Here is a 136,181-nt window from a genome sequence, read left to right as displayed (position 1 = left end):
GCCTGAGACCTAGAGAGGATGTGCTCCAACTGAGAGAGATCAGAAGTGTTATTAGCCTGGTAGCTGACACGGTTTCTGTGAAGGTTTTGTCCTAATAGGTGTAACAGTAGAATGAGTAGAAGTACACTGTTAAAGGGTTTACTGGAGTGTTGAGTGGTTTCTTCATGGTATAGAGGCCCACACGGATTGCTTGGAGTGCTTGTCTAATTCTGAACAACCCTATATCTCTTATGAGCCCAGGTATGTATAACCTAGGATGTATTTGATTTCCATGTCTCCAGCATTAGTTTAGTCTGGTGATTTTTGTCTTTTCTTTCAAAGACTGAGACTTTTGTTTGCTGGAGGGGAAAAAAAATCAATGAGCATTTAATTGTCTAGTGCAAATCCCAGGTTTGGGGCTGGTTCCAATATGGCAGGTTAACCACTGTTGACTGTGTTGAAAAAAGTTAGTTGGCTTTCCTTTCTTGATTTAACCCCTCTATTTTCATTTTTATTTCTATCCTACGTTTGATAGATTAGCATATGGATTTCATGTCCTGTTTTTCCACCAATTCTATTTTCTAATCATTGTAAGACTTAATTTTAGGTGCCAGACTGAGTTAAATGATTCTTTAGGGTACGTGCGGGAGGGGGACTACAAAGCAGACAAATGCTACCTTGTTCGGTTTCTTCTGAGTATCTGTAGGATAAAGATGTGGTTTGCATCTTTAAGAGGAATCCAGCCTGACGTTAAGGGACTATATTGTTGGTCAAGCCATGTATTTTAATAGATATTACAAAAGAATTTGCAGTTACTGTAGTTAACATAGATGTCTATTAGCGTGGGTTGAGGGCACCCGTTTTTCAGTGTGACTACCTCGCAAAGTGTCTGAGTGGATTTTAAAATAGGCCTTCCTAAAGCAGTCTTTGCTCTTTCAGCTTTTTGTTTGATATAATATCTGGGCCACATGATTTCTTGACTTTGAGGAAAGTGGTGGCCTCATGTGGGGAAAACGTGCAATACATAGAAATAGAAAAACTGCAGCCAGCATATGCAGACGTTTTCCTAACAAGCTCAGGGTCATGAATAGCTCAAATAAAAGGGACTCTAATGCCCAACAAAGGGGAAGGGAACTTATGGAAATGGCTTTCAGTTGTCCAGTTCAATGAATAAAATACACTGTCCTCAAATCTTTCATGATTTCAAAAATCCAGGCATATAAACTTGAACTTCTCCTTGTGACCTGTTAAACACTTAACCTTACCTCCGGCCTTACTCATTGCTGTGCATCACTGAGCACTAAACAATTAACAGTGAAGTGAAACATACATTATTTCACTGCTAGTGGCAACAGAACCATTTTAATAGCTTCTCTAAAGAAATTGGCACATAACTCATATGATCATCTTGCATTAATTAGACTTAGTTTAACTATTTAAGCCCTAATGTGGCACTAGTTAAGAACTGAACATGACCAGTCATTACCAATGATTCACTGTTTTTATATAACAGCATTTTATTATTAGTGTCATGTACATTCAATGCAAGATTGAGAATTTTCTAAGTACTCTAATGCATCTTCTTCCAATGTTACTTTTTATATAGATTTTGTAAAAGGTGAAACTTTAGAAGTGAGAGAGCATGAGTTGTATTGCACTCTTCCAGTTTTAGTAGTGACCTTTATACCTTTCATCTATACGTGAAGGACTTCACAGGATTCTTCTGTTCATGGACATGATCTGACTATGCTAGTCCCTTAATAGTGAATCTTTGAGCTGTCTTAAACTTCTATAAAATCAAAACAAAGGTACATACTGATCCAGTTCTGTTAGGTGCTGAACTTCCTCAACTTGGAAACAGGAAAAAAGAGGTTGTTCAGTGCCTCACAACACTGGATTCTATGAGCTAAATTTTGATCTCTTAAATCAGGATTAACTCCACTAAAGTTAAGGGCAGATGTAAAAATGGCTTCAGAAGAATCAAGTCCAGTGTAGGTAAACTGATGTCTCCTTGCTAAAACGATCAGCGAGGTGAAACTGGGAGATGTTGAGATTCTGGAGTTAGACTGAGCCTTGAAAGTGAGGTACCAAAACACATCCTGTCTACTTCAGCCACCAAATTGTGTTTCTCAGGATACATGATCTCATGTCTACAGTTGATGATGGACCTCCCAGAAAAATTACTGCTCATGTGCAGAAATGTATTTAATACTTAGCCTAATAAAAAAGGCCCTTGCTGGTCCCTGGAAGTAGTTGCAGAAGCTAGTATAATAAGCTGAAAAGACTGAGGGATACAGGACACGAGTCACCTATTGAGTAGGCTGTGTCAATTTCTCCTGCCAAGGAGAATCTAGAAAAGGCCCCCAGTCCTCCCTAAGGAGACCTCCCTTGTGCAGCGAGATCATCTTGAAGGACATGGACAGGGAAAAAAGGAAGGTAAAAATTCCATTACCATAATATAATTGTAAATACAATAGACTTAATGGATAGACAAAGGCTTATTTAGAGCACAATCTATTTGAGGGCAAAGACTGACACTTTTTGTACAGTGCCTGCTACAATGAGACAAGAACTTTTGGACAACACTGTAAAACCAAGTCTAAAAAGGCAAATTAAAAGTAGGCAGAAGCTAAAATACAGTAATAGGTGAGAAAATAAAACAAAGAATAATACAACAAATCGAATTAAAGTAAGCAGACTATTTAAGAACAACTTTCAAGTTGTGCATTAGCTAGTCTAGCCAACCAAGTGATCTTATTACTGTTATCAGTGGAACCCTTATTTTCTCCCAGTGCATGTTTAAACCCAACTGATCCATCTAATTTCAAATTAAATTGTAAACTTTTATGGACAGGGAATATATATCGCTATATGTCTGCACTGCATGTAGCACAATGCAGCTCTAATCCTGGTGAAGACCTCAGGTGGTTGTTGTAATATAAACAAATTAGATGAGTATTTTGCTTTTATTGAATTTTATTAAATATTTGTAACTAAACACGCTCCTGGGCACTGCACATGTTTTTTTTTTTTTTTTTTTTAAATCCCAATCTTGGTTCAATGGCCTAGCCACAGACATCCAACCCTTATCTTCTCCATGCATGTACAAGAAATTACTGATGTGGATTGGGTTAAATCTTGTTATGGGTCAGGTGTAAATGCTGTCCTTCATTTAAGATAGCTGTGAGAGATGGTTAAGCAGCCCCTCATCTGAACAATGGCATATGGGAGTCTGCCCAGGGATTTGAACTATGTGGATGGAGAGTTTTGGTTGGACATGGTTTGGGCAAGGGAGGGTGTGAGGGGAAGCAGACAAAGTCAATCAGACAGTAACAGAAATGCTGATGATGTGGTCCTGACAGAAAGCTTTTTGGGTACAGAGTGCTGGATAGAAAGACTTTTAACAGTGAGCAAAGAAACTGTCTCTTCCTGATTGATTCCTATTGTGTTCAGGGAAAGGGGACTTCATGTATAATCTTCTAAATAACAATGGATTTTTTTTAAATGGCTCTAGAATGAATTTCTCATCCAAACTGGAACAACCAACACCCTGAATTTAGCTGACCACTTGGGTCCAAGGGGTAGCAGTATGATGGAAACAAGGGGGAGTTAAACAGTTGTTTGGGACAGTAGAATTAATTAGGACATGTTATGGAAACAGCACCAAAAATTCTACTGGAAATTGACAGGATTCAGAAGATTCCTGTAAATGAGGCCCAGCCTAAGAAAATGCCCTCTCCCTGACCCCATCTACATGGAAAATTTGGTAGTCTGACCAAGCTGTTTGCTGCTAACTAGCAGGACACAGTACAAAAGATAGATTGTGCTTCTGTCCAAACACTGTCACACAGTTCTCTCAAATTCCAATTTAGAGTTTTCTCCCTAGAATTATGATATTGTCCCTATAATAGGCCAGAGCCCACCTGAGCAGAGCTCTAGTAAATATTTTCAAACCCACAGGAGCCCTGGTGTTTCCCACAGGGCTTCAGCCCTGCTGGGGCGTGGTGCCAGGCCTCAGGGCTTCAGCCCTGCAAGGGATATTTGCCTCTCTCCATCCCCCCATGGGGCTAAAGTACAGATCCCCAAATTTGGGAGGGGGGGCATTCCAGGATATAATTTGAGAATTTAAGTTCTGATAGCAGACATATGTAGATTGGCACTATGTTGTGCCATCCTACTTGTTTCCTACTCAATTGTCATGGTGCTCCCCACTTCCATATCATCTCCTTAAGAGAGATTTTTGCTCTCCCTCCTTATTATCATATTAAACACTGTTTCCTCAAGTGATATTGCTCTGTTTCTAACATTCACAGCTTAATTTACTTGACAGTTTCAATACCCGGTATTGTATTTAAATAGCTCCTATCAGAAATGAATACTAGTACAACTGTATTAATTAGAAATACAAGTAGCCTATTGTCTTGATGAATCAGCTGCCCTGATTAAAGGCCATTACAAGAAGTCTGAACATTCTGACAAAGTACTATACTGAGTAAAAATAATACTCTTTGCTCTTAATTTTCATTTGATCCTTCTTCCTGGGAGCTGCTGAACCACTTCAGTAACTGGAAGATGCTCACCACCTTGCAGGACTGGGATTGTTGTGAGAGTGGTGGAATTTATTGGGATTATGTCCATTAGGAAATTAGATCCTATTAGAACATGACCTGGGAGAGAAGGGGGTGTCATATGACATGCGTAATGTTGAACAAGCCTTGAGGTTAGTGTTCTGTGAATCTATTTATCCTATCAGTTGGCTGCAGTTAACTCTGTGGTTCCAGGAGGGTTTACCCAGGATGAGCTAACAATGTTAAATGTATACTGACTACAATGTTTGTTTTACCTCATATTAATCAACACAGCTTTGGCTGTGTTTTAACACTGCCTACTTCTCTAGAGAAGACAAGTAAGAAGAGGTTTGGGACTAAGGACTGGACTTGTAAACTTCATCTATTAACATCTGCCAGTTAACTACTTGGTAATGGCTCGTTGGCTGCTCCTGTTAAATGAAGTTTAGCAAATGGTTTCCTTATTAGATATTAGTAACTACTATTCATTATCACTAGGATAACTAGGTTCCATGGGAGATGTTCCAAATAAGCAAACATCCCAGTTAGTTCCTGCTCCTGCAAGGTGCTTAGTGTCTCCTTTACTATAGTAAAGGGAGGTGTAAGTGTTCAGCATCTTGGAGGATGCTCTCTGCCTTTTTCAGAATAATCCCTACATGCATCCCATTTAGCTGAAGCACGCTGGGATGTACCACTGGCTTCCTCAATATCCATGTATGCTTTGTTTCCTGATCTTGGTGTGAAATAGAAAAAGTTAATGTAAAATCAAATATTCATTTAAATTTGAGCTGTGCATTGTCTTTAGTTAGTTGCCTTTTAACTGGGTAGGGGAATGATATATTCAATTAGTCATAAACCACCAAGAGACATTCTCAAATGTATTGAATTATCCTCCATCCTATTATTCTCCACCCCATCCCGATTTTTCACATTTGCTGTCTGGTCACCTCAGTGTTAGCAGGGGGCCATTGAGAGCACAGGAGAAAAATGCTCCCTGCTCTCAGGTCTAGTGCCCAGCCCCACCTTGTCCCAGCCAGAGCAACTATGACAGGGAAAGTCCAATATCGACCTTGTAGCCTGGGGTTGGAGGAAGTGTGTTCAAATCCTCTGTGGGGATAGTGCATCTGCAATACTCTTACATGTGAGGCATAAGTGCGCTCAGTGTGCACACAATCTTTGGACACTTGAGCTGCCAAAATCTCTCTACTGAGCATGTACAGACTGTAATTTTTAAAGCTTTATGTGGCAAAATTTGGTTACATTGACACAGGAACAGCAGAAGTCATATCCCTGACACAACGGCCACCTCCTGCTTAATATAAAATACCTGCTCTGAAGGATGGAGGCACTAGAGTAAAGGTATCTAGAATTTCACATAGCAAAATTCATTTTTCCTAGCCTTGTTCTTGGAAATGGCTGAAGTTTTGGCTGAATTTTTTTTTTAAAGCAGACTGTGGCAAAGATATAAACAACTGAAAGCAGGGTTTATAATGGGAAGTGTAAGGCAACCCTAATAGGTGGCAATACCAGCCCTGCCTATAATGAGAAGCCATGTCTTCACTTTCACAAGATACAATAGAAAGTGTAAAAACAGGCAAACTCTGATTGAAATATCTGAAATAAGCTTTTACAATACAACTGCTCCTTAATTTACTGTACAGCACTAGAGGGCAGCTCTCTAAAGTAGCTTCAGCTTTTGATACTGAATTGTTTGAAAGAGAACCAATGATCTTGTGCCGGAAAACCTAGATGATCTGGGTTTATTTATAATTCAAATGACCCACTGTACACTCAATACAGGAGGAAGTTGGCAAATGCTATATAGCAAGTAAGGGGCTAAGGGCCAAACTGCCCATTGCCTTGCACTTCTTCCAGAAGAGAATGATAGTGTTAGATTCACTCTGCTCAGATGTAAATGAATTCATAAGGCGCAAGGCAGTGGAGAATAAGGTCCAAACTCCACCCCGGTTTACACCTTGTGCAGGCCTAATTAAATTAATGGCATTCCATGGCTAAATTAGGGCTGTCTTTGCCTATATATTTTAAAACTAAATCACTGAAGTTCTTGAGGGCTGGGGAGTATACCAGCTCCTGGAAGATGAATTATTGTTTATCTGGCTATTCTATTACTTGTATTTTACCATAACTTACTAGAGTGGATTTTCACCCACCCACCTCCCATTAGTAAATGCTGTATAATGCTTTACATCTGCAAACATCAACCCATGCATCTTGACTCTCCTGTGACATACCCTCACTCAGTACATGGGGAGAATGACTTGGTAGCTTTGTAAGTACATAAGAATGGCCATATTGGATAAAACCAATGGTCCACCTAGCTCAGTATACTGCCTTTGAACAGGGGTCAGTGCCAGAGCCCTCAGAGGGAAAGAAGAGAACAGGGCAACTATTGAGTGATCCATCCCCTGTTGTTCAGTCCAGAATCTGCCAGTCAGAAGTATAGGGACACCCAGAGCATGGGGTTGCATCCTGGACCACCTTGGCTAATGGTCTCCATGAGCTTATTTTATTCATTTTTTTTAACCCATTTATACTTCTGACCTTCTTTAGTAAAGAATAAAATTGTCAGACACATAGAAGAACATAAATTGTTGGGCAAAAGTCAACATGGTTTCTGTAAAGGGAAATAGTGTCTTACTAATCTATTAGAGTTCTTTGAAGGGGTCAACAAACGTGGACAAGGGGGATCCAGTGGACATAGTGTACTTAGATTTCCATAAAGCCTTTGACAAGGTACCTCACCAAACAAAGGCTCTTACATAAATTAAATTGTCATGGAATAAGAGGGAAGGTCCTTTCATGGACTGAGAACTGGTTAAAAGACAGGGAACAAAGGGTAGGAATAAATGGTAAATTCTCAGAATGGAGAAGGGTAACTAGTGGTGTTCCCCAAGGGTCAGTCCTAGGACCAATCCTATTCAACTTATTTATAAATGATCTAGAGAAAGGGGTAAAAAGTGAGGTGGCAAAGTTTGCAGATGATACTAAACTGCTCAAGATAGTTAAGACCAAAGCAGACTGTGAAGAACTTCAAAAAGATCTCACAAAACTAAGTGATTGGGCAACAAAATGGCAAATGAAATTTAATGTGGATAAATGTAAAGTAATGCACATTGGAAAAAATAACCCCAACTATACATACAATATGATGGGGGCTAATTTAGGTACAACGAATCAGGAAAAAGATCTTGGAGTCACCATGGATAGTTCTCTGAAGACATCCGTGCAGTGGTGGTCAAAAAAGCAAACAGGATGTTAGGAATCATTAAAAGACGGAGAGTATCTTATTGCCCTTGTATAAATCGATGGTACGCCCACGTGTTGAATACTGCATATAGATGTGGTTTCCTCATCTCAAAAAAGATATAGTGGCATTAGAAAAGGTTCAGAGAAGGGCAACTAAAATGATTAGGGGTTTGGAATGGGTCCCGTATGAAGAGAGATTAAAAAGGCTAGGACTCTTCAGCTTGGAAAAGAGGAGACTAAGGGTGATATGATAGAGGTATATAAAATCATGAGTGATGTGGAGAAAGTAAATAAGGAAAAGTTATTTACTTGTTCCCATAATACAAGAACTAGGGGCCACCAAATGAAATTAATGGGTAGTAGGTTTAAAACAAATAAAAGGAAGTTCTTCTTCATACAGTGCACAGTCAACTTGTGGAACTCCTTGCCTGAGGAAGTTGTGAAGGCTAGGACTATAACAGTGTTTAAAAGAGACCTAGATAAATTCATGGAGGTTAAGTCCATTAATGGCTATTAGCCAGGATGGGTAAGGAATGGTGTCCCTAGCCTCTGTTTGTCAGAGGATGGAGATGAATGGCAGGAAAGAGATCACTTGATCATTACCTGTTAGGTTCACTCCCTCTGGGACACCTGGCATTGGCCACTGTTGGCAGACAGGATACTGGGCTAGATGGACCTTTGGTCTGACCCAGTATGGCCGTTATTTTGTTTTTATGTTTTAACACCCCCTGGCAACAAGTTAAAAAGACTGATGGTGCATTGTGTGAAGAAGTACTACTTTAGATTTATTTTGAACCTGCTGCATATTAATTTAATTGGGTGAGCCCTGGTTCTTGTTATGTGAAGGGATATATAACACTTCCTTATTCACTTTTTCCACACCATTCATCATTTTGCAGACCTCTATTTTATCCCCACCGGCGTGTTCATCTCTTTTCTAAGATGAACAGTCCCAGTCTTTTTAATCTCTTATCAAATAAAAGATGTTCCATACCCTAATCATTTTTGTTGCCCTTCTCAGTAACTTTTCCAATTCTAATATCTTATTTTGAGATTAAGTGATATGAACTGCACATAGTATTCAAGGTGTGGGCATATGCTTGTATGCTTTCCTCTGAAATTCCCACTGACATAGGGTGACCAGACAGCAAATGTGAAAAATCGGGACGGGGGTAGGGGGTAATAGGAGCCTATATAAGAAAAAGATCAAAAAATCGGGACTGTCCTTATAAAATCGGGACATCTGGTCACTCTACACTGACAGCACTGGTTCAGCTCCACTAGAGGTAGCAATGATTGGAGCACTAGTGCAGATAAGGCTCCAGGAGTCCTCCAGAATTCTAATGACCTTTAGTCCCTTATGCCACTCAGGTCTAGAAGCAGCAAAGAATCCTGTGGCACCTTATAGACTAACAGACGTTTTGCAGCATGAGCTTTCGTGGGTGAATACCCACTTCTTCGGATGCAAGCAGGTCTAGAGGTCATTTTGATAAAAAATGTCAATGCCCTGTCTATGCTAGCTCTCCTGCCAGTGGAGCTGCACAGATGAGCTCAACAGGGAAGATGCCCCAAAAAGGCTAATCAGAAGTAGCAGTGAGGGATGATTTAAAAAAAAATTGGAGATATACCTATCTCCTAGAACTGGAAGGGACCTTGAAAGGTCATTGAGTCCAGCTCCCTGCCTACACTAGCAGGACCAAGTATTGATTTTTGCCCCAGATCCCTAAGTAGTCTCTGCAAGGATTGAACTCACAACCCTGGGTTTAGCAGGCCAATGCTCAAACCACTGAGCTATCCCTCTCCTTCTCTAATACAGATAGTAACAACCAAATGTTAAGTAGCTTTCTTGAAGCCATTACTCTAGGCAGAGGAGCAACTAACTCTGATGAAACTAATAAATGAAACTGCTTACTTTCTATTCATTACAGGCTGTACAGCGCAAAAACATCTAATAGTTAGAAGAAAGGACTGGGAATCACAAATTGAGTTAAACTCTCTCCAGTCTACCAACAAATTGCTGTGACTAGGGCAAATTGCTTAACTGTGCCTCGCTTTCCCCTTCTATAAAGTGGAGTAACATTCTTCCTGAGGGTGCTGAGGATTAGATGTTTGATATCCCCAGCTGAAAGATGCTATACCTGTGCAGAGCACTGTTAGAAATGCTGTATTCAGGGCCGGCTCTAGACCCCAGCGCGCCAAGCGCACGCTTGGGGCGGCATTTTGCCAGGAGGGCGGCAGGCGGCTCCAGTGGACCTCCCGCAGGCATGCCTGCGGAGGGTCCGCTGGTCCCGCGGCTCGGGTGGACCTCCCGCAGGCATGCCTGCAGATGCTCCACTGGAGCCGCGGGACCAGCGGACCCTCTGCAGGCACGTCTGCAGGAGGTCCACCGGAGCCGCGGGACCGGTGACCGCCAGAGCGCCCCCCGTGGCGTGCCGCCCTGCTTGGGGCAGCGAAATTCCTAGAGTGACCCCTGGCTGTATTACTGTTAAAGTACTCCAGAATATTTGTCTAGAGCTCTGGTGTGGATGAAAGCTTACAGATAGTAAGATACTGCCTGAGGGGCTTATAATCAAGAAGACTACAAAAATATTCCATGGAGTGGGGAGTAGATCTGTGGTAGGGATATTCTGAGTGTAATTTTCTGGGGTAGAGAGGACAGTTCATGCATATTTGAAAAAACTTCACATTAGAAGGATGTCCTAAGGACAGTTTAAGAAAAAGGCCTGAACTGGCCTTATCTGTTTTCAGCTGCCCATTTTTTTTTCTTTCCCTCTGTACATCCATTTGAAGATCAATTACACTTGCTGGAATCCTGCATCACTGCAGAGACAGGTTTTAATTATTCAGTTGCACTCCTTATGAGACAAGTGGCACAGCTCCTGTTTCACTGTTAAGTTCAGAGAGTAGCTTGACTGAACGTTCGCTATACTCTATTCCTGTCTCCAAGAAGAGCTCTCAGTGATAACCGGGAAATTCTGCAGAAATACTGAATGACGAATAAGGGCCACTAGTGCCTAATCTTGCAAAGAACTGAGTACCCTCAGCCCTGCTGGTGTCAGTAGGAGTCGGCTATTGAGGCCCAAATCAGGTCCATAATCCACTCCCTGAGGATAGTAGTGGAGCAGATATTTAATCTGAAACCCAAGAGTGATAATTACTTTGAGATCTGCTGGGTTTCATGAATGCCATAAGTGTCAGTACTGATTTTTGTATGGTTCCCTCTTGCTCCCAACTGTATTTAGCAATGCTCTATGGTAACAAGGATGGCCAACAAAATTTCATGTTCTCTAGTACACCAGACTTTTGGCATAGACAAAGCCTGAATCACTTTTAATCCTCTACCATGCCTGTAATGTTGTCCTCAATGGTGCTTTGGCCACCACTGTGATTCATTGTACATGCTCTGAGACTAACCATGTTTGTCCACTGCTATATCCATATGTTCCAGTGGACTAACAGTGTAGATAGGAAGAACTAGTATAGCAGCTACATTGGTTCAACTCGTCCTCCCAGTGGAATCCCACAAAACTCTTGGCCACCCTTCATGCACTCATTTCACTGGGGATTGCTGTAGCGATCTAGGCCCACTGCCCCAGCAGTGTCTCACTTCTGAAATCTGAAAGTAAACAGAACAGCATTGTCATCAAACATGGCATAAAGTCACTTAAATTTACCCTGCCTCCCCACTTTCCTCCTGAGAAGCAGTACATCCCCTGCTGCTCTATTGCATTATGTGGTGAAGGAGACGGCGACACTCCATAGTTGATGGAGGTATGTGGAGCGATATCACCTGGAATCAGACCATTTTAGTCTATTTCCTAAAGAGAAACACTGAAGAATGAAACCACTGGTATAGCAACAAAATAAAACACAACCTTCTCCACAAATAAAATAAAACCCAATTATTTTAGGGGGAAGAAATGAATTAAATCAAGCACTACACTTCAAAAACCAAGACCAAAAGCTGTCAGTGCTTACAATGATCTACAGTGGACCTCATGGCCCACAGGTAATCTAGCATGTGGACCAGAGGGAGCTGATGAGTTGTTTTTCTATGGCATCTACTCTGCTGCATGCTTGTGCTTGCATAGTGGCTGACCCTGATGACACACATGTACTTTTTTTTCTTCCTTCAGGAAAACTGACACATTCAATGTAACAAACAATGGTGAAGAAGTCTAAATAGATAGTGGATATAATGTACTTGTTCAGAGGAGCTGTTCTTGGCTAAGACACAACAACCTATACACCTAACAGTGCTTCTATATGTGGATGTGGTGCACTGTGCATCTGAAACAAAATGGTTAGTGTGGATGCTCTGCATAACTGCTGTTTGCAGTGGTTCAGTTAGGGTATATCTACACTACAGGATTATTCCGATTTTACATAAACCGTTTTTTAAAAAACAGATTGTATAAAGTCGAGTGCATGCGGCCACACTAAGCACATTAATTTGGCGGTGTGCGTCCATGTACCAAGGCTAGCGTTGATTTCCGGAGCGTTGCACTGTGGGTAGCTATCCCACAGCTATCCCATAGTTCCCGCAGTCCCCCCCACCCATTGGAATGCTGGGTTGAGATCCCAGTGCCTGATGGGGCAAAAACAGTGTCGCGGGTGCTTCTGGATACAGCCTCACCCCTCCCTCCGTGAAAGCAGCAGCAGCCAACCGTTTCATGCCTTTTTTCCTGGGTGAACTGTGCAGATGCCATAGCACAGCAAGCATGGACCCTGCTCAGCTCAAGACAGCAATCATGGACGTTTTAAAAACCTGGCGCATTCTCGTGCACTCAATGCTGAACCGGGACCTGCAAAGCCAGGCGAGGAGGCGGCAGCTACGGCAGCGCGGTGACGAGAGTGATGAGAACATGGACACAGAATACTCTCAAACTGCAGGCCCCTGCGCTTTGGAGATCCTGCTGGTAATGGGGCAGGTTCTAGCCATTGAACGCCGATTTTGGGCCCGGGAAACAAGCACAGACTGGTGGGACCGCATAGTTTTGTAGGTCTGGGACGATTCGCAGTGGCTGCAAAACTTTCGCATGTGTAAGGGCACTTTCATGGAACTTTGTGACTTGCTTTCCCCTGCCCTGAAGCGCCAGAATACAAAGATGAGAGCAGCCCTCACAGTTGAGAAGCGAGTGGCAATAGCCCTCTGGAAGCTTGCAATGCCAGACAGCTACCGGTCAGTCGGGAATCAATTTGGAGTGGGCAAATCTACTGTGGGGGCTGCTGTGATGCAAGTAGTCAAAGCAATCACTAAGCTGCTGCTACGAAAGGTAGTGACTCTGGGAAATGTGCAGGTCATAGTGGATGGCTTTGCTGCAATGGGATTCCCTAACTGTGGTGGGGCGATAGATGGAACCCATATCCCTATCTTGGCACCAGAGCACCAGGGCACCCACTACATAAACCGCAAGGGGTACTTTTCAATGGTGCTGCAAGCACTGGTGGATCACAAGGGACGTTTCCCCAACATCCACGTGGGATGGCCAGGAAGGGTTCATGACGCTCGCGTCTTCAGGAACGCTACTCTGTTTAAATGGCTGCAGCAAGGGAATTACTTCCCAGACCAGAAAATAACAGTTGGGGATGTTGAAATGCCTATCGTTATCCTGGGAGACCCAGCCTACCCCTTGATGCCATGGCTCATGAAGCCATACACAGGCAGCCTAGACAGTAGTCAGGAGCTCTTCAACTACAGGCTGAGCAAGTGCAGAATGGTGGTAGAATGTGCATTTGGCCGTTTAAAGGCACGCTGGTGCACATTACTGACTGGCTCAGACCTCAGCCAAACCAATGTCCCCATTGTTGTTGCTGCTTGCTATGTGCTCCACAATCTCTGTGAGAGTAAGGGTGAGACCTTTATGGTGGGGTCAGAGGCTGAGGCAAATCACCTGGCTGCTGATTACGCACAGCCAGACACCAGGGTGATTAGAAGAGCACACGAGGAAGCGGTGCGCATTAGAGAAGCTTTGAAAACCAGTTTCATCACTGGCCAGGGTACAGTCTGACTGTTGTGTTTCTTTCTCCTTGATGAAACCCTCCCATCCTTGATTGACTCATTCACTGTAAGCCACCCACCCCCCCTTCAATCACAGCTTGCTTTCTAAGGAAATAAAGTCACTCTCGTTTAAAAATCATGTATTCTTTATTACTTAATTATAAAAAGAGGGAGAGAACTGACAAGGTAGCCTGGGTGGGGTTTCGGAGGAGAATAGTAGGGAAGTAAAAGGCTACTATAAAAATTTCATAATTTCATAATAATGAGAGCCTTTTGGTTGGGCTGTCCACTGGGGTGGAGTGGGTGGGTGCACGGAGCCTACCCCCACGAGTTCTTACTCGTCTGGCGGGTGAGGAAGCTAAGGAACATGGTGAGGCAGGAGGGTGGTTATACAGGGGCTGCAGCGGCACTCTGTCATCCTGCTGCCGTTCCTGAAGCTCCACCATACGCCGGAGCATGTCAGTTTGATCACGCAGCAGCACCAGAGTTGCATCCCGCCACCGCTGATCTTTCTGCCGCCACCTCTCATCTCGAGCATCTCTCCTCTCATCTCGAGTGTCCCTCCTATCCTCATGTTGGTCCCTCCTATCCTCACGGTCACTGGCATCTTTCCTGTACTTTGCTACCACGTCCTTCCACTCATTCAGATGCGCTCTTTCATTGCGGGTCACTTCCATGATTTCCGAAAACATTTCTTCTCGCGTCTTTTTTTTTTCTGCCGCCTTATCTGAGATAGCCTTCAGGACGGAGTAGGGAGGCTTGAAAAATTTGCAGCTGCATGAGGGAGGGGAAAAAAGGGAGAGAAGTATTTAAAAAGATACATTTTAGAGAACAATGGTCATACTCTTTCACGGTGAACAACACTATTCACCTTACATAGCACATGTCTTTTCACTACAAGGTCGCATTTTGCATCTTAATATTGAGTGCCTGCGGCTTTGGTGTTACAGATCACAGATGCAGGTCCGGGCATCAGAATTCTGCTTGCATGCGGCCATGGTAAGCCATTGTCTTTTGTCTTCTGCAGCCTTCATCTATCCAGCGCCCTCCTTTCCCAAATAGCAAGCAAAGCCCATTGAGTGCTGCTTCTTTCCTGTTAACGTGCAGCAGCAGCAGAAACCACCCCGTGGCTGGTATCATCGAAGATCACTGCTAAACACCCCCCTTTCCACACACACACCCCGCAACCGCGTGGCTGGTAGCAGGAAAGATCCCTGCTAGCCAAAAGCGGAAAAGCTCAGTGCCAATCGCGCCCCCCCCCCCCTTCCCCCTGTTTGGCTACCTGCAGGGAAGGATTTCTTTTAAGCCACAGGCAAACAGCCCAGCAGGAATGGCCATCTCTGTCCCCTTAATTAAATTCCTGAATTTCAACCAGGTTACCATGAACGATATCACTCTCCTGAGTATAACCCATCGAGATAAAGAACGGATGTTGCTTCAGTGCCAGCAATCACTGGGACAATACGCAGCTAGGCTTTGTCATGCAATGATACCAGATTACTTGCTACATGCATGGCGTGGTCAAGTGTCCTACTATGGAGGATGGAATAAAGCAGCGCTGCCCAGAAACCTTCTGCAAAGGCTTTTGGAGTACCTCCAGGAGGGCTTCATGGAGATGTCCCTGGAGGATTTCCGCTCCATCCCCAGACATTTTAACAGACTTTTCCAGTAACTGTACTGGCCGCGAATGCATCCCAAGTCCTCAGGCCAAATTAATCATTAAAAAATGCTTGCTTTTAAACCATGTCTTATATTTACAAGGTACTCTCACCAGAGGACCCTTCCATTGCTTCATTGTCTGGGATAGTCGCTTGGCAGGGCTGGGAGGGTAATTCCGTCAGGGTGAGAAAAAGCTCCTGGCTGTTGGGAGAACGGAGTGCTGTGTGCTCTCTACAAGCTTGTCCTCCTCATCTTCCCCGTCCGCAGAATCCTCAGCCATGGCTGCGATTACCACCCCCTCGGAATCCACAGACAGGGGTGAGGTAGTGGTGGCGGACCCCCCTAGAATTGCATGCAGCTCAGCGTAGAAGCGGCATGTTTTCGGCTCTGCCCTGGACTTTCCGTTTGCTTCTTTGGTTTTCTGGTAGGCTTGTCTGAGCTCCTTAACTTTCACATGGCACTGTACTGAGTCCCTGGTGTGGCCTCTCTGCATCATGGCCTTGGAAATTTTTTCAAATATTTTTTCATTTCATCTTTTGGAACGGAGTTCTGTTAGCACGGAATCCTCTCCCCATACAGTGATCAGATCCAGTACCTCCCGTGCAGTCCATGCTGGAGCTCTTTTTTCAGTTCTCAGGAGACTGCATTGTTACCTGTGCTGATGAGCTCTGCGTGGTCACCTGTGCTGATGAGCTCTCCACGCTGGCCAAACAGGAAATGAAATTCAAAAGTTCGTGGGGCTTTTCTTGTCTACCTGGCCAGTGCATCTGAGTTCAGATTGGTGTCCAGAGCAGTCACGATGGTGCACTGTGGGATAGCTCCCGGAGGCCAATACTGTCGATTTGCGGCCACACTAACCCTAATACGACATGGCAATACCGATTTGAGCGCTACTCCCCTTGTTGGGGAGGAGTACAGATATCGGTATTAAGAGCCCTTTATATCGATATAAAGGGCTTCGTTGTGTGGATGGGTGCAGCATAAAATCGGTTTAACGCTGCTAAATTAGGTATAAACGCGTAGTGTAGACCAGGCGATGCCTGTTCCAGATACTCTTTAGTGTTACCTTTCTGATTGACATGCATAATGATGATGTTGAAGAGTTTGCCCATGTTGTAGTAGTTTAGATTTTGCCCCCCCCCCTTTTTTTTTTCTTGACTTGTGTAACTTTTTGCTTAGTGTCTGTCACGGAGTGTAGGGAGATCAGGTCCTGCACCCCCGGGTTCCCTGCCGATTCACCAGGACTCTCAGCCAGCCAGTAAAGCAGAAGGTTTATTTAGACGACAGGAACACAGTCCAACACAGGTTTTGCAGGCACAGATAACAGGATCCCCCCGGTTAGGTCCATTTTGGGGGCCTTGCAGCCCCCCTCGGGGATCAGAGCCCTTTCTCCCTGCTCCCCTGTTTCCCCAGCCCACAACAGTCTGCCCAACCCCCTCCTGGCCCCTCCTCTCTCCTCCGCTTCCTTCCCGGGCCAGGAGGTCACCTGACCCCTTTGTCTCCCACACCTTGAGATGCACCTTTGCAGGGAGGGGTCCGGCCATCAGTTGCTAGGAGACAGAGTGTCAGGCATTTGTGCTGCTGGAACTTAGTTTCTGTACCCAGCCCCCAGTAAGACCAGTCCCACTTCGTCACAGTGTCACTTGGCAAAAAACTTCTGGAGGGCTAGAACAGGTGGATCCTAGGTGTTATGACTCAGACTCCTGGCTTCCTTGAACAGTATTATGCTTTTATCTCAACAAAATGTGTTTTATCCTTGGTTTAGTGGCTGGGTTGTAGTAAGTTCACACAGTTATCTTGATACTATGAATTATTTTAATTAGAATACTTCCTTTTAACACAATTTTATGCATGGGAGGTGCACTTACTTGTCCTGAGATGTAAATACGTTTTACATACTACCTGGTGGAAGAAAAAATAATCATGCTGACTTGCAGTAAATGAGCTTGTTACCCTAACTACTGCTGGCAAGTATCAATTCCACTTCCTGACCCAGTGGGGATGTGCTCCTAAAGGAAGATTGAGTATTTTTGCCATCACACCCTTAAGGATAGTGCTAGGGCGAACAGTCCTGAAGTGTGGTTGGAACATTGCAGATAGAGGCTGCCTAGGCCGTTACCCAAGCTAAGGTTGTTAAAAGCCCACTGTTGGATGGGTGGGTTGCAGGTGCCATGCATTGTTAATACACCCCCCTTTCAGGAGGACATTCTACCACAAAGGGCCCTGGATCATGTTGGCAGAAACTGGTGAAAACTAAAGCTGAATCTAGCCCATTACATAAAATTTTGTCCCTTGTACTGCCACCCTGCCAAAGTACTTTTGCCCCAGTTCCAAAATCCTATAGACATGCTTTTGTGTATAGGCACCATTATTTTAGCATCTTTTAAAGGAAAACTGTTAGAAAATGTAGGTACAATACTGCAATGCTTGCAAGCTAAAGAATAACTTCACCTTTTGCTGCTTCTTCTATTCCCTTCCCCTATTCTATGCAGAATCTACTGGAAACATGAAACTACTTAAATGCTATGCCAACCAAATCACTACTGCCATAGTTGGTGTTCCTCACCCTTGGGAGGGCCTAGGAATTCAACCACAGGTTCAAATGTGTGGGTGCAGTTTCATGGAAGGGCTGGATTCCACTCCACATTAACTTTTCATTTATGGGCTTGGAAATTGGTTTACACTGATTCATTCTCTGCTTATTTTATTTCAGTCGACTTCAACTCATTATTGTTTAATATTATATCTAATTTTCTTTGAGTTAACCACACTGACACAGGTGTGGCTCGTTCACCTGCACATTTACCAATGTCATATATGCCATCATGTGCCAGCAATGCCCCTCTGCCATGTACATTGGCCGAACTGGACAGCCTCTACACAAAAGAATAAATGGACACAATTCAGACATTAAGAATTATAACATTCAAAAACTAGTGAGAACACTTCAACCTCGCTGGTCACTCTTACTGATCTCAAAGTCACAATACTCCAACAAAAAAACTCCAAAAACAGACTCCAATGAGAAACTGCAGAATTGGAATTAATTTGCACACTAGACACCATTAAATTAGGCTTGAATAAAGACTGGGAGTGGATGGGTCATTACACAAAGTAAAATTGTTTTCCCATGCTAATTCTTCCCCCCTCTGCTACTCATACCTTCTTGTCAATGGTTGGAAATGGGCCATCCTGATTATCACTACAAAAGTTTTTTTTCATCTGCTGGTGATAGCTCACCTTAATTACTTTTGTTACAGTTGGTATGACAACATCCATTTTTTCATGTTCTCTGTGCATATATATATTTTCCTACCGTATCTTCCACTGCATGCATCCGATGAAGTAGGTTTTAGCCCACGAAAGCTTATGCTCAAATAAATGTTAGTCTCTAAGGTGCGACAAGTACTCCTCATTCTTTTTGCTGATCTAGACTAACAGGGCTACCACCTGAAATATGTAAATTCTGTTATTTTGATTCAGCTAATCATGGTAATACAGTGTTTTTAAAAATACACTTAGGCCCTTTTCCTCTATCACTTCACTTAATGATGCCACATTGGTATTGTGCTTTCTAACCATAAAATTAATCAGGATATTATATTTTATTGTAGTTTGATTATTATGGTTCCACATCCAACACGTCACTGCTTTATGTGTACAGCATCCAAAAATCCCCATTTTAAAAAGAACTTGTAAATCCGAGGGCTTTTCCCTGTTTTTATGTAGCAATGTAAACTACAATATCCTGAGTAAAGGAAGTGTGTATTTTAAGTAACTCCATTTTCTTCTCTGCTTCACTAGGGCAGGGTATAAATAGAGCAATAGCTGACATTACATCAGTGTTGACTTCGGCACAGATGGCTAGGGACCTGAGAGTTCAAGAAAAGGGCAGCAGGAATTGAAACCTCCCAAACCACAAAACTACAGTAAGGTTCAGACAGGGAATAAAGATCTTTCTTTTTAGAACACAACTACAAAAAGAAAAAAAGCATTTAACGCTGCTGACACACTTTTCTCTCCTAGAGACAAGGGTTAAAAAAAAAGAAGGGAAACAGGCTGGGCTGGGGGAAGGGAAGAGCCCTCTCTGCCCACTTCATCTACAACGTTTGCAACAACTGTAACTCTTCAAAAATCTCTCTTGAAATGGCATTGCCTTACACTAAAGTCACTGCAACCTGGTAAATGGTATACATGTATCTTTGTAGAAACAAAGCAATTAATACCCATTCAGTATTATGGAAGCTATTTACTTAAATGAATCTACAAAAAAGCATTCATTTGATAAAATCAATATATATTTGCAAAATACTAAAATAAGCAAATCATTGCATGAACATCTTTGCAGCTGTAAAGAACACCAATAGAACTGTTGGACCCACCTGCCATATAGTGCAGATACCCATAGCACATGGGTTCCCAAACTTGGTTCGTGGCTTGTTCAGGATAAGCCCCTGGCAGGCCACGAGATGCTTTGTTTAGCTGAGCGTCCACAGGTATGGCTGCTCGCAGCTCCCAGTGGCCATGGTTTGCCTTTCCCAGCCAATGGGAGCTGCGGGAATTTCTTTTTTGGTGGTTCAGGTTCTGTAGTTTCTGCATCAGTGTTGCTCTTTTAAGATTTCTGAAAGATTTCATGAAAGCATGCTCCACACCTCGTTCCTCTCAGATGTTGGAAGGCACTTCAGATTCTTAAACCTTGGGTCGAGTGCTGTAGCTATCTTTAGAAATCTCACATTGGTACCTTCTTTGCGTTTTGTCAAATCTACAGTGAAAGTATTCTTAAAACAAACAACATGCTGGGTCATCATCCGAGATTGCTATAACATGAAATACATGGCAGAATGTGGGTAAAAGAGAGCAGGAGATGTACAGTTCTTCCCCAAGGAGTTCAGTCATAAATTTAATTAACACATTATTTTTATAACAAGTGTCATCAGCATGGAAGCATGTCCTCCAGAATAGTGGCCAAAGCATGAAGGGGCATACAAATGTTTAGCATATCTGGAGTGTAAATACTTTGCAATGACAGTTACAAAAGTGCCATGTGAGTGCCTGGTCTCACTTTCTGGTGACATTGTAAATAAGAAGTGGGCAGCATTATCTCCTGCACACATAAACTTGTTTGTCTTTAGTGATTGGGTAAACAAGAAGTAGGGCTGCGTGGACTTGTAGGCTCCAAAGTTTTACATTGTTTTGGTTTTGAGTGCAGTTACATAACCAAAAAAATCTACAGTTGTAAATTGCACTTTCACAACAGATTACACTACAGTAACTGTTTGCAGTAAATTGAAAAATACTTTGTTTTTACCATGCAAATATCTATAATATAAATAACGTGAGCACTGTACATGTTGTATTCTGTGTTGTAATTGAAATCAATATATTTGAAAATGTAGAAAAACATCCACAATATTTAATAAATTTCAATTGGTATTTTATTTAACAGTGTGATTAAAACCAATTAATCAGGATTATTTTTTTTAGTTAATTGCATGAGATAACTGCAATTAATTGACAGCCCTAATAACTAATTAGGGCTAATTAAAATGCATTTTAATCTTATTTTAAGTCTGTTTTGTGGTGGTTGGTTTGTTTTGTTTATTGAGGCTCCACTGATCTTTGGATGCCGACGATTGGCAATATTGGAAATGTGATAAGATTCTATTTATCACAGATATATTCAAGCTAAATCTTTTCCAAACCACAAGTTAGGGGTGTGCTATTTACACAGCTATGTAAATCTCTTCATACAGTGTTACTTGCTAATAAACGTTTGTTGGATTTATATTAATATTTGCCCTAACAAATAAGAGTAAATGGACAGAAGGTATCTTGAAACCTTAGTGATTACCATGGTAATCACTAAATTTATACTAGTATTTGATAGCTTCTGTAAGTCACTAATTTACATACACAATGTAAACCTGACCATTTTTATACAGTGTTTGGGGTCCAAGAAATATGTTCTCCTCCCTCCATTGCTTTCTTGTGAACAGTAACTTTCTACACAATCCAGAAGACTGCAGGGGTGGGTGACAGTTAACTAATCTTGTTTGGTCAAGCTGAAGGAGTGAGTAACTCTAGTTAACACATTACCTTTGAAATGACAGCTTAGATGAAATATTACTTTTCAACATGAAACGTTTGCATGGATTTAAATGAATAAACTAAAGATTATGTGTATGTAAGCTCGCTCTCTTTCTTAACACAAGGCAGAAAGCCCAGAACTGCTTTATTAAAACACTGGTTCTGACAATGACTCCACCTACGGTCTTGGCCCACTCACTTAAGTTTTCTACCTCAGTTTCCCCATCAAAATAATTCATAATTATCAACATAATGCAGAAGCTGTGAGGCTTAGTTCATGTTTAGAGTGTTTATAGTGGTCAGCTTTTTCTGCATTTCTTTCAGTAGACAAGGAAGTTCTATTGTTTCTCATTACTTCTAGTCATTTTCATAGGCGTGTCTCATGTACAAGCTGCACAACTGCCATTAGTGGTTTACACTGCAGGAGCAAGTTAAACTTAAAAATCCCCTCGAAACAAATCACACAGACTTCCACTGAGCTATTGGATCAAATTGTGTTTTGAATGATCTAAATTCTTAAATAGCCCTCCCTATAATGTGTGAGAATCTTACAAGCCTCAATGCGTCATTTTAAAGAGCTTCTGCCGTAGTAAAGTACTCCTCATTTTGCAGAGGCTGAGCTCGGCTAAAGCTATTAAATTGTCACGTAATCAATTATGCCAGAAGTCTAAGGGTGATTTTCAAACCCAACCTAGTCTCGTTATAAACAATCCTGCTTATTTCCACAAGGGGGCAAAGTCTTTGTTTTCCAAGGGTAGGTCTGTTTTTGGCAAAGCTTTGCTTCACCCGTATTCAAGCTAGCAGTACCGGCTATCTGAACTTAGTCTGCAAATATTATTTGAAGGCTTGACTCATGTTTACTTGATTCCTATGCTAAACTCCCCATGATAAATAATAAAACCACCCTAGGACTGATAGTTATTGCGGTACCAGAGGTAACTAAAAAAAAAAAAGCGTCCACACTGGACCCCTGCAGCTTAAGCCCTTTGAACTCTGGGGCTGGGAAGAGCTAGCTCTTTCTGGGGTCCCTACTATCATGGGAAGGTAGCCCCTTGGCGGAGGGAAGTATTACGATTCCCGCTCTCCTCGTTTTAAACACTGCCAATGTGCACCCTCCAGCTCAAAAGGGCACTGACCAAAGGGGCCAGGTCTATACTTTGCCTCAATCCGCAGCTAAAGTTGCGGCCTGGATCTCCCGGCTTCCTCGAGGGGAAGGCTCGCCTTGGCGAAGGTCCCAAGGCACGGAGGGATCCGTGGCAGACGGGGAAATGAACCCAGGCATCCCGGTGCCCACTTCAGGTCCGCTCCCCGCCCCCCTCTCAGGTCAAGTAGGTCGGGGCAGGGCTTCTGGTGCCGCCCGCGGCGCCTCAGGCTACAGGCGCGTGGGCCGCCGTCACAAGGGGAGGAGAAGGGGCGCTGGTTACTCCTCCCCTCAGCCAGGCAGGGGGAGTCTCTGGCGGACCGAGGCTGGGGCTCTTGGGCGGGCTCCCGACCCCAGGGGGCGCTCCGCCCGCCTCGCTTGGAAAACAGTCACCCACCGACCCGCCACCGAGCTGCGGCTGCCGTCTGCTCCCCGGACGGACGATCCATGGTTCCCGCCGGCGGTTGTAGCCGCTTGGCCCTCAGCGTCCTGCTCCTGCTGGCCAGCGGTGAGTGCCGAGCGGGGCTGGGCAGAGCCCGCACACCACAGCTTGGCGTGGCCCTGTGGGGGCTGCTCCTGGTGAACCGGGGCGCGGAGCTGCTGCTTCCCGAGGCGCTTGGCAGGGGCCGAGCGTGGGTGCCTGTCGATAGCCTCCAGGACAGACACCGCGGAGGGTGGGGTGGGGGAGAAGGAGACCAAGAGCCCCCCTCAAATGGGGCATTGTCGTCTCCCCCCTCAGGCACCTTGTTGGGAATCCCCCCCCCCCCCTTTCAAACGCCACCATCCCAGCGAGGGAGCCCTGCCTGGCGCCTGGCTGGGGCTGGGCGCGGGGGAGCTAATTTCAGTGCGGGCGGGGGCTTGGTTTCGTTCTCTTCAAACGTCTCGTCAGGGATCACTCTTCAGTCTCCCATAAATGAAGCAGCAAAGAATCCTGTGGCACCTTATAGACTAACAGACGTTTTGCAGCATGAGCTTTCGTGGGTGAATACCCACTTCTTCGGATGCATAAATGTAGGCGAGGCAGTGAAGGCAAGGCTCCAGCTACTGGCACCGCCGTGGAGAGGAATCCGGGGAGGCGAGGTGGGGGGAGATAGTAAATACTCAGTATTTACTCAGCAGGAGGGACTAAATAAACTTTGTCTAGATACTGGGAAACACTTTCTCGACAGCGAGATCTATTAGATCATGGAATAGACTCTGTAGGAGAGAGCAATGAATACCCTAATAGCTGAATCATTTAAAACTAGATGAATCTTTGTTTCCAGTGATACTCTCCAATCTTGCCTTGGCCGACAGGCTGAGAAGGGATGACTAGATGACTTACCAGGAATAGTAATGAACATATATGTTCCTGTTTCATGGGGGAGCCCTGTTAGTCTGTATCCACAAAAACAACAAGGAAGGACCCTGGCACCTTAAAGACTAACAGATTTATTTTTGTATGTGTTCCTGATTGATTACTTAACAATATTGACTATTACATGTTTTCATTCTGAATATTCATGTTGTGACATGTTTGGTCTCAAACATTTAGGCACTAACATTAGATATGATTCCACCCCTCCCCCTAAACAGCTACTAATGTAAAAACCCTCTCCTGTGCATCCAGTCCATTTTCTTGTCTGTCAGAATACATAGGAAGCTCAAATAGACCAGAAGCATATTGGCAAGTGGCCCCGTGGCTCTTCAAAAAATATACTAGCTGCTGTTGAGCAGGAGTACCTGCTCAAGATGGCTTGAGGCCCCTTTACCACAAGAATTAGAAAAACAAACAAAAATGTTCAGAACATCAAACAACTCTCTTTTTCAAAACTAAAAAGCAGCTGTCAGGTAGAAGGCCATGATTTCCCAAGAGAATGTTTTGGTAACATCATTGATCGGGGGGGGGGAGTGGGGCAGGGTAATAGTTTTCACATGATAAACCAAGATGCGTGTTACCTTGTGCTACCTTATTACAGTGTGTTTTGGATTTGGGTTTTATTTATTTATTTTTACAATGGTGGCATCTTCTGAACTACTGAGCTAAAAAAGTCACAAGGCTGTTAATGTCATACCATGATCATATTAATTTGGATGAACTTCACAGTCACAAATAACACCGGTGACTAACGCTGCTCTGGACTTTCTTGTTAAATCACTAGTCATGTTTGAAAATCTTATGGGGCCTCATTTTTGTTTTATTTATTATTTTTGTTAGTACCTAGAAATCTTTAAAGGGACCCTTTTTCTTTAAAGAAGGGAGTGCTCAGCAATTATGGAAATTGAGGATTTTCAGGGTAATGAAGATTGGGCATCCAAAAAAGTCAACACATAAATGTCAAGGTTTACAAAATTGGTTTTAAATTTTTCATACAGCTCTAATAACCTGTTTCATGCAAAGAAAACTTTTGATCTAAGACATCAGGCATAAATGGAAAATATTTACAGGAAAGGAGCTTAATTAGGAAGACTAGCTGGCTTGGAGCTCCGGAAAAAGTCAAAGTTAAAGGAGCCTCAGCTGTTCATTTACATCAAGGTCGTCACTCTCCGTGCAAGTTAGTTCAGTTCATTTGAGGGGGGGGGAGAGAGAGAGAGAGAGGAATATTCACAGATATGTTTTGAAGTTTATTAATCAAGTTAGCTGTGACTTATGTCCATACTGATTTACTGACAGTATAATAAAACGTCTGTTGGGGTGGTCCTGGAGGAGTTATGGTAACAATTATGAATACTATGCTGACATGAATCTGTTCTTGAACAGTAGCAACTGGTGATGGGACAATTCCCTGATAAGGAGTTTATCCAATCAAGTAACTCAACTAAATTAGCTGATTGTTAGGTAAGAACATTTGGGGATAGTTGATACAATTCAAAAAAGGAAAACTACCAATAAGCTTCCTAGCAAATATGCCAAACCCATGAAAAAAACACAGAAATTGGGCTTGTTTTTGGCTTGTGAGTTGTATGTTGGCTATTTTTTTGGCTTGTAGCTTGTTGCTTCTTTGGTGTGTAGCTTGTTGCTTCTTTTTCTTGATAGGCTCCCGGAAGCGGGAGCAAGGGGTGGGAGAGAGTCAGAGGTGCACAGCGGGCCCACCACAGTCCCAAACTGCACACTGGGGGGATCTAGTCACATAGAGAGTTGGTGTTCTTAGGAATTGGCTTGTTGTGGCCTTGTTTTGAAATGGGATTATCTTGATTTTTGGCTTATTGTGAAAGTTGTGGTGCTTATTTACCATGTGAAAGTTGGCAACTGTGCTTCCTAGCTGTTACGTTGACTACTTTATTACATCCCTTCTCTTCCCTCCCACCCTCACCTGATTTTAAGCTTTTCAGAGCAGGAACTGTCTTATACTTTAAAGAACACCTTGCACAATCTAGATTGTGGGCATTAGTGTGGTCTAAATAATTAGTAATGAAGTTGAGGACATTATCATTGACAGCTTAGTTTATCTAAACTCATTTGTCAATTAAATTAATAGGGCCTTGGGGATAACAGGGAGTTGAAAATAAATGAGGTTCATGTGTAGTTTATTATACCTTGCAGTAAAATTAAACAATAAATTTACATTTGTTATAGTAGTCCGTCTTGCAAATATGTTTCTTGTCTATTTTAATTTAGTATAGATTAGAATGTGCCTCTTCTGCCTTTATTTTAATACCCTACAATTTGTTTGCCTCTATGCTCAGGCCTGTGGTAAGCCTGGATAAACGCTTTTGTTTTTGTCTTTGCGCAACACAGAAGTAATATATGTGTAAGCATTGTAATTGCTTTGCACTTCCTTATTTTAGATAGAGGAAGGAGAACAGTTTATGATTTTGCTTCCTACACAAACATATTTCTTTATTTCATAAGAAAACTGTTACACCAGAAGGGAGATCATATGGGTACAATTTGCAGAAGCACTGTAGAAGGCATTAATAAACAAGAATTTCCTGTTACTTTTTGAATATATTTGAGTCTTCATATCTGGGTGGTGTTTTTATTTTTTGTGTTGGTACAGTGAACATAGTTATTTTTCAGAATTAGAGATGGATAAAATTATTCAGATGAAGATTAGTATTGGAGAACCATGCAATGAGGGAAACAGAGAGAGGAGAGATTATTTAAACTACAGCAGAATCAGTTTAAAATACAACAGAAATAACTTCTTAATCTCTTAATAAAATATGTTAACTGAATATTTTAATGTACAATAACTCAACATCCATATTCAGAAGGTACAGACTGTCAGAGAAACAATAACACTTGAAATAATTTGAGATCCTCAGTTAAAAAGGTGCTTTAAGGGCAAAGTTTTCTACCATCATTGGTTAATTCACAATATGATATTACCTTTGGTTTGCAGATGGTAAACTGAGGCACATAATTTGTGATGTGCACATGGTTAAACAGTGAGTAAACACAAGTGTCAAGCATGGAATAGAAACAAGGAAATATTGTTCTCAGTTCCGTGTTGCAACAATGAGTCTGGTTACTCTCTTCCCATAGGTAAGGTAATCTCTAAATGCCAAATCCAATCCAAAGGAGACAAACCTAAAACCATAAAAGTCCAATAAGGGGTTAGTCCCTACCATCTCATTTATTGCCATATTAAATTGAATGAAATGAGATAGCCACAGTTTCAATCTTTCAGTGATATTGTTCTCATAGGTTTTTTGTTTTTAACTACATTTATTTTAAATAACAGATCCTGACGTGGTTATAGAGGATGCTTTAAAATATGGCTAATGAAAGTGTCAAAACCTTATAGACTAACAGAAATAAATCTTGAAACAACAAAAATAGTTCAGTAACAAGGAGTTCTCTCCTCTGCCCACAAAATGTGCATCCCTGGTCTTCACACTAATACTTAACTCTAAAGTATGCTGTGGAACCTGATAAATTGTAAAGCTTCTTGAAATCCTCAGATGCAAGGAGTGAAGTATTATCAGCCTCCAGAATTTGATGCACCAAAATATTAAAGATGACCTTAAAATGGGAAGGATGAACTGAACCGCCTTTTATGTATAAAAATGCATGCAACTTTTTTTTTTCTAACAGTAGGTATGCAGGTCTCTTCTATCTAACTGTGAAATTGACTTCACAAGAGACCAGACTTAAAATCCCTTGCCTTCTCAAATACTTGACTTTAAGTTGGATCATATAAATTGCCTACCTAGCTCCAATGCTAAAAATTGGAGAGAAATGATGACTTGGTTAAAGTTGAATCACCCCAAACCTTCAGTTAAGCTATGAAAGCTCACAGCACACCTCTGAGACCCCCTAGCCAAAAGAGAGACCAGATGATGTTTTTATCCCATTTCTAAAGTTAACGTGCAGGAAAAAACATAAAATAAACCTTTCCTTCTTTATACATGATAGGGAGAAAAAGGAACAACATCAAACAAAACATAACATAAAATTCTTGCAGATCACCTTGAAAACTGGGGAGACCAAACACTGGATTCATTGAAGTCAATGAAAGATCTTTGTCATTGAATTCTATAGGATTGGGATTTGCCCCACAGTTCTTTAAAAGATACAGATCCATGTGGGCATCTGCATCTTTAGTACGTACATGTTATTCTGATGCATCAAATCAAATACCTGGAAAAATGTTATTACAAGTTTTTCTTTTAACACTGATTTTAGCACTCTTGCAGCATTTTTAGAAGAGCCCTGATTGGCTGATAAATTTGGTACTATGATCCTTGAAAGTCACTGCTGTATTTGCTAGCAGCCATTGTGATGAAAATTACACCACAAGGAATGTCTATAACTTTATTTTCAAGCAGTTTTCTCCTTTATGTGCCTGGGAGAAAGGTTAGCTCTCTCCAAACAATCTTGGTTGGAGACAGCATATTATAAATGGAAAGACTGAAGGCTAAGAACTCACCTTAGCTCTGATGGAAATCATTAATTTAGAAGACGCAACTGAAATATTATTTATTACATTCTGATACGATGTTTTTGATGATGCTTTGCTGGGAGGGGGAGAGGTAGATACGCTGGTTAGCGTTGGGGTCCAGAGTGATGTAGACAAATTGGAGGCTTAGGTCAAAAGAAATCTGATGAGGTTCAACAAGGACAAGTGCAGAGTCCTGCATTTAGGACGGAAAAATCCCACGCACGGCTACAAGCTGGGGACTGACTGGCTAAGCAGCACTTCTGCAGGAAATGACCTGGGGATTATAGTGGACAAGAAGCTGGATATGAGTCAGCAGTGTGCCCTTGTTGCCAGTAAGGCTACCGGCTGCATTAGTAGGAGCCTTGCCAGCAGATCGAGGGAAGTGATTATTCTCCTCTATTCGGAGCTCATCTGGAGTACTGCGTCCAGTTTTGCCCCCCCCCCCCCACTACAGAAAGGATGTGGACAAATTGGAGGGAGTCCAGCGGAGGGCAACGAAAATGATCAGGGGGCTGGGGCACATGACTTACGAGGGGAGGCTGAGGAAACTGGGCTTGTTTAGTCTAGAGAAGAGAGAGGGGGGATTTGATAGCAGCCTTCAACTACCTGAAGAGGGGTTCCAAAGAGGATGGAGCTCGGCTGTTCTCGTGGTGGCAGATGACAGAACAAGGAGCAATGGTCTCAAGTTGCAGTGGGGGAGGTCTAGGTTGGATATTAGGAAACACTATTTCACTAGGAGAGTGGTGAAGCACTGGAATGGGTTACCTAGGGAGGTGGTGGCATCTCCATCCTTAGAGGTTTTTAAGGCCCACCTTGACAAAGCCCTGGCTGGGATGATTTAGTTGGTGTTGGTCCTGCTTTGAGCAAGGGTTTGGACTAGATGACCTCCTGAGGTCTCTTCCAACCCTAATCTTCTATGATTCTATGATATGACACTAGATGAGATGACAGTTAATGTAGATACATCTAACCGTGTTTGATTTTTGAATGTCTGACTGTTGGTTATTTCCTTATTTTCAGCTTCAGGTGAATCTTGTAGGGCATACACAGATTCTGATGGACGCACGTATTCTGAAAAATCCTGCCCACAGTTCTGCTGTGGAAACTGTATCAGCCGATATTGCTGCTTGGATAGGTCATATAAATTTGGAGAAGATGAACAATTTATGTGTAATGTGCTGGACGACAGGTATGTGACAAACTCCAATGTGTGAGCTACTACAACATTTTTTTTCAGCATACCAAAAGATGATCGATAAGATATGGTTTTGTGGTTAGAACAGAGAATTTGAACTAGGTCCCAGAGCTGTAACTAAGCATTTTAGCACCCAGGGCAAGCAACACGTTTGCACCCCCTACTGTTTTTCCACCCCATTTTTCCACCCTTGCAGCTTTGTGCCCTGGGCAGCTGCCCCACTCGCCCCATACTGGTTACGGCCATGGTAGGTCCTTCAGGTTTTATTCATAGCCATATCACTGAATCATGGACTTCCGTAAGCCTTATTTCCTTAACAGCATTTGGTAGATGGGTAAACTGAGACATAAACTCTTGCCTACCTGACAGGATTTTAGAATTTGTTGAATGTTTATTTGCAAGACTTATTGAGATCCTCAGATGAAAGCAGTGGAGAATTAGTCTTTTTGCAGTATAAACTAGTTGCATAACACTTCACAAACATGGAGAAACTGGATGCTTAAATTTAAATTGTAACCTAGTGTATAATGTTTGTTGTAATGATAGCATAAAACAAAAAAAGAAAAATAAGCCATCACTTTGCAAAGATCATTTTTAGGGCTTTCCAGCGATTAAAAAAAAAAAATTTTAATTGCACGATTAATCATGCGATTAATCGTGCTGTTAAACAATAATAGAATACCATTTATATAAATATTTTTGGATGTTTTCCACATTTTTAAATTTATTTATTTCAATTACAACACAGAATACAAAGTGTACAGTGCTATCTTTATATTTATTTTTATTATAAACATTTGCACTGTAAAAATAAAATAGTATTTTTCAATTCACCTAATACAAGTACGGTAGTGCAATCTCTTTATCATGAAAGTTGAACTTACAAATGTAGAATTATGTACAAAAAATAACTGCATTCAAAAACAAAACAATGTAAAACTTTAGAACCTACAAGTCCACTCAGTCCTACTTCTTGTTCAGCCAATCACTCGGACAAACAAGTTTGTTTACATTTGCAGGAGATAATGCCCGCTTCTTGTTTACAATGTCACCTGGAAGTGAGAACAAGTGTTGCAAGATATTTGTGCCAGATGTGCTAAAGATTCATATGTCTTTTCATGCTTCGACCACCATTCCAGAGGACGTGTCCATGCTGTTGATGGGTTCTGCTCCATAACTATCCAAAGCAGTGCAGACCAAGGCATGTTTATTTTCATCATCTGAGTCAGATGTCACCAGCAGAAGGTTGATTTTATTTTTTGGGGATTCAGGTTCTGTAATTTCCACATGGGAATGTTACTCTTTTAAAACTTCTGAAAGCATGCGCCACGCACTTCAGAGTCTTCAATCTTGGGTCGAGTGCTGTAGCTATCTTTTTAGAAATCTCACATTGGTACCTTCTTTGTGTTTTGTCAAATCTGCTGTGAAAGTGTTCTTAAAATGAACATGTGCTGGGTCATCATCTGAGACTGCTATACCATGAAATTTATGACAGAATGTGGGTAAAACAGAGAGCAGAAGACATACAATTCTCAGTCACAAATTTAATTAACACTTTTTTTTAATGATCGTCATCAGCATGGAAGCATGTCCTTTGGAATGGTACCTGAAGCATGAAGGGGCAGACGAATGTTTAGCATATCTGGTGTGTAAATACCTTGCAATGCTGGCTACAAAAGTGCCATGCAAATGTCTGTTCTCACTTTCAGGTGACATAAAGAAGAAGTGGGCAGCATTATCTTGCATAAATGCAAACAAATTTGTTTGTCTTAGCGAGTGGCTGAACAAGAAGTAGGACTGAATGGACTTGTAGGCTCTAAATTTTTACGTTGTTTTGTTTTTGAGTGCAGTTATGTAACAAAAGAAAATCTACATTTGTCAGTTGCGCTTTCACGATTAAGAGATTGTACTATGATACTTGTATAAAGTGAATTAAAAATACTATTTATTTTGTAATTTTTATAGTGCAAATATTTGTAATAAAAATAATGCAAAGTGAGCACTGTACACTTTGTATTCTATGTTGTAATTGAAATCAATATATTTGAAAATGTAGAAAAACATCCAAAATATTTAATAAATTTCAATTGGTATTCTGTTGTTTAACAGTGCAATTAAAACTGAGATTAATCACGATTAATTTTTGAGTTAATCGTGTGAGGTAACTGCGATTAATTGACCGCCCTAATCATTTTGTTACTCTGTGCCAGTGTTTACTGCACGTGGGAGACTGCAAAAGATTAAGAATTAAAATAAGTAGACTTTTAATGTTGTGGCAAGGATGAAGATGAGTGCTATTGGTTTCATTTCCCTGATTGAGCTTTCAAAATTTTGGGGAACAACTGCTTGGGACTATCCAGATTAATATGCACATCACTGTGGCTTTTCACCAAGAAAAGGATGATGCCTTTGAGAACAAGAATGCAATACTTTGTATCTGTCTGGCATTACATTAAAGTAACGTCTATCTCTGTTAACCAAGCCAGATCAAACTGAACTTGAAAACGAGAATGGCAGTTGTTAACTGGATTTCATCTGTCTTTATATTCTCTTGAGCTGTAGTACTCATGGGAGTAGGCATATAGTTTTTTCATGTCTACTAGGAATTCCAGAGATAATACACTGACTTCTGAAAAGTGGAAACAAGTCCAGTTTTGGTTGGATTGGCCTTTCCCCTGTCAACAAAATGTCATTGAGAAGGCATGGAATACTTGGTAAAAAGAACTTAAATTCCACTTTTGAGACATGTATTTGTCTTATTACAGGACATATCAACCCATCAAGGAAGAAACGTTGAAGTTGCGTTCAAACTTCGATGATGACTGGGAACCTAGACCCAGGTAAATAATTTAAGGCTTAAACCTGTTTTTATCAAAGATACACCTCTACCCTGATATAACGCCACCCGATATAACACAAATTTGGATACAGTGTGGTAAAGCAGTGCTCTGGGGGAGGCGGCTCAAAGCAAGTTCGATATAATGCGGTTTCACCTTGTCAAAGTTAGACTCAGGACTCACAGTTTGTCAGACCACTCTGTTTTTATTAGCACAGCGCTCTGCTAATGACACCCAGATAATGTGAGCACCATGCAAGACACAAACTATCTTATTTATACAGATAAAAGGGTGAGAACTTAACAAGATAACAAAGGAAGCAGAATCAGATAAGTTTGCCTGAGCTAGGCATGCATATCTTATTTCCTTACTAACTATTACCCATCTTTTGTTAACGTTTCGCCATTAGCACCATTGTTTATGCCTAATGTTTCTTTTCCTGGCACCTGTATTTCAACATTTCTTATTTCTGCTTAAAGGTACATACAACATTTCTTTAATCCATTCTTATTTTTACAATATATTTCATTCTACTTTCACAACCTATAACACGGTAAGATTTTTTTGGCTCCCGAGGACAGTGTTATATCGGGATAGAGGTGTACTTTATTAATGTGGTGTATACAACACATGCAAAATTAAAATACTGACAAACCACACCACAACATTCCCAAGATTACTGTATATTTTAGTTTATATGAAGAAGTAGGAACTTGGAGATAAAAATTGTGTAATGTTAGTTTAGGCCATAATCTCAACAGTGTGTAATTTTCCATCTTGTTTAGTGAATGGGAGTTTTTCTAAACCATTGTTATTCTTGTACTATATTTCTTTAAACACTGGCAGACTTTTTTTAGCATATAGTGGCTAAATTTCAAACACTTCTTTTGTTTTAAGAGTCTATTTATTTTTGACATTCTCTGTGTATAGAATAGAGAACACTGATAAAACTGGTAATACTTCTCAAACTGGTAAAAGCTTTAAGTACACCTGCCTTAATAAATAGTAGTTTTTTTGCTTTAGGTTTATTTATTACAGTTCCTATAAGAATGTTAGGTATTGTGTGGTACAAATAAAAGACTACGTTCTTGCACTGAAGCAATTAAAACTTAATTTTGGATGTGATGACTAAAGGAGATAGAAGAACAAAGGTTACACTAATTTAGTGATGAGGACTGTGATGTCTGCCTTATACAACTATATCATGTGGTTTTCTACTTTAAGTATGTGCACACCTTCATGGCTCCACTAAGTTTATCTAATATTACTTAAAATTACTCTGCATATGAGCATCATGAAAGAAGAAGGGATTTGAATGAGTTAAGGTCAGTGATGAGATTAGCAAGAAACTAGAAAGACCAGAACTGGGAGGGCATTCCATGTACACCTCTACCCCAGCATAATGCTGTCCTTGGGAGCCAAAAAATCTTACCGCATTATATCGAACTTGCTTTGATCCACCAGAGCGCGCAACCCCGCCCCACCAGAGCGCTGCTTTACCGCTTTATATCCGAATTCGTGTTATATCGGGTCACGTTATATCGGGGTAGAGGTGTATATGGAAGTGTGAAAAATAGCACAGAAATAATTCTGGGAAGAGCAGGCAAATGTACAAGAAAACTGACATAGGTTGTGGGAGGGGACAACCATAATAAGAAACAGCTGGATATGTAGGCAGGGTGGAGTTAAGTCGTCTTGAAGATGAGGATGATTACATTTGATGTGGTAGTGAAAGGCAAGCTAAAAAGGTGATGACATGGTGTGATGGTTTAGGGTATCTGTCTGTATTTAACTTACAAATTCTGTTTGATATTGGGGACTCAGTTTCAGTGTCGGGCTGAAAATTCCATTCAGAATGTGGGGCTAGTTGTGGTCCCTGTCTTTTTAGCTCTCTGTTGGATTGCAAGTACCAGAGGTGGAAACACAAGGAAGGACAGTCTACAAGTCTGTCTTTGAAAGGGTCAACCTTGGCCCAGACAGAGCAATGGGATAGCTGAAGTCTAGGGGGAAACCAATTGTCTCCAGCTTCTCAGTTTGGGCTGGGGTTTAAAATTTAAATTTAAAATTAATGGAGATATCCTATCTCCTAGAACTGGAAGGGACCTTGAAAGGTCATTGAGTCCAGCCCCCTGCCTTCACTAGCAGAACCAAGTATTCATTTTGCCCCAGATCCCTAAGTGGCCCCCTCAAGGATTGAATTTACAACCCTGGGTTTAGCAGGCCAATGCTCAAACCACTGAGCTATCCCTCCCACTCATTTGGTGAATGGAAAATCCCCAGCCACAGAACAAAGTAACTAGGTGTTGGCAGTAGAACTTACAAACTTATTGAGCAGAGGGGAGAAAGAAAGGGGCATGCTTTTGTAGCAGTGGGGGTCCTGTTTAACCAGCTCTTCTATACTAAATAGCTCTGCTGCCCTATTGTACTAGTTTTCCTCTGTTGCACCAAGTACTCCGTGCTCCTTAAAAACCCACTCATGTGACTATAAGACTGCTGTAGAGTTGTGGAGTATATTTTGAGTGATACAATAAGTATACACAAATAATTGATAGCTCTATTAGTATTGAAAAATAACTTGTTAAAGTTTTTTTTAAAAGTCAAAGTTGCTAAATGGCAATTAATTTTACCCCTCGTAGTTTATAGAACTTAAGCTCTCTATAAAAAGCCTCCCAGAATTAAACTTAGAGCACTAAATCTTCCATTACTGATGTTGTTAATATAAACATTTATGTTTTCAAGGTACAAATAAATTCTTAATTCATCCCATGGTTTCTTAAATTCTGACCCATGGGCTTTTTGGAAAGGGAAGTGGAGATAGAGAAAGAGAGCCATGTTTTGTTCATATATCTTATTACCTTGATTTTGCTATCAATATTTTCTTAAAGGATACTGTTTAGTGGGGAATAAAGTTAATATATTAACTTTACAAAATATAGTGAAGTATTTATAATTCTAATGTCTTCAGAACAACTTCCTACCTGAACATTATTAGGAAAAAATATATAACACTGATTTTAAAATATGGCTTTATGATGGAAGTTGGGTGCCATCTTACCTCCAGAGAGGCCCTTGCATCTCCATAATGATGCTTTGTTTTATTTGATGTCTGAACACTTTGGAAAACATATATCTTTTAAGGGTTCCAGCTCTACTGTATATATTTTTTTCTGTCATTATGTGCTATGATTCATAAAGCTAGTTAGTTACTCTGTGCAAGCGTCCTATTTTCAGCAAAAGAAAGTAAATAACTTGGAGGAAGTGTGCACAAAGCAGGAGCTAAAGCATTGTGGTTTGTTCTGAGCAGCTGCAGTATTGAAAAAGCAACAATAAACTGAGCAGCAAGATTAATGGCCAAATGAGATGGCATATCCATAATTTCAGGGAAGCACTTTATGTTTCTTACAGCTAAGGAGTGAACAGGGCTTTTGCTTCAAAAGATATAAAATGGAAGATGTTAACAGGCTATTCAAGGGTTATTTTTTTTCTTCTGTTTGTGATTTGTGTTGGGGATAAGACTGAGTGATACTCATCCTGTGGCTTTGAGTGCGCTGTATCTAACGAGAAGGTGTGCTATATAGACTTCTGTTCTATTTGATTTTGTGTCTTATATTCACAGTTCAGCTTTACAGTTTGTTTTCTAAGTTTGACCCATGAGCTAACTGAAATGAAGAAATTAGCGAGGGCTGATAACATTTTATATCAGGGTTTGGCAACCTTTGGCACACGGCTCACCAGGGTAAGCATCCTGGCGGGCCGGGCTGGTTTGTTTACCTGCCGCGTCCGCAGGTTCAGCTGATCGCAGCTTCCACCGCTCAATGGGGGCGACGGGAAGCGGTGGAAGCTTCCCTCAGCCCACGCCACTTCCCGCAGCCCCCATTGGCCTGGGACAGCAAACTGCGGCCAGTGGGAGTCGCAATCGGCCGAACCCATGGACGCGGCAGGTAAACAAACCAGCCCGGCCCGCCAGGGTGCTTACCCTGGCGGGCTGTGTGCCAAAGGTTGCTGATCCCTGTTTTATATACATAACTCTGAGCAGTACTTGCACAAAGTGGGTGTGTTGTGGTGATGGTGGAGGGAATGAAAATGCCAAATGCCATACTCCAACATCTACACCCACCCGATTGTCTAGTACAGCTAGCAACTTTCAGAATATCCTTAAATGAAAGCAGGAGGAAGTGTGCAGTGCACAGGGCCGGCTCTAGGCACCAGTGTTCCAAGCATGTGCTTGGGGCGGCACTCCGGCTGTTTGTTTGTTTGTTTTGGCAGTGGCACTCTGCCCCCCCCCTTTTAATTTATTTTTTATTTTATTTTTTTATTTTTTTGCTTGGGGTGGCAAAAAACCTGGAGCCGGCCCTGGCAGTGCACGAGCAGTATGAATGCTGTTAATCTGTGTTTAAAGAAACAACAAAAAGTTCACAAGAAACACTGCAAAGTTCAGTGGGGAAAGGAAGGCCAGGGACTTTGCACATTTGTTTTCTCTCCATGGAAGCTTTAAGGGTAAGATCTCTCTCCCATTAAAACAAATGGCAACACCCCCACTGGCTCAAAGTTCAGCATTGTGCCTTTCCTCACCTCAGTTACTCCAAGATGCTAGGTGAAGGGATGAACCCTGGTTGTTTGCAATTCCATCTGGGTTTCTGTGAGCTTGATTTGTGGCTGGCTTGGATTGCCTCCTAGTCTACATTACAAGTTAAACCTTTTACATGTCAGTGAGAGTTGGTTAAAGGTATTGGAATGGATTCCAAAGTTTGAAAATTGGAAAAAACAACTTTTTGCCTAATAAAATTCTCTCTGTGGATTTAATTTACACGATTCCTCTATAAATTAGGAGAGATCTGAACTATTCATTTTGGATGTAACTTTTGGCAATTGCTAAGTCACATATGGCTATCAGGTCAGAATTTGGATGAACAAATATTTAAGGAAATTTCTTAAAGCAAATGGAATCTAATTTTAATCTTATGTCCACCAATCAGTCACAGAAATGGACATGTTCTCTACTAGTGAAACAAATGTCAGTTACAAGGCTGATTTGTTAAATGGCCACCCCCTCACAAGCTCTTCCTGAAATTTCTTAGATGGCAATACAAAAATATATTAGAAAAAACAGATGCTGAACTTCAAATACTTAATACTAATAACCTGTAAGAGCGTATTAGCTCTCGTAAGAATTTTTCTTTAAGTCCAGATTGGTGGACATGTAATTCAGAGAAAAATACGTTATTTGGCAAGATTAATCCTTTTCTTTTAGGATCCGCCAATATGTGTCGTAAAAGAAGTGCCCTACTAGATAGTTTATAAGTAAACACAGATGGCTTTTTTTTTTTTTTGCCCCGACATCTGTTGGTATAAGGTACAGCACGCAGAGCACTTCGCCAGTAAATTTGTCTCGAATTGTCTGCAAATCTCAAAGTTGTGTATTTTTGACAACATAGCTGTATAACAGTATCTGTGATTGAATATGGCAAGGGTACTAGTACTGCAGAAACCATGTGGGAGGGAAGTTCAGTGTTCACCAGAGCCTCTAGCATGAAAATGCAAAATCTTGTGCTTTCCCCATGTTTCACTGTAGCAAAACTCAACAGGATAGATAGTTTATTAAGATTAAAGGAAAAAGTAAACTGTACATGCTCAAGACATTTTTAACTTATTATTTCATATCAACCGTTTTTTTCAAGCATGACAGACATTAGTTTTCATTTAGGACTATATACATGCTAAGACAAAGCAACTCTGTATATCTAGGGATTTGAGCAAAAAAAAATAATAAAAAATCGAATTTGTTAAATAAAAATTACTCTTTACTAACTCAGTTTTTGATAAGTGGAGAAAAAATTCAGTCCTGAAGGTAACTTAGAATAAGTGTTCAGAATGTGTGTCTTATGTCATCGTTAGCTATAAATGTCACTACTGTAATGGCATAAGGAAAAAATGATTCATGTTCTAGTGCTATTACACAGATTACTCCAGTTCACCATTTTGTGTAATCATCTCCTCCTCTCTTTCCTCAAAATTCTACTAGGTAAATTCTAAAAATTGAAGCATGTTTTCTGAAGATTTCCAGTTCCTTCTGCAGAACAGAATCTTAAACTTTTGGGATTCCTGAATCCATTACCCCAAATACCAAAGCTAAATGCCTGTACCAGTAATCTCTCTATTCACAATTATTGTTCTACTTTGGTATAAATTGCGGGTGACATGTTTTCTATTACAACTTCAGTTCTTAAAGGATAATATCTCCATGACTGTCATTCTTGGGTCTCAAGCCTCCAGTATAAAATTGGCAAAAACTCCCAGAGCTGAAGAGTTTTGGAGGATGATACCTTTCACACCCATACATGACTATGTGGAACACTCTGATCCTGCTGTGTGAAAGGTGTATCCCAACAGTGCCCTTACTTGACTGTGGAACTGACAACAGAAGTGGTGATGCACACAATGTTTCTGGCTATGTATACCCCAAATTAAAAAACATAGTAAGAGAAGCAAAAAAGAGCCACAATGGCTAAACAACAAAGTAAAAGAAGCAGTGAGAGGCAAAAAGGCATCCTTTAAACAGTAGAAGTTAAATCCGAGTGAAGAAAATAGAAAGGCGCATAAATACTGGCAAATGAAGTGTAAAAATACAATTAGGAAGGCCAAAAAAGAATTTGAGGAACAGTTAGCCAAAGACTCAGAGTAATAACAAATTTTTTTAAGTACATCAGAAGCAGGAAGCCTGCTAAACAACCAGTGGGGCCACTGGATGATTGAGGTGCTAAAGGAGCACTCAAGGACTATAAAGCCATTGCGGAGAAACTAAATGAACTCTTTGCATCAGTCTTCACAGCTGAGAATGTGAGGGAGATTCCCAAACCTGAGCCATTCTTTTTAAGTGACAGATGTGAAGAACTGTCCCACATTGAGGTATCATTAGAAGTGGTTTTGGAACAAATTGATAAATTAAACAGCAGTAAGTCACCAGGAGCAGATGGTATTCATCCAAGAGTTCTGAAGGAACTCAAATGTGAAATTGCAGAACTACTAACTGTAGTCTGTAACCCATCATTTAAATCAGCTTCTGTACCAGATGACTGAAGGATGGCTAATGTGACGCCAATTTTTAAAAAGGGCTCCAGAGGTGATCCCGGCAATTACAGGCCTATAAGCCTGACTTCAGTATCGGGCAAACTGGTTAAAACTATGATAAAGAACAATATTGTCAGAAATATAGATGAACATAATTTGTTGAGGAAGAATCAACATGGTTTTAGTAAAGAGAAATCATGCCTCACCAATCTACTAGAATTCTTTGAGGGGGTCAACAAGCATGTGGACCAAGGGGATCCAGTGGATATAGAGTACTTAGATTTTCAGAAAGCCTTTAACAAGGTCCCTCAACAAAGGCTCTTATGCAAAGTAAGCTGCCATGGGATAAGAGGGAAGGTGGCTCTCATGGATTGGCAACTGGTTAAAAGATAGGAAACAAAGGGTATAAATGGTCAATTTTCAGAATGGAGAGAGGTAAATAGTGGTGTCCCCCCAGGGGTCTGTTCTGGGACTAGTCCTATTCAACATATTCATAATTGATCTGGAAAAAGTGGTAAACAGTGCAGTGGCAAATTTGCAGATGATACAAGATTACTAAAGATAGTTAAGACCCAGGCAGACTGTGAAGAGCTACAAAAGGATCTCTCAAAATTGGGTGATTGGGCAACAAAATGGCAGATGAAATTTCATGTTGATAAATGCAAAGTAATGCACAATGGAAAGCATAATCCCAACCCTATGTATAAAATGATGGGGTCTAAATTAGCTGTTACCATTCAAGAGAAAGATCTTGAAGTCATTGTGGTTAGTTCTCTGAAAACATCCACTTAAGGTGCAGCGGCAGTCAAAAAAGCAAACAGACTGCTGGGAATAATTAAGAAAGGGATAGATAATAGGACTGAAAATAATAGGACCGAAAATATCATGTTGCCTCTATATAAATCCATGGTATGCCCACATCTTGAATACTGTGTGCAGATGTGGTTGCCCCATCTCAAAAAAGATATATTGGAATTGGAAAAGGTTCAGAAAAGGGCAACAAAAATGATTAAGGGTATGGAATGGCTTCCGTATGAGAAGAGATTAATAAGACTGGGACTTTTGAGCTTAGAAAAGAGACAGCTAAGGGGAGATATGATTTGAGGTCTATAAAATCATGACTGGTGTAGAGAAACTAGATAAGGAAGTGTTGTTTACTACTTCTCATAACACAAGAACTAGGGGTCACCAAATGAAATTAATAGGCAGCAGGTTTAAAACAAATAAAAGGAAATATTTCTTCACACAACGCACAGTCAGCCTGTGGAACTCCTTGCCAGAGGATGTTTTGAAGGCCAAGACCATAACAGAGTTCAAAAAAGAACTAGATACATTCATGGAGGATAGGTCCATCAATGGCTATTAGCCAAGATGGGCTGGAATGGTGTCCCTAGCCTCTTTTTGCCAGGAGCTGGGGATGAGCGACGGGATGGATCACTTAATGATTACCTGGTCTGTTCATTCCCTCTGGGGCGCCTGGCACTGGCCACTGTCGGAAGACAGGATACTGGGCTAGATGGACCTTTGGTCTGACCCAGTAGGGCTGTTCTTATGCTTTCAGTTAGACCAGGTTCAGCTGTACCTATTTCTGATACTCTTTGGTGGAAACTGATGGCTTTTGTGCACAGAGCTCATGTTCACAGAAGCCAGCTCCTCTCTGAGACTCCATACAAACAAGAGTGTCCTTGAGCCTCACAGTACTATTAACCCCTGTCCAGGTATGGTTACTGTAGGCAGCCTTGATGGTGCTAATTGAGCAGTAAGTACTTCTCTCAAGCCCTTTCCATGGTGAGTTGCATGCAGAGTACCTAATTTTTAACATGAATTACTTTTACACTTTACCTTTTGGTATGCTTTAAATGTTTTGCTTTTTGACATCAGATGCTGTTAAATATGAATGAATGTCTGAATTTGCAATTGTTTTAATATCATCCATACTACATGGGTTAACAGACTGAGATATAATTATTGGAAAACAGTGGACAAACTGGAAGAGTCAGTTTGTTGTCTTCAATGTGTGTTCATAAACAGAGTTACCCCTGAACTAAGAGAGAGGCACTGTGCCTTTAAGAAGGCTTTTCTAAGCATTGAGCAAGGTGTGTCTTTCTGCTGATGTCACTGAACAAAATGCAGTTCAGTTTCATTTCTCAGTGAGAGGGGAGACAGCCTGAAGACTTGCAAAGGAAGAATTTCAGGGAAAGACTTTGGATCGGAAGCTCTTAATTTAAATTAAAATGGGGTAAGCTTGAATCTTCCTGTGAGCCAACATGATATGAAATGAGCCCTGTGAATTTGCTGTATAACAACTGAGAAAGCAGTCAAACAGAGTAGTGTCATAGTAGCTAACCCATTATTTCAAAATTTCCAGCTGAAATTGATTTAACAAAAACAAAGCAAGATCTGTGTATACATATCAAACTTAACTTATTTCTTAACTTTTAAAATGGAAATATTTTTGAAGTGAGTTACTTAAGGATTCTTGAACAATGACATGGGGATTTTAACCCCTGCATAATGTTTAGATTTAATGTAGATGGAGATAAGATTTCTTAAACAGTAACTTGTTTCCTGTCTAGAGTAAAGAGCACAAGTGCTCACCAGTATGACACACATGGGAGATTTATTTTCCTGTACTATCCATATATATTTGGAATCTCTAAATAGCTTAAATTGAAAAATGCAGAGTATGAAATTCTAATCTATATGTACAATAGCGATGATAATTCATGTATTGAGCTCATAGAAATGAAGCTTGTGTTGTCTCATTAGTAAAGGTGTATATGGGTCAGGATTAAACTGTTCTGAATTTGGAGATTCAAATAATTACCTATTCTTGCCAATAATTACATTTACTGTGGGATATAATGTTTGAGTAGCCCCACTGAAATAAGAAATGCTCAAAGGTTGAAGTCAATGGGACAGGCAGTAAGTGTTACAACTCGCAGTAAATATTTGCAGGATTGGTCTATAATTTGAATTTGTTGCCAAGAAAATTGTCCCAAATTATTTTCATATGGCAGATCTTGTACGTCAAACAGATTTTTTAGTTCTATTTTTACTCCCCATATACAACAGACAGAAATATTGTCTAAATATTTTAAGTCATGACATACCATACAGGGGATAACCATAACCTTTGGAAAAAAGTAAATGCTTTGTTAAATGTTGTTTACTATTAGCTCTTCTGTTTTTCATTGCTTTGAGCCTGATTTTGCAGAGCAAATTAGGGCCACACCCATTAGTATAAGTCAGCTGTTCCCAAACTGGGGTTTGCAAAATATTACAGGGGGGTTCGGGGGGGGGAGGGATTCCCTAATGGTGGACAGAGCTGTCCCTAGGGACCCTGGGCAGTATGGGGCCAGCAGCCCGAAGCCCCTGGACTTCCAAGAGCTAAACCGATCAAAGCAAGCATATCAATCACACTGAGGAGATTTAAACTTCAAGACTCCTTATAAGAAATGGAAAGGGAGGTGAATATTTTTTGCTGTTTTTGAAATTAAATAGGCAGCTAGTATTTTTTAAGTTATTATGAAGAACACGTTTAAGCTTTGTTGCAAGGTGCGTTGTTTGCCTGGACTGCTCAAGACCTGAATGCTTGTGTAGGAGGAAATCTTTGAGTTGGCTTCTTACATACCTTCATGCTGTTTCACATCTGATACTCCTTGATGAAACATAGGAGCCTCTCTTATAACAGGCTTATTCAAAGTGATACAAGCTACCGAAGTGAGATCTTCGAAGAGTGTTGCTGTTTTCATAATGTAATAAAAATACTGTAATGATAAACAATATAATATGTAATAAGCATGTCATAAAAACAAATTTTATATTTCCAAGATCACTGCTTTTATCACTTATACTCAGGTAAAGGAGAAAATCCCTGGAAATATTCATTTTTAGGAGGAGGTTTGCAAGACTTGACATTTTAGTGAAAGGGGTTCATTAAAGTTTGGGAACCGCTAGTATAAGTAAACAAAAAGGGGGGGGAAAAGGCGCTTTTGGGGAAAAAAAGTTCACTAAAGACACCCAGGGAATAATATAAACATAACACATATCAGAGTTGGGTGTAAACTGGGATGATACCTGCCTTGAGTCCCTTACTTCCATGGACCCAGGAATCCTATCTGCCTGTCATGAGATTAAAAAAATAGTATGGGATATGCAACAGGTAACTTGAAGCAGATCTTCCTGTGCCCCACTTTGCAGTTATGGCTAATGCATCAATGGGCCTGATAAATCAAGATGCCATGAGCACTATTGCTATGGGGCATTTTTCTTGCAGTCAGAGTTATTAGTTGATGGACACTCTTGGCTCAAAGTTGACAAACTGATCTGTGGACTATTGTTTGTCTGCAAGGCCCTTACTCTTGCTGGCTGTCGTAAGAGAATTGGCTGGTTACAAAATACTGATGCTCTTTCCAGCTGCTAAATTGGAGTAAGACACACAAAAATAAACTTGTTTAATAGCATCTCTCCAAGGAAGCAAGTGGCTGTACTTGTGAGAGGGAAGCTAGAGGGTGGGAGAGGGAAGGTGTCCAAGACTACCTCTGTATTGAAAATATGGTGCAGCCTATGAAATTCAGAACTCCTTTCACAGTATTGAGGTAGAATTATCAGTGACGATTAAGTAAATTAGATTAAAGAGTCGCTTAACTGATCTGATCCCACTTTTCTCAGTTGTGTTCTCCCCCCCCCCCCCCCCAAAAAACTTGGAAGGTGAATCTGCCTTAGGAAAATGGATTACTAGTGACTTTCCCAGTCTCTCTTTTCCTTTGTCATAATTGTTTTAAAATTTGACTCATGTCCAAATGACTTAGTATTTGTATCAAGCTGTTGTCCTGTTGAGTGTCTTTAATGGTGCCTGAAACCATCACAATTCCCAGAAATTATTTTTCATTTAATAAACATTACAGAAGCCTAAATTAGGCTCTGGGTGCTCTGCTATCAATTAAAACTATATTCCAAGATTTTCAGACATTACTAGTGAATTTTGGGTACCTGATTTGAGACTTCTTAAAGGGCCTGACTGTCAGAGGATGGGTATATCACACTGTCTGGAGTGGCTCACGACGATGAGTGCCAACCTCAGGGCAGACTATCAAAGGGCAGGGTAGAAATCCCAAACAGGTTGTATGTTCTATAATTAGATTTCACCAACCCTTTAAGTGTGAACTCCCAAAGCTCTGTAACAGCCTTGCCATGCAGTCACAAGACAGTTCCCTGGGGTGTTCAGTCTATCTTGCCACCCTGGCAAGTTGGACTTAATGAGGGTCCCTTACACCCCAAATCACAATCATATTCAGGTTCTCAGTCCCAAAGGACCAATCATTTACCTCAGATCAATTGGACTCAGATCTCAGACCAAACACACTTCTAGCCAATCCTAGGTGTATTGACTAGGAAAAAGAAATGAGTTATTTACAAACATACATACACACAAATAAGTTAGTCTTAGATTTGAAAAGGTAATATAAGCTTTTATAATAAACAGATGTGTATATATGCTTTAGAGCTGACCTGTGCCAAGCAATCTGGATATCTGTTGCTTATGTTTTGGAATCTTTGTCCCTCAGAGTCCAGACAGCATAAAGAACCCAGTTTCTCCTTGTCAGGGATTTTTACCCCCCTCCCTCCAGAATCCAAGATGATGGGATGAGTTCATGCATAGGTCTTCCCTTCCTGGAGGGAGTAAGGAATGTAGTCCACAAGGCCTCTGTCCTTTGATGCTACCCAATGCTTCATTAGTTCATTTGCCTTCATTGGGCCATCTTGTATGCAGTTGTGAGCATTTTACTTTAATGAATGCTTCTTTTCCTGTTTGAATTACACAATTGCAGAGGCCTACAATGTAAATACTCAATATAACTATACAGATGATATAAGTAAGATTAATACATGGGGCATCCTACAAGCATCCATAAAGTCTAAACACAGTCTTACAACACTAATATCTATTTTAACTACACTAATGCACAGGTGAGTCAGACTGGTTCCCAGCTATGCATTTGTCAGCGTTCAGTGAGGCCCTGGGCCTTGGTATGAGCTGGCACATGGTCCGCCAACATCACAGGGTGTCCAGCACTTCTTGAACATAAGGCCCTTTTAAAGTGTCAAGTTGGGCACCCAAAAGCACATGTCATAACAAAACTAAACTGAATCAAGGTTTTGCAAAAAGCTGCAAAATGCACCTGCATAAAACAACCAGTCAGGAAAACAAAGGCTGTGGCTACACTTAGCACTTCAAAGCGCTGCCGCGGTAGTGCTTTGAAGCGCTAAGTGTAGTCAAAGCGCCAGCGCTGGGAGAGAGCTCTCCCAGCACTGTCCGTACTCCACCTCCCTGTGGGGAATAACGGACAGCGCTGGGAGCCGCGCTCCCAGCGCTGGGGCTTTGACCACACTGGCGTTTTGCAGCGCCGCAATTTGCAGCGCTGGAGAGGGTGTGTTTTCACATCCTGCTGCAGCGCTGCAAATTTGTAAGTGTAGCCAAGCCCAAAGTGTATTACACTCGCCACGCCTTTAGCCTAACACAGATGTGTGTCAAAGGTGGGCTTTGCAGTGTGCTCTGATAGTTTATATATAAAACAAGGCATTTTGTGCAGGGACAGGGAGGTTTGACATTAGTTTAGGCATTTGGGTTGGAACTTCCTTTTTTGTACTGAGCAGGTTTCTGCCTGACTGTATGTGCTGATCTTAATTTCAGTAGTTTAGCATAGGAGGAAGATGTGTCAAAGGCCAGCTTTCACACAGCTTAAACTAGATGCTTTTACAAAATTCAGTCCAGAAAAGAGCCTCTCCCTGCTCCTCCCCCCCCCCCCCCCAATTCCATGGGTGTCTCATGTTGTAGTGCTCCTCACAAACTACCAACTCTCCCTGGTCAAAATATTTTTGCCATGACACTGTCCCTGGGAAGGGATAGACGATGATTTCCGTTGGGTACAAACATTGAGACAGAGTGAATACCTCGTTCCTCACCCCTTTGTGGGACTCAGTCTCTCACCCAATTTTGCCCAGTCTGGCAAATTGTTCATAATTGGTCAAAATGCCACCCTATGTGTGATAGTTGAATGTGTTGCTGCTTCTACAATTCATTCTTGTGATAATGTTACTTTCACATTGCGGATTATCACAAATTGCAACAGGCTGGCCTGGACCATGAGGAGAACTAAATCAGCCACTTTTTTTAGTACTTCAGAAAAGCAAAGTGGTCCAAGGAACCAAAACAAAAGAAGGGTCCTATAAAGACTCCATCCTCAGACAGATTCCCCCTTATTCCTGTAGGGGCAACTCCATTTCAGTGGCCTCATCAATAGTAAAGAAAAAAAGTACATAAATCTGAAGCACTGCCACTGCTGTATTTTGTCCTCTTATTTTTGGATGTGTCTGGGGAGGAAGGGTTCCATCTGTTAGTCCCTATATTTTTAAGGAAGTCTTCTACCAACTGGAGGTTTTCCGTTTTTACAGTTGCGATGTTCTTGACACTCCTTGCCATATTTGGTATTTTAAGGTGATCAAAAGACAGGCTAGGAAAGGATCCGATTTATTGTCATTACAAAATTTAAATTTTAAACATCATGGAGTTGAGAAGGAAGAGGCTCTATAAGGGTTTGGAAGGGTGCATTTCTGGGGACTCTTCCTTGGAAATGCATTATCTTAGTGATGTAGTTTCAGGTTTGGGGAAGTCTTGCACTTTTCAGGATGTGGAAGGTTGAAGTGTGTATAGGTATTAACCTTCAATTTGAGGAAGAAAAAAGATTTTCTCCCTTGCTGCTTGTTCCTGTGACTCAAAGATCATTTTGCATTTTCAGAAAAATTTTAGTCCCTGGGGTGTTGCTTTGATATAGATGAATGTGTTGCTGCTTCCACTACTCATTCTTGGGATGTAATACTGTTGTACAGAACTTTATCAGCTGAAGCTATGGATCTAAACATAGAAAGGGTGTCTTCTTACCCAAAGATCTGGTTATTATGACTGATCGACCTATCTTGAGACATTCCTTTAGTATATTATGCTTTTTGAGGGTGAAATATGGGCCTGATGGTTAATTTACTTTCCTTTCTCCCTCACTTCACATTACTTAGTGAATCATCACATGGGGCATGGTGGGTAAGTGGAAGTCAACTATAAGTCAAAAAGTCTACCTGAGTCAAAATTGTAACCGTCATAGTAATTTGCTTCAGTGACTGGTTACATGCCCATAATTTATCATTTGCCTATAAAAAGGTGTGATTTGTATTGGAAAACTTTTCTGTGTTCATAAGAGTGAGGTATCCTTTAAAATGCTTGTCTTAAATATTTTACATAATCCATAATTGAGTTAAACCACACTATATACTACTTAATTCTAGCTCTGTACTTATTTTGTTTGCATTCAGTCATGCACCCTCTAATCTCAGTAAGGGATTTCAGCTTGCACACTGGGTTGAACTAGCATGGTGACAGATTTCAGAGTGGTAGCCGTGTTAGTCTGTATCAGCAAAAAGAACGAGGAGTACTTGTGGCACCTTACAGACTAACAAATTTATTTGGGCGCAAGCTTTTGTGGGCTAAAACCCACTTCATCGGATGCATGCAGTGGAAAATACAATAGGAAGATATGTATATATACAGAGAACATGAAAAAATGGGCGTTCCCATACCAACTCTAACAAGACTAATCAATAAGGTGGTCTATTATCAGCAGGAGAAAAAACAACTTTTGTAGTGATAATCAGGATGGCCCATTTCCAACAGCTGAAAAGAAGGTATGAATAACAGTAGGGGGAAAATTAGCATGGGGAAATAGTTTATACTTTGTGTAATGACCCATCCACTCCCAGTCTTTATTCAAGCCTAATTTAATGGTGTCCAGTTGGCAAATTTAATTCCAATTCTGCAGTGTCTTGTTGGAGTCTGTTTTTGAAGGTTTTTTGTTGGAGAATTGTGACTTTTAGGTCTGTAATTGAGTGACCAGGGAGGTTGAAATGTTCTCTGACTGGTTTTTGAATGTTATAATTCTTGATGTCTGATTTGTGTCCACTTATTCTTTTGCGTAGAGACTGTCCGGTTTGGCCAATGTACATGGCAGAGGGGCATTGCTGGCACATGATGGCATATAATCACATTGGTAGATGTGCAGGTGAACTAGCCTCTGATGGTGTGGCTGATGTGATTAAGTCCTATGATGGTGTCTGTTAGAGGTCTTATTCCTTCACCCGCTCACTTCCCTGGTCCTTCTCGTATGAACAGAGAGCAACAATATTCAAAGTCCAAAGGTGCAAACAATTCAATGTTTATTGGGGTGAACTTCCAGCAAGCATGATTCCAGTTTCCTTCCTCAGTGTCCCCCTTCCCAGCTCTGACACCAGAGAGCCTTGCCCGTGTCCCTGTTCCGATTCCCCACGCCCTTAGCAAAACATGATTCCAATTCCCCCATTCCCTGTTCCCATTCCCCTCACCCCCTTCCTGATTGACTGCAGACTATATAGTAAAACTTGAGTTCTGCTTAGCTATACCTTAACCAATCATTTTACTGAAATTTAACTAACCAATCCTAACACATTGTAACAGAATTATTTAACCAATTATATCCCACCACTTTAATTGGTTTACACCCGACAAAATTAATTATACATCAGACAGAAACAATCACAGAACCAGACAGAGATTATACAAACAATAGGGAAGTGGAGACTACAGTGATAGAACAATACAGAAATGAGGATTTCACATCCCAGTTATTAATAAGTGAGTTCTTGCCAGACAGGATGCTATCAAACTAAGTTCCCTTTTACATCTTCTAGGCTCTTCCCTTTATCTGGAGATGATAGATCAGATCAGTTTTCTAACATCCCCAGATTACCTTATTTCAATGTGACTAGTTTGGAAAGTGAGGAGGTGACCATTCGCTTCCCAGCTTATGGCTGCCTCTGCTACTTAGCCAAAGGCTTAGCCTAAGAACAGGGCCTCAGACTGTCACAGTTAAGAGAAGGCCCTTACACCGGCAGACAATGATTTTGATTCTTTCTTTACCTCTATAACTAGCTAAGTGATAAGAATACACCTAAATTCTTAAAGTATAGGCCTTTGCAGCCAGGCCTGTATATCTATATCCTAACAGTGTCCCTTGAATAGATACGTGGACAGAGTTAGCAATGGGCTTTGTTTCAAGAATAGATTCCTGGGTTAGTGTTTTTGTTGTGTGATGTGTGGCTGCTGGTGAGTATTTGCTTCCGGTTGGGGGGCTGTCTGTAAGGACTGGCCTGTCTCCCAAGAGCTGTGAGAGTGTGGGATCGTCCTTCAGGATAGGCTGTAGATCCTTGATGATGTGCTGGAGAGGTTTTAGTTGGGGGCTGAAGGTGACATGTAATGGCATTCTGTTACTTTCTTTGTTGGGCCTGTCCTGGAATAGGTGACTTCTGGGTATTCTTCTGGCTCTGTCAATCTGTTTCTTCACTTCAGCAGGTGGGTATTGTAGTTTTAAGAATGCTTGATAGAGATCTTGTAGGTGTTTGTCTCTGTCTGAGGGATTGGAGCAAATGCGGTTGTATCTTAGAGCTTAGCTGTAGACAATGGATCATGTGATGTGGTCTGGATGAAAGCTGGAGGTGTGTAGGTAACGATAGAAGTCAGTAGGTTTCTGGTATAGGGTGGTGTTTATGTGACCATTGCTTATTAGCACTGTACTGTCCAGGAAATGGATCTCTTGTGCGGACTGGTCGAGGCTGAGGTTGATGGTGGGATGTAAATTTGTTGAAATCACGGTGGAATTCCTCAAGGGCTTCTTTTCCATGGGTCCAGATGATGTCATCAATGTAGCGGAAGTAGAGTAGGGGCATTAGGGGACAAGAGCTGAGGAAGCATTGTTCTAAGTCAGCCATAAAAATGTTGGTATACTCTGGGGCCATGCGGGTACCCATAGCAGTCCCGCTGACTTGAAGATATACATTGTCCCTAAATGTGAAATAGTTGTGGGTTAGGACAAAGTCACTAAGTTCAGCCATCAGGTTTGCCGTGACATTATCGTGGATACTGTTCCTGACGGCTTGTAGTCCATCTTTGTGTGAAATGTTGGTGTAGAGGACTTCTACATCCATAATGGCTAGGATGGTGTTTTTAGGAAGATCACCAGTGGATTGTAGTTTCCTCAGGAAATCAGTGGTGTCTCGAAGATAGTTAGGAGTGCGGGTAGTATAGGGCCTGAGAGAGTCTACATAGCCAGACAATCCTGCTGTCAGAGAGCCAGTGCCTGAGATGATGGGGCGTCCAGGATTTCCAGGTTTATGGATCTTCGGAAGCAGACAGAATACCCCTGGTCGGGGTTCTAGCGATGTGTCTGTGCAGATTTGTTCCTGTGCTTTTTCAGGGAGTTGCTTGAGCAAATCGTCTCGCTTCTTTTGGTAACCCTCAGTGGGATCAGAGGGTAATGGCCTGTAAAATGTGGTGTTAGAGAGCTGCCTAGCAGCCTCTTGTTCATATTCCGACCTATTCATGATGATGACAGCACCTCCTTTGTCAGCCTTTTTGATTATGATATCAGAGTTGTTCCTGAGGCTGTGGATGGCATTGTGTCCTGCACGGCTGAGGTTATGGGGCAAGTGATGCTGCTTTTCCACAATTTCAGCCGTGCCGTTGGCAGAAGCACTCTATGTGGAAGTCCAATCTATTGTTTCGACCTTCAGGAGGAGTCCACGCAGAATCCTTCTTTTTGTAGTGTTGGTAGGAAGCTTCCTGTGGATTAGTGGGCTGTTCAGAGATGTTAGAAATATTCCTTGAGTCGGAGACATCGAAAGTAGGATTCCAGGTCACCACAGAACTGTATCGTGTTCCTGGGGGTTGAGGGGCATCCGATGAAGTGGGTTTTAGCCCACGAAAGCTTATGCCCAAATAAATTTGTTAGTCTCTAAAGTGCCACGAGTACACCTCATTCTTTTGGGGTTGAATTAGTTATTGATAACTTAAAATGCAGGACTGGTCTTAAGTAGACTCGTACTACCACTATTGGATTGTTACTCAAATGTAACACACTCTTATTATATATAACTTGCTTGATATTGATGAGTTAATTTTTCCTTGCTGTATAAAAGGTTAACTTTTAAAAAGTTGTAGTATAATTTTGGGGAAAAATCAACAGCAAAACAGAGTTGAATTCTGAGACCTGTATTAATGGTGGATGTATTTCATAAGGTAGGAAGCAACAAAGACTTTAAACAATCCAGCTCTCATTATCAAAAGGGAAGCTGCAATGTAAACATAGTAAATAAGAACAGATTTTACAATCAGGAGTGTTTAAAAGGAGGTCATTTTTGTTGTAATACACATTTGACAACTCACCGTGTAACTTCTTAAGTTTCAGGCACTATCAATGTTCAAAAAACACTGACATCTGAGTCTTTTACTTACTGTTACAAGTAGAAGTAAGATTACTACAGGTTTATTTTTTTTAAAATTTGATATACCTTGTGCTTTTGACAGCACTGCCTGTATCTGAAAATCTTAAGATGAAATTGACAACACAGTTACCCTTTCTTCTGGGTTGTTCACACAGCCAAAGCTGAGAGAGAAATACTATTTTAAATGAAAATGTGGTTGCAGTATTTTAAAAAACTGGCAAGGAGACTAGAAAGTAAGGTGGGCTTAGTCCCTGAAGCTTCTTGAACTTTCTTTTATGGATCAAACAGAAAGTTAATGTCTAGGAACAATTCATATCTGAATTTCACTTAGAAAAACCTGCTTTATTTCAAATTAATTTGCATTAGAACTATCAGGCATGTCAGGCCCATCTGGGGATATTCCTGTCAAAGTGTGAACCATTTTGTTTTCACTACTTCTGACCTTTTTTGACTTTCATTGTGGATTAGGGCATCCATTTTGTAGCAGAGGCTTGACACCTATTGAACAGGCTGTGTCTGAGAAGCTGTGACAGAGCAATCAAAGACCACCAACATTGAATTGCTCTTGCCTACTGGGAAATGGGTTTTCTCTCAGCAGGGCCACTGACTTTAAATGTGTCTCTGCGCAGAAGCTGGTGCTTGTACCTGCCTGCAGCTTACAACACTGGGGAAGTGCGATTCAGTTGGCCTTAAAAGGGGTGCTTTTCTCAGCAAGGGAGGCCATTTCTTTGCCAGAAGCAAGACTACCAGGCTAGAAGGGCTGCCTGGTCTAAAGATGGAGGCCAAATCCAGGACTCACAGTAGTGGTGAGGTCAGATGAGGGATTGCATTCAGTTATTTTCCATAGATCTGTAATTCATATCTAGTTAAGAGTAAAGTGTTTGTGGATGAGAAATTGTTTTGCTCACCCCTTTATTTTATTGCCATTTTGTCCTTGAAAAGCTTAACTAGGAAATCAGATCTCTGACAGCCAGGTGCATTCTCGGGGGAACATGTCTAAGCAACTGGGAGCTCAGAAGGAGAATTGCACTGGTTCCAGAGTCTTGGCAGCTGGACTATGGGGTCCCACTAATATAGCTTAGAAGTACTATATTAATTATCTGATCCACCAGCATGTATATTGGGAGTATTCCTGGACACTGTCCTGAGAATGATAAATCTATTATATCCACAAAGGAGTTCATGTAAACAGATGTATTTAGTTTCAGCTTTCCCTTTATACAAAAAAAGAAAAATATTTGTCTACCACAGAATGTGTACTTGCTGAGGTTCTGTACCAAACCTGCTGCCTCTTGATGTTCAACTTCCTGATTGAGTAAAACCACAGACTTCAAGAAATTCTCCTTCCCACCCAGTTAATTGCCTTTGACGTCAAATAAATTGTTGTGCTGCACATGTTAAACGTTATTTTATGTAGTGTTACAAACGTTTTAAAGAAATGAGTCTCTCTAAAATAGTAGTTAAGTGTGTTATGAATTGGGCGTTTCTTTGTGTATGTGAAAGTGAAGTCTACTATTTTGGAGGTTAAATCTGGATAAAGTTACCCATATTTACTTCTCCTATATTTGTTCAAATAAGACACATTTAGTACATTATGTCATAGTGCTCATTTTGCACAGCCAGTTTGGGGTTTTTGTGTGTGTGATATACTGGCTCCTTTGCAATTGCAGCTTGTGAGGGTGAGCTGGTGTGTGTGTGTGTGTGTGTGTGTGTGTGTGTGTGTGTGTGTGTGAAGACCAATGTGTATGTTTCTGAAATAGCAAATCTGGTAGGTATATAATAATTTCCTTCTGAGTCCACATAGTCAAAAGTAATGGCTCCAAACTTGCTAAGGGGCTGCTCACAGTTAGGCAGCAGCAGGATATTGTCTATTAAGATATGGATCTTTGCATCATATTCTCCCTGTATATCAATTAGTTCACTGCCTTGTTTCAATTTCTTGCTGCTACAAATTCTGTACTCTGTCAAACTACAGATCATGTGCAGATTATCTGAGTGTACCTGCCCTGGACAATTCCAACATACAGATCAAGAAGGCCATTGTTCGTACAACATGCTTACCTAGAAACACATGGAATAAAATAATATAGGATATGTCTAACTGCAGAGTTAATAAAATAGGTAACTGAAGTGTAGGTAATCTCTAAGGTAGCACTGTTTGAGTGACAACAGTGACTGCAAAATAACACTTGGGCTGTTGTGTCCATATAGGTGCTGTGCTTGCACACCTGTGGCACTAAGACTTCCAGGGGCATACCCCATTGTTCTTTGTGCTGCAGTAAGCTGAGATACTCTCTAACGTCTTTTCCAGTGAATTGTGGGACAGTGTCTGTCCTTTCTGGGTGCACAGAGAATTGTGGGAAGGCACTGAAGAACTATTGGCACTCCATTGGCCTGCGTTCACACGCTGGAGTGGTTGTCTTACCACCTGACTGTTACTTTCTGGGATGCAATGAAGACCAGTGAGGGGTTGTCATCACCTGCCCTGCAACCTTGGGTGCTTCACAATGCTCTCCTGTTGTCGCTTCCACCTGTGCCGCTCACAAACAACGGCATGTAGGTCACACACTGAGTGTCTGTGTATAGCTACAGCCTGGGTCCAGCAACTCTGACCCCAGCAGCCTCTTAGCAATACACCAGCCATACTCTGGTTTCCAGCAGCCTGGGTTACTACCTGCAGGGTGTTCCAGCACAGTGTGTTGTGCATTGTGCAGCCCTCTCCTGGGCAGTTCAGATATTAAAGGTCCATTGCCCCATAAGAGGTCAATATGCAACAGTTTGCCACTTTACCTGGAGTTACCCAACAGTTCAGTTTAAACACAACAGTAGAATAGTTTTGATTTAAAAAAAAAATCAAGTTTATTTAACTACAAAGAGAGATTAAGTGAGTATAAGTATAAGGTATTAAAGTCACAAATGGTCACAAGAGAAATAAAACACTTTCTAGTAACTAAAACTTAACAGTCTAGACTTGTTTCAAGGTAAAATCCTTAACATATGCTCCTAGCAACATTGCTGACCAAAATCTCAAGACGGGAATCCTCCCACCCCCAAAGTCAAAATTCTGGTTCCTTTGTCATCTTAGCTGAAAGGGATGGGGGGGAGAAAGAAAGATCCAGGGATGTTTCTGCCCCTCACTTTTATAGTCTAGTCACCCTTTGAAATGCATTTTCCTGAGAGTTACCCCTAGATATAAAGTTCCTTCCAGTTGTGAGGACAGAGACATAGTGTCTTGTGGTGAAAGAGGTTCCATGTTGTTGCTTACTAAAATGCAGATCGATCTGTTCCTGCCCCCTTTCATTGCCAAGGAATGGCCACTTGACAGTAAGGCATTTGATACGGTTCCACATGGGGAATTATTAGTTAAATTGGAAAAGATGGGGATCAATATGAAAATTGAAAGGTGGATAAGGAACTGGTTAAAGGGGAGACTACAGTGAGTCATACTGAAAGGTGAACTGTCAGGCTGGAAGGAGGTTACTAGTGGAGTTCCTCAGGGATCGGTTTTGGGACCAATTTATTTAATCTTTTTATTATTGACCTTGGCACAAAAAGTGGGAATGTACTAATAAAGTTTGCAGATGACACAAAGCTGGGAGGTATTGCTAACACAGAGAAGGAGCGGGATATCATACAGGAAGATCTGGATGACCTTGTAAACTGGAGTAATAGTAATAGGATGAAATTTAATAGTAAAAAGTGCAAGGTCATGCATTTAGGAATTAATAACAAGAATTTTTGTTATAAGCTGGGGACACATCAGTTGGAAGTAACATAGGAGGAGAAGGACCTTGGAATATTGGTTGATCACAGGATGACTATGAGCCGCCAATGTGATATGGCCGTTAAAAAAGCTAATGCGGCTTTAGGATGCATCAGACGAGGTATTTCCAGTAAAGATAAGGAGGTGTTAGTACCGTATACAAGACACTGGTGAGACCTCATCTGGAATATTGTGTGCAGTTCTGGTCTCTCATGTTTAAGAAGGATGAATTCAAACTGGAACAGGTACAGAGAAGGGCTACTAGGATGATCCAAGGAATGGAAAACCTATCTCATGAAAGGAGACTGAAATAGCTTGGCTTGTTTAACCTAACCAAAAGAAGGCTGAGGGGAGATATGATTGCTCTTTATAAATATATCAGAGGGATAAATATCAGGGAGGGAGAGGAATTATTTAAGCTTAGTACCAATGTGGACATAAGAACAACTGGATATAAACTAGGAAGTTTAGACTTGAAATTAGATGAAGATTTCTAACCATCAGAGGAGTGAAGTTCTGGAACAGCCTTCCAAGGGGAGTAGTGGGGGCAAAAGACATATCTGGCTTCAAGACTAAGCTTGATAAGTTTATGGAGGGGATGGTATGATGAGAGAGCCTAATTTTGGTAATTAATTGATCTTTGATTATTAGCAGATAAATAGGCCCAATGGTCTGTGATGGGATGTTAGATGGATTGGGATCTGAGTTACTACAGAGAATTCTTTCCTGGGTGCTGGCCAGTGGCGAAGCCAGGTTCTAAGAGCAGGGGGAGCAAACGTTAAAAAGGTGCCCCCCCTTGGCTCCTCCTCTGGCCATGCCCTCTTGGCTCCTCCGGTCGCTCCGTGCCTGCCCCGCCCCTCCCCGCTTACTCCTCCAGCTGTGCCGCCCCCGTGCCCCCCCCCGGCTCCTCCGGCCATGCCACCCTCCCCATGGTTCCTCCCCCAGCCCGTCCCTTGCTCTCCCCCTGTGCAGGGAGCCGGGCCGGTGGCAGCGGCCACTACTGTTGTTGTTGGGCTCTCTGCCTTCTTCCTCGGCAGCCATCGCTATTTACCTGGACAGGAGCCTGGGAAGCCGCCTGGTGAGAGGAGGACCTGCCGGGGAATCGCTCTGACCCGCAGCCACCGCACAGCAACCCCTAGCGCCCAGCAGGGTGGGAGCTGCTGGGAAAGCCACGGGCCGGGCCAGGCGCCCCTCACCATGTCATGTCCTGCCCCCTCGCGCTACTGGCAGCCGCGGGGTTAACATGGGTCTGGTGCGAGGCCGGCGCGTGGATCCCGCTCAGAGCGCGGGGCTGCCGGTGCCACTTCCCGACAGCTGGGGCGGGGGATGGGCAGGCTAATGGCGCCCCCTGGCCAGCACAGCCCGGGGCCAGTAGCGGCTGCCCATGGTGGTGAAGTGGCCTGCCCGGGCGCACTGCAGGCAGCAGCTGATCGCTCCCCACAGGGCTGCGGGTTCCCTGTGACCCCTTCATCTCCCTGCACCAGCCTGGACTTGGGAAGAGAGATGGATGGAGGCAGCCTGCAGCAAGCACAAGCCACTACATCTGGCGCTACTGCTTTTGGCTTCAACTGGTTCCTATACTTTCCACTATGAAGATATTTGCTTCAACCTCAGCCAGCCCTTGCCCTCAGTCTCATTATCGTGGCTTCCCCTTGCTCCTCCAGCCGCGCCGCCTTCCCTCCCCCATGGCTCCTCCGACCGCACTGCGGGCTGCCATGCTGCGCCCCCCCCTCACTCCTCCAGCCGTGCCGCCCCCGACCCCCTCATGGCTCCTCTGGCTGTGCTGCCCCCTCTTGCCTACAGGAGTGCAGCGCCAGCCAGCAGGCCAACCTTCAGAGCGGAGCGTGGGCTCCCCCACTGGCGCCATGGTAACCCCTAACTAAAGCGCCGCTTTTGGGAAATGTGCTGAGGGGAAGTGGTTGCTTCCTCTGCACCCCACTAGTTACGCTACTGGTGCTGGCTGGTGAGTCTTGCCCACATGCTCAGGGTTTAACTGATCACCATATTTGGGGTTGGGAAGGAATTTTCCTCCAGGGAAGATTGGCAGAGGCCCTGGAGGTTTTTTGCCTTCCTCTGCAACATGGGGCATGGGTCACTTGCTGGAGGATTCTCTGTACCTTGAGGTTTTTAAACCACGATTTGAGGACTTCAGTAACTCAAACATAGGTTAGGGGTTTGTTACAGGAGTGGGTGGGTGAGATTCTGTGGCCTGCATTGTGCAGGAGGTCAGACTAGATGACCATATTGGTCCCTTCTGACCTTAAGTCTATGAATCTATGAATTGCCAATCAACTTTGATAACACCTGGCTAGAAGCAATAGCTTGTCCTTGTGATGGGTTTCCCCCCCGGGGTGCTTCTTGGAACTGGGGCACCACTGAGCTTGCCTGACACACCAGCCTGGGCTCCCTTTACACTGTATTGCTGAGGCGAGGCAAGCCAGCCAAGCCTTCCCCCAGGCTTCAGACTGTACTTTACCGGCACACAGGTAGGGACACACGCAGCTGCAGCTATACACACACATGCTGAGATCAGCTCTGCATGGGAAGGCTTAGCTAAGGAACTACCTAGTTAAAATGCACAATCCCTCAGGAGTGTACTGTCTTGTGCTGCACAGAGAACTGTACAGCGTAAGTTCAGGAAATTCACCCCCTCCCTCAGTGTGGAGGGGAATATGCACAGCTTTCTGTCCCAAGTTATGATTTCCCCCCACACTGGTTTTAGACAGAACAAAAACAAGTTTTTTAGCTAGAAAAGATGGATTTAAATGATAGCAAACAGATCAAAATAGATTACCTGAGTAAATAAACAAAACCACAAACTGAGCTTACCACAGTAAATAGGTGTGATATGAATTATCAAATTCTCAACCTGAGTGATAAACAGGCTGGCAGATTCTTAAGGCACAAGTTGCCTTGGCTTTGCTAGGTTTTCATATACAAGCTAAAAATTCTTCTTGCCTGGGACCATCACTTCCCACAGTTCAGTCTTTGTTCCTTGAGTGTTTCCACGTGTTAGGGGGAGTGAGGAACCATCATGATGTCATTTCCCCCCTTTTATATCTTCTTCCCACTTGCTGGAAAGCTCTTTTGCTGTGACCTGGGTCAAACAGTTCCCATTGTGTAGTGCTAGCTTTGAGAGGTTTCTGTAGTACACAGTTCCTGGGGTAATCCTTGTGCTTGTGTGCATTTCCTCAGTGAGCCATTAACATTGTTTGGCCTATTTACTGGTGTACCTGAAAGGCTCCTTGTGGGTGTTTTTCAACCTCACAGCATGTTTCAGTAACACATACATATCCAAACTTCATAATTTCACATACAACAGTAGCACTTAAAATCTAATGAGATATTAATGTCTAGCAGATGAAGACTTTTAGAATGATACCTTGCAAGGCATACTTTGTACAAAACACATCCTAATTACATGACAGTGGTGAATATTGGGGTGCCAGGGTGTCACAGTCCTTTCCTTGTTTACCCTTTCCCCAGACTTGTTTGGTAATCACATTTGTCATAATTTCATCTTATATTAATAATTTTACAAATAATGTTGCTACACATATTATTGACCAGTGAGTTATTAGTTTTCAAATGATATCTCACAAAGCATATTTTGTCAAAGATTATTCTGATAGTGTGTGAATACAGAGGTGCGTTCGGTGACACTGACTAGTTGTGTTAACTTGAACTTTAGCCTGAGCCACTGATTGGCCAGCCGACTTGAGTTAAAAGCACTATTATACTTGAGTGTGAGTTTTGTGTTTAGGGACTGAACTCACATAAGGAGTTTTACTTACCCTGAGTTAGCTTTGCAGTAAAGACAAGCCCAGAGATGGGCAAATCCAGTAAAACAATGTGTTCTACTGTATTGCATGTTGTAGCATGATTAAAAATTACTCAAGTGTACACACCCTAATTTTCTTCCAGTAATGATTCTTTAGAGCAATTCTCAAGAACACTTTGATTGGAATACTTAGACGTTAAGGACTGTGTGTCAAATCTACCACTTGTTTTGCCAACTGTTTCCTGCTGCTGCAGTGATGAGTCTTGAGATACACTTTTCTAAACTGCAGTGAAAAATTGGGGGACCTTGAAATTTACAGCAGATGAATTAAGGAGATCGACAGTTGTTTGGTATTTATACAAGAGTAAAACTTGTATATCCTACCTGGAAATGTGACTCCATTCAATTTTGAATCTCCCTGCCCCCAGAATAGTATTTAACTACTGGGAAGCACATTGCTCTAAAACTGCAAAATTCGATGCTCCATCTGAAAGATCCTGGCTTGCAAGGAGTCCAAAATCATTTATCCAAAAACTGTTCTAAATTGCTCCAGTTCAGTTTCCCAGTGGGTATTGAGACAATGTTCATTTGTCTGAATCCTGCAAGTCCATTTGTACACTATTCCCAAGATTATACCTTGAGAAACTGGACACAAATTATACCCAAACTTATTTCATTTTGCTCTTTGTTTTTAGCAACCGTACCCTCTTCTGGGCAAAATTAATTGAGAAAGTAGTAACCACCAAGCTCCAAATAACATGTCACATCAGCCAACATCCTGGATGCCTCACAATCAGGTTTCAGGCCAGGGCACAGTAGAAACTGCTCTACTAGCACTAAAAGACTGCATGGACAAGGGTAAGATCTCCATGCTATACTACAGGATCACTTCAGCTTTTGGCACAGTGTGACCGCAAGATATTGTTAACACACCTACATGACATAGCAGAAGTTAGTGTCCCAGGAATGCAGTGGCTTCAGTTGTTCCTCTCTAGCAGAACTCAGAGGTGATGGATAACTGCTCTTCCACTCTAGAAGCCCTAACCTGCAGTGTCCCACAGAGATCCAGACTATCCCCTCTTCTCATCAATGTCTCCATGAAACCACTGGGAGAGAGTCTGAGACTTCATGGGCTTTGACACTCAACTGATGCAACCACCACTACTACTAAAATGTCAGAATGCTCATAACAACTTGGATGAAGAGCAGTTGGCTCAAACTGAACCCAGCCAAGACCAAAGTGATATTGGTCAGAAAAGAGAAGCGCTTTAAAGTGTTGGCCAAGATTTTGTATGCCCAGTGGAAAGTGTTGACAGCTGTGAAAGTTACTGGCAACCCCCTCACTAACTAGCAGGCAGCCATTAGGGGAAAGCAAAAGCCTCACGTACACAGTAACCTAAACTTTTAAACTGTCTTCTCTCCTCTGCCTTAAGGCAGAGGAAACTGGCTCCAAACCGGTTTTCACTAACCAAATAACAAAAGTATGGGGTCTGGCAACCACCAATCAAGTGTTAACACGGCAAGGGCCTTTTTCTAAATGTGTATAAAAAAATCTGTAAAATTTGTATAAAACAAAGTCTTTTGTACCAAGGTGCAAGGCTCTCCTTTCTTCTGCAGAATAAAGCAACTTTTTTCCTTATCCCTGTCAGGCTGTTATTGGCTCTCAACTAAACAAACCCAATATTTCGGCAACATAGCCCCTTTTGTCAAAGTGGTGCAAAGCCTTGGGGTCCTGTGACTCCTTGCTTCACTTGGATAATGAGGTAGCATCTATTTCCAAAAATGCTTTTTCACTTCCATCTTGCTCAGAAACTTTGTGCCTTCATCCTAGAGGAGCAACTTGCCACATTAATCTATGCATTTGCCACCTCCAGGCTGGATTACTGTAATCCATTGTATATGAAGGTGAATATGAAGATGTTGCAGAGGCACCAGCTGGTTCAGAATATTGTTGCAAAGCGTCTCCATGTTTCATGCTGTTGTGAGTGCAGAAGGCCTGCGTTCAAGTTCCTCCACTGGCTTCCGTCAGCTTCTGACACCAGCTTAAGGCCTTGTTCCTAATTTTCAAAGCCACTGATGGATCAAGCCTCAGCTACATCCATAGACAGTATTTTGACCTATGAATCCTTGAGACCGCTGCACTCCTGTGGGACCACGCAATTCAAAAAGTCTGGAAAGAAGCATATGGACAAAGGATTCTCTGTCAAGAGGACCTAGCTATGGACAATCTTCCAGAGGAGAAGAGGCAAATCTAGAATGTGACCATCTTTAGGACATATTGCAAAACCTTCCTCTTTGAGAGAGTCTTTCCACCATAAGTGACCTTCACAAATCCAAGCCTGCACTGCCTCCCCCTCTCCCTGCAAAAAAACCCTACCCCAGAGTTCTGTCCGTGTAAAGGGGAGAGTGTCAGAGACTCCATGAATTCCACTTGGGACTCTATTGATTTTTATGAGGCAGGTGATCAGCCTATGGTGCTGGGCTGCAACATAAAATACTAAGGCCTGGTCTACACTAAGAAGGGGGTTCGAATTAGGGTACGCAAATTCAGCTACGTGAATAGCGTAGCTGAATTCGAAGTACCCTAATTCGAACAACTCACCCGTCCACACGCGGCGGGGTCGAACTCCGCGGCTCCCCCGTCGACTCTGCCAACTCCTTCTGCCGAGGTGGAGTACCGGAGTCGACCGCGGCGCTTCCGGAGTTCGAACTATCGCGTCTAGATCAGACGCGATAGTTCGAACTCCAAAAAGTTGAACTCTCCGCGTCGAACCGGCAGGTAAGTGTAGATGTACCCTAAGATAGATAACAGCAAAATGAAGTTGCTCAGAAGCTCCCTGCTGTTGAGAAAGCTGAGTGGATCATTACTATAACTGTTCTTGTATTCGTTTTACTGACTTACTGATGAGGGAGGGGACCCCCAAACACTTCTGGATTACTTTTGATGCTATTAAATGTGAATATTCATGAAGCACCTTGGTAAGGGACATTGTCAACACATTCCTTACAAAACAGAACAGATCCCAGAATAATTCAAGAACTACTTTTAGAAATTAGTAGTCTTGTTAGATGATTTTTTGCTGAAGAACTATGGGGTTTTTTTTTCTTTTTAAGGACCAACTTGCAGTGTACACTATTGCAAATAAATTCCCCATGTGCAGGATGGAGAAAACAGGTATACACAGTTGGCTTTTATAGGGGCTATAATAAGCCAGTAAAAAAGGTGGAAAAGTCATTGATGGAATCCTTAAAGGTAAGATGTGCCTTGCAAGAAAACTTGTAAACTGCCTTGCATTTCTACAGAATAATAGAAATATAGGGCTGAAAGGGACCTTTAGAAGTCATCAAGTCCAGCCCTCTGTGCTGAAGCAGAATCAAGTAAATTTAAACCATTCCTGACAGGTGTTTGTCCAACCTCTTCTTAAACAATCCAATGATGGGGATTCCACAGCCTCCCTTGGAAGCCTATTCCAGAGTTTAACTCTCCTTATAGTTAAACATTTTTCTTAATATCTAACCTAAAGCTCCCTTGCTGCACATTAAGTCCTTTGTTCTTGTCCTACCGTCAGTGAACATGGAGAACAATTGTTCACACCCCTCTTTATAACAGCCCTTAACATGTTTGAAGACTTATCTTCAAACTTTTCTTTTCTCAAGACTAAACATGCCTAGTTTCTTTAATCTTTTCTCATGTCATGCTTTTCTAAATCTTTTATCATTTTTGTTGCTCTCCTCTAGACTCTCCAATTTAGCCACATCATTCCTAAAGTGTGGCACCCAGAATTGGACACACTACTCCAATTGAGGCCTCACTAATGCCGAGTAGAGCAGGACAGTTACCTCCCATGTCTTAAATAAGACATCTCAGATTTATATTAGCATTTTCCACAAGTACATAACATTGTTGACTCATATTCAATTTGTGATCCACTATAACCCCTAAATCCTTTTCAGCAGTCACGCATTTGATTTTTTTTCCTTCCCAAGTGTAGTACTTTGCACTTGTCTTTATTGGATTTCATGTTGATTTCAGACCAGTTCTCCAATTTGTCAAGGTTGTTTTGAATTCTAATCCTGGCCTCCAAAGTGCTTGCAACCCTTCCTAGCTTGGTGTCATCCGCAGATTTTATAAGCATACTCTTTGTTCCATTTTCCAAAATCCTGAATAGTACTGGACCCAGGATTGACCCCTGTGGACCCCACTAGATATGCCCTCCAAGTTTGACAGTGAACCATTGATAATTACTCTTTTGAGTATGGCCTTCAACCGCTTGTGCACCCACCTTATAGTAGTTTCATCTAGACCATATTTCTCTAGTTTGCTTTTGAGAATGTCATGTGAAACTGTGTCAAAAGCCTTATTAAAGTCAAGCTATGTCATGTCTACTGCTTCCCCTATCCACTAGGCCTGAACGGCCATCACAGAAGGAAATTAGGTTGGTTTGGCATGATTTGTTCTTGACAAATCTATGTGGGCTATTCCTTGTAGCCCTATTATCCTGTAAGGGATTACAAACTGTTGTTTAATAACTTGTTCTAGTATTTTCCCAGGTATTGAAATTAGGAGGACTGGTCTATAATTCCACAGGTCCTCTGTTTCTTTCTATCAAATTTTAAAATGCCTAACAGTTTTGATTCCCCCCCCTCTTTTTTTTTTATGTGCCCATTTCATCTTCAGTATTGAGACTGGTGTAATAGGCTCTAATTCATAATTTGTCCTTTAAATAAATTCCTAAACACGTTTTGAATAAAAAAAATTGTTTACCTTATTAAATTTAAACTACAACTATAGTTTAAGCTTGCCATAAGTATAATGTTAGCCTGGAGAGACCCACCGGGTACACCAATATTTCATATTTATTTTTCCTTACTTGGTGCTGTTGATCAAATTCTCCCATTGCCTCAGTAAAAGTGGCTATTAGTTTGTGTTCTGCTTTTAATTTTCCTTACTGGCAAACTGAGCACTTGTTTCTTGTCTAAAGGGAAAGAAACAGGAAATGGCAATGAATGAGCTCAGGCTGTTCATAACAGTGTGAGGTTTATTTTTATACTTGAGCATGTGTTGCAAGAGACCATACGTTAGTGTTTTAACTTAAAGATGGTTTAACTTACTCTGGTCCTAAGTAGTGGCCGTCCTGGATTTGTGAGTCAAAAGTCTTTGTTCGGAGAACTCACAGAACTAAATTTTTGCTTGGCTAACCTTGCAGTGGAAATAACCTTAGTTAAGATAAAAAATTACATTTGGCTTTTCTCCTATTCATAAAGCAGCTTAAAGAAACTCTGGATGGAAATTCTATTTCATGGAGACCTCTCCCTCCCTCCACCTATCATAATTCAAGAAGTGGAAATAGACCTGAGCAAAACAGTGGCTTCAGTTTTCAGAGGCTTGAAGACTTCTTTATCTTTTTGGTCATGTGATTTATAATCATTAGCATTTCAGGTTTTAAACTCAGCATTTTTTGGCTGAGTTTTCACTCACATTTCTAAGTTTGGTTTTGGGTAGAAACATTTTGAAGCCACCAGTTGTCTCATGGTTTTTGCCCAAACCCTAAATTGACCTAGATCCACTCAGGGATTTGCAGATTTTGACAAACAGTTTGAGTTGTTCTAAGTTTCAAGTTAATCAAGTAAGTTGCTCACCGTAATGGTAAAAATTCCTGTTCTCTAAAGAAAAAAGTAGAGTGTTTTGGAAAATTATTTTAAACTACAATTTCCACTTTCAACCTTTAAGCTGGAACTGGCCAATTTGCTAACAAGTTGCATGATCTGCGAATGTGGGGGGAAGGAAGATGGTCTTTTAAGACATTTGACTAGGAAATGCAAGAGCTGTTTTGATCTTGCTCTGCTCATGCTTTCCGGGTGACTTACCACAAATCACGTGACTTCTTTGGTTTGCTCCATCTCACTAGAGGGTTGTGAAACTTAATTCTTTAATATTTATAAAGCTATTTGAGATCCTCAAATGGAGGCAGCTATATATATATATTTAAGTGCATTTAGGCCCCTACAGTTCATGAGACTTTTTTAAGTTAAGATGTATTAAAACTAAAAACTCTCCTGACAAAGCAAATAGATACTCAGATAAAGCATCTCTGAAATATTTTAGCTTGGGACACCCATTCTGATAACATTGGGAGTAGTTGGGCACTACAAGAAGTAAACTCTGAAATACAATACTTAATTTTCTTAAACTGTTAGCCTATTGAGCTAAGTAAGTGGCATTTTTACTGTTAATTGAACACAACAATACATTTAATTAACTATAAAGGTTTTAGGGAATGGTAAATCCAGCTCTAAGTGTTTCGGACCCCAATTTATACCTTTTTTATGTCATGTGGAAAACTATTCTTAAAAGCTATTCCTGACAACTGTCCTGCCAGGGGTCTGGACGGGCCACAAATTTTGGTGTTTTTGTTTTTTTTTTAAACAAAACAAAAACTTGACCTTGATTGCAAGGAAAATTTAAAAAATCAGCTTCTGCAGTTGTGCCACATCACATACATACTATCAAAACAGTATGAGGTTTATCATAAATTACTTTTAGTATTGACAGACTGGGTTTATGCCAAATATTTAACAACCATTTGAGGTTAAAGGTGAGTGCATGGAGAGAGCCAATGTGAGTTTGGGATTCATAAGGGACTGAACGCAAGTAACAGAAAAATAATTCTGGCACTGGATTAAGATGGCCAGGTTGTGCTGCAATTCTTACTACTAAACTAGTACAAAAATAGTACAGGAAGGCAACCAGAACTCTAGGGATTCGAATAATTAATTACTATGAAAGCTTAGCAAAAAGTGGTGCATGAGTTATTTGAAAAAGGAAACTAGATGTTCAGAGTCATGCAAGTCCCTAATAACAGCCAGAGAATAAATGTTAAAAATTCATCTAAGCCAGTGTCTAGTGATAAAGAAATTTATGCCAAAATTCAGAAAAGAACTAGCAGTAGGAGTAACTCGAAAATGGTTTTGTTTTGTTGTTGTTTTTTTTTTAAGAGAGATGGTATTTGACGGATAAATATTCATAGCAGAAATTTAGGCTGGTGGGTTTCCTACACTAAAATACATAATACTTTTTTATTTAAAAGCAATAGCTCAATGAGCCTAGCCGCTGACACTGAATCTGCGAGTGGACTTCTTCTAAAGTGGAAAATAAAAATTACTACAGTATTTTTTCCTCAGAAAATAAAAGAAAATGCTCATTCCTTGCACCCTCAGCGGTTGTACAATTATCAAGACCAAAATTAAGAGCTTACAATATTTCAAAGTACATAACAGAATCGTATTGTTTGTCTTCACATGCAAAAGTAGTGCAGTATTGTGAAATATGTAATTATCGGTAATTTGCTCACAGTTATATAGAGGTGTTTGGCTTCATTACCTCTTAAACTGCCTCATCTAAATCTGTATCATGCAACAGCAGCTTTATTTTTCAATGAAGATGCTAGCAGACAACAGTAAGAAGATATAAAGTATTTCATGGAGCCTGGAAAAGAGGGAGGAATATGGTTCCTTCTGGACTTTGCTGGTGCTCTTTCAGTTAGTTAGAAGCAGTCAGTAGTATAGCGCAGTGGGGCATGTGCTTCCTTCAGGAGCAGTGTGTGCTGTTGCCAGGGCTGGATTAACTCTCCTGTGGGCCCGGGGTATTAGATCTGTATTCAGTTTCTTAATGTATTAGGCTTAGACTTGTGTGTTTTTGTTTTATTTTGATTGGTAACTTATTTTGTTCTGTCTGTTATTACTTGAAACCACTTAAATCCTACTTGTTATACTTAATAAAACGACTTTTGTTTATTAACCCGGAGTAAGTGATTAATACCTGGGGGAGCAAACAGCTGTGCATATCTCTCTATCAGTGTTACAGAGGGTGGACAATTTGAGTTTACTTTGTATAAGCTTTATACAAAGTAAAATAGATTTATTTGGGGTTTGGAATCCATTGGGAGCTGGGTGCTGGAGACAGGAATACGTGCTGTGTGGTTTTCGGTTAAAGCCTGGAGCTTTGGTGGTTCAGACCTGGGTCTGTGTTGCAGCAGACTAGCGCTGTCTGGCTCAACAAGGCAGAGTTCTGGAGTCCCAAGCCATCAGGAAAAACGGGCTCAGAGGTAGTTTCAGCACATCAGGTGACAGTCCCAAGAGGTTTCAGAGTAGCAGCCGTGTTAGTCTGTATCCGCAAAAAAAACAGGAGTACTTGTGGCACCTTAAAGACTAACAAATTTATTTTAGCATGAGCTTTCGTGAGCTAAAGCTCACTTCTTCAGATGAAGACCAAGGGCTTGGCTACACTTACAAGTTGCAGCGCTGGTGGAGGCTTTCCAGCGCTGCAACAACACCCCGTCCACACTTGCAGGGCACAACCAGCGCTGCAACTCCCTGGTTGCAGCGCTGGCTGAAAACCCATCCCGGCAGGGGTATAAGGAGTGCAGCGCTGGTGATCCAGCGCTGCTCAGCAGGTGTGGACACTCACCAGCGCTTTAATTGTCCTCCAGGGAATAAGGAGTTATCCCAGAATTCCTGTGCAGCCACTCTGCACATCAGTTTGCACTCTACTGCTCTTGCCTCAGGTGACCCGCTCTTTAAATGCCCCGGGAAATTTAAAAATCTCCTTCCTGTTTGCTGCAGCCAGGTGTGGAGTGCAATCAGTTAATCAGTTACAGGTGACCATGCCTCCACGCGGCAAACGAGCCCCAGCATGGAGCACTGGTGAATTGCAGGACCTCATCAGTGTTTGGGGTGAGGAATCTGTTCAGGCACAGCTGCGCTCCGGCCGTAGGAATTACGATATCTTTGAGCAGATATCAAGGGCCATGCTGGATAGGGGCCATGATCGGGACGCACTACAATGCAGGGTGAAAGTTAAAGAGCTGCGGAGTGCCTATTACAAAGCCCGAGAGGGGAATCGACGATCCGGAACTGCCCCCACGACCTGCCGTTTTTACAGGGAGATGGACGAGATACTTGGGGGTGACCCCACTGCCAATCCCAGGATAACGATGGACACTTCTGAGCAGGCTGGGGGACAGGCGGAGGAGGCGGCGGGGGGGGGGAGAGGAAACCGCGAGTGAAGCTACTGGGATGGGGGAAGACACCCCAGAGTCCCTTGAGGCATGCAGCCAGGAGCTCTTCTCAAGCCAGGAGGAAAGTACCCAATCGCAGCAGCCAGCAGTTGCAGAAGGACAAGCAGAGGAGCGGGTTACCGGTAAGCGGCTTTTATTTTCTGGGTGGAAATGTTTCTGGAGAGGAAGGGGGGTTATGGCTGCATGCATGCCAGCCTCTAGATGTGGAATAGCCCGTTGATGTGGTCTATCACGTCGCGGTAATCTGCTTCAGTTATCTCAGCAAAAGCTTCATCCAGAGCGTGGGCAATATGCCTGCGCAGGTTTATAGGCAGAGCCACTGTGTCCCTTGTCCCAGTGACGGTGACGCGTCCGCGCCACTCTGCTGCCAGTGGTGGGGGGACCATTTCTGAACACAGGCACGCCGCATAGGGTCCCGGGCGGAATCCACATTGCTCTAAAAGAGCCTCCCGCTGTTCCCTAGTGACTCGCAGTAGGGAAACATCTTCCAGGATTAAGTCCTGTGAAAAATGTTGGGAGACTCTTTAGTGAAGAGATAGGGAGATAAGATCACCCCTGCATCTGCATCTTCACTCAACCCCTCTAGCACTCCAGATTACCCGAAGCAACCAGCTCCCCTCTATCACTCAAGCCCCACTTCTATAAGCACCCCTCACTCACCATTTCGTGGCTTCTTTTGTGTTATGCGTGTGGGGAAAAGAATGCTAAAGTCAGTGTAACAATTCATGTCTGGAGATAGTGGATACAATGCTGCCCGTGTTAAATGTTGTCATTTCTGTGTTTCTACAGTGACCTTGAGTACTGGACTGCCCAGATGTTCAACATCACAGAGGCTTCAAAATTTGAGAAAAAATCCCCGCAAGAGCAAAGAGGACATGCTGAAAACTGTTCTTCATCACTCTGCTACAGAGAGAAAAGAATTGAAGGACTGGAGAGAGAAGGAGAGCAGGATCCGCAAGAGAAATGCAGTGGCCAAGAGGAAAAGCACGGAGCAGCTGCTAAGCATCCTGGAGCGCCAAGCGGACTCTATAGAGTCACTCGTTGCCATGCAAGCAGAGCACTACCGTGCTACTCCCCCACCCGCCCCGTCCTTTTTGCCTTGTGCCCCAATGTCAGCTCAAACCACCTTTCCCCAGCATCCAGGTTCTTACCACCACCAGCTGCCTCCAACACCTGTACGTTCACCAACCAGCCCTGATACCTACCACCCTTACCCTCTGCATTCAACCCCCATCACCATGCAGTATATGCACCCTGAAGTGCAGGATTCATTAAACAGCAATCCAGACAGGACATATGCAAACTTGTGACTGTACAGTTCACCAACCCACACCCCTGCCCTCTTGTGTTCATGAAATGTTGTGTGTCTGTCTGTCTGTCTGTCAAGGAAGTTTTTTTCTTTTCAATAAAACAATTCTTGGCTTTGAAAACAGTCTTTATTATAGCAGATAGTGAAAGATACCTTAGCCCAGTAAAGAAAGAGGCACTGCAAATCATTTTAGGGATAATAGAATAACAGTGTAAACAGTGCAATTCACTCCCATGCAAGGCAGCAAACATTACTGTTGGCTTTCAGCCTCAAATTCTTCCCTCAAGGCATCCCTAATCCTTGTAGCCCTGTGCTGGGCCTCTCTATTAGCCCTGCTCTCTGGCTGTGCATATTCAGCCTCCAGGACTTGAACCTCGGTGGTCCATGCCTCACTGAATGTTTCACCCTTCCCTTCACAAATATTATGGAGGGTACAGCAAGCGCATATAACCGCGGGGATGCTGCTTTCCCCCAAGTCTAGCTTCCCATACAGACATCTCCAGCGGGCTTTTAAACGCCCAAAAGCACACTCCACAGTCATTCTGCACCGGCTCAGCCTGTAGTTGAACCGGTCCTTGCTCCTGTCAAGCTTCCCTGTATAGGGTTTCATGAGCCAAGGCAGTAACGGGTACGCGGGGTCTCCAAGGATCACAGTGGGCATTTCGACATCCCCTACTGTGATCTTCCTGTCTGGGAAAAAAGTCCCTGCCTGCATCTTCCTGAACAGGCCACTGTTCCGAAAGATGCGTGCATCATGCACCTTTCCAGGCCAGCCTGTGTAAATGTCAATGAAACGCCTGCGGTGATCCACAAGCGCCTGGAGAACCATGGAGAAATACCCCTTACGATTAACGTACTCTGATGCCAGGTGGGGGGGGGGCCAGAATAGGAATATGCGTCCCATCTATCGCCCCTCCACAGTTAGGGAAACCCATTTGTGCAAAGCCATCCACAATGTCCTGCACGCTCCCCAGAGTCACGGTCTTTCTTAGCAGGATGCGATTAATTGCCTTGCAAACTTGCATCAAAACGATTCCCACGGTCGACTTTCCCACACCAAACTGGTTCCCGACCGACCGGTAGCTGTCTGGAGTTGCCAGCTTCCAGATTGCAATAGCCACCCACTTTTCCACCGTCAGGGCAGCTCTCAATCTTGTGTCCTTGCGCCGCAGAGTGGGGGCGAGCTCAGCACACAGTCCCATGAAAGTGGCTTTTCTCATACGAAAGTTCTGCAGCCACTGCTCGTCATCCCAGACTTCCATGACGATGTGATCCCACCACTCAGAGCTTGTTTCCCGAGCCCAAAAGCGGCATTCAACGGTGCTGAGCATTTCTGTGAATGCCACAAGCACTTTGGTGTCACACGCGGCAGGAGAATCGATATCGATATCATCGTCAGACTCCTCACTGTCACTTTGGAGCTGAAGGAATAGCTCGACTGCCAAACGTGTTGTGCTAGCGACAGTCATCAGCACAGTCCTCAGCAGCTCGGGCTCCATTTCCCACAGAAATCGCGATTCACACACAGAGCAGAAATACACTCACAATGGCGCCAAACGTTGCCAGAAAGACAGAATGCTGGGATGTGAAGCGATGCACCACGGGGCGTTGGAACAGGAAGCGGAATGACCCACACACTTCCTTCCCCTTCCCACAATACTCAGCGCCAAAACGGCGCCAAAACGGGACGAGGTGCTCTGTGGGATAGCTGCCCACAATGCACCTCTCAATACAGCGCTGGAAAGTGCTGCAAGTGTGGCCACACTGCAGCGCTGGTAGCTGTCAGTGTGGCCACACTGCAGCGCTGGCCCTACACAGCTGCATGACCAGCGCTGTAACTCCCAGCGCTGCAACTTGTAAGTGTAGCCAAGCCCCAAGAGGGTCTCTGTGACCGAACCCATCACAGAGGCCTTCACTGCTTCTCCTGCAGAACATGGTTTTCTTTGCAATGTACCACTGCTGAAATTCACACCATTTGGTGAGCAATAGATGTGTAAAAAATGCTAGCCTCCCCTCTGAGTCCCTTCTCTTCCGTTGCCACATGGCAAACCTCTTCCAGCATCAGTAAATGATTTTGTTTGTGCTTCTGCTCTTTTACTGACAACATTCTCTGGGAGGATTCATCAGGAACATCAGTCATTTCCACTCTATTGCTGTTTCTGACAGTGCAGGAATTCCAGAATAGTAAAAATAGTTACTACTTGCCATCCATAGGTAACAGTGCTTTATAATGGGAATTAAGTATTAACCCAGCTTTATGCATGGGGAAACTGGCAAGTAACTTCATCTCTCTGTCTATGTCATGTACCAGGTTATTGGCAGAGCTTTGGGTCTCCTAACTCCCATTCAAGTGTCTTACCTGTTGGAGAGAGTATGTGGTGCACACAAAGAATAGAGAAGGAAGTGGGTGAGAAACACAGGATTCCCACAATGAATTTAGACTCTCTAATGTGAATAAATATTAGTTGCTTTTGTGATTGAAATGACAAAAATGCTTGACTGGCAGATAAGTCCACACTTAGGCTTTGAACTGTGTGAGAAAGTTGGCATATATTCTACACGTACCCCTCAAGAAACAGACTTCACATGTAACATATACACCGGACCCTCGCTAGAACACAGGATTTGGGATCCATGCTGAGTACCGCGTTATAGCGGGGACCATGTTAAAATGAAATTACTGTATACAGTAAATGTCACATCCATAAAGTATAGAAAACCTTAGAAAATAAACTCCTACTTGAAGGAAACAATAAACGAGAAAAAAAGTGTTGCTTTATTAGAGATTTAAAGTAGACATTACAATAAACTAGTCTAGTTTTTCTTTAAAAAGTCAGTGAGTTGCTTTTGCTTCTTGCTGCTGTGCTGCTTCTGCTTAGCAAACTGCAAAAGACTACGTACCGTAAATGCTATCTGTCTAAGATTTTGCAGTGTAGGGCATATCAGAGCAATTTTATATGCAGAGGAAAAACATCCATATCATTCTTCATCTGAGTGAATCAGTTCTTGTTCTTTGAAAGCCTCTGTCTGAAGCACTATAGTACAGCACTAACACTCAGGCACTAACATTCAAACTGGTATCTCTGCATTGTTGATTGAAAGATATTAAGAAGATATATCACTCAGCAATGTTGGAAAAGATTGAATGTATGAGCACCACAAGAGAATATATGTAAGGACATGTTTATATTGTGAGATTAGAACATAGCTGTTGCTGCATGTTTGCTAATATTTTTGTAACTACTTTTTGGAGAATTTAGGGGGACAAGGTGGGTGAGGCAACTTCTGTTGGTGAAAAAGACAAGCTTTCTAGCTTGCGCAGAACTTTTCTTCAGGTCTGGGAAAGCTATTCAGTGTCACAGCTAAATACAAGTTGGAACAGATTGTTTAGCTTAAGGAGGTAACACATATTGCAAGAGACTTTTTAAGGAGGTAGTTAACACCTCTGCAGTTATAGGACAAAGGAGTGTTAATGGGTTATAGATTGTTGTAATGAATCGTAAATCCAGTGTCTTTGTGTCCATGATTTGTAGTGTTTAGTAAAGTTATAAATTTAAGCTTTCAGTCTCAACTTTTCAAGGCATTGTGCAGGTTTCCATTGAGGATGAGGACTGAGAGGTCAGAAAGAGTGATCACTTTGTGAAATGTGTTTGCCTGCAGGTGATATAGTGTTTTTTGTCGTTTTTCTGTGTGAGTTCATTTGAGAGTGTAATGGGTATATTGTATTCCTCCACATAGTTGTTACTGGGGCATTTAGTGCACTAGATGAGGTATACCCAGGGCCCATGCAACCACTAGGCAAACTAGGCAGTCGCCTAGGGCAGCAAGTGGTTCGGGGTGCCTAGGGCCGTCCTCAGGCATAGGCTGCTGTGTAGGGCATCTGAAAATTTGGGGCACTGCTGGGTCTTAGTGTCCACCCTTCTGGTTTTCCTATCCCTGTTCTGACCCTTCCTGCAGGCTCTGAGCCTTCCTGGGAAGGGGATCTAGAAGTTAAGAGAAAAAAATCTCTAGCCTGCCAGACCTATTAGCACAACACTGAAACTGTTAAAGAGCCATTCAAGGGGTAATGGAGACATTTAACAGGCATTTACCAACTCCCAGGTATCCACTGTCCAGTTTCTGAATGTACTGACAAAAACAGTTGTGCATGACTGTTTACTCAGATCATGTCAGTCTACAGGACCTTAGTTTAAAATTTGCTTTAAAAATATTTCATTAGTGAGTTGGTGAAGATTATAAAATCACATCTCTAAAAAATCCTTGCATAGATTTTTTAGATGCACAATCATCTTTAGCCTTAAATGCTTGGATCTTCAGACATATGGTTTTTTAAATAAATTCTTCAAAAGACCACCTTTATCTAAAATGCACATTTTAATTACTATAGTAAAAAAACTTACTTCAAAAGTCTTCCTGTCCTTTCTGTCCATCCATTTCTCCCTTCACACCCCTCTTCCCCTGTCTATTGAAGGAAGCAACAGCCCTTTGCTTCCAAATAGCTGGACAAAGAAGCCTGGTCTACACTAGGCGTTTAAATCGGTTTTAGGAGCGTAAAACCGATTTAACGCCAAAACCGTCCACACTAGGAGGCACCTTATATCGATTTTAATGGCTCTTTAAACCGGTTTCTGTACTCCTCCCTAACGAGAGGAGTAACGCTAGTATCGGTATTAACATATCGGATTAGGGTTAGTGTGGACGCTGATCGACGGTATTGGCCTCCGGGAGCTATCCCACAGTGCACCAGTGACCGCTCTGGACCGCAATCTGAACTCGGATGCAGTGGTCAGGTAAACAGGAAAAGCCCCGCGAACTTTTGAATATTTCCTGTTTGCCCAGCGTGGAGCTCCGATCAGCACGGGTGGCGATGCAGTCCGAAATCAAAATAAAAAAAAGAGCTCCCGCATGGACCATGCGGATGTGATCGCTGTAAGGGCAGGCAAATCCGTTCTATCCGTTCTATCAGCGCTCCGTTACAGAAGATGAAATTCAGAATCCTTTTTAAAAAATCTCCAGACAGACGCCATAGCAGGGACTCAGCGCACTGCAGCGTGACAAGCGTAACGGAAAGCCAAAGAATCAAATGGATGCGCATGGACTGGAGGACTGAAGCTATCCCACAGTTCCTGCAGCCTCCTAAAATTATTTGCATTCTTGGCTGAGCTCCAAATGCTTCTAGGGTCAAACACAGTGCCCGCGGGTCAGGGCATAGCTTGGCAATCTACTCACCCACCCCCCACCCACCCCCAGAAGCGAAAGGTAAAACAATCCTCTGACTCTTTTACATGTCACCCTATCTTTACTGAATGCTGCAGATAGACGCGATAGTGCAGCACTCAACACCAACATCCTTGCTCCCCCCCCGTCATGGGCGGCTGATGGTACAAAATGATGGAAATCCATCCTCATCATCAGCATAAGCTGATTGTGCAAAAAGATGGAAATCCATCCTCATCATCAGCCTCAGCTGATGGTACAAAAGGACTGGTAACCGTCCTCGTCATCAGCCTATTGGCCCTAATTTTTTCTGGTGGATGGATGGTGCAATATGGCTGGTAACCATCCTCATCATAGCAACAGGGGGCTGAGCTCCATCAGCCCCCACCCTTCATGTGTAAAGAAAAGATTCAGTTGCCCCTGGACTAGCAGTGGGATGCTGGGCTTCTCTCCTACACACTGCTTAATGTCCTGTCTGGACTATCATAGCAGCTGGAGGCTGCCTTCCACTCATTTCTCACTAACAAGTCAGTGTGTCTTATTCCTGCATTCTTTATTAATTCATCACACAAGTGGGGGGACAATGCTACGGTAGCCAAGAAAGGCTGGGGGAAGAACGGAATCAACAGGTGGGGTTGTTACAGGAGCACCCCCTGTGAATAGCATACAGATAATAATTTCTGCGGGCTCTGACACAGAGCAGGTGGTTCTCTAGCACACTTGCCTATATTAGGCAGCACTGATTCTATTTTTAGATAACAAAAAGGAGGGATTGACTCAGGGAGTCATTCCCAATTTTTGCTTTTGCGCCCCTGGCTGATCGGCCAGGGGCACTTATGACAGCAGCCAATGGTACAAAACGATGGAAGGTACAATATGGCTAGTAACCACTCTTGGCTTTTGCGCCCCTGGCTGATTGACCAGGGGCACTAGCAGCAAATGGTACAAAAGGACTGGTAGCCATGATCATCCTCAGTTCCAATTTATGGAAGGATTTGGATGGTGCAATATGGCTAGTAACCATCTCTGCTGTCATGCAAAAGCAAAAGCATGCTTCTGTGTAGCGCTGCTGAATCGCCTGTGTGAGCGGCATCTAGTACACATACGGTGAGAGTCACAAACGGCAAAAAAAGCTCCATGATTGCCATGCTATGGCATCTGCCAGGGCAATCCAGGGGAAAAAGGCGCGAAATGCTTGTCTGCCGTTGCTTTCCCAGACGAAGGAGTGACTGACGACATTTACCCAGAACCACCCGCGACAATGATTTTTGCCCCATCAGGCACTGGGATCTCAACCCGGAAGTTCCAAGGGGCGGGGGAGGCTGCGGGAACTATGGGATAGCTAGGGAATAGCTACCCACAGTGCAACGCTCCAGAAATCGACGCTAGCCTCGGACCATGGACGCACACCACCGATTTAATGTGTTTAGTGTGGCCGCGCGCACTCGATTTTATAAAATCTGTTTTACAAAACCGGTTTATGCAAATTCGGAATAGTCCCGTAGTGTAGACGTACCCAGAGTTTCCCTTTCTTTACTTCTGACTATCTGATGAACTAGTTTTAAGCAAAATCAGTACCTTAGTAAGATATAAAATCCTTTGTTATGCCTAAAGTTTGGAAACATATTTTTTAAAATTGGTGAAATTTCATAAACGTGTATTGTTATGGAGATCACACAAAGTAAATTAGTGTTCTCTTTTTCTAAAAGCAATGAACATTGTTATGAACATACTAAGGGTATGTCAACACTATGGGATTATTCCGATTTTACAGAAACCGTTTTTTAAAACAGATTGTATAAAGTCGAGTGCACGCGGCCGCACTAAGCACCGTAATTCGGCGGTGTGCGTCCATGTACCGAGACTAGCGTTGATTTCCGGAGCATTGCACTGTGGGTAGCTATCCCATAGCTATCCCATAGTTCCCGCAGTCTCCCCCTCCCATTGGAATTCTGGGTTGAGATCCCAGTGCCTAATGGGGCAAAAAACATTGTCGCTGGTGCTTCCGGGTACAGCCTCACCCCTCCCTCCGTGAAAGCAGCGGCAGACAACTGTTACGCGCCTTTTTTTCCTGGGTGAACTGTGCAGACGCTATACCACGGCAAGCATGGACCCTGCTCAGCTCAACACAGCAATCATGGACGTTCAAAAGACCTAGCGCATTCTCGTGCAGTCTATGCTGAACCGGGACCTGCAAAGCCAGGTGAGGAGGAGGCGGCTACGGCAGAGTGGCGACGAGAGTGATGAGGACATGGACACAGAATTCTCTCAAACTGCGGACCCCGGTGCGTTGGAGATCCTGCTGGTAATGGGGCAGGTTCTAGCCATTGAACGCCGATTTTGGGCCCGGGAAACAAGCACAGACTAGTGGGACTGCATAGTGTTGCAGGTGTGGGATGATTCCCAGTGGCTGTGAAACTTTCGTATGCGTAAGGACACTTTCACTGAACTTTTTGACTTGCTTTCCCCTGCCCTGAAATGCCAGAATACCAAGATGAGAGCAGCCCTCACAGTTGAGAAGTGAGTGGCAATAGCCCTCTGGAAGCTTGCAACGCCAGACAGCTACCGGTCAGTCGGGAATCAATTTGGAGTGGGCAAATCTACTGTGGGGGCTGCTGTGATGCAAGTAGCCAAAGCAATCATTAAGCTGCTGCTACGAAAGGTAGTGACTCTGGGAAATGTGCAGGTCATAGTGGATGGCTTTGCTGCAATGGGATTCCCTAACTGTGGTGGGGCGATAGATGGAACCCATATCCCTATCTTGGCACCGGAGCACCAGGGCACCCACTACATAAACCGCAAGGGGTACTTTTCAATGGTGCTGCAAGCACTGGTGGATCACAAGGGACGTTTCACCCACGTGGGATGGCCGGGAAGGGTTCATGACGCTCATGTCTTCAGGAACACTACTCTGTTTAAACGGCTGCAGCAAGGGAATTACTTCCCAGACCCGAAAATAACTGTTGGGGATGTTGAAATGCCTGTAGTTATCCTGGGGGACCCAGTCTACCCCTTGATGCCATGGCTCATGAAGCCATACACAGGCAGCCTGGACAGTAGTCAGGAGCTGTTCAATTACAGGCTGAGCAAGTGCAGAATGGTGGTAGAATGTGCATTTGGCCGTTTAAAGGTGCGCTGGCGCACATTACTGACTCGCTCAGACTCAGCCAAACCAATGTTCCCATTGTTAATGCTGCTTGCTGTGTGCTCCACAATCTCTGAGAGAGTAAGGGGGAGACCTTTATGGCGGGGTGGGAGGCTGAGGCAAAACATCTGGCCGCTGATTACACGCAGCCAGACACCAGGGCGATTAGAAGAGCACACCAGGAAGCGGTGCACATTAGAGAAGCTTTGAAAACCAGTTTCATCACTGGCCAGGGTACAGTCTGACTGTTGTGTTTGTTTCTCCTTGATGAAACCCACCACCCCTTGATTGACTCATTCCCTGTAAGCCACCCCCCCCCCTTCGAACACAGCTTGCTTTCTAAGGAAATAAAGTCACTCTTGTTTAAAAATCATGTATTCTTTATTACTTAATTATAAAAAGAGGGAGAGAACTGACAAGGTAGCCGAGGTGGGGTTTGGGAGGAGGATAGGAGGGAAGGAAAAGGTCACTAAAAAAATTTCATAATGACAGCCTTTTGGTTGGGCTGTCCACTGGGGTGGAGTGGGTGGGTGCACGGAGCCTACCCCCACGCGTTCTTACTCATCTGGTGGGTGAGGAGGCTAAGGAACATGGTGAGGGGGGAGGGTGGTTATACAGGGGCTGCAGCAGCACTCTAAGATTCTGCTGCCATTCCTGAAGCTCCACCATACGCCGGAGCATGTCAGTTTGATCACGCAGCAGCCCCAGCGTTGCATCCCGCCACCGCTGATCTTCCTGCCGCCACCTCTCATCTCGAGCGTCCCTCCTGTCCTCACGTTCGTCCCTCCTGTCCTCACGTTCGTCCCTCCTGTCCTCACGTTCGTCCCTCCTGTCCTCACGTTCGTCCCTCCTGTCCTCACGGTCACTGGCATCTTTCCTATACTTTGATACCACGTTCTTCCACTCATTCAGATGAGCTCTTTTTTTTGCGGGTCACTTCCATGATTTCCGAGAACATTTCGTCTCACGTCTTTTTTTTCCGCCGCCTTATCTGAGATAGCCTTCGGGACGGAGTAGGGAGGCTTGAAAAATTTGCAGCTGCATGAGGGAGGGGAAAAAAGGGAGAGAAGTATTTAAAAAGATACATTTTACAGAACAATGGTCATACTCTTTCACGGTGAACAACACTATTCACCTTACATAGCACATATGATTTCACTACAAGGTTGCATTTTGCATCTTAATATTGAGTGCCTGCGGCTCTGGTTTTAGAGATCTCACAGACGCAGGTCTGGGCAGCAGAATTCGGCTTGCATGCGGCCCTGGTAAGCCATTGTCTTTCGTCTTCTGCAGGCTTCATCTATCCAGCGCCCTCCTTTCCCAAATAGCAAGCAAAGCCCGTTGAGTGCTGCTTCTTTCCTGTTAACGTGCAGCAGCAGAAACCACCCCCCACATCCAATTCTCTGGGATGATCGCTTTACCCCTCCCTCCACCGCGTGGCTGGTATCATGGAAGATCACAGCTAAACACCCCCGTCGCCCCCTGTCCCCCTAAACCGCCTGGCTGGTAGCAGGAAAGATCCCTGCTAGCCAAACGCGAAAAAGCTCAGCGCCAATCACCCGCCCCTCTTCCCCCTGCTTAACTACCTGCAGGGAAGGATTTCTTTTAAGCCACAGGCAAACAGCCCAGCAGGAATGGCCATCTCTGTCCCCTTCATTAAATTCCTGAATTTCAACCAGGTTACCATGAACGCTATCACTCTCCTGAGGATAACACAGCAAGATAAAGAACGGATGTTGCTTGAATGCCAGCAAACACCGGGACCATACGCAGCTAGGCTTTGTCATGCAATGATACCAGATTATTTGCTACATGCATGGCGTGGTCAAGTGTCCTACCATAGAGGATGGAATAAAGCTGCCCTGCCCAGAAACCTTCTGCAAAGGCTTTTGGAGTACCTCCAGGAGAGCTTCATGGAGATGTCCCTGGAGGATTTCCGCTCCATCCCCAGACATGTTAACAGACTTTTCCAGCAACTGTACTGGCTGCGAATGCATCCCAAGTCCTCAGGGCAAATTAATAATTAAAAACCATGTTTTATATTTACAAAGGTACACTCACCAGAGGTCCCTTCCATGGCTTCATTGTTTGGGATAGTGGCTTGGGAGGGCAATTCCGTCAGGGTGAGAAAAAAATCCTGGCTGTTGGGGAGAATGGAGTGCTGTGTGCTCTCTGCAAGCTCGTCCTCCTCTTTCTCCTCCTCATCTTCTCCGTCCGCAGAATCCTCAGCCATGGCTGCGATTACCACCCCCACCTCGGAATCCATGGACAGGGGTGGGGTAGTGGTGGCGGATCCCCCTAGAATTGCATGCAGCTCAGCGTAGAAGCGGCATGTTTTCGGCCCTGCCCTGGACCTTCCGTTTGCTTCTTTGGTTTTCTGGTAGGCTTGTCTGAGCTCCTTAACTTTCACACGGCACTGTATTCAGTCTCTGGTGTGGCCTCTCTGCATCATGGCCTTGGAAATTTTTTCAAATGTTTTTTCATTTCGTCTTTTGGAACGGAGTTCTGTTAGCACGGAATCCTCTCCCCATAGAGCGATCAGATCCAGTACCTCCCGTGCAGTCCATGCTGGAGCTCTTTTTCGATTCTCCAGAGACTACATTGTTACCTGTGCTGATGAGCTCTGCGTGGTCACCTGTGCTGGTGAGCTCTCCACGCTGGCCAAACAGGAAATGAAATTCAAAAGTTCGTGGGGCTTTTCCTGTCTACCTGGCCAGTGCTTCCGAGTTCAGATGGCTTTCCAGAGCGGTCACAATGGTGCACTGTGGGATACCGCCCGGAGGCCAATACCATCGAATTGCGGCCACACTAACCCTAATCCAACTTGTCAATACCGATTTGAGCGCTACTCCCCTCGTCGGGGAGGAGTACAGAAATCGGTTTTAAGAGCCCTTTATATTGATATAAAGGGCTTCGTTGTGTGGACGAGTACAGGTTTAAATCGGTTAAACGCTGCTAAATTCGGTATAAACGCATAGTGTAGACCAGGCCTAAACCTCTGTGACTAATGAATTTAACATAATGTCTATTTCAGTGAGTTAAATATGTAGTAATCTGGAATGATTACTTTATGAAGGCTTAAGAGCACATTTAAAATATAAAATTAGCTTAGAAATACTGATTAAGAAAATGTAAAACAAAGAAGAGCTGCATCATATATTCCATAATATTTAATGTTGTATTCAGCAAGACAGCTGACTCGCCCTTACTACAAAGTTTTTGCAAATAAATGTCTGACAAACTTCAGGGCATATCAAAAAACCTGTGACTGACATTTTTTATTCCCAAGTTTAGTGCTTTTAATTACCGTATTTATCGGCGTATAACACGCACAGGCGTATAACACGCACCTTCATTTTAAGGGGGAAATTTCAGGACAAAAACTTAAATTTCAAATAAAGGACTTTGAACTCCCCTACCCTCTCTCCAACACCCCCTCCCTGCCCCCTTACCGCGCTGCCTGGACGTGGCCGGGCCAGGACAGGAGTCACGCGGCCGGAGGATGCAGCGGGAGCCCAGCGGCCGGAGCCAGGTGGCTGGCCGGGTGGAGCCAGGGAGGGCTGCGGCCAGAGCTGGAGCTGGGCAGCCGGGGCCGCCGCCACGCGCTGCCGGAGCCCGGCCTCCTGGCAAAACAGCAGGGGCGGCTGGAGCCACGGGGCCAGGCCGGGCTGGAGGTGGGGGGCCGTGTCCAGAGCCGAGCATCCCGGTAGGTGGGGGCACGGCAGGGCCGGGGGGGGGGGGGTGCGGCCGGAGCCGGGCGGCCGGGGAGGGGTTGGGGGGGGTCGGGGACGCGGGGCCGTGCCGCAGCCGGTGAGGGTCGGGCGGGGACCGGGACGCGGGGGGGCAGGGCCGCGCGAACGCGGGGACGCGGCCAGGGAGGGTCGGGGGGGGACCCGGGGACTGGGGGGGGCCAGGCAGGGCCGCGGGGGGGGGGGATGCGGCCAGGGAGGGTCGGGCGGGGACCCGGGGGGGCGGGTGGCCGGGCAGGGTCGCGGCCGGGAACGCGGGGGGGGGGGTGGGGACGCGGCCAGGGAGGCCGATGAGGGTCGGGCGGGGACCCGGGGCCGGGCAGGGCCGCGAACGCGGGGCCGGGAACGCGGGGGGGGGCGGAGGCCGCGGCCAGGGCGGGGCGGGCGGCGAGGCGGGACCCGGGGACAGGCCGGGCAGGGCCGCGGCCGGGAACGCGGGGGGGGGGGGGGGGGGGGGGAGGGGGGGGACGCGGCCAGGGAGGCCGCTGAGGGTCGGGCGGGGACCCGGGGCCGGGGGGGGGGCCGGGCAGGGCCGCGAACGCGGGGCCGGGAACGCGGGGGGGGGAGGACGCGGCCAGGGAGGCCGCTGAGGGTCGGGCGGGGACCCGGGGCCGGGGGGGGGCCGGGCAGGGCCGCGAACGCGGGGCCGGGAACGCGGGGGGGGGGGAGGACGCGGCCAGGGAGGCCGGTGAGGGTCGGGCGGGGACCCGGGGACCCTATTGGAGGTTACTGTCATAGCTCCCAAGGTTATATCGGCGTATAACACGCACACATCATTTGCCCCCTATTTTCAGGGGAAAAAAGTGCGTGTTATACGCCGATAAATACGGTAGGTACCTTCTGCATGTCCATTCTGCATGAGGAAGAGGGTACAGGGGTCTCTGCAGGGAACTGTGACTCTCTGCCACCGTGAGGCGGGCCGGCGTCTTGTTATTCTTTCTGCCTTGTCCCTCCACCCCTGCCTCCACCAGGCTGCAAGCTCAGGCTGCCGTTGGGCATAGGGGCACCAGTTTAATAATACTGCATTGGGCCCCGTAAATCCTAAGGACGGCCCTGGGGGCGCGAAAAAGTGGTGCCCTGGCTCTCCAGGGAGGAGCCACCTTTCAGAGGCACCGGAGAGCCAGAGCGTTGGTGGCGAACCCCAGCCATGGGGGAGCTGGCGCAGTGCAGGGGGGCAGGAGCCCTGCAAAGGCTGCAGCAGCCGTGCCCCCCGCCCCTCCTGCCCAGGCTACGGCCTGGTGCCCCCCCGGGGGGCTCCTGCAGCTGCAGCAGATGCATGTGGGCAGAGGCCCCCATGCACCCCCCAGCTACCCCCTCGTCATGCTCGGGCTCTGCGGCTCCCAGGCACTTGAGCCGCCGCCGGGTGCAGGGCCCTGAGCCTGCTCTGGGAGGGGCAGCAGCGGCAGCTCACACTCCCGGGAGCCGCAGAGCCTGAGCATGGTGAGGGGGGAGCCGGGGGGGCACACAGGGGCCTCTGCCCACATGCATCTGCTGCAGGAGCCCCCAGAAGGCAGCTCCTCCCTGCCGAGCTGCTGCAGCGGCCCAAGTCTGGCAAAGCCAGTGAGTGGACTCGGGGCGGGAGCTGCCGGGATGAAGATGGCTCACGGGGGGGCTGTGCACCCTCCAGGGCAGTTCAGGGGGTGGGGAAGGGGGAACCTGGTTTGGGGAGCAGCCCCTGGACAGGCTGGCCCCTGGGGTCTATAAAGGCTCATTGGGATTTGCCCCTCAATGAACCGATGTTACGGGGGGGGGGGAGTGCAAGGTGGAAGTTTCACCTAGGGTACAAAATATACTTGCACGGGCCCTGGGTATACCACACTTTGTGATGGGCATGTGTAGGACCAATGGATCTTGAAAGATGTATTGTGGAATGTATTGATTATCATAGCGGTGGAGAGGTGTCTGCAGGTTTTGCCTCTGATCTTCTGGCAGGGTCTAGTGCCACTTTGATTTGGTGGGCCCTGAACTGTGAGGAGCTTGCTTCTGATGATGAGCATGGCAAGATTGGGGGTTGTTCAAAGGCCAGTGGAGGGGGTATGGGAAAGATCTCTTTCAGGATGTGGTCCCCATTGAGTATGGGTCGTAATTATGTAATGATACCCCATATGGGTTGCAAAGTGGGGTGGTAGGTGACAGCTAGGGGTGTGTGATCAGGTTTTTTTTTTTCTGTATTGAAACATGTTCTCTGAATATTTGGGTGTTCCATTCCAGGATGCAGTCTCTACTCTGGTGGAGTATCCTTCTTTGGTGAAGGCAGTTTTAAGTGTGTTAAGGTGTATATCCTAGAGCTTCTTTTCTGTGTGCCTGGCTATAGATGAGATTTCTTTGTGTGCCTGGAGTTGTTGCTGGATTTGTGAAAGTACATGTAAGGTTCCATTATTGAAGCTGCTTGTGGTGTCCAGGAAGTTGATGCTAGTGTAGCAGTGTTCTAGAGAGAATTTAATGGTTGAGTGGTGGTTGTTGAAGTTGTGGTGGAAATCTGTTAAGGAGTTTAGGTTGTCTGATGATGAAAATATCATCAACATATCTCAGGTATGACATTGGGTTTGTGATGCATTTTTGTTAAATAGTTATTCGTCAAGGGGTCCATGAAGAGGCTGGTATATTGGGGAGCCGTTCTATTGCTGATGGCTTTTCCCAGGGTTTGGACAAAGTGTTTGTTGAATGTAAAATTATGGGTGAGGATGAACTGGATGAGTTTGGCAATGTATTTCAGGTGGATATCTGAGTGTTGTCCATTGTCTTGTAGATATTTAAGGCAGGCAGTGATGCTGTCGTTGTGAAGGATGTTGGTGTATAGGCAGGTGATATCCATGGTGGCAAGACTGTTAATCTGAGGGAGGTTGTTGATGTTAGTTGTGTTTTTGGAGGAAACTGGCCCTTTGTGTGGGGAATGGTTTGAAGGTGGTTTCTAGGAGTCCCAAAATGTATGAATACATATTTTTTTTCAGTGTTTTGTATGCATGACTTCTGTCTGGAATGTCTACCAAAGGCTTGATAACGCTGAGAAAAGTGATCCTACTTAATATGGGGGAAAGAGTTGCTCCCAACAAAACACTTTGACAGAAATAGCTTAAGTCCTGTGTTGTTGTTTGGCTGATTATTATTAGCGCACCTTCTGTTACGCAGTTACCTAAGTGACCAGGATGCTACAGCTAACAGTCTGTCAAAAAATTGGACAAAATGTTTATTACCTAGTTATTTGTCAATAGAACTTTGTGAACTGGCTAGTTGATCAAGGAAACTAACTTCAACTTAGTCGTCACAAACAGAGCACATAGCAAACCAGTGTTTTATAAAAACAAATGTAATTTCCTTTTACAGTTAAGAGAAGCAACCATACAAGAGTTTGTCACTTTTTTTTCCTCCTTGGATTGGTCTGAGATACTACAATGTTAAGTTCAGTACAAGAATAGGCATATAAAAAGGAATCAAGATATTGGGGGCAATCACGGGCAGGCTGCAACTTAGACCTTGTCTTCAACACTAAAAAGGTGTGCTTTTCATGTGTTGTTTTTTTTTAACTTCATGGTAACCAATACAGATGAGCTATCATGAGGTACAAACACTGTTAAGACCTGGCCACTTCAGTTTTACCATGAGGTCAACTTGTTGAGATCAACCTATGGAGGAAATATGGAACTGTTTACCTTATGATTAAACTGAAGTGTCTGGTCTTTACTGTGGTTTATTCATGTTAGTTACCCTGAGGTAAAAAACACACACCCTTTTTTAGCAGTGAAGACAAGGCCTTAGTTTAAGTACTATAATATGACGGTTTGGTGGGCAATGCAGCTGAACTGTGAGTTATTTCTATATCACAATGCTGGTAAGAAAGGCCATTGTAAGTCATATAAGCAAAGAGGACAACTAGACACCAGGGCATAATTTCGTCAGTCAAGTCAATCTGTAAAATAAGAGCCAGAAATGTCTTTATTTTAAAATGTTAGTTTCTTAAAAACACAAAACATGTAGCAAGACCATATGTGAAGTACTTAAATTTTCTTGTGCTGTGATTTGTGTGACTACTTCTGTATGTGCACAAACAAAATTATTCTCGTATATGAATCTTTGTGCACTTGCCTCCTTTCCCTCTTGTTCCTTTGAGTATGTGCTTAAAGTACCTTGTAATGCAGGGGTCCCCAACGTGGTGCCCGCGGGCACATCTAAATGCTCCCACGTCCTGGCCGGCGGTGGAGCATCCGCCGAAATGCTGCCTAATTTCTGCAGCGTTTTGGCGGCGACACCTCTTGATGACGTCGCTTGTCGGCGGCAAGTGGCATCATCGAGAGGTGTCGCCGCCGAAATGCCGCAGAAATTCGGCGGCGACACCTCTCGATGACGCCACTTGCCGCCGACAAACGACGTCATCGAGAGGCGTCGCCGCTGAAATGCTGCAGAAAGTCGACGGCATTTCGGCGGGTGCTCCAACGCCGCCATGGTCCTTCGTCTGGCGCCCGCCAGACGAAAAGGATAGGGACCACTGTTGTAATGGGTCTGTGTGGCCTAGTCTTAATTTGCACTGGCCCTTCACTTAATAAATAACAGTACAGAGCCTGTACTTTTAATTTCACTAATGTTTATTGGCTGCCAGCCTATTAGGCTACTGGAAAACTGAGACATGAGGCCTCAGGAATTGATAATAGGAGCACAGAGCCTCTCAAATTCAGGTCAGTCATTCAATTTGCCTGGGTTGTTAGTAGTGAAAACTAATCACCATCTGATAGCTATTCAGTTGCCAATGTGAAAATGGTTGTAGGCATACCTATGTTTTATTTAAAACTGTGATAGGAAACAAGACAGGAAGAAGTCTGGGAAATACTTTAGGCAGAAGCTCAGCAATGAAGCAGAGGGCAGGATAATTCTAAACATAATCTTGTGTTCCTTATTAAAGTTCATTGTTCAAAGAAAGTGATTTCCTGTGATTGTTTTTTACCATTGTTGGATGATTATGTGCCAGAATTTCATTCATTTTGGACTAGCATAAAGAAGAAATATAAATGCCAAATTTAACTGTCCACAAGATTTTCAATCTAAGTCCGCAGAATAGCCTGAATGGAAGAAGTGCTTCATTAGATTTCAAATCACAGAAAACAATAGCAGATCGGCTAAATGCATACATTTGAGCTACTTTATAATTAAAGCATAAAAAGCCTTTGCTTGAACAACCCAGGCATTGTGATTTATGTATCAGTAAAGAAGACTACATAGGAAGTCTAAACAATGGTCTTTCAGAAAAGCTTGAGGATCTGGAATGGCAGTAAAAAGGTCTGCAGAAAATGGGAGACATCCACTAAGTATCTAACTCTCTCTAGACTGAAAAGGTAAATAATCAGGGGTAATAAAAAAGAGTTCTGAGACCTAACACCATGTACTGTCTCCTTGGTTTGGTACTACTGAAAAAAAGAAAATGCCAAAGCAATTCTTGGTTTGCCTATGTTGAGACTGCCAACAAGGGTGCTATCTGTGATGAGTATTCCTGTCTCTCAGAAATTGCACTAAGACCAGATCTTCTAATGCAAACTACTGAGTGTAGTTGGATGGTGTAATAACTTCAGGTTGCATCCAAACTGCACAAGATCCTGATCTGGCAAGACCTGCAAAACACAGGGTCTAAAACCATTGTCTGCAATCACCAAGAGGTCTGTGAAGACTTTTTGGAGTGGGAGAAGGCTTGGAAAAAACAAACAGAACACCTGGATTCTCACTGATTCAAGCATTCCATGTTTAATGGGGAATCCACAATTTTATTAATGAAAAAAGTGGTCTTGCGCTTCTGAACATTTGAGAACCACTGCCCAAAAATACAAAATGTGACTTAAATGAGTTTGAAGCTTTATATCTCTGGTCTTGAAAGTACACACACACACAACCACATCACAATAGAAAAGATTAAACTATCCATGTTAGGGTTCAATCATGCAAAACATTTAATGCTTCCTAGGAGGTGCTGAGCAGCTTCCTGTTTGCATTGTCTTTCAGTAGATTTGAGTTCACTCAGGACTGGACCCTTAAAAAGCTGTTTACTGTTCAAATATGTGATAGTGAACAATAAATGGTAATAAGATTCCTAAGCGTTTTTCCATAGCTAAAGAATGTTATTGTAGGGGTGTGGTAACACAGCTGCACAAAAAACAGTGTGACTTTCAAGTGCCTCTTCTTTTTCAGTTTTGGGACCTTTATTGCTATAGGGGTCACCCTCTTCGTGGTGTTCGTAGTCACTGTCATTCTGTGCTTCACCTGTTCATGCTGCTGCTTGTATGAAACGTGTCGGAGGCCACGGCGTGAGTATTTGTTTACAGTTTTGTTAACTTTTATCTCTTTTCAGTGAAGTTTTGTTTTTAGTAAATAGCATCATTGTCAAACTAGTACAACTCCTCCCCTCCCCGTCCTTCCCACACACCATTCAAATGTTTTTTCTTTAGTGAGCAAAAGTTGGAATAATTGATTCCTTTAAAAATTCCTCCCTATGGCAGTCTTCGCAAGAGAGTGGCCATGGGAAATATACCAAGGTCCAAACAGTGCAACAGTGACTGTGGTTGCAATTACTGAAAGGTCATCAGTGCCAGAAGATTAAACAAATCTTCAGAGAATGAGAACTACTACTTCTCCATCTCATGCTACCTTAAAACATCTTGATGATCTGTCTTTTGGATTATCACTGAAGAACAGATTATCTAAATAATTTCCTGAGCTAGCCATGTTAGGTCAATTAAAACAGGAAATTTTTGTTAATGGACAAGCTGTGTTGTGTTGACTGTGACTCAAAGTATACTGTACCACTTTATAAGTCTTAACTCCTAATTATCTATCTAAACATCCCACTAGAATCCAGTTTGAAATGGGAATTATTTTAATAATTTTCCAGAACCTAAACTTTTAAAAACTAGAATGGCATGAAGTCAAAAGAATGTTTGGAATGTCTGTATTTATATTGAAAATCTACTATTTTAAATACATCTATTTTATCTATTAAAAGAAGAAACCCACACTTGGACCAACATATCTCAAACTACTAGTATTATTGACCACCTAGACAAGGGAACATTTTAATTAGAAATCTATTTTATATTTAGTTTTAACTACATTAACAAGACCACTTTAAAATTGTTACCTGATTCCAGCCCAGCTACAGTGCTGCTTATCAAAAACTTGAATGTTTGCAGGGTATGAGGATAAAGTGGACTAAAAGTAGGTATGGTGGACCAAATCCTATGCTTAAAAAGGTCTCGAGTGGTATCCATGCTTCTGAAGTGGGGAGGGAGGTAAAACAGGAAACAAAATGGTTGTAGTTGCTCAATTTAAAAAACAAACATGCCATTTAACTGTTGGCTATAGAGAGGAATATGTTTTACTGTGTGTAACAGGTCAGTCTCATAGTACGCTGGCCTAGTGGTCAGGCGGTGACTTCACAGTTCTCCTCTCTCCACTCATTCTAGATGGAGCTCTGTTGGGTTGTATATGGCAGGTATCTCCCTCCTATGCATCCCTTCTTATACACCTTAGGATTCTGTCATGACAGAAAGGAGGGGAAGTAGAAGACGGGGGACCCAGGCCCTCCCATTCCACTGGGTTCTGATCCAGGGCTGTAAAGGGGTGTACAGTGTTCTAGACCACTCTTTATGCCATCCTAAGTTACAGTTCACCTGAGTCACTCCCTACCAGACTGTGGGTCTTCTGTTTGGAGCATGGTCACAGTCTTTGCAGTATCAGCGTAGTTCTGCTGTGGGGACAACATCCCGTCCTTCAGGTCCTCTCTTGGTTTCCACAGTGGCCTTACCAATACTGTGGTGATGCTTCCCACAGCTCCTGGTACAGCCTGTAACTCCTTTCCTGCTGCCCATGAACTACCCAGGGCCCTTTTAACTGTCCCTCCACCTGGACCATGCCTTGCACCTGCTGAGGGGCAGGGTCTCTCTGGCCCAGTACTGCCCTGTGCCTTGCTATGTTTTAGCATGTGGCCTGTAAACACCATCACACAGGGTTTATGAAGTAGATGGTAAAGCTACAAGGCCAATATAAAGGGGTGGTAAGTGGCACAGTAGAGAATTAAGTCAAGTACCCTTCTTTAAGATAAATTGGGAGACAATTAATTAATGGAGTAATTGGCATATCAGGTAACAAAAGCTGTGAAAATAAGTGGCTATTCAGCCAATATGCTGAGTAACAGATCTGTCTAACAAGGATCAAATGTTGTTAGTGTTAACCTATGCCAGGAAATTAGTAACAAACATGAACCAGGCTACAAATCCCAGAGGAAAATATGCTAGCATGCATTGAAGAAACAGATTTTAAAAAATAAAATAAAAAGTCTAATAAAGTACAATAGGAACCAGTGGAAAACAATGCTCATACATGGAATTAAAAACTATCTGCCTAAAGAGAATCTAGTTAATTTTTGTTACTTTCTCTGCCTTAAAGTCATATGATTGGATGATGATGATCTGTTTTACAGAGGATTGTGAGTAACTTCTCAGATGAGCTGTAGAGTCAGACTATTTTTTCAGGCTCCTTTGTGGAGTAAAAGGAGGAGGTAAATTAACCATTGTCCTGGCTCATGATGGCCCCACTCCCATGGAAGTTGATGGAAGTTTAGTCATGGACTTAAAAGTGAGGGCCAGGGGTACTAGTCTCTGAATATGTTGGAGAACTCTGAACTGGGGTTTCTACGTGGTGTGAATTACAAACACAAACAGTGATTTCCCTTTTGGGAACAGGAAAGAACTTTCAAAATATTCCATATCTTCATTACTTCTTCTGGATGTCTGCTTGACGCATCAGTAGTAAATGCATCTTTCTTTTGTATGTTCATAGCTGTTGTGACCACCACAACTTCCACCACAGTGGTCCATGCACCATATCCCCAGCAGCCCAGGATACCACCTGGTTACCCAGTGGCACCCTATCAAGGATATCATCCTGTACCAGTCCAGCCACAACCTGGAATGCCAGCAGCATCCTACCCAACACAGTATCCTCCACCTTATCCAACTCAAGTTTCAGGACCACCAGCCTACCAGGAGACAATGGCAGGTAAGGCCATAGCAAGGAGGGCAAACCACAATTGAAGAGAAACATCATGTTTCTTCTTTCTTACACTAAGCACACTAGGAAGTCAAATGCATTTGTAACAAATCTGTGTTAATTATACACATGCAGGGCCAGTGCAAGGCACCCTAGGCGAAACTTCCACCTTGCGCCACTCCCTCCCAGCTAACCTTGCCCATCGCCCCCCCCCGTGGCAGCTAACCCCACCCACACCCGGGGAGCCCCCCCTCGCAGCAGCTACCCCCCCTTGAAAGCCCCCCTTCCGCGGCAGCTAACCCCGCCCGGGGAGGCCCCCTCCATGGCAGCTAACCCCGCCCCCCTCCACGGCAGCTAGCCCCCCCCAGGGAGCCCCCCTCCCCCGGCAGAAGCTAACCCCGCCCCCCTCCACGGCAGCTAACACCGCCCACCGAGGCAGCTAACCCTCCCAGGGAGCCTGCCCCAGCTTTCCTCCACTGAGCATGCCAGCACCGCTCTAATTCTCCTCCCCTCCCAGGCGTGCAGCACCAATTGGAGGAGAATTAGAGCAGGGGCTGTGTGCTCAGCGGAGGAGGCAGAGTGGAGGTGATCTGGGGCGGGGAGCGGTTCCCCTGCCCTTCCCCCCCCCCGTTACTGTGAGCGGCCCTCCCCCCACCCCAGCTCACCTCCACTCCACCTCCTCGCCTGAGTGGACTTTTAGGCACCCTCAACCACTAGGTGCCCTAGGTGGCCGCCTAGTTTGCCTAAATGGTTGCACCGGCCCTGTACACATGAGCACCACCACCAGTCTGTTTGCCCAGGCACCCTATCTGTTCATTTGTATTTATCCAAATGGGATTTGTAAGTAAAATGGATTAAAAATGTACCATTTGAATCCATTCTAAGGGCTTGTCTACACGACAAAATTAAATTCACCTAATTTGCAGCGGCATATAGCCACTTCAGTAAGTACGTTGCTTCTGTGTGTCTACGATTTGCTCCTTATGTTGGCGGTGCACGTCCTCACCAGGAGCACTTGCACAGACTGACCTGTCAGTGTGGGGCATTGTGGGATCGCTTCTGAAAGCCAGCAACAGTCAACGTAAGCAACGCTGTGTTTACAGTGACACTGTGTCAACCTAACTACATCGACTCTGCATCTCTCATGGAGGTGAAGTTAAGTTGGTGCAGTAGGCGAGTTACGTCAGTGGGAGGGAAATTTTAGTGTAGACACTTACAAAGGTTAATGTAAGCTGCCTTGTGTCAATAGTGTAAACCAAAGCTATAGCTCCATGTACTATATGCGTCTCTTGCCAGTCACCACTGTTAGGATCACTTACAAATGAAAAATTATACAGATGGCTTACAGAGGGGCTTCAGCTTGCTTGTAGTTTAGAGGACAGATGCTCATCTTGCAAAGTGCAATTAGGCTGAAAATTCACTATAAAATATCTGTGGACCTTCCAACTAGATGGAAAAACACTTTATGTAAGTATGGATATAGTTTCATATCCTGAGTAGCATGGAAAACAAGCACACTTAAACATGCATCTGATGAAGTGGGTATTCACCCACAAAAGCTTATGCGCCAATATTTCTGTTAGTCTATAAGGTGCCACAGGACTTTTTGTTGCTTCTTACAGATCCAGACTAACTTGGCTACCCTTCTGATACTTGACACTTAGTAGCTCTTTCAAAGTACAATATTTTTAATTCAGGATGCTCAGTAAATCAAATAATTAAAGAAAAACAGCAGAAACAAAAACATCAGGAAGTGTAGACAAAGGAGAAGAGAGAACTTGTGCTGGAACTTAGAATTGATTGGGCAGAGCTCTACAGAAAAGATGTTTCAGGTGACCGAATCAGCAAAAAGCAGATTCCTCTGTACCATTCACAATGAAGTTGAGAGGAGGCCAGTGCTTAAACAGAGGGAGCGATGAGTAGGAGGAGGAGAGAAGGATTGGGAACTAAAATTAGAGCCAAGGAGGAGGGTCTTGAAAACAGGGAAGGCAGCCTTGAACTGGATTGTAAAATACAAGTCCTTCCAGTGGAGATGAAAGATTGAGATGCTATGGTTGTGCTGCTTTGTACATAAGAGGAAGTGGGCAGCAGCACGGAGCACAAGTCGGGACTTGAGGAAGCTGTAACAAAGGAATTAGCATAATCATAGCAAGGGGAGATTACCTGAAAGATAATGTCATGCTCTATGATCATCATATCTCACAATAGCTGTGTTTCCCTGGAACAATTAAACTGTTCATATTAAGGATGAGTCTGAGTGCTTGAGACGGCTTACTCAGCAACTACCCCATTACTGTGGAAGCTGTTTCTGGAAAACATCAGAATTGCCATGAACCTCAGCACCTTCAGATAAAACAGAATGTCCACAGTGACATAACTTTATATAACACCAGCCAAAAAAGCTCCTGCTGACTGTGGGATGTAGGGGGAAAAAAATGTGAACTTAAATTAATTTGAAAAGCACTCAGCTAAAACAGTCATAAGCTCAAAGGAGATTGGATTAGACTGTAGAGGCAAATGAAAGGTCTGATTTGAGGCTACCTTTTTTTTTTTTTTTTTCTCCAAGAAAAGCACTTGTTTTTGAGGCTGAAGGAAGTTGAATAGACTTGCTGAAAATGTTATGCAATGAGAAAAATCAGTATCGGAAAAAATTAAATTACATAAAATGCTGATATTTTTGTCTCGGGTAGAAAGTTGGTAGGGTTTTTTACTTAAAAATCTTCTCGGCCTTCTGGCTGGGAAAGCATTATCTCAATTAGGAGAGCGTCTCCTCAGGAGGATATCCTGTTTCTCCACCCTCTGAGGAATATTGTTCAATCCTTTATCTTCTCATCCAGTGGCTTATTTTCGCTTACCTACATGACATTAACTTTTGCCTGTCTCAGTATGTGCACTGCTGCCCTCTAACAATGGAGTGTTGCACCTGGTTACTGATATTTGACATGCCACTCCCTAATGAGCTGCAGCCTACAGAGGAGGAAGATTTATTATTTAAGTCCTAACAATGTGCTCGATGCTGCAAAGAGAGACACACACAGCCTGCTCCAAAGAGCTTCCAGGCTCAGTTCTCCAAGTATGAATATTTCTCAAGTTATCGCTAGTAAATTATTTTCCAACACAACTAAAATGCAACCTAAGCTGAATTTTTGACTTATGCAATAGGAACTAGAGCTATCATTGAAAAGTAAGTATAGAATGAGAACATTAATATATGATACCTGTGTTTTGTTTTGTTTTGTTTTTTGCAGCTGGTGCTGGAGCGCCCTACCCAGTCAATCAACCCCCCTACAATCCTGCTTACATGGACCCTCAGAAGCCCATCTATTGAATGGATTTTCTGTTATGCCTCTGTGCATAACTTTTTTGTAAAGTATAACGTGCTGTTTACACCATACAGCTGTAGCACATTTTCTTAAAATGCAGCAGTCCCTCATCTCTCTGTAAAGAGAGAAATCTAAATCAGTAGCTTTTTAAAATACACTGAGCTCAGCAAGCAAAAGAATGTATCACTTGAAGTTCACTCCATACCTCAAGCAAATACAATAGGAGAACTTGTTCAAATTCCAGTGACAAAAGGGTGAAAAGGGAATAGTTCAGATATAAGAAGCATGGTAATATGTATTGTGCAATAATTTGAAGGGTATTCGAAAAGAATGATCAGAAATAAGTTAAACAGTCGTAAACATTCATCTGCATATTATTAAAATATAAACCTAATTGTCAGAAAACTTAAGTAAAATTTGATCTTCCTGTTTTCAAGTTAACATCATGAATTAAGCTACACTTAACTTAGTGATTTTAGAAGGGAAATTTCCTTTGCTGGAATATAATTGTCTTCAGAAAGGGATAGTGGAACATGTTCTAATAGCTTTTTTCCACACTGGTTGCATTTATTTTGTGCCCAACAGGCAGGAGGTTGATCTATTCCTTTCCGATTTTAAAGCTAAAAACATGTCAAGTCACTAGGTGTCTTTTCACTTCCTTTATTTAATTCTCTGTTATCCCTGGCAAAAAACAAACCAACCCTCCACTGTTCAATTAAACAAACATGTCAAAAAGCTGAAAACCTAAGAAAGCTGCATGAGAACTATTGGATGAGAATTTGTTTGCTTCATCATTGCAATTTTTTACTACGTTTTGATGATAGTGCAAAAAAAAATTCACCTTGATAGAACCATGCATTGTCCCCGTGATGAAAACACTGCTTCTCAAACTTGCAGAAGAGCAGTCTGACCCAGTGCTAAATCCTGCTCACTCACGTGTGCAGTAGCTAATTTTAAGCCAGCAAGATCAAGCCCTGGACATCCTGAGTGTGTTTTTACGCTAAGATAGGAACTTTATAAGGAAGATACTTCTTCCAATAAAATTAAATATTGACTTCAAAAATACTGGGGGGAAAAATCTCAACATGCTGTACAGCAAAGACCAAATCCTGCTATCCTCCCAATTTCCACTGAGTGTAATGGGAGTTTGGACTAAGTAAAGATGGCAGGATTTGGCCCCAGAGAGGCAAAGGAGCTTACGTTGGGGAGAATTGCACATGTACAGGGGAAAAAATTGTCTTATCATAAAAGTTTCGTGTTAAAATGTTGACTTTTATAACCCATTGTAATTGTGACCAGTCACAGCATTACTTTCGATTTTAAAGCTTGTATTTACCAAACTAGTCACGATTTTAGACACACTGCACAATCTGATTTTTAAAAACCCTCAACAACTCTTCTCTAAAATTGAAATAGGCTTTTATTGTCCAGTAATGAAGCTAATCAGTTAACTATTACTTCAGTGCAGCTGAACTGATGGAATATTATGACATTACTCTCATTCTGGTTTCATTTGTTTAGAGATGTTTACAAGCTGCTTGTTTTTGGGTCCTGTACTTGTGATAGGTTAAAATATATATATCAAGTTTGTTTGTACAGACATGATCTTGTCACAGATAGTGTTGTTTATCTTGCCTCTATCTGCGGAATGGCTGTGACTGAAACTAACTTTCAAAAACAGCTTTGTCCATACTTAACATAGTATCAGACAGTGGGAATAGAAATTGAAAGGCAGTCTATGCCTGGATTTTTCAACCTTTGTTTGAGATGGTCTTCAGGGAATTTCACAGTCTTTCAGCAGTTGTCCAGTATTCTGATTGGAGACCCTGTCTGCCTTGTTACATAGAACCAAGGGGAGCACTTGTGCTGTAACATTAAATGGGGCCATGAAACAGGCACAAAGGGGGATTGAGTTATATGGTGCATTTTCTTCCCTGTTTCACAACCAGAAGATGGGGTAGCACCTCACTGTAAATACTGCACTTTTGGAGCTGTGGGGGAACAGCTGGAGAGGAAGGGGGAGACAAGCTGAGGAGTTTCTGCTGTGGTATGTCCCCCTAGAAATCCCATATGTCTTATTTTCTGAAGTGTTTTCTGGCATAATTCCTTTTCTGTAGTTTCTACCTTGTGGGTGGCTGGACAATTAGGAGTGCAGAGGCACAGTAGAAGGGACCAAGATCATCACAGCAACCAGATTAGACAGCTGCCAAGGTAGAGGCAGAAAGAAAGGGGCAGCTATTCAGCACAGATGACCTGAGGTCCTCAGAGTTGGGGCTGGGATTTTCCATAGTTGTTTGGTTCTGTGTGATTACAAAGCTGTGGCCTCCTCATTTTTGTCCTTTCTTCTGCTTAAAGAGGTAACTCCATTGAGCTGTGGTACCAGTGTGCTACAGTTTTGAACATAACTATTCCTCCTGAGTTTTCACATTTAAGGGGAGAGCATGGCAGAAGGTGAACTTTGTGTGTAGGCATATACCCTGCCTATGTGACTTACAATCCACTAGCCCTGAGAAAATGGTCCATATAAGAAGGATCCATAGTAGAGATATTATGGACCAGATACTGTACAATGGACATTTAGGATAATTTCAGGATGGTGAGAGAGACCTGCTATCCCAGGAGAGGAGGATATTGTGATTTAGGGGTAGGATAGGAACTGCATGTGTGGTATCCTTTCCTCACTGTGTATATGTTAATGGGAGCTGTGTGTTAGTAATGAAGAATTGCTTCATGAATTAATTACTCCTGGAGCTGGACAGAGTGAAGGAGGAGGAAATGGGTGCAGATTTGTACATTTTCCTGTTTCATAGTGGAAGTACTTAACTCAGTTTCTCATTCTTAGTGTATAGTGAATATTAATCATAGCTAAAAGATTGACATTGGACCAAAATCTGTTGTTCCCATGTAATGCAGTGAATTCTGTTTCTATGTAACTCATGTAGTTATGTTAATGGTGGGTGTAATTAAGAGCAGAAATTGGCCCATGAACTCTCTTTTATGCATTGATAACATGTCAGTCAGAAGTAGCTTATACATTGCAAATGTAAAACTGATAGTGTTAAGGGAGAGGGGGAATGGAATTCATATTTTACATGTTTCAAAAGTTGTGTTTGTTTTTATAAACCCTAAGTGCCTTTATTTTGAAAAATCTAGTGATTTAAATACAGTAGAATATTGTTGTACTAATTTACCATATAATTCTTAGTTTTTTTCCTCAGTTATAACCTTGCTTTGTAAGTAGTTTGTAGTCATATGTGAGAAGTATTCAGAAGAACTGCAATAAAGTCTGTACATCTATTTATAATAAATGGAAATGTCTGAAGTATATAGTGTCCATTTTGTTTTCACATTACTTTGAAAGTTGTCACATTTAGAAGTATGCCTGTTTAGCTACATGTTGCTCCAGTGTGTTTGACAGTTCTAACATTTGTATTTCTAGTCATCTTGTATGGTGAATATATTGCTCATGGTTGCTACCACTTCAGACTTGTCTTTTAGACAAAAATGGGCATGGCAGGGGCAGGCCAAACTTCTCTGCTACCTTGACAATATTGTTCAAACCTAATCTAAAAGGATCATCTGTAAAGCATTATCTGGATTAGGATTAAAAGGTGTGATATTTGAATGCATTAGCCAACACATTCCAACACTGTGGGAAAGTCTAGTATAGACAATGGAGTATACAGGGGGGAGGCATAGCTCAGTGCTTTGAGCATTGGTCTACTAAACCCAGGGTTGTGAGTTCAATCCTTGAGGGGGCCACTTAGGGATCTGGGGCAAAAATTGGTCCTGCTAGTGAAGGCAGGGGGCTGGACTCGATAACCTTTCAAGGTCCCTTCTAGTTCTAGGGGATTGGTATATCTCTATTATTATTATTTACAGTTAAACACACATTAAACTGACTGATTAAAGCTGATGCATCCCCCATGCTTCAACTTGACCGATGTAGCATGTGTTAAGAGCAGTGTGCTCTCTCTTCCATGTTAAAACATTTGCGCTAACACACCTTTTACTCCAGTGTAAACAAGGCATAGTAGTAAGCTTTTCTGATTCTGCCTAGAAGAGCATGTATCTGTCCAACTGAAGTGGTGGTTTTGTAATATGGATACTATGTTCTAGAAATTGAATTTAGACTTCCCACTCATTTCATATAGGTCACTGAGAAGTCTTGAGTTAATAACTGAAGGGTTCTGTGTCCCATTAGCATATTGAACTATCAGGCTCCCCCAGTCTCTAATTTTAAAAAATTTGCTTTTAGGTAGGCATTTATTTACCTTGGAATAATCAAGAGTATTACACTGATCTCCTTCCACCTTGACTATGGCAATGTTTTGTATATAATTTGATAATTAGTGTACACGTGAAGTGTAGAAACTTTTTCACACTGTCTCAACTAAATTGCTCTTGACATATTAGACAGTCAGTAGATATGTACAGTCCAATCCCAAAATTAATCAGAGTTCAGGTAGCTAGTGTCATTCTTGTTTAAACTAATGTCTAGGCTGAAAACTTTATCTGAGTCTACTGAGATTGTAATAAATCAGTAAATTCAACCAATTTTCTGTCAACCACTTAACACCTACCACGTCATAGCTGATGCTTTTCTTCCTAACTTCTTTCCTTCATCTATTTTTTTCATAATTTTACAGTAGTTTTTCTTTTGCCACATGACCAAAATTTGAACAGAACGGGTGCTGCTCAGATGGCCTCCAGGCATGGAACTAGGAGGCAGGACCTGGCCCTTGGTTTATAAACCCTCACTGTCTTCCCTGACAGCAGTCCATTGTTTCAAAGAACTGTGACCATTTAAAATGGATAAGCAGAATATGGTATAAAGGAGGAACACCTTGCTTCCGAATACAATTAGTTAGCCTCAAATATTGGAAGGAGAAAGGTGAGGCATGTTGCACCTTTCACCATGTTGAAAGAGAAAAGTGAGGCTCTCATAATTTTAAGCAACTGTTCCTTATATTACACTCTGCATTAATTTTCTGATGGAAGAAGTTGGCACGTCTCAAAATCCATAGACAGGAGAGAATGGGACACCGAGGTGAAAAAATCAGAGAAGCTATGCCAAACAAGCACTACTTCTGCTCCTATTTTCCCCAATGTGGAAACTTAGTATCAAAACTTGGTATGTAAAATAACTTGTCAGTTTAGATTAGGCTGGGATCTAGAGTCTGTTCCTCTCAAATCATGTCTGTTAAGTAGGGATACACCCTCCCTCACAAAGTCTTACTGTTTAAACAGTTTGAGTCCCTTGGATAAAAGACACTAAAATTAAGCATACTGGAAACCAGCTAGTGCAGATAACAGGAGTAAAGGTCTGTGACACTGCACCCCATATTGTATGATGATATAGTAATTATGCATCTGGTACAAGATGCATCTTGTGAGGTGTTATTGGAAAAGTTATGATTTGCTGAATATGATGATCCTATGTATGTGCATGTATCATTTTTGTATCAAGTTATTGACTATATCAGTATTTCAAATGTAGTTACAGGTGGGTAACACCCACTAGGCAAGATGCTTCCAGTCTAGACAGCTGGTTACAGTGAAGAGTCTATTCAAGGTAATAGGCCATTAGGGGAAACAATAGGCATTAAGCGCTTATCTCCTCCCCCACCACTCCCAGCCTTCCTGAGAATGCTCCAGATAACCCCTGAGTAACGGTTGCTGTGATTCATCAAGTGCATGTGATCAGACCACATGACACTGAACTCCATTTTGGTACCTGTACTTTTCCACAAGCTGAACTTGGAACTGAGTTTGGAACTAGGGTGACCAGATGTCCTGATTTTATAGGGACAGTCCTGATTTTTGGGTCTTTTTCTTATACAGGCTCCTATTACACCCCCCCCCCCATCCTGATTTTTCACATTTGCTGTCTGGTCACCCTAGTTGGAACAAAAGGTTCCCACCATCTGGAAAAGCTATATAAGGTGGGGTGTGATATCTCTGGGACTCACTCCCCAAACAAAAAAAACTCCTGGAAACACCTGAGGAACAACAACTGAACTGGAGGAAGTGCTGATTCTTGCCTAAAGGAATTTCTAGCCTGTGTATGGAAATTTGGTGGACTGCTTGTATCATGAGTCAAGGTGAGAAATTGCTAATTCAGATCCTATCCATCTAGTATATTAGGCTTAGTTTGCATTTTTGTTTAGTTGCTAGGTAATTTGCTGTGATCTGTTGGCTATCACTTAAAATCTATCTTTCTGTAGTTAATAAACTTGTTTTAAGTTTTATCTAAACCAGTCTGTGTTTAAGTGAAATGTTTGGGGAAAATCTCAGCTCTGAGCAACAGTTGTTACATATCTTTCCCACATTTAGGGGAAGGTGAACTTCATTAATGAACTTACCTTGTACAGATCCCTGTGCAGTGTAAGATTATATAATTCTGGGTTTATACTCTAGCAGTGGGTACAAGCCTGGGGAGCTGGGAAATTGGCTTTCGCTCTCTGAGTGGCTTACAGTAAAACACTCAGGTAACTCAGTGGGGTGTGTGGTACTACCTGCTGTCATGTTGGGTGATAAGAGGGCCTGGTGAGGCTGGCTATGTCTCCAGCAAAGCAGTGTGAGCAGGGCCATCCCAGCTGGGTGGGCAAAGCAGTTGCTATAGCTCCCAAACTGCACCCTGGGGGTGACAACCCATCATGCTCTCCTACAGGGGTAAGAACCTGCAAAACATAGAATAGGATAGGGGAGCAGGGATAGTTCAGTGGTTTGTGCATTGGCCTGCTAAACCCAGAGTTGTGAGCTCAATCCTTGAGGGGGCCATTTGGGGATTGATCCTGCTTTGAGCAGGGGGTTGGACTAGATGATCTCCTGAGGTCCCTTCCAACCCTAATAATCTATGATCCTCTACCTGATCCCAACAATCTATTGCACAGTAGGAGCCTGCACAGTTGGTGTAAGAGCCCCTGGAGGATGCCCTCCAATGTCTTAGTTTTGGTACCTGCATGTTTGGCCAAGGGTTACCAGCTGGGTGTAAAACAATTTCAAGAACTAAATATTTTAATTTTGGTCTAAGGTACAAAACTCCTCCCTCCACAGCACTGCTAGGGCACGAACATGCTGCTTTGCAGAGCCCAGCATGCTGAGACCCTGGGCCATACTCCCAAGTTGCTCGGTGAGTGGAGGAGGTGAAACGGGGCCGCTCCAGCAAGTGTTTCCCTGCAGGAACAGCTCGAGCCGTGAGGACACGTTTCAAATCTGTCCATGGGGGACTGGAACACAATTTACTTCCCTGCTGAAATCAAAAGCTCTACAGCCCTTTGGTGCGCTTGCCAGCCCATGCCCCACCATGAGGAAGAGAAGCTGCTATGGGTAACAATTAAGAGGGGGGTAACTGCAGGGCAGTAACCACCTCTGCCGCTTATGGAGGAGTAAGGGAGTACTAGTATCCAACCTCTAGCACTAATGTAAATACTGACTTGATACCATTACCCCACCGAAAGAGGGCAGCGATGAAGGCCTTTATTTAAAATGGAAGTTGTTCCCTTACTCTATTAGCCCACCCAGCACATTAGTGCTAGAATTAGACCATGTGCCCATGACTCTACCACTACCTTCATTGCCTGTTTTTGAATGACAGGGCATAAGTATGACAACATAAATACTATTAAAGGGGTCTCATAGCTGTTAAGTTTCTGCAGGACAGGTGCTTCTTGCCTCTCCATTACTTCTCCCCACAAACACATTTCCTCCCGTCCTACCACAAGAGGGTCTGTGAACTTGCTTACACCCCCCGTCCTTCCCCCCCACACACACACCCATCCTTACCTCCACCTACAGCCACCTGATTACCTCATCACTACCCCTCCCTTCAGGGGTTTGCAACTGCCATAGGTAAGTCAACTTCATTCGAACCATAAGCCTAGCTCCCCTAGTACTGCTTCCTCAGTTCTTTACTTTGCCCCCTTGTTCCTTCCCCCACTTCCACTCTTCTTTCCTCTCCCTCTGGGTACCCACTTCCCCTCACAGTGCTTTCCCTCTTTTCCACCAGCCACGATATAAAGGCCACCTTCTGTCTGTTAGAGACCAGGCTAGGAATACATTTCCCACCCCAACCAAGTGAAATGGCTGCCTGTATTGTACAGAGGCAGCAAAGAGATTGCTCTAGCTTTAGCACTTGCCCCAGGCAGGTAAAGGGACCTAGTTTTCCACATGAAGCAGGCTTTTCCCACTTTCATCTCCACAAAAATCAACAGCGTTATGTCTGTTGCTACCTAGAATATTCCCTGCATTTTTGGAATTGAGAAGATGCGGCATTACTGACATCACATTACAACAGAGGTAAGCCATTATGTTTGACCTTACGTTGTTAGATACACACCACCACTGATTTAGCCTTGAATACCCTTTCAGTTCTGTGCATGTTAAAAAGGACTGGTAATTTAACTGTAATTCTTCAGGGGGAAGAGATGCATTTATTTCATTTTCTAAGCTCCAGGCTTGTAGAATCTCTTATTTAAAACTTCTGAAAAACATTTGTAACTATTTTGAGTTACAAAAAACACCTTATTCCACACAGTTTAAATTAAACAAATATATTCTAGCTCTAGGAAATATACAGAATAAAAGCTGTATCAAATCTCATCTTTAAAGCATGTTTGGCGCAGGTGATGCTACCACAATAGCATAAACCCTTGCCCAGTAAAGGTACAGTGGATTTGTACTGATTATAGCCATTGAATGGCTTCAGCACATACAAAAAGTTAAACAATGTTCCATTGCCCCACTAAGTGTTGCTAGATCATAGGATGAAGACTTAACACACACTTACTGCTGCAGGTAGTATCAAATATTGAAAAAGAAGCAATGGACATACAATGAATCCATTGGAGAAATCATTCTTCTGCAAAGTAGGAAAGAAGGATCTTTCTTAAATCTACTGCCTCATATTTGCACCCTCAAACACGATGACATACTGCTTTTTTTTTTTTTTTTTTTTTTTAAAAGGTTTGAGATTCACTGGTTTCACCTTGCCATTTTAAATAAAGGCCTTCATCGCTGCCCTCTTTCCTAGATTTTGCCCGTTATGAAATTCAGAAACATTGATGACTATTAGTCATAGTTGCAGGGGCAGAGTAGGTTTTAATAACTTTTGCCTTGAAAAATGGTGTCAACTATGTAAATGCAATACATATATTTTAAAAATCAGAGTAATAAAGTCATCTACCAATATCAGAATGAGCAAATTCTTGAAGTCTGTCAAACCCAAAATGGAGTAATTTAGACAAAACACTAAATAAAAATATGAGAAAAAACACACTTTTACAAAAATGTTGTGTGTTAAAAAGTTACAGTGATCTTGGGACTCAGTACATTCAACACCATAAAGACTTAATTACAGTTAACTGGAAAGTGTTGACTTCATTCACAGCATGTTTGTGCCAAGTTTAGTTCCATGTCACTTATAAGTATTTTCAAACTGCAAAAATACATAATAAAATAAAATTAAGTTTAATTCTCTTTTTAGTATCAAAAATTTTTTGATATCAAAATATTTTATAATGCTAAATTTAGCTGGCAATTAAGTAAAATGAGCCACACTTCACTTAAGTGACTTTAGCACACCATTAATTTAAGAGTTTACCACACACAGGTTATATTTCACACAAGTTAAATTTCACATGTATATCGGCAACAATGCTAAGTAACAAAAATTCAGAGGGGGGTGGATTATTGCTGAATTACTAGCTGCAGTCCATTTCTTGATCATCTACTTCTGGCTCAGGAGGATACAACTCATCCAAAGCCAACTCTGAAACAGAATATCAGAAATAATTTTAAACAATCAGTTTCCTCAGTTAATATATTTAAACATAACCAAAATTAATATTGTTAAGAACACAAATATGAGCATTACATATTCAAGGAAACAACAATACTCTGCTCCAGAAGTCCCCTCCTCCCACTCCAGCCCCACATCAAGAATACCCTTTAAAAGACTGCTATCCTGACAGAGTTCATAAAGTTTGATCAAGTGAAGTATTCTCTTAGAGAGAGAGTGTTCGTTCTATGAACTTTCACTTCACAAAAACATTCTGAAACTCAACCTGAGGCAAGAACCACTCTAAAGAGCCCCTTAAATTTAGCTGAGTGTTTCCAAATGTTAGTTACCTGTTGAAAATACTACCTATTTATATAGTATCTCCAGTATTTTAGGGTTAATTTTCATAGTTTACTAAAATAAAACAGTTACACCTTCAAAAAGCCACTACCCTAGCAGCAGAGAAACAACATATTGTGTTACATGGAAATGTAGAAAGAACTTCAGCATTTCCACTATGTAACCTAGTGAAAATGAGCACTTCTCATTTGGTAAGAATGGATATGAAGGAACAGGAATATGCAGACAACTGTTCAGCAATGGCAGAAGAGACAATATTGGCTTCAGGAAAGCCTGGATGCTCTGCGGTTGTAAGTGCAAGAAAGCAATCCTGAAGAGAAGAACGTGAAATTGATGAAGCAGGCACTGAGATCCAGCAGCAAATTTCAATATTGTAGCATAACTATTAGCTCTTGGATTTCTAGATCCTAACATGGGAGGCAACCAATGTCAGCATCAGTTACAAGATGTAACTTCAAAATTTAAATAGAATTCATTATTTGGTGCCTGCCGAGGGACAGATTCATTAAGAACTACATCTACCTTTGAACACAGAGGTTTATGTAAGGCTAGTAAAACACGCTGGAGTCATAGGCGGCCTTCTGCAGGAAGGCAAATAATTGGATCTTCTTACTAAACCCTATCCCAAATTCAAGCAGCAATAAAAACCATGAAAAGTTGCTCTTGAGAACGGTAAGATAGTAAGAATGGGTTTAGTTTCTGCCAGGACCTTACCTTCAGAGGCCTTCAAATTTAGAGTTTTTTTGAGGATGGCTCTGACACCAGGCATGGCTTCATCATATTGATGGAGAACTTCCAGGCAGTGTTCATGAAACAGTTTATCTTTTTGAGATAGACTATGCAAGAGCAAAACCGTGTCCCGTAAAAACTGAACAATTCGTTCTCTATACACACTCAAGTTGCTCTCAGATCTTCTAACCTTCACCCATTGTCTATGCAACATTATAATAAGCGCCTTGACTACCTGCAGAAGAAAAAGAGTCATATAGGAGATTTACATATTAGAAAACATTTTGTTTTTCTATTATTTTCTTAGGACTTTTACTGGAGTCAGTCATAGGAAGTGTCCAAGTTTCAGGACACAGTGTAGCAGAGAAATTCAAGCTTCATATTAGAAGGTATCTTTTAAACACTCCTAAATCACAATGTATGTTGTTACTATAACAATGTTAAGTGGAACTTGTCAGCTCTAGTTACATACCTCGAGGCTGCACTGGCAATCTGTACCAAGTAGTAAAATTGATGGACTGGAGCAGCGCACACACTTAGTCAGGAATCTAACAGTCTAATATAAAAACATGCAGATTGCATTACACTGAGAACTAAGATTCTGGAGAGTAAGCAAAACATGATTATGCTGCAAATAAAATGGGAATGGCATTTCATTACTAGTTTCAAAGATTCCTGAGGTGTTTTTTTTTTTTTTTTATAACTAATGTTGTGTAGATTTTTTTTATACAAATCTAATAAACAGTTTTCCAATGCTACTTTACATTTTGATCCTCCTTCTGACTAGCAAGCAAAACCTCTCCAACACTGCAGAGAAAGGGTGCCAATGTTTGTAAGTAGTGGTAAAACAGAATATATTCTATCTTCACAGTGCACAAAACCCAAATGCCAGCTGCCTTGAAATTTAATGTTAAAGCTACATTGACAGCAGTACAATCAAAAAATAAGTAAGGACATGCTGAAGTTTAAGAACAGGGCTCAAAGTTAACTGTTTTATCTCAAAGAAATGCCAAGAATTTACAATGCTAAAGGAATGAGGGACAGTAGCCTACAGACCAAGCCATTACTGTACGTCAATACAGCAAGTGCTACAGCAACAAATCAGAGGCCAGCTTTGCCATATTAATACTTGTACTATTATAAACAAGTTTGTTTTTCACTTTTCTGTACGGGGAACTGTTTGTCTGGCACAGACTGATTCTATTATATATAATTGCATAATAAAATGTAAGGTTACACTCCAATAATCTGCACTCATACCACAGTGAATAACATTCTATAAGAATTTAAACAGAATAGAAAAAAAAAATCTGTCATTGACACACATGGAGGAAAAGCCAAGTATTTTCTGAAGCAGTTACAGATCACTATGAAACTCATTTCTCTAGCAGAATAAAGTTCCTGAATGCATACAGCTGTTTTAAAAAACTTTCCTACTCACACTAATAGGTCAACAAGAACATGACTGAGTACAGCTGTAAAAATAGTTACAGCTTAATTAAAAGTTTCAAATAGCTCTGCCTGAAAACAAAAATTTAGTTTCTTAATACAAGGGCAGATAACTTCAATGTCACAACTAAATCAGCTACGAGGCTGACTCTTAGGCAGTACTGGACACTTTCTCCATCAGGAAACAACAAGCAAGCATGTGTGAAAAGAAAGTCTGTTTACCTCTTGTTCCAGCTGAAGCCAAAGCATTTCAGATGCAGATTTATCTGGTCTTGAAGTAATATACATGTACAGTGCAAGAAGGAGGCAGCTTTCTGAAATTATATTTAACAAATTTCATTAATTCTTCTATTAAGTAGTTTGTTTGTTGATACAAATCTTTTCTCCTGCAGACTTGTGGGCTGGGACATGGATTCAATTCCTGCATCCTTTATAATTTTCTGATGGATTAATCTAACTGGAGGACTAAGAAGCACTTCAGAGCATTAGTTAAACCTGCTTCCATTGGTTAGCAGAGAATAACTGGCCTACTTCCATCCTCCCCACACCACCCCCAATTGTGTTTACTTTTTTCTGGGTAATATTTGAAAAAATGAAAGCAGTCTGGGTGGCCTGGGGCAGTGTATGCGTAGGGGTCAACCCAAAGGGAGATGGCGTGTTTAATTTGGATATATTGTCACTCAGTTTCTAGACTGACCAACGGCCAATTTATTGGTAAAATGATACCTTTCTCCTTTTTATAATATTAAAAGAAAGGTTCAATCTCCCTTTTCTAAGATGTGGGTTTTTAAGGGCCAGCTTCATTTTGAGTCAAGCCAAGGATGTGTGTTATTTGTCTGTTGCCTTTTTAGCTAATCCATTACAAATTGCTAACCAAGCCAGCAGTTCCATGAATTCTAGTCCAAAGCTAGACTAAAGGGCAGATAAAAATCTACAATTAAAAAAAATTGGAATTTTTGACATTTAAAATCAATTTTTTAAATTTATATTAAATGCAAGGTTTATTTTTTTAAATGTAATATTAAATTTTAAATTGACAATCTGCTAACACAAGCTTATTATTCTAGTACAATAATTTAAATTAAATATAAACATGGTGTTAAGCAGTACATGTTTGCGGCTGAATTTTAAAGAAAGTCAAGCCACTAAACTGGTGAAAGTTACTGGCTAAGCACCTGGAATCAGAGTTTGTTGAAGTGCTAAATCAGCTTTTGATAGCAGTAGCCTCTTCTGCAGGTGCAGAGAGAATATTTTCTTCATTTCAGTTTATTAAACTAGTTCAGTGCAATGACTAGATCATTCAAAGTTAAGAAAATCGACTAGGAGTTGAAAAAGCAGGAAAGCTTGTTTTCCCTCTTCCAATCCATGAATATAAACTAGGTGTGTGAGGATGAGATCTACTAGTTCTAATATCTTGAAGGCCATGGAGACAAGAAACAATCAGTTCAATTAACTACAGATAATAATTTCTTTGTTTAATAAATCATTTAAACATTTTTCTTATGTATCCAGCATATTAAAGATAATTTTAATTAAATTTAAATGTTTTTGCATTTTTAGTTGAATTTGAACTTCCATCCAAATAGATCTTGATCAAAATTGGAAATAAAATAGCAGCCATCTTGTAAATAAGAAAATGTATCATTCACCAATTTTCTAACATAATAAAAGATGGAAAAATTAAGAATCTGAGTAGATTTAAGTTAATCTACGTAATTGCTTAAATAAATGGGTATCGGTATAGTGCAACCTCCTAGTTAGGAAAAAAACGCCTAATTTATCATAAAGGCTATATTTAGTTGCAAATCAGTATGTTTTAATGGTTACCAATCAATGAGAATCAACTTTTCTTTGGGAAAAATAAATATATCAATGCAAAAACACAATTAAAAATTGATTTAAACCAAGGTTTCCTGCTTGGTTCTAATCATGATTAAAACCAGTCATTTAAATCAATCCATTCTGATACAACTACCTTTACTAAGCATTACATAAGAAATACTACTTCAGTACATTCCGCATTAGACCATGTATGTCTGTTGTAGTTTTCAATAGTTAATTTATGTGGCTTTGGGGAACTGCTATTCAGAATCCCACTATCAGGTAGACTCTTAGAAAAAGACCTTCTACTTGATATGTGTGATGTGTCTAGAGTCCCAGAGACCAACAGTGTAATTTAAGGTCAGGTACCAATTAGAGGGAAATTGATTTTTACTTCTCAGTAGCACTTTTCCATATTAAACTTTTAACATCTTGAAAGTAGGCCTGGAAAATAGCCAAGAGAAATCCACGTGGTTATTAAAATTTCAGATTGTTGAAAACTAGCATCAGCTGGCAAGTCCTCAGGTAATACTGCAAAGTTTGCTTTCCTGAGTTAATAACTGGCACAAAACTTGTGCATAACACCCATAATTCACACCTATAAAAATACTAACATTTTCAACTAAGCTTCATAAATAGGATGTTTAAGAATGATGATTAGTAATTTCTCTCTTACCTGAATGACAACAAAGTTGAGCAGCTAGCTTCTGGTGATGAATAAGCATGGCCAACAGCCGCACAGTCAGATGGACAGCAGACAAAGGGGTCTCAGGACACACACAGCGAAGCAGCATCTGGCTAGTTAGCAAGTGCCAAAAACTTTTAAAAGGAAATCAGAGTTAGGAATTGGAAACACAATGACTTTAGGAAGCAAATCAAATCATTTTACTCAGGATTTTAAAGACTAATGTGGACATGAGACTCTAGCCCAATGGTGGGCAACCTGCAGCCCACGGGCTTCAGGTTACCCAGCACTGCTCTAGCCAGACAAAACACAGGTCTGCTATGCAGCTATTCCTCACGTTTGGGAGAAAAGCTATTTGTCAGAAAAAAGAAAAACATTAAAAGTAAATACACCCACTCAGTCAGGTACATTTTCAAAGGGGCCTCTAATCCACCCTCTAAAACTGAACCTACAGTTATGCATACAATCACTTGCAGGTCCAAAGGTCTTTTAGAGGTTTACTACATTTATTAAGTGGGATTTTGTTCACAAATCACATAGCAAGATATCTGCGTTCTGTACATACTTACCAGTGACTCTGATCATACAATGGAACACGTTTAGGGGCATTATGATTATGACAGAGGCTTGAAAAATTTTCACTTGCCAGTGACAAATGGGATAATTTCCCCCTGGGGCAACAGCAGCTGTGAAGTGTAAGCTTAGCAGAATCAGTTCAGTTTTACTGCTTGTGGGCACCTATCATGTTCATGAGTAACGGAGGCACTGGTGTGATCCTCAGTTGCTATTAGACGTAGCTGCAGAGAGGAATCTGTAATCCTCTCACATACGTAACACATTTTGCTGTAATCTGTGTGAATCACAGTTTTGAAGAGGAAAATAGGAATTGTTTGGGAATGTAAAACAAAAGGCATGGAATAAATTTTTAAAACATTCTTAAGCTGTCTTTTACCTTATTAGTAACTCAACTGTTGAATTCTCAGCTAGTTTCACCAAAACCTTTAGGCTTTGATTCATGATACTGTCAGTGTGGGAACCTGTTGCTGTGGAAGACAAAGCTAACAGCTGAAGTAATTTTTTGAACAAAGAATGTTGGGATTGGTCATTATTAGCAGCATCTTGTGGTTCTACAGTTCGGCCTTGTGGTCTGGAATTTTCTTTTTTATGATCAGATTGATGATTGCACACCATGTTCTTCTCCATCTCAGACACACTTTTCACTTCAGAAGATAGTAATGTATAAACAACATCCCAGCTGTAATATACCAAGTAATAAAGAACACCTAGAGATGTAATTGTAGTCTCTTGCAGAGTAGATCTAAAATCCTCGGTACTTGATATTATACTTGAGTTAGTTCTAGAAGAACTAACTGATTGATTTTCAGGACTGTTTCTTGACTTTGCTGACAACTGCAGAGCTTGACAGTATGCACTGATATGGTATTCCACTAGAGGTAGAAGATGCACTGCACCTGGGATCTTAAAGCGTTTAAGAAGGAACAGTCCTCTCTCACTTTCTGCCAGGTCTCCCTTGGATGATCCTTCATCCATAGCAATCAAGTTCAATCCCGTTATTGCAAGTTTTTGAGCTTCTCTTAAAGCAGCAAGAGAAGAAGGAGTTCCATCCTGAGAATAAGTTGTCCTGATGCTGGATATTCCTGTAGATCCTCTAGTAAAAAACAAAATGAAATAGTTCAATACATGCAATGTACTAAAGACAGCAAAATGACCATGTATATCCTTTGGCTACTCATGTTCTGTATGTAATATGAAAAATGAATTGTGTTAAAATGTCCAATTTCAAAATAAAGACAGTTAAGTCACTGTTTTATGCACGTGTGAGAGAAAGAATGCTCTACTAGAGCACCCTTCCCTACCATGCAAGCAGCATAATTTGACAGTTGACCTTACCTTTAGTCCTTCCAGTAGAATTGCTGCTGGAAGGCCATTTTTTCATTGTCTCAGTCAGCTACATGGTGAATAAATGCAAGTCTGTTTTATTTAAATTGCAAAACAGACAAAATATTCTGAAAGATCCCTTACCACTTTAGGCATTTAAAAAAAATCTACTATTACTGTTTTATCACTTGCATCCTTAATCTGTTGACATTGACAATGGGACTTTGAGACATTTTCCCCCCCACTGATTATGTGGGGAATTAGCATGTACATTTTTTTATTTTATATATAATTCTCTCTATTGTACATTTGGTAAATGTTCATTAGATAAACTATTTAGCAGGATTGCTGATGAAACTCAGTAAAACTAAATGGCTGCATTGCTCATTTATTTCCATTGTCTTTGGCAGAGGAACAATTTACATTTAAACTCTATGCAGGTGTCTCCTGGTTTTAGCATATATGGTAACATATGTAACCACCTAGTCATTTTCATTATTGCACACACACAGTTTTGCTAAAGTGTAAAATACACCTTAGAAAGTCATTTTTGTACTTTTAAATCTACAGTACTTCCTGTCCCAAGTTTGTCCTGACCAGATGATGATGCATACAAGTACTATGACACTGTCATGCCCTCTCTTCAGAATGATCAGGTGGTGGACAATGCAATGGATACTAACATACTATGAAATCTGAAATTCCTTACAAGCATTTACATGCTTTCAGCTGCTGGAGTACTTCAATTGTACAAAAACTGACGAGCCTTAAAAAAAAGCTCTGCAATAATGAGTGTAACATGGAAATAATTTCTTAAAAGGAAGAGGAGGAAATTTGGACTATTATACAAATTCATTGCACAAGGAGTAAGAAAGCACTCCTGGAAAAGTTTTATTTATTGAGGAAGTGGTGACCAGTCAGAAAAAGAATCTGCGATATAAGATAACATGGATTTTTACCAGGTTTTTGCTTTTTGGCCATAAGGAACAGCACAAATGGAGCACTGATACTAGGCTTGTGCATGAAGAACCCTAGTCTTCCCTCTAGGTACACATCATAGCATTAATACGATTGGAGTCATGTGGTTTTCATCCATCCGAGCTATAATCCTCAGCAACCTTTTATGAGCTATATATGCTTAATGCCTTTACCTAATTTTACGTAAATGCACACACAAACCACCACCAGTTACCATTTCAATAGAAGTAAATAAATGAGAGAAGCAACAGCTCATCTGCTACAGGAGAGTTGAGTGAATAACTGAAGATAAGCATCACAGTGCAATTGTTTAAGAGGCTCTTGCTGCCTGGAACAAATGAGACATTTAGTGATGAGACTACATTAGCTTTAGTTATAGGGAAAGTCACCAAGTGATCAAAGGTTTTAAAAAGACATAAAAGCCCAAACTGATTTTGAGGAATCCAGCACGATTTCTGGGAAGAAAGGTCTTGTAATATGTAGAGGCCATAAGTGAAGGGCTAAACAAACACAAACAACATATATTTTCCAAACAATCTAAGAGGCAGAATTATGGTATTGTAGGCAACCTGATGCAATGGAGAGAAAACTGGTCACAGGAAATGTAGTAGGTAAGAACGAACAATGGAGAGGCTGGGGGGAAGCAACAACAATGGCGGCTCATAGAAATCAGTTGCACAGCCTTTACTTATGTAAATAGTTAGGGCTATGGTATTGAAGACAACTTGGCTTGAAATACTATATCTGGAAAAAGACAAAGCAGTAGTACTTTTAGAGCAAGATATCCAAGATTAAGATACTTTAGAAGCTAATCTAAGTACAGGAGAAATTGATTTCTATACAATTAAAAAAGTCAGAGTGATGAAAAACCAAAAAAAGTGAAGAAAAAATATTCAAGATATGCCCCCAAAATACAACTGGATCTAAAATGATCAGTCTTTTCAGATCCAGAGATATAATACATATCAAAGAATTACTGTAGATCCTTTAAAGTTGAAAATGTCTAGGTCATTAAGTACTTATATGGCATCTAGTTATAGTATTAACATTTTAGAACGTATATAACTGCTTTGACAGTTGCAGTGCAAAGAAGGCTCTTAGATAAATTTCCACCCTTATAAGCAATATTGATTAGAAGCATAATTTGACAAGACTTATGGTGACTCAATTTTATATGTATTAAGAGACCTCTGAATAATTACATCAAAGAAAACATTTGCAAGGTACAAAAAACCCCAAATATCAGCAAGATCTAGAGATTGTGAGCAAACATGTTTGGCAAGACACTTTTAACAAGAGTAACACACAGGATTGTTTACCAGAATAATTAAGCATAGGATAAATTATTTTGATGAGACATCAAGTGAAAAGAGATCGATCTATAAAAAGCAGTTAGGCAAACAGAAATGAGCAAAACAATCTCGTAAGCCATGCTGCACGTAGGTTTTTGTCCCATATTCATATTTAAATAAACTTAAATTGTACTGTAAATGTACTCCCTGTAAAGAGTACAATTTATTATTACCATTATCAGCCTTTTACAGTTAAAAACTTACGTGTTGAAAAAGTTAGGCTGCAAGACAGACCCAAGTAGCACTTCAGAGTTACTGCTAAGAAGATGACAGAGTCCTAGTAATGACCCAGGGGCAATAGGCTGTTTCATCAGTGCATTTAGTAAGACAGAACCTGCAAAGATATATAAATGTCTTAGGATGTTCTTTTCTATCCATTGGAATGTGAAACTAGAAGACTCTCACTGAAACAAGGAATCTAAACTCCAACAGACTTCACAGTATTTGTGGTACACCTAACAAAAAATGTGAATTTAAGATTTATCTAGAATATTTTTTTCACCTTAATTAGGGAAACAGATCTCCAAACATGAATTACATTTTTATGTCAATAGTCATCACCACAGGGAATCTACGGAAACGTTTCTATCACATCTCAATTTAGTAAAATGCCTTATCCAAAGGCCTAGTAACACACCTACTCTATCTAGTTACTTATTTGGCACCCAGGACTGTATCCAAGAGCCAAACTAGGTGTTAACAGATATAATGCCACTCTGACCTCAGAATAAAATAGTGTACTGGTAGTTTCCTAGTGTTGAAGTCTTGGAGATGCTGCTATACTCTTATTGCATGTACTTATATTTAAAAACACAAACTATGCTTTCGTCTCTTCTACATCTTTTTACAGTAAAAAGCAATCATAACATCAATTGATTTGGAGTCAAAGAAAGAAAGAGGTGGCCATATAATTACACCACAGAAATTCTTCAACCCATATCTTTTCACTGATGCCAAAGTAAATGTTTTTTTTGAGAAAGGTTATAGCAATATAGGATAACAATATCTTCCTACAAGTTCTAGATTAAGATCCCAGTCCTAGTAATGAAAGCATTATTCCATAACCACCTTCCTGAACAATAATATTGTACTTTGTACACTACATAATAATGTTACTTAATAGAAGCATACCCAGTGGTCCTTAGACAACTTCTAGCTCTGGTGCCATCTAATTTCTGAATTAAGAAGATGGAGTTACCTTGGGTGTTTTGTCTTTGAACAAAACTGTAAGACACATTTTTCTCCATCACTTCTTGCTTCACAAGTTCGATTTCAGGACAGGGGGTCTTACTGTCTGAAACAAAAAGGGTACAGTGATGCAAGTAGTAAAACCAGCTCCTTATACATTTGTAACTATATTTAATCAGCATGCATATTCAATCAGATGACAGTTGTGATATAGCTAGTAAGTACCTGGAGAAAAAAAGTGTGATTATGGATTACATTACTTTGCCTTAACTCAGTTATTTCAAACAAAGTCTCAAGAGTTAATGCAGATGTGGCAACCTTAATTCATCCCTCTGCATTAGACAGTGAGAAAGTCAACAGAAAAAGTGTGCCTTTGTTCTACAGCAGTGGTTCCCAAACTTTAACAACCTACGAACCCCTTTCACTAAAATGTCAAGTCTCGTGAACCCCCCGCCTCTTAAAATGAATATTTCCTGGGATTTTCTCCTTTACCTGAGTATAAATTATAAAAGCAGTGATCTTGGAAATATAAAATTTGTTTTTATGACATGCTTATTACACACTACTATTTATTATTATTAATCATTACAGTATTTTTATTAGGTTATGAAAACAGCAACGCCCTTCCAAGATGTCACTTTCGTAGTGTGTATCACTTTGAATAAGCCTGTTATAAGACAAGGCTCCTATGTTTCATCAAGGAGCATCAGATGTGAAACAGCATGAAAGTATTTAAGAAGCCAAATCAAATAGTTCCTCCTACACAAGCATTCAGGTCTTGAGCAGTCTAGGCAAACAACTCACGTTACAACAAAGCTTAAACTTGTTCTTCATAATAATTTTAAAAACAATACTAGCAGCCTATTTAATTTTAAAAACAGCAAAAAAAATATCCACCTCCCTTTCCATTTCTTATAAGGAGTCCTGAAGTTTAAATCTCAGGATGACAGATATGTTTGCTTTGATCTGCTTAGCTCTTGGAAGTCTAGGGGCTCCAGGCTGCTGGCCCCGTGCTGCCCAGGGTCGCAAGGAACAGCTCTGTCCACCATTAGGTAATTTTTTCCCCGAGAACCTCCTGTAACATTTCGCTAACCCCAGTTTGGGAACCACTGCTCTACAGTTTAGTCATAGGCTAGTTCAACATTACCATTCCACAGTGATTTTGGCCGGGGGGGGCGGAGGGGGGGGGAATTAGTCTACATTAGTTGTCAAGGAGTGAGAATAGAAGTGAACTTAGATTTTCAGAGTGACCATGCAGTCCTCAACAATACTTAACATTTTTATAGTTCTTTCCATTTGAGGATGTCAAAGTGCTTTACTATGTAATCAATTACACCCCTGGAACTCCTTGCCCAAAGTTACAATTAAGACCAAAACCTAATCCAGATTAAATAAATTATATATATTTTTTAAAAAAGCCATTTATATAGATAACAAGAATATTGAGTGTTGTAACAGTAATTGCTAAAAATCCAGTGTTTTGAAATGGATGTGTAAGTATTTATACTTCACAGCTATTGTGAGGTTTCTTGCACTTTTCTTCTAAAGCAGCCAGTATTGCCCATTGTTTATGACAGGATACTAGACTAGATGGACAACTGCTCTGATTCAGTATAGTTGTTCCTATAATGGTTAGTTGATCGTTTGGCCATTTGAGATCTGAGCAGATGTCTGAGCTTTATTGTTTCCTAGCATTAATCTGTGACTCTGCCACATGTGCATTACTTCACTTTACACCACTGTATTTAGTTCTTTGTTTTCCCAGCTTCGAATTGTCTTTTAAAAGTATTCTTTACTTATCCACACCATTTTAAAAATATTTATTTTTGAGAGATAGATGAACTATTACACCCTTTTGGCAGACTTTTGCCATATTGCCAACCTTCTAGAAGAGATGAAATTTTAATTGCTGTTTGGGTGTATGGACCTGATCCTGGACCCCCTAACTCTTACAAAGAATCTAATGAGTAATTACTTCATTGAGAGAATCTTGCAGTCAGATCTCTCAAAGTAGGGTTCTCCAATAGTCATGTACTCTTTCAGTTGCTGGACACTGGAACAATTTTATTAATGGTATTGAATCCGTGCAAAAGTAATAACTGTGTAAACAGTCTTCCAAATCCTTCATTAAGAGTAAACACATAGAATACGTACATCCCTTCCTTTTTGAAAGGAAAAGAAATATTAGGCTATTAAATGACAAGAGGTACTAATCCAAAAATCCAGAAAGAGATGTTAAATAAGGTAATTATTCAAGAAGAAAGAACTTGGTTTTTGGCAAGAAACAGAAAACGTGTGCGGTTGTTTTTTTTTAAAAAAAGCTAAAAACTACTAAGACAGCACAGCAAGCTTTTTTGCAACATGCACATTTAAATCCATGCCTTTCAATCTAAAGCTCCCACTAGTGCTAACAGAAGTTTCATAGTTGATTGAGAGCAATATACATGCTCCTGAGACTGTACATGAGGGCTAAAGCAAATTTCAGCCAGAGGGAGTTAATACAACTAGCTGCAAAGGAGAAGAGAATTTGAGTGGAAAGCCAGAGTATGTTACTGTGGTAAGTGAAGGAAGGCCATACAAACTGTTCAGACATACAGTACAAGAGGAATACAAGCAACAGTGAAACCCAAAGCTTTACATCTAGCTCCTTTTTGGATACTATAAAAACCAATACCTTACCCTCCTTGTTCAAAGAAGTCTCAGAAGGCAAATTTGCTGCAGAACAGGATACTTTAAGGGACATGTCAGCGCTGAAAGTCTCTTTTGTAGGAAAAGATCTTTTTCCAGTCTGAAGAGAACATGCTTCCAATTTTGCAATTCTGGAGGGACTCTTCCTAGGGCTAAAAGATTAAATCAAATGCTTGGATAAAGGACTACTTGTGTTGTGCTAATTTAAGAAGCATCACATTTTTTTAGTACACATCAGTTTCTATAAATTCTGATGTGCCAAAGGTATTGCATTATGTACTAATTTACTCAAAGACAAAATTGCACATTTTGAAGTGTTTGCTAACAGTCTGTGAAATCATAAAACAACTTATTTCACAAAATACAAGAACATACTATGTTTCCACCTGTATTTACAGTATTGTTAGTGTATGTTATTTACACTTGAATTACTTAACTAGCTAGGGCATGATCCAGCTCAAAATACATATAGCTTTTGGGGCAATGCAAGATGCAGAGGCTGGCTGAAAGTCAAACTAATTTTGTTGGGGAAGAGGTCAGCTTATCACAGGTCAACAGGAAAAAAAAATCTGTTATGACAGGCACAATGGAAGAATTCACAGGCGAGTGTCTTGTCTTCTGTGCTCTACAACTTCCTGTTATGGATCCACTGTCTCACCAGTTATGGCTGTACAAGCATGTAGTGTACTACAAGATTAAAGTTAGAATAACCCCCTTCAAGCAACTCCAAGAGGTAAAACATGTGGGTCCTGGTCCAGCTCTCAATTTAAAAACAAACAAGGCACAAGGAACTTTAAAATCCCACCGTTCTGGGACTGGTGGGGGCCAGAGCAAAAAAGAGACACATCCTCCCAGGCTAATGGAGGACAAAGGCACCATGTTAGGTGAACTTTTGCAACACAGAATCATAGGACTGGAAGGGACCTTGAGAGATCATCTGTTCCAGTCTCCTGAACTCATGGCAGGACTAAGTATTATCTAGACCATTTCTGACAGGTGTTTGTCTAACCTGCTCTTAAAAATCTCCAATGGTGGAGATTCCACAGCCTCCCTAGGCAATTTATTCCAGTGCTTAACCACCCTGACAGGAAGTTTTTCCTAATGTCCAACCTAAACCTCCCTTGCTGCAATTTAAGCCCATTGCTTCTTGTCCTATCCTCAGAGGTTAAGAAGAACAATTTTTCTTCCTTGTAACAACCTTTTATGTACTTGAAAACTGTTATCAAGTCCCCTCTCAGTCTTCTCTTCTCCAGACTAACCAAACCCAATTTTTTCAATCTTTCCTCATAAGTCATGTTTTCTAGACCTTTAATAATTACAAATATCACTATAGTAAGAGTTTGAACCCAAAACATTAAAGAAATGTTCCATGTGTTAAGTGAAAGAGCTCTCTTTGATCTTACAAAAGACCCTGGAGAATTGAATAGTTTTTAATCTGAATAATAAATATTTTAGAGCTGTATCAAAACTATGCTTTGAATAAACCTGAAAACACAAATGTCAATAAATCTAACACTTTAAAATTCACAGTAAACGACACATTTTAGCTAGAAGCAACTTTGCAATGTATAAGTGCACTGCAATTTTCAACAACCTTTGCTCTTTGCATTTGTAAATGAAGAGAGACATGGTCAGATTCTCTCCCAGCATAAGTCCACTGACACCAATGGAGTTATGCCATTAGAGAAATTGGTCTGCAATGTTTAATGAAACTCCATATGTGAAATAATTCACATTTGAATTTTCTGTCTTTCAAAACTATTTGGTACCTGGAATTTGTAACTGACGGAGTAACAGGCTTAGTTCTTTCACAGTTCTGAAGTTTTGCTCTCAATTCATTCATTTCAGCATCTTTAAACTGCAACTCTGACTGCAATGACTGTAACTGAAAAAGGAATACAAGTAATTTTGCATTAAACACTATATAAAGTGGAAGAGTAACAAACACATAATCATAGAAATAGGGCTGGCAGGAACCACAACAGTCCATTCCATCCCCTGCTTCCCTCCTCCCGGTGGTGTGGCAGAATTAAGTATACTTAAACCATCCTGACAGTGTTTGACTAATGTATCCTTTAAAACCTTCAATGATTGGGATGGTATAGCATAAGTTTGTTGACCTTGGATGCATGACTTGACCTCAGATCAGGAATAATCATTTCTATCTTAGAAAGAGTTAAGATGTTTGCTAAATTACTGCAAATGAAACTAATGCTATAATGCAGACAGGAATAAACAAAGAAACAAACATTTTGCAGTGTGTCAGACTCCTAGTATTTAGCTTGTGGCCTACTAGTAGTAATAATTAGCATAAGGCCACATTAGGCCTAATACAAGTTACATTAGTAAGTAACCTTGGTCAGAAGATTTAACTATATATATTTTATGGTTAAACTGTCTAGACAGCAAAGGTTTTATTTAGCCAGGCTTCCTTAACAGGACTGCATACAGAACGTTCTATCGGTGCAAACGCTTACAAAAGTTGTCCCAAAAATGAATAGCAGGAATGGCAAATATAAACAAAGAGACAAGACTTAATCAAATATGGTTTTGGAAATAAGTAGATGTAAGGAATAGGTGGCTAAAAAGGGAATCATACCCAGCCCTCAGCAGGACCTTGGGATAACAGGTTGGTGACCTCCTCAATGCTAAATCTTATTTTAAAGGGAAACCACAGATTTGCGGATTCACGAGTATACATGATGTGGATTCTGTTGTCATTCTTGTTTTTCTAGTTCTGTGATTTTGTTTATCTTGATCATGCTATAAATAAAACTAATGTCTCTGTGTGTGCATCTCACCAATCATCTTCTTAATCTAAGTAGTCACCAAGGAGCAAACCTATTAAATGACAGGCATTCTGTACCTCCAAATTAATCATAAAGTTTCAACTGCTACTTTAAGATAACCTTCCCTTTCAAGTCAATATCAAAAGAAAAGGGCTTCACTGTGGAGATACTTGTTTATGCTAATAATTCACCTTTTGCTCAGCTACCACCAACCTTCTCACATTACATATATTACCATACCAAAACTACAATTAACTCAATGCAACCTAAGTCAAACACACTGTTCACTTGTACGCTATCCCAGCTGAGAATCAGATACCATAAAACACAACCAAACATTGGTACAATAAGGCAAACCGATCATGATGGTTACAGAAGTTAGTTGCTACTCAAGAGAGGATTGCACTAGAGGACCTGAGTAGTGGAGTAAGCAGCAGCAACAACCACCTTTCACAGTGCTTTGGGGGAAAAACTGAAGATACAGGAAGTTGGGAGTTTAGCTGTAAAAACAGATACACAATGCTTTTTAAGTTTTCAGTTATGGGGCTGTAATTCAAGTTTGAACGTTCCAGATTCTCCCAAAGGCCACCTGTGCAACACTCCTATAATTTGTTAGAAGATCACCACCACTATCCCCTATGAGGAAATTATACCATAATCTGGTAGCCTATTTTTTCCTACATGTAACTTTGCTGGATAAAAAATTAGAGGAAAGTTTGCTTTAAGTGCCCTTCTCTTGATTAGGTAATGATTGTGACTTAAGCAAAATAGTAATCAATTGAGCTTTTCCACATAAGGAGTTAGACAGCTATGACAGAGAAAAAAAAAAACCCCACACACACCCTACCTTTTTGGAGAACTCCTTTTCTTTTTCACTTAGTGTCTGATCTTTTTCCTTTTCCAGTAGCATGTATGATCTTCTCTGTTCCTCCAAAGTGCATTCCATCTGCAGCATTGAGTCCCGCAAAATTTTAATTTCTCCATTTTTAACAAGGATTTCATCTTGTATTTCTTTCAGCTGTAAGCAGAGCATACCACTGATATTATGGATTCAATCCACCCAAAACCAACAGAAATCACAATTCGGCCTAGAGTTGTTTTCCTGAAGAGTAACCTGTTTTGTTTTTTTAAGCAGACTGGCCTTTTGCAGATCCAGGTATCATAAGCAAGGTGATTAAAGATACCTTAAACTGGACTTAATCCAAAGGTCACAACTAAAACCACCACCAAAAATTGCTATAATAAATGGTACACCAGCAGATTAAAAAAAAAGAAAGAGGCAATTAACCTTTTGCTTAACTTCTTCATGTTGTATTTGCAGTACTTCAAATCCAAATGTGTCTTTAATTCGAGTATCTTCAGTGCCATTTCCTGGTGAAAAGAGGGAATTCTGATACCAACTCCACTTTGAAATATGTAACAAGTTATTACTGATAACATTTCAACATCTTGCCACATATATTCTAGCTTCTAAGGATTATATTTTTATTGGTAAATGTAACTAAATGTCCATTTCACTGTATACTTGCAAAACAATGAAAAAATACTTCTGTCAATCAAAATTAACAGACCAGGAAAAATGTTGTTTGGGAACTCAGCTTGATTTAAGCATATTTTCTTTGTATAGTTTGAAATGTGATGTTAGCAATTTGTGTTTTAATAGTTATAAAGCTTTAACTTTTTGAATGTCAACATCTACAGTCATTAAATAATTGTCTGACCTCACCCCCGTAGTTTCCCACAACTGTGAAAATTTAAATTGATAAAAATTGAAAAAACACTTTAAAATAATCAATGTCATCCACTGAAAATTATAAAAATCAAATAAAAGTCAAATTCTGCCAAGCCTATATATACACACAGTATTTTGGCACCAAGTTAGAAAATTTCCACAATAACTTTACTATAACGAATCCATTAGAATTTATTTACTCAAAAAAACAAACACAAAAACCCAGCCAAACAAACAACTTGTAATGAGGGTGGATAAAAATCAACTTTTTAAAAATTTAAGATTTTTATTATAATTTAAATAACAAAATAAGATTTTCTTTAAAAAAAATAAGCCTGTTTAAAATGAAATCTGAATTTAATACAGAATATGTTAAGGCCTAAACTTCTTACAATCTCAAAACATTTAATTAAAAAAAAATGGCTGAATCCAGAAGCCTCTATCAAATATTTGTGTCCAAATGTGCTTTTTTCTACATAAAGAAAAAAAATCAGGGGGAAAAACGTGAAGTTTTCAAGGTCAAGCTTTACAAATACAGGTTATGAAGTGTATTAAGGACTTGTTTGGTTTAAATAAGAATTAAATGTATATGTGTTTTGTGTGTTTAATTAAATTCCATTTACCATCCTAATGCAGCTTGACAAATCATGAGCAAAAAGTTAATTATCTGCTAAATAAGCAATGTATCATTAATTTTCTAACATACTAAAATGTACAATTAATAAAGAAGAATCTGAAAATATTAAGGTATGTCACTGCTTAAAATAAATGTATATTATAGTGTACCCTCCTAGGTAGCAAAAAGATGTATCAAATCTAGGGTAAAGGCTCTACTACTTAGTTGTAAATCAACATGTTTTAATGGTTATACCAACCAATAAGAATGCACCTTTCTTTAGAAAATAACTGAAGTACAAATGGAAAAGATTATTAAAATCAATTATTTAAATCGAGGTTTTCAGCTTGGAGATTTAAATCAATCCACCCTATTTGCAGTACCTCAGACTACTGAAATAACTGGCCACAGGTTGATTCTCCACCACCAAGAACTTTTAAATCAAAATTGCATATTCTTCTAAAAGATATGCTGTAGAAATTATTTTGGGAAGTTCTATGGTTTGTTATATACAAGAGGTCAGACTACATCAGGGATGGGCAAACTATGTCCGGCAGGCCAGATCTGGCCCTCCAGCCATTTTAATCCAGCCCTCAAGCTCCCACTGGGGAGCGGGGTCTGGGGCTTGCCCTGCTCCAGCACTCAAGCCACGGAGCAGGGTCAAGGGCTGCTCCACGCGACTTTGGAAAGCAGCTGCATGGTCCCCCTCTGGCTCCTAGGCATAGGGGCAGTCAGGGGCATCCGCTCCACACACTGTCCCCACAGCTCTCATTGTCTGGGAATCACGGCCAATTGGAGCTGCAGGGGCGGTGCCTGCAGACAGGGCAGCGCGCAGCAGAGCCACTAGCCCACGCCTCCGCATAGGAGCCGGAGCGGGGCTATGCCACTTCTTCCAGGAGCCACTTGAGGTAAGTACCGTCTGAAGCCTGCATCCCTGATCCACCCCCTCCCCCCCCCGCAAGCCCCAACCCCTGCCCCAGCCTTGATCCCCCTCCCCTCCTCCAAACCCCTTGGTCCCAGCTCAGAGCACCCTCCTGAACCCCAATCCCCTCATCTACAGCCCCACCCCAGAGCCTGCACCCCCAGCCAGAGCCTTCACCCCCCCATTCCCCTGCTCCCGCCCTGATCCCCCTCCCACCCTCTGAACCCCTCGGTCCCAGCCCGGAGCATCCTCCTACACCTCAAACCCCTCATCCTCAGCCCCACCCCAGAGCCCGCACCCCAGCTGGAGCCTTCACCCTCCCTGCATGCCACCTGCCCTGCCCCAGCATGGAGCCCCCTCCTGTACCCTGAACTCCTCATTTCTGGCCCCACCCCAGAGCCCACACCCCCAGCCAGAGCCCTCACCTCCTCCCGCACCCCAACTCCCATTTTGTGAGCATTCATGGCCCACCATACTATTTCTATACCCAGATGTGGCTCTCAGGCCAAAAAGTTTGGCCACCCCAGACTAGATGATCACAATGGTCACTTCTGGCTTTGGAAACTATGAAATTAGAAGAATTTAAACATCTAGTTTACTTTTTGATATTTATCTTGATTGTTTACTTTTTGAATTTGTTCTCAATGAAAGTTGACTTAAAAACAAACAAACAAAAAATGATTCTATTTTTCTTTTATGTTCCTATCCACTTCGACTTGTTTGGATTATAAATATTACTGGATTTCTAATGTATGCAATCATTTCTATTGGTCTTAAGTTTGTAGAAGATTCTTTTCTCCTACCCCATTCTCACACACGCCACTTAGATTTTAAGCCAAATTTAACAGAAAGTGTCCTTTAAGCATACACATTGTTATGACAGATAAGCAACGAGCTCAGAACACCAGGTAGTCTCCAGTGCCCACTCATCAAATCTTAAACTGGCATAAACCTGGGCTCTGAACTTGTGACTAGCTCCACCCACCAGCACAGAGTTTTGCCCACAAAGCAGAAGCTTCAGGGTTAAGGATCTATTTAGCTTTTATAAATTCAGATACTGACCAGTTAAGGCTAAATTCCTAACAATTAAAAAAAATTTCTTTTCCATTACAGCTTACTAGGACTCAACTGGCAGACACTCATATCTGAGATATTTTTCTTTTGTTTGTAAGGTGCTATGTAAACTATGCATATAGCACCGATGAAACACAGCCACATTCAGCATGCTGTACAGCTTTCGGGGGGGGAGATTGGGAAGAGAGGGAGCATTTTGGCCAGGGCACGGGCAAACTTCTACTTACACAAATGCTACAGGACCTTTCACATACTGGCCGAAGAGTCAGGAACATGGATATTCCTGTCTTATCTGAAAGACTCAATATACAATCAAGTCACACAAAATTCAATGTACACACTCTGAAAAGATGTAACGCTGATTTAAACCCTCCTAGGATTTAAAAAGTGATGTTTCAGGGAAGTGAGGTATTTCATAACCAGTGCTTAGACCACTAGTAGAGTCTCATTAAATTTAAAATGTTATAAACAGTAGTGCAGATAACAACTGAGGTTTGTTTTGGCCAGAAAAAGTTATTGATCAACCTTTACAATGAGTAGAAGATCCCATCCATTCAGAGGATTCAAGTTTGTTGCATGATATTTATAAACAGGTCACCTTCCCTTCTTCCCAAAAGGGAATTTAAAAATCACTTGTGGGTCTGACAGATATTACACAATCACATGTGTAGCCTAGTGGTTAGAACTGAAGTCTGGGAAGCCAGGTCTCCTGCTTTCTAATTCCATTTCTGCCTCACACTTGATGGTTGTCCTTCAGCAAGCTACTTCACCTTATTGTACCTCAGTTTAACCATCTGTAAAATGGGTACAGTAGAACCTGGTTCAGAGCCATTGTGAGACTGAGTTAAAGCTTGCTAAATTGGCTTACTTTCCTTAGATAAAGCATTGCACACACACAAAAAATAGTGCTATCATATCAAAATGTGATCTTTCCAAATGATCATACCTATTTGGAGCACAGCTTCTGGGTATTTCTTACTTAATGCTATTTTATCACATGCAGTCATACTATTTGCCAAGCTCTATAACTAGTTCTTTAAGACGTGTCATTAGATGTACATACCAACTCTGAAATGTTGACAGTTAAGTTATCCAGGAATTAAGATTCCCCTATTAGAACAATTTTCCCCACTAATTCTGATAACTCAAGATAGCTTCAAGAACCTAAATGAACATTTCAGCAACAGTGAAATTTACTTCGGGGCTGAGATTTAAGAATCTACTCAAAAGATAAATTACTTTAGACATTTTTCTAGGAAGAACAAGTTCAGCATGTCAAACCCCAGATCTGGAAAATAAGGAGACACCAAGGCAATCACATCCCCAATTATACTCCCATATTCCAAGACTACACATACCAAACTGGTCTTTCATATTTCTTTCTGCATTAGAGGCAACACTCTGTTGTTCAGTATTCAAAGACTTTTGATTGGTGGTGTTTGGGGTTATGGATGGTCTGGCATTCTCTTCAGGTCTCTGGATGTGTGTTGTTCTAGAAAGAGTATTTGACTCTAGAACTTGTGATAAAGCCTGTGAAGCAATTACATCTATTTCTTCCAAGTCATCAGCTGTGAAGTCATCATTGTCTCCAAAAGGATCTTCTGTTTGTTTGGACTTTGACTCAAAGCTTTTGTAACGCTTGTTTGGGGGGAAGCCATCTCCGTGGTTCCCAATACATCCTCGACTAGTGGATTCTCGATAAACAGAAGATGAAGCCATAATCTGTGCCTGATCCACACCATATAATATGGAGCTATTTCTCTTCTTATTCCCAAATAATGAGTTCACTGACATTCTGTATAAATATTTACCCTGTGAAACAAAACAAAACATTTTAATGTTCAAAGGACCTTTTTCCAAATTAATTTTTTTCCACAAAATACAAACAATTGAATTTATGAAGAAACAAGTGTGCTACCATACAGTGATCTGGATTCAAGAGTCTCCAGCACAGTCCTTCACTAGCTGACTGGAAAAGATGAAGTGATGTTGCAAACTCCAGAGCTTCCCATCCATTTGCATCATTTAATGTAGAGCAACATAGAAACACAAGTTTTTCGTGCAATCAGAAATGAACAAAAGAAACAATTGTAGTTTTGTTTACATCCATAAGAAAATGTCATTCTACAGATTATTATTTAACACCAAGGAAATTTAACTATAGGACTCCAAGAGGAGCCTCTCCATGAATCAGAAGGGCCAAACACCCTTTCAAAAACTGCTCTGGAGGAGGAAAGAAAAAGGAGGAGACATGCCCCTGTTCATGCCCTTGAAATACTGCACTTCATGTTTTCCAAGAGCAAGACACAACATGGTCTTATTTTTAGGGTCTCTGTATAAGTTAAACAAGAACATAAAACTGTCACAGTAAGCTTAAAAACATCGACATATTTTTTGAAGTTGCATTAGATTCTAGAGTAATCTTGTGTCAAAACTAGCTGATATAAGGCATTCTTGTTAGCTGATCCTATGTAACACTGTTACAGTTTTATTTTAATTCCCCCAATTAGAAAAGCAGCTTTCTGACATATGCATAGTAAAATACTATCTGTATATTACTCTGATTTTAAAGTTTAGAACACACTGAAGATGTTTAGTTTCTTGATAGTTGTTCCGTTGGCATATAAGTACCCATATATGACATACATCAAGTGGGACAGACTTCTGCCAGTCCTGCCAAGATCTGTTTTAGAAAGCAACGTTTAACTCTAAGGCCTGATCTACAGTAGGAAATTAGGTCGGTATAACTACATCGCTTAGAGGTGTGAAAAATCCACAGTCCTGAGTGACACGGTTAAACCAACCTAACCCCTGGTGTAGACAGCACTAGGTCAAGGGATTAATTTTCCCGTCAACCTAGTTACCACCTCTCAAGGAGGCCGAGTACCTCCGTCAACAAGCCCTCCGGTTGATGCAAATAGTGTCTTCACTGAAACACTACAGTGGTGCAGCATTTTAACTGTAGATAAGCCATAATCATCACGTTCTTTAAAAGGTTTGTAAAAGTTAGGGGCCTAAGTCATTCCCCAGTGTCTCATTAAATAAAGAAGTACAAAATTAGTCTGAGTATCAAAATATTTCTATAAAACTATGAAATTGGTTCTCCTAAAGGAAATGCTAGAAACCTCATTCTGTTTTGGGACATTCAAAAGTATCCCTCCACCTAAAAAAACCCCCACAAACCCACCACTACAGACAGGAGTGTTTTTAAGTAGATAACCTAAAGGCCTTTAACATCTCTGATTTGAAAATAAAGTACTACTCAGATAATAAAGACATATAATTAAACTGTCTTTGACGTCAGTTTTGCTTTGATACTTTCTTGATTGCTTTTACGTTAACACAAGTCAGATCATATCAAGATTATGTTATGCTTTCTAATGCAGGGCAGTAAAGGTGCATCACTCAATTCAGTTACATTACACAGAAAAGTAATTCAGGAAGAAATTAAGACGACACCTGTCGCCATAAACAATATATTTCTAACCACAATCACTGGTTTTGAATTAACTCCGATTGATGCATTATCTCCAGCCTGAGTTCGCTCTGATGCCATATGAGACAAACCAAACAGAAACACTCCTGCAGGTCTGACGGATGCCAAAACAAGCTAACTGGGGAAGCAAAAGCCAGGCTGGGCGCTGGGGTCCGCCTGTCCATATTCAAGGATCAGATCCTCTATGACCACTCCGGGCTCCTGTCCTACAGCTCTTCCTTGGACACGCTAGCGGGATGGGGACCCTCATGAAGAGCGAGCAGAGCAGAGCAGAGCTGAGCGTAGCTTGCACGGTGTCCCGATGTACCTGTGCGCACAGCCCGGGCCCTCGCACCCCCTGGCCCGGCGGTTTGTGGCTCCCACCCCCGGACAGTCTCGGGAGCAAGAGCTCCGAGCACAGCCCCCACCCCAACGGGGGGCTAACGGTGTCCGAGCCCAGCTGCCCGCACTGCCTCCCCGAGGCAGCCCCTGCCCCTCCGCGGGGCGACAGGCGGGTCCGTTACCGCGCTCGCTGCAGCTTCGCCGCCGCTCCCACAGGGGCCAGGAACGAAGCTCCGCCTCACCGCTTTGCTCCCGGCATCGCGGCCTTCCCACCCTCTCTGACCCCGCCAGCCAGCGCAGCCAATCGGCGGCGAGCAGTTTTTCCCACTAGCCAATCAGAGCACAGCCGGCTAGCAGAATTCGCTACGGCAACGCTGGAGGATCAGATAGCGAGCGGCCTAGAGCCGCTGGATGTAAGAGTCTCAGCGATTGGCCAGCTCTGTAAATTTGTCAGTGGTTGGTCACGCGCCCGCGTGAGGGATAAGGCCTAGAACTACGGGCCCCATTTCCTGCCTCAGCGCCCCGTTGTTTCTACGCACTAGTCCGGACCCCTCACGGGACCCGGGACCGGCTGCGGTATCTGGAGGCTCCTTCGTGGGAGAATGACATGGATAAAAAACAAAGCCACCCACGTCCGGAACAGAGCCGCCTGTTGACCTCACAGCCTTACCAGGTGACATCACAGCACATGACATGGCCTGGCCTGCTGACATCACAGTCTGGTCTCCTGACATCACAGCACATGGCCTGGCCTGCTAACATTACAGCCTGGCACATGACATGGCCTGGCGATATCATAGCACATCACAGTACCTTGCTTGGTGACACCACAGCACATGACAGGATCTGACTGAGTAGCATCACAGTGCTCTGGGTTGAAACACCATAGTGCAGCGTAGCATGTCATAGCTTGATTTCTTGGTACAATGACATAGCTTGACCTGATCTGGCAGCATTATGGTGTCATGACACACCAGCGCCTAGACTGACAGTATCATGGCATTATGACATCATTTGGTAAAGTAGAAGCACCATAATGGGTTCTGGCATTGTTTGCCAATGTTGTGCTGCCATGACACTATGGCAACATCACAGTGCCATGATACATCATAGTGTTACATGTCTGTATTCTGATGTCTTGGTATTTTGTACACACATTCCACCCTTATTTGATTATATGTTCTTTCTATGGTGGCTAATGCCCTGTGCCAATTCAATAATATATGGGAGGGTACACTTTATACTGTATTTCAGCAATAATTGTGCAAAGAAGTATATATGTTGTGAATTTAAGATTTTGCAGGAAACATGATTTGCGTCCCACAAATGGCACATTGCTGCTTAAAATTGTTATCCTGTATTTTTCATGTAGTTTTTCATTTTTCATTATTTCCATTAAACATAGATGGTCACCCTCTGTGTGACTCCAAGCTCGATTGTTGTGGAGGATCACCTTGCCCCTGGGCAAGACATCCAGGTCAGCGCTACACTATAAACTTTTATCAAAGTAGTGATGTTGGTTAGGGTGTGATTTTTTGCTACATTTCTGTACCTGGAAAAATCCTTCTGTAGATGCATTTATACTGGCATAAAAGTGTATTTACTGGTGTCGGAGAAAAACTCAGTTCTCGCTTTTTGTTTGGGTGCAGCAAAATCAAATACTTTATTATTTCTCCAGTAATTACAATGGAGGGAGAGAGTGCCATAGGACACAGGGTCACCCCAGTCCTGGACAGGTCTCTCAACTGGTAAACAATTACAGCAAGCTTTATACCTTTGTTACAGACAATTTCTAGCAATAATACAGACAGTAAAAAGCAACAAATACATTTTGTTTATACATAAGCCTTTCTGCTATCTTATTTGTCTCACTCCTAAGAAAAGCAAGCCTGCATATTTGGTTAGACTGTTGCAAGGTCGTAATAACTTTGTACACAGTTCTTGTCCTCTCGCCTCGCACTATCCTTGCTTCTACAAGTCTCACGTCATTAGGGTTACAGTATGGCCTGACTCTTGCTAACTGACTGACAAGCATTAAAATCCCCTTCAAATCCTTATTAATTATTTCCCTGCTTCCACACTGGTATAGATTATTTTGCTTGGGGAACTAATATAAACTAAATCGGGAAAAGCATTTTGCTGGTAGAAGCTGCATCTACACTAGGAGGGTTTCCTGGTATGGCTATATTGCTGCAGCTATATCAGCAAATGTTTTCTAGTAAGAACTAGGCTTCAGCCTTTGTGTATCTCAGTTTCCCTTCTGTAAAATGTGGATAACAACACTTACCAATCTTTGTAAAACACTTGGAGATCTCTGGGTGAAAAGTGTAAAGTGTCATTTTCTGTATCATCACTGTATCATTCTCAGTGTCATTGCAACTCTGTTAATTTAGTCAATGACTTTAACTGAAGCCTCCATGCAGCTAAACTGATCCATTCTTAAAATGGCTTCTATAACAGACCATCATTTCTTTTCACTTGCTTACTGCCTAATTTTGTTCATAATCTGTTTTGGTGGTATAAACCCTACAGAATCCAAAAGGTGGCCCTTAAAGCCCTTGTGACACACCGTCCCCAAAATTCCAGTTTCTCTAATGAAGCAACACAATGTCTTCATGATGGAGAGGGGTGGTGCAAGGACCCAGAAGTGGTCCCTGGAAATTAAAGAGGAGACTGGACAGCTGCCCTTAATTTTCAAAAGGCTCATCTAAAGAGGGCAGTCTCATAGGAAAGTTGGCATTACTGAGAAAAAATTTTTAAAAATTCTGGGGGAGTAGGTTAAGCAACTTTTTTATGTTTACTTACTTTGTGTTATGAATTGTATTTGATTAGGTAGTCAAAAAAAACTGAAGAGAGTTGTTTTTGTGTTGGCTTTCCAAAAATGGATAGTTAGATCTCTCTTCTAAAAAGAGGGGGTTTTTTTCTGATAAAAAAAATCTCTTATTGCTTGTAGAAAGTATACTGGACTAGGTCTTGGCCATGTAGTCCAAGTAATAGAGAAACTTACTTGTTATTTCCACCTAAGGTATGGCTGTTTTGTCTTTAAGCACATTTCATAGAATATCAGGGTTGGAAGGAACCTCAGGAGGTCATCTAGTCCAATCCCCCGCTCAAGGCAGGACCAATCCCCAGACAGATTTTTGCCCCAGATCCCTAAGTGGCCCCCTCAAGGATTGAACTCACAACCCTGGGTTTAGCAGGCTAATGCTAAAAAAAACCCAAAACACTCACACTCACACTCTCTCTCTCTCTCTCTGTATAATTTTTGGTGGTGCCCAAAATGGTGGTGCCTCCCCCCCACTCCCACACTGTAAGCCGATATATATATTTTATTAAATAGTGTAAACATGGATTGGAAGCCGTAAGCATTTAAGTTTCTTTTTATTGAACAATGTCACTATCAGAAAAATCCATTGTTGATTATTAGTGGTCCTACATATCAAGAATTTGTTGCTGGGATAAAATGAATCTACAACGCATCGGCGCCACGAGATTACAAGGGTCAATTAAAAGTGGAAAGTCAGAAGCAGCACTTGCCTGCTTCAATATACAGTATTATATTTTTTGGGAATGTTCTTAATGTTTTCTCTGAATACTGTGTGGGTGCCTCAGCTTCCCCTGCAAGGTGCCAACTGAAGGTGTTGGGGACAAAGAGATAAGGTGGCCTCCTTGTCCGGAAGAGACACAAAGGCCAGAGGAGGGAATGTCAGTTTGGAGCTGGCTGGAGAAATGGGGAGAGGCCCAGAACTTGGGTCTGGGCTCCCCACCCCCCAAGATGGACCTGACTGAGGGATCCTGTTTTCTGTACCTACAAGCTCTATTCTAGACTGTGTTCCTGTCGTCTAATAAACCTTCTGTTTTCCCGGCTGGCTGAGAGTCACTTCTGACTGCAGAGTTGGGGTGCAGGGACCTCTGGCTGCCCCAGGACCCCACCTGGGCGGACTCACTGCGGAAAGTGCACGGTGTGGAAGGGCAAGCTGAATGCTCTGAGGTCAGACCCAAGAAGGTGTAAGCTTCTTGCCCTGGAGACAGTATGCTCAGAGAGAGGAGGCTCCCCCAGAGTCCTGACTGGCTTTGAAGAAGTGGTTCCAGAGCATCCAAGCATCCCCTTCCACACCATGCGCTTCCCAGAAGTCCGCACAGGCACTAACACTCCCTCCTCTGGCTTTTGTCTCTTTTCCAGGCATTAGGAGGCCACGTGAACTCTTTGTTCTCCAACACCTTCAGTTGGCACCTTGCAGGAGAGCGGCCCAGGCCATCAGTTGCCCGGAGACAGGGTTTCGGCCATTCTCTGTGCAGACAGCATCACACTGGCCCTCTAGGGCTCTACAACAATCACACCCCCTTATCCCACAATCTAAATTGTTAAGAAATGCATAGGGCACCCACACAGTATTCAGAGAAAACATTAAGAACATTCCCACTTCGTAATACCTGTATACAACTAGTTATATACTTTAAAGGGTGTAAAATAATCAATAACACAATGATACTAGTTAGTAGGGGAAGCAAAAGTGGATGGGAACCTGGGAGGCAGTGGCCATGAGATGGTCGAGTTCAGGATCCTGACACAAGGAAGAAAGGAGAGCAGCAGAATACGGACCCTGGACTTCAGAAAGCACACTTTGACTCCCTCAGGGAACTGATGGGCAGGATCCCCTGGGAGAATAACATGAGGGGGAAAGGAGTCCAAGAGAGCTGGCAGTATTTTAAAGACTCCTTATTGAGGTTGCAGGAAAAAACCATCCCGATGTGTAGAAAGAATAGCAAACATGGCAGGCAACCAGCCTGGCTTAACCGTGAAATCCTTGCTGATCTTAAATGCAAAAAATAAGCTTACAAGAAGTGGAAGATTGGACAAATGACCAGGGAGGAGTATAAAAATATTGCTCAGGCATGCAGGAGTGAAATCAGGAAGGCCAAATCACACTTGGAGTTGCAGCTAGCAAGAGATGTTGAGTAACAAGAAGGGTTTCTTCAAGTATGTTAGCAACAAGAAGAAAGTCAAGGAAACTGTGGGCCCCTTACTGAATGAGGGAAGCAACCTAATGACAGAGTATGTGGAAAAAGCTAATGTACGCAATGATTTTTTTGCCTCTGTCTTCACAAACAAGATCAGCTCCTAGACTGCTGTACTGGGCAGCACAGTATGGGGAGAAGGTGACCAGCCCTCTCTGGAGAAAGAAGTTGTTCGAGACTATTTACAAAAACTAGTCAATGGGGCCGGATGCACTGCATCCGAGGGTGCTAAAGGAGTTGGCGGATGTGATTGCAGAGCCATTGGCCATTATCTTTGAAAACTCGTGGCGAATGGGGGAGGTCCCAGATGTTTGGAAAAAGGCTAATATAGTGCCCATCTTTAAAAAAGGGAAGGAGGAGGATCCGGAGAACTACAGGCCAGTCAGCCTCACCTCAGTCCCTGGAAAAATCATGGAGCAAGTCCTCAAGGAATCAATTCTGAAGCACTTAGAGGAGAGGAAAGTGATCAGGAACAGTCAGCATGGATTCACCAAGGGCAAGTCATGCCTGACTAACCTAATTGCCTTCTATGAGGAGATAACTGGCTCTGTGGATGAGGGGAAAGCAGTGGATGTGCTATTTCTGGACTTTAGCAAAGCTTTTGATACCGTCTCCCACAGTATTCTTGACGGCAAGTTAAAGAAGTATGGGCTGGATGAATGGACTGTAAGGTGGACAGAAAGCTGGCTAAATCGTCAGGCTCAACGGGCAGTGATCAATGGCTCCATGTCTAGTTGGCAGCCGGTTTCAAGCCGAGTGCCCCAAGGGTCGGTCCTGGGGCCGGTTTTGTTCAATATCTTCATTAATGATCTGGAGGATGGCGTGAACTGCACTCTCAGCAAGTTTACAGATGACACTAAACTGGGAGGAGTGGTAGATACGCTGGAGGGTAGGGCTAGGATACAGAGGGACCTAGACAAATTAGAGGATTGGGCCAAAAGAAACCTGATGAGGTTCAACAAGGACAAGTGCAGAGTCCTGCACTTAAGACGGAAGAATCCTATTCACTGCTACAGACTAGGGACTGAGTGGCTAGGCAGCAGTTCTGCAGAAAAGGACCTAGGGGTTACAGTGGACGAGAAGCTGGCTATGAGTCAACAGTGTGCCATTGTTGCCAAGAAGGCTAACAGCATTTTGGGCTGTATAAGTAGGGGCGTTGCCAGCAGATTGAGGGACTTGATCATTCCCCTCTATTCGACATTGGTGAGGCCTCATCTGGAGTACTGTGTCCAGTTTTGACCCCCACATTACAAGAAGGATGTGGAAAAATTGGAAAGAGTCCAGTGGAGGGCAACAAAAATGATTAGGGGGCTGGAGCACATGACTTATGAGGAGAGGCTGAGGGAACTGGGATTGTTTAGTCTGCAGAAGAGAAGAATGAGGGTGGATTTGATAGCTGCTTTCAGCTACATGAAAGGGGGTTCCAAAGAGGATGAATCTAGACTGTTCTCAGTGGTAGCAGAGGACAGAACAAAGAGCAATGGTCTCAAGTTGCAGTGGGGGAAGTTTAGGTTGGATAGTAGGAACAACTTTTTCACTAGGAGGGTGGTGAAGCACTGGAATGGGTTACCTAGGGAGGTGGTGGAATCTCCTTTCTTGGAGGTTTTTAAGATCAGGCTTGACAAAGCCCTGGCTGGGATGATTTAGTTGGGAATTGGTCCTGCTTTGAGCAGGGGGTTGGACTAGACCTCCTGAGGCCCCTTCCAACCCTGATATTCTATGATACTCTAAACTGACCACCAAATTTAAGTTGCGTTTTTCCCCTCGGGTGAGGACTCTGAGGTGGTGGGGCTGGGGATGAGGGGTTCACAGTGTAGGAGGGTGCCCAGGGCTGGGGCTCAGGGTTGGGGTGCTGGGGGCACAGGCTCTGGGGTGGGGCAGGGCTGGGGATAAGGAACTTGGGGTGCAGACAGGCTGCCCCAGGGCTAGGGCCAGAGAGGACTCCCCCCACCCCCTCACTGGCAGTAGCAAGCTCCAGGGGAGGGACCCCTCCTCTCCCCCCCCCGGTCACTGCACATGTTCCTAGGGCCCCTCTCAGGTCCAGAAAGCCCACTCGCCTCCCCTATAGTGGGTACCGGGAGGAGTGGGGATTGCCATCACCTGTGGCCTCCCCTGCTGCTGCCCCTCACCGTAGCCTCACTGGGGATGGGGCTGCCCCTTGCCCAGCATGGTGCAGGAGTGGGGACTGCAGGGTGGTGTCTGGGTGGGGGGGGGCAGGGTGTCACAAAATTCACCCAAGCCCCAGCTGCTCAGGTCTAGGAAGCTCCCCTCCCCAGCGGGGAGCGAACACATAAAAAAAGGTGCCACCCGACATATCCAATTACTAATCAGATAGTAGGGTTTATAATGCTATAACAAGAGATTATGCTATTACCATTATCCAGTCAGCTTGCACACTACTATTTTGAATTAGTGATAATTCAGAGAGAGAGAGAAAGAAGAAAGCTGAATTTAGAGAACAATTATTAACCAGATTCCTGGTTATCCACCAGCCACTTTGCTCCAGTCCATAGCACAAAGCACCATAAACGCAGTAGAAGCTGGCCAAGAGACTATTCACCTCAAATTGGCATCTGCTACACTCCCCCCACCCCCCTTCCCCCAGTCCCCACTATTCAGGAGATAGCTGAGTGAAAAGGTGGCATTGCTGAAGCATTTAGTAGGCAATTGAAAACTCCTATAGAGCACTGTACAGTCTCTGAGAACATTGCTGAATTCTGAGCACTGGGTCTGCAGCTAGTCAGCAGTGAGATGAGGAGACATAACTGGCACCTTAAAGCACCTTTACTCTCCCTTCCTTCACAAGCTGCACTAAGCACCGTTTCACAGCCCCGGGCGCAACACTGGGGGGGGGGGGAA

At 42.3% G+C, this 136,181-nt stretch overlaps 2 protein-coding genes across 7 annotated transcripts; one reads left to right on the top strand and one right to left on the bottom strand.

Moving 5' to 3' along the window:
• Nucleotides 1–23,001: 23,001 nt before the first annotated feature.
• Nucleotides 23,002–97,752, top strand: SHISA5 (shisa family member 5). The gene is made up of 6 exons (XM_045024344.1): nucleotides 23,002–23,210; nucleotides 29,590–29,758; nucleotides 32,530–32,604; nucleotides 88,245–88,360; nucleotides 90,891–91,109; nucleotides 94,349–97,752. The coding sequence occupies exons 1-6, from the start codon at nucleotides 23,150–23,152 to the stop codon at nucleotides 94,426–94,428; spliced, it is 720 nt and encodes a 239-aa protein (XP_044880279.1). The 5' UTR covers nucleotides 23,002–23,149; the 3' UTR covers nucleotides 94,429–97,752.
• Nucleotides 97,753–102,856: 5,104 nt separating this feature from the next.
• Nucleotides 102,857–129,230, bottom strand: LOC123374080 (ATR interacting protein). Of its 6 annotated transcripts, none has more exons than XM_045023535.1 (14): nucleotides 129,117–129,230; nucleotides 125,845–126,298; nucleotides 121,431–121,513; nucleotides 120,990–121,160; nucleotides 119,123–119,238; nucleotides 117,345–117,505; nucleotides 114,676–114,771; nucleotides 113,682–113,811; nucleotides 110,201–110,917; nucleotides 109,240–109,382; nucleotides 106,965–107,056; nucleotides 105,766–105,849; nucleotides 105,279–105,528; nucleotides 102,857–104,195 (listed from the first exon to the last, which is right to left on the bottom strand). In XM_045023535.1, exons 1-14 carry the CDS (start codon nucleotides 129,162–129,164, stop codon nucleotides 104,128–104,130), a joined length of 2,613 nt encoding a protein of 870 aa, XP_044879470.1. In that variant the 5' UTR covers nucleotides 129,165–129,230; the 3' UTR covers nucleotides 102,857–104,127. The 6 variants fall into 6 exon arrangements, with proteins under 6 accessions (XP_044879470.1, XP_044879469.1, XP_044879474.1 ...); XM_045023534.1 differs by lacking the exon at nucleotides 129,117–129,230 and adding an exon at nucleotides 127,974–128,429; XM_045023539.1 differs by lacking the exon at nucleotides 129,117–129,230 and adding an exon at nucleotides 126,405–126,422.
• Between the last annotated feature and the right edge of the window lie 6,951 nt (nucleotides 129,231–136,181).

Source organism: Mauremys mutica, chromosome 7, assembly GCF_020497125.1.
Source record: "Mauremys mutica isolate MM-2020 ecotype Southern chromosome 7, ASM2049712v1, whole genome shotgun sequence".
Lineage (NCBI taxonomy): Eukaryota > Metazoa > Chordata > Testudines > Geoemydidae > Mauremys > Mauremys mutica.
Note: the sequence above shows the minus strand (reverse complement) of the source record. Positions and strands in the feature narration are given on the sequence as shown.

What these genes read in the sequence shown, in the direction of transcription:
- SHISA5 (XM_045024344.1), top strand. Translation starts at nt 23,150, where the DNA reads ATGGTTCCCGCCGGCGGTTGTAGCCGCTTGGCCCTCAGCGTCCTGCTC. An exon ending in GACTGGGAACCTAGACCCAG is followed by an intron (nt 32,605 to 88,244) that starts GTAAATAATTTA and finishes CTTCTTTTTCAG; the next exon opens with TTTTGGGACCTTTATTGCTA. An exon ending in AACGTGTCGGAGGCCACGGC is followed by an intron (nt 88,361 to 90,890) that starts GTGAGTATTTGT and finishes GTATGTTCATAG; the next exon opens with CTGTTGTGACCACCACAACT.
- LOC123374080 (XM_045023534.1), bottom strand. Translation starts at nt 128,042, where the DNA reads ATGGCATCAGAGCGAACTCAGGCTGGAGATAATGCATCAATCGGAGTT. An exon ending in AAATATGAAAGACCAGTTTG is followed by an intron (nt 121,514 to 125,844) that starts GTATGTGTAGTC and finishes TCTTTTCACCAG; the next exon opens with GAAATGGCACTGAAGATACT. An exon ending in TCAACTTTGTTGTCATTCAG is followed by an intron (nt 107,057 to 109,239) that starts GTAAGAGAGAAA and finishes ATATAATTTCAG; the next exon opens with AAAGCTGCCTCCTTCTTGCA.